General features: G+C 36.3%; 4 protein-coding genes and 1 non-coding gene across 8 annotated transcripts in view; 2 read left to right on the plus strand and 3 right to left on the minus strand.

Annotated features, from left to right (window-relative positions):
* LOC141708596 (uncharacterized) overlaps positions 1-3,134 on the plus strand; it is a 10,279-nt gene extending 7,145 nt beyond the window's left edge. Inside the window, exons 9-15 of one of the 3 annotated variants that reach the window (XM_074512301.1) lie at positions 215-281; positions 473-551; positions 612-727; positions 1,253-1,396; positions 1,556-1,705; positions 2,110-2,246; positions 2,643-3,134. In XM_074512301.1, coding sequence (XP_074368402.1) covers positions 215-281; positions 473-551; positions 612-727; positions 1,253-1,396; positions 1,556-1,705; positions 2,110-2,246; positions 2,643-2,721 — 772 coding nt within the window. In that variant the 3' untranslated portion in view covers positions 2,722-3,134. The remainder of the gene's footprint in view (positions 1-214; positions 282-472; positions 552-611; positions 728-1,252; positions 1,397-1,555; positions 1,706-2,109; positions 2,247-2,642) is intronic. The other 2 variants (XM_074512302.1, XM_074512303.1) reach the window with 2 other exon arrangements.
* Positions 3,135-44,682: 41,548 nt separating this feature from the next.
* Positions 44,683-49,211, minus strand: LOC141708597 (protein FAR1-RELATED SEQUENCE 11-like). The gene is made up of 4 exons (XM_074512304.1): positions 49,072-49,211; positions 47,006-48,010; positions 45,940-46,383; positions 44,683-45,863 (listed from the first exon to the last, which is right to left on the minus strand). Exons 2-4 carry the CDS (start codon positions 47,975-47,977, stop codon positions 45,012-45,014), a joined length of 2,268 nt encoding a protein of 755 aa, XP_074368405.1. The 5' UTR covers positions 47,978-48,010; positions 49,072-49,211; the 3' UTR covers positions 44,683-45,011.
* Positions 49,212-51,545: 2,334 nt separating this feature from the next.
* Positions 51,546-71,134, minus strand: LOC141708598 (uncharacterized). 2 transcript variants are annotated; one of them, XR_012569547.1, is made up of 8 exons: positions 70,880-71,134; positions 69,575-69,673; positions 68,957-68,986; positions 68,745-68,846; positions 68,306-68,413; positions 67,753-67,807; positions 55,463-55,560; positions 51,546-51,874 (listed from the first exon to the last, which is right to left on the minus strand). XR_012569547.1 is itself a non-coding variant. In XM_074512305.1 (8 exons), exons 2-7 carry the CDS (start codon positions 69,664-69,666, stop codon positions 55,516-55,518), a joined length of 432 nt encoding a protein of 143 aa, XP_074368406.1. In that variant the 5' UTR covers positions 69,667-69,673; positions 70,880-71,132; the 3' UTR covers positions 51,546-51,874; positions 55,482-55,515. The 2 variants fall into 2 exon arrangements, 1 of the variants encoding a protein (XP_074368406.1); XM_074512305.1 differs by having other exon boundaries at positions 55,482-55,560; positions 70,880-71,132.
* A 1,943-nt stretch (positions 71,135-73,077) lies between these two features.
* Positions 73,078-75,844, minus strand: LOC141702048 (uncharacterized). Its single transcript, XM_074505754.1, has 3 exons — positions 75,739-75,844; positions 73,647-75,099; positions 73,078-73,294 (listed from the first exon to the last, which is right to left on the minus strand). Exons 1-3 carry the CDS (start codon positions 75,842-75,844, stop codon positions 73,078-73,080), a joined length of 1,776 nt encoding a protein of 591 aa, XP_074361855.1.
* Positions 75,845-97,103: 21,259 nt separating this feature from the next.
* On the plus strand, positions 97,104-97,210 carry LOC141709277 (small nucleolar RNA R71). The gene has a single exon (XR_012569863.1). It is a non-coding gene; the product is annotated as a small nucleolar RNA R71 (small nucleolar RNA).
* The last annotated feature ends 29,650 nt before the right edge of the window (positions 97,211-126,860 follow it).

Genomic DNA, 126,860 nt, shown 5'->3' on the forward strand with positions numbered 1-126,860 from the left:
TTTTGAGACCTGGTGAAACAGGGCCGTTTGCAACCTTGTTCACAGGCTGCCTTCCAATCTGATCTCCTTCTGCACTCAAATTTTTATTGAAATGAAATTTTAAAAGAGCATCTCCATTCTTTTCATGTGCTTCATTTGTAGGGTTTTCTCTTTGAGTTAACTTAAAAGATATATTCACTCATCAAATTCCTCGTTTGTTTTATTGCATAAATAGTTCACTAATGGCTGCTGTTACGTGTTTTGTCGGTCTGCACTTCGGGCACATAATTGTGCATTGTAAGGTACCACACCTTTCTCTCTCACTTCAATAAAATATAAGAACACAAATACTTTTCTTGTTCCTTTTTGTGTGCTCTCTTTCATTAACAGATATTTTTTTTGTTCACTTCTCTCTAATCTTATATTGCATAGTCTGTTTTCTGAGGCTACAGTGCTAGCTTTTTCCAACATACACATATCTCCTTTGCTGCAGGGACATAAGCATAGGGTAGTTCTTTGGTCTATATTTGCTGCCTTTCTGCTGATATCCGGATTTGTTGTGGCATTGTTAGGTAGTTTCTGTTCAATCACTTTGCTTTGAAATCGCCAAGTTTTACTTTGTTTTTTCATAGGCATCATATACACAAATCGTCCAGGAGTTCCTCTGTCCAAGCCATTGTATACGTTGAGCTATATGTGTGTCACTGCAGGAGCATCGGGTTTCCTCTTAACCATTTTCTTTTACATTGTAAGTTTTGTATTTATGTACTATTATACTAACAAAGTTCTGAATGGTAGATTATCTATAATAAGATTACTAAAATTCCTAAAAAACGTTGGGTGTTCATGGGAACTTTTGTTCACGAACTTCTTTATGTCTGGAGAATCTTTTTGAACTTCTTTACTCTGTTACAAAAAAGGATCCAGAGCATGTAGATCTTAATATGAACCTGGTCCCATCTTTGAGATTATATAAAGCTATATAGGCAAATAGGCTTTATTCAAAATTCTGCGGTAACTCTGTTTGTGGTTAACTCGTGGCTGTTAATGTAGCACAGTTTTTTGTTGAAGTATTGATCCCAGCTTCGGCATGTGTGACCTTTCCATTTCCATCTTTCTGACAGTTTTCACTGTTTGAAAGAATATGTAAAAAGTAGGGGTGGACAGTTATACTATGTGTTTATGAGAAGACGCTACTTTCCTAAATATTCTGAAAGCAATATGATTGTAATTAAACTTTTGAGGTTTGGTAATTGAACTCGAACTGGAGCAGGTTGATGTCAAACAAATCAGAAAACCTGTTGCACTACTTCAGTGGGTAGGAATGAACGCACTTGCTATTTATGCTTTGGCTGCATGTGACATATTTACAGTTGTTGTCCAAGGTTTCTACTGGCGTTTACCTGAAAACAACCTGGTGATTTTTTAATTACTCTTCTCTCGCGTTCTTGGTTCTCTGTGATATATGAGCTATTTACATTATTTTTTTTGTGTTCATGGCTCTCTGCCTCTCTCTGATACGATGTTCCTATTTACCTGATATATTACTAATCAATAGTGCATTTTCCATTTCAAGATTTCTGTGCTGCTATTCTTCGTGCGTCAGTTTATAGTTACAACACACGACATGGTTCATACTCCCAACATAACTTCAGTAGAAAATGGTGGGGTGACAGGGAACTCCAACATCTTGGATTCTTTCTTATACAACCCTTTGATCTCAGAGGTGGGACATAGATTCTGACCTAAGCAGTAGGAAAAGGAACAATCTTGACTGTGATATCTGCAAATAGGCAATATTAATAATGTGATTATGATATTGGAACAGGGACATTTTTCAAAAATCAATAAACTGAAACATATGTGAGGGGTTCACTGGTTGAATGCAGTATTAACTTCAATTGGAAATGAATACCAATACCTCAGATAGAACTAAATATTGGTGTTGTACATTTCACTATAACATCTCTCTATTATAAATCATATATAAGTAATGTCTGTCAGATGTTATCAATGAAGTAACGTATTCATTGATACTAGATATACAAAAGATACCTCCTAGTTACCCCTTCTTTCTTTTTTATATAGAGAACTGACAATTTTCTACCATTTTGTTAATTTGTTATGCAGTTTGACGGCGCCGAGTCCGAATTGCAAACCATTCTCCAATCTAGGACGTGGGAAACAACTGCATTTGTAGCTCTTGAGATTTTGTTTTGGGGTCTTTTTGCCGGATTCCTAAACAGGAAGCGCGTCTATATAAAGTTGTAAGAATTTCATGTATAATTTGATTAATTAGTTCCATAATTATAAGCTCATTAAAATTAAAGTGGTGTATACATAGATTAACTACCCTAGATAATCAAAGTTGCCAATTGTAATGATAATCTCATTTCTTAGTATGTACTACTCAAGCTGTGAAAGAAAATATGACAATGTATCAAAATGTAAATAAGCATTGTTATTTTAGTGAGTTTATTATTATATTAGGAGTTAAAATATAGTTTCTTCGTTATGTTGGAACCTTGAAAAATTATATTATTTTAGGAATGTCATTATTTTATTGGTTATTAATTAACTGTAAGCAAAGCAATAGAATTTTGCACTATTTTTTGAAACACACTTATAGCCAATTTGACAAGAATTTGTTAATTTGTTTGAAGGATTTACCATTATTATTTGAAACACATTTGGGAGCCAACTGGAAAAGAGAGGATTTATTTGAAGAATCATACAGTGTGACTTGCAAAGAAAAAAGGAGAAGCAAGATCAAAACCCTCCTACAGAGCTATAGAACTGTGACCTGTTTTACAAAGACAATAGATGTCTACTTGGGGTTGAATCTCATTAAAGACGATATGCTTTTTAAACAAGTACTCAGCCTCCACACACTTGTTTTCAGAATCTCGTCCCCTTACAGGAGTTGTGTAGATAACAACACTGGGGACTATACCCAGTGTTCCAGAAATCGTCAGGCGTGGCAGGACGGTGAGGGTACCTTCGAGGGATTAATCGGTAAGTAGGAGATTAATCGGACCGATTAATCGGAACACTAATCGGAAGAATATAAATATTATTTTTAATTTTTATAATTATATAATGATCAATGTCATATATTTGTTTTAAAAAAGAAATTAGAATGGTATTAAACAATATCTACACATTTGACATGCGTTATGTACTAATTATCGAGTTTAAAATATTAACTATATTTTAATTCACACTTTTAAATTAATTATAATATGTTATTTTTATATTTTAAGTTAAAAAATAAATATATTAGATTACTTGTTACTTCTTATCAATACTTAATATTAGACTTTGACATGATATTGTGTGAAATTATAAAACAATAAATTAAATTTATAAAAAGGTAAAAAAAAAAATTAATTATTTTCCGCCTAGGACCGATTTTTGACCGCCTAACCCGCCTAATCCCCATTTTGACCCGATTTTTTGAAAAAACACCTAAATCACCGCCTAAGTCCGAGTCGGGGCGTTTTATCACCGCCTAGGGCCTAGGTGCCGCCAAGGCGGCCGCCTAGAGCGATTTTTAGAACACCGACTATACCACACTTGATTCCTCCTGACAAAGACAAGCCATAATCAATACGATTCAAGCCACAACAACAGTTTATGACAGTATTAAAGGCAATAATATTAACAAGAATGCCTAAAACGAAATTATCTTTTTATACATGCTATAGACTATAGAGGACTACTCATTGGAACTATAGTCATAACAGGAAGAAGAGGCTTCATAAGGAGCATTTTATCGAACCATACGAGAGAACTCGATACTATGGAGTTTATTAAAATCATCCCTCTACTTGTTACAAGTCATGATGTTGAACGAATATTAACTTATATAATTAATGTGATTAATTCGCATTTGAGTTGTTTTAAAATATGATGAATAAATTACTTTTTTAAAGATAAATTTATTAACAATATACTATTTAAATATCTCAAAAATATATTTTATTAATTGATCACTAAATGAATATATAACTTTTTCATTTTTTTTTAAAACAACTTTTTCATATTTAGTAGTGAAAAATATTTACTTACTTTTGGATTCAAAAGTTCAAGAACCAAAAACTAGATATCTTATGATTACTATCTTAATAAAATTAAACATATTATGTTCACCGAATACTGTATAAACCTTTCCTGCATTTTTGAATTCATTTTTCACGTAAATACCTATATCGATTATAATACTCAAAACTGAACTTACTATTACACATTAATATTAGGAAAATATTTATAGTTATCTATAATACTCAAAACTGAACTTACTTTTACACATTAATATTAGGAAAATATTAATAGTTATCTGCAATATCATATAAGCCATATTTCAACTATATAATGGTAAAAATCATGAAGAAAACTATTAATAATTATCTCCAATATTATGTAGCCCTATTTCAATTCTAGGAGTAAAATAATGGTAAAAAAACACTAAGGGGATGAAAGTTCTGCAGAAATGTTTAGAATGTAAAATTCAGTCATGTAATATTAATGTGTAATCATAACTTATATATCTCTATAGTTATACATTTAAAAGTTGTGAGTAATGTTAGATATATTTGTGATGTCATGTCTACTCTGATTTTTTTAGTTTCAGAATTTAGTATCAGAACTTAACTGAAAATCAGAACTTGTTGAAGACAGGAAGTTATCATAACTTAAGGCGTTAGAACTTATATTAGGACTTAAGTGCGGGTACACTTCAGATAAGTAAAGCAACTGATTTACAGGAGAGGATCTGGATTAAACAAGTAAAGATATGCATGAAGAATTGGACAGTTATAGGACTGTAGTAGATAATCTCTGATTGATGTATTTTAGGAAACAGAATCATTATCATATCAATTAGGAGATATCTTGTAATTGTGTAGTATATAAATACATATTAGGGTTTACACTATATGTGTTATCATTCACGAGAATATTATTCATTGTAACCGTAGCAGCTCTTAGTGATATCATACATCACTGAGAGAGTAGATTAAACCTACTGTAACAGAGTTTGATATATTGAATAAACTTGTTTTCTGTTACATACTTGTGTTTATAATTGAATTTATTGTAGATACTATATTCAACCCCCTTTATAATATCATTGAGGCCTAACAAGTGGTATCAGAGCCAATTTGTTAAGCTTACAAACAGTTAAGATCCAAACAAACAATCAATCATGTCTGATCAATCAAAAACACAAGACCCTCCAGAACCTGCAAAGGTTCGACCCATTCAAAACAACAGTAGATATGAAACCATCAGGGTTCCTATACTCAGGGTGTCTGAGTACCCTTTATGTGGTGTGAAGATGGCCATGTTTCTGGAAGCTACAGATCCAAAATATTTAGACATAATTTATGATGGTCCACACAAGCCCACAAAGCTTTCTGTTGCAGTTGGGAATGAGCCATAGAGGATGATTCCCAGAGAAAAGAGAGAATTCACCACTGAAGACATCTCTTCACTAGGCAAGGATGCAAAAGTAAGACACTTGCTTCATAGTGCACTTGACAATGTCATGTCAAACAGGGTGATTGGATGCAAGACTGCAAAAGAAATCTGAGATGCATTGGAAGTGAGATGTCAAGGAACCAATGCCATCAAAAAGAACAGGAAGACAATACTCACACAGGAGTATGAGCACTTTGATTCAAAATCTAATGAGTCACTAACTGTTATATATGACAGATTCACAAAGCTGTTGAATGATCTGTTACTAGTGGATAAGGAGTATGATCCAGAAGATTCAAATATGAAATTCCTACTAGCTCTTCCTCAAAAGTGGGATTTGAAAGCTACTACGATAAGAGACAACCATGAACTTGCTGATATGTCTCTTGATGAAATCTATGGGATACTCAAGACTCATGAACTTGAGATGGAGTAAAGAAAGAAGAGGCATGGAGGAAATCTAAGACATTTGCTTTAAAGACTGAAGAAAAGCTAATTGTCTCTAGGAAGACAAAAGGAAAGGCTCTCATCATATAGTCCGATTCAGAGTCATCAGATTCTGATGATGATGATTCAGAACCTGAAAATTTATCTGAAGTGGATGTTGATGCAGAGATGATGCAAATTTGTGCTCTTATGGTGAAGGGTATCACAAAGATAGCATACAAGAAATTTAGAAAGTGTAAGAAATTTTCCAGGAAAGGTGGAAGCTCTGACAAGAAAGGGTTCAGAAAGACTGAAGGCAAAGGAGGAAAGTCTGACAGAGGAGACAATTCAAATGTCAAATGCTACAATTGTGGTGAAAGAGGCCACATCTCTCCTGATTGCAAGAAAGAAAAAGGTGATAAAGGCCAGGCACTTATCACAAAGAGAAAAAACTGGGCAGACACTTCAGAATCTGAAGAAGAGGTGGATTATGCCTTAATGGCAAATGCTGATAGCAGTTCAGATGCTACTGAACTAAAGGTACCTCTATCAACTCTTGCTTTTGATACAGAAGATATTAATGAGTTGAGATTATTTCTAAAAAACATTTATATTAGCTATAGAGATCAGACTTTAGAGAATGAAAGATTAAAATCTGAAAATCTAAAGTATAAAAACAGAAATAGCTATCTAGAAGAAGAGTTAGTCAAGATGAACACTATTCAGACAAAGAGAGATAATGTTGTGTATGTTAAGAATGAAATGCTTAAACAGAATGATTATCTAAAAACTGAATTAGATAAAGAAAGAGAAATCATCAGGACTTGGACTAACTCAGGCAAAACAACTCAGAATATTCTAAGTAGTGGAAACTGGAAAGAGGGGTTAGGTTATAAAGATGGTTAACGTGAGAAAGGGACTTTGCCAATTAAGCCAAAGGTAAATCCTGTTAAATTTGTTGCAAAAACCGTTGTGTCTGATTTTGAAGAGATGAAAGACTCTAAAACAGAAGTCAAAGAAAAATCAACTTCTGACAAATTAAAATAGGATAAATCAGCTTTGGTAAACATTGGGTTAATGACTAAGAAGCAGCTTAAGTATAAGCTGAAAGAGATTAAAAATGTGAACAAGGTAAAGGAAGCTAGAAAAAATAGGAATGGAAAGGAAGGTGTGAATAAAAGTAATAATTATATGTCTATTCCTAATACTCCTAGAAAGAAATTCTATAATTGTGGAAACTTTAACCATCTTGCTTCTTTTTGCAGGAAAAATAAAGATATAAACTCTTTACCTCCTAAATCAAGAGTTAAGAGTCAGTCTGTTAGGTTTAAACCACAAAATCCTTGTTTTAATTGTGGTAGTTTATGGCATTCTATTTATACTTGTAAGGAATATCATAGTTTGTACTATGATTATTATGAAATAAAACCTTCTTTAAAGAAAGTTAGTGTAATTCCTTCTAGTGTAAATTCTGATGCAAAGTCTGATATAAAGTCTGATAAAAAGCATGTTAGCATAAACTCTGAAACTAAATCCGCTGTAAATGCTAATAAACTTAACAAGGACAAAGGATCCAAGCAAGTCTGGGTCCTTAAAACTAATCAATAGTGGTCTTTGTGGTTGCAGGGCAACAGGAAAAATATCCTGGTTCTGGACAGTGGATGTTCAGGACATATGACTGGAAATTAAGCCCTGCTATCAGATTTTATGGAGAAAGCTGGCCCAGGAGTTCCTTATGGTGATGGCAACATGAGAAAGACTCTGGGATATGGCAATATCAATCTTGGGAATGTCATAATTGAAACAGTAGCTCTTGTCTCAGGACTTAAACACAATCTGCTAAGTGTGAGTCAAATATGTGACAGAGGTTATCATGTGAATTTCTTTGAAGAACACTGTGAAGTTGTAAGTAATTCTACAGGCAAAGTGGTTCTGAAAGGTTACAAACATGGTAACATATATGAAGCCAGACTTTCAACAAATTCTGATGATTCTGCAATCTGTCTGTTAAGTAGAGCATCAATTGAAGAAAACTGGAATTGGCACAAGAGACTCTCTCATTTAAATTTCAACAATATAAATGAGCTAGTAAAGAAAGATCTTGTGAGAGGACTGCCAAAATCAATATTTGCTCCTAATGGTCTTTGTGACACATGTCAAAAGGCAAAACAAAGAAAATCTTCATTCAAGAGCAAAACTGAATCCTCAATTCTTTAGCCTTATCACTTACTGCATGTTGATCTATTTGGTCCAGTCAATGTCATGTCTATTGCAAAGAAGAAATATGCTATGGTTATAGTAGATGAGTTCACAAGATACACTTGGGTGTATTTCTTGCACAAGAAGAATGAAACTGCATATACTCTAACTGATCATGTCAGACAGCTGGATAAGTTAGTCAAAGATTCTGTTAAAGTAATAAGAAGTGATAATGACACTGAGTTCTAAAATTCAATCATGGAAGAGTTCTGCAAAGATCATGGAATAAAGCAGGAATTTTCTGCACCTGGAACTCCACAGCAGAATGGAGTTGTAGAAAGAAAGAACAAGACTCTTATTGAAGTTGCACGAACTATGCTTGATGAAGCAAAGCTACCAACCTATTTTTGGGCTGAAGCTGTGCAGACTGCTTGTTTTACACAGAATGCTACACTCATAAACAAGCATGGAAAAACACCATATGAGATAGTGAAGAAAAAGAAGCCAAATCTGAAATACTTTCATGTATTTGGATGCAAGTGTTTTGTTCTTAAGACTCATCCTGAACAACTGTCAAAATTTGATCTAAAAGCTGATGAAGGAATTTTTGTTGGATATCCACTTTCCACAAAAGCCTTCAGAGTCTACAATTTAAGAACAAGGGTTGTCATGAAATCTATCAATGTATCTTTTGATGATAAAAAGATTACTGGACTTTAAGATTTCAATGATCATGATCAGCTGAGATTTGAAAATGAAGATGTAAATTCTGATTCTGTAAATCCTGATGACCTAAATCCTGATCCTGTAAGTTCTGGCGGGTTAAATTCTGATGTCATTGAAACTGAGGTAACTGCTCCAAAGGAAAATGCACCTGTTCAGGGGGAGCAAGTTGATGATCATACCACACCTCAAGACTCTCAAGAAGCATCAGAACCAGTCACTGGCTCTTCAAGTTCTAATTCATCAAGTTCTGATGAGCCAAATTCTGACAATTCTGGAAACTCTAATTCTTCAATTCCTGAAGGATCCAACTCAAAATCTGGAATATCGGAGAGCATAACTTCAGGGGGAGCATCATAAAATGCTGATGGAGACAGCATGGATCATGGGGGAGGATCCAGTTCTAGAAATCAACTTCCATCTGCAAGGAAGTGGACTAAATCACACACACCTAACTTAATAATTGGAGATCCTGAAGCAGGTGTCATAACTAGAACAACAACAAATGAATGTCTCTATCATTCCTTTCTATCTCAGACTGAACCAAAGAAAGTGGAAGAAACTCTTCAAGATGCTGATTGGGTGCAAGCAATGCAGGAAGAGTTAAATAAATTTGAAAGAAATAAAGTCTGGACTGTGACGCCCTCCAAACCCGGGTCAGAAGTTTGGGGCTCACAACACGCACCATAATAGTTAAACCTTTATATAAAGTATTATATGCATTGACCCTTCTGTACACAACCACGGATCACAACAGGTTAAAGTATGAAAACAAGCCATAATCTTAACTTTTATTACATCATACCAAATCCCAACTAATTCAACTTACAATGGCTAAGAATACTGTACTTACAATCTTACACAACTCATCTATAATATAAAGCTCCTTCTAGCTCGATCCAACTTAGACGGAAATCCTAGCTCACACACTGGACAGGGAATCCTCTTTACCAACAAATTTTCCTTTTTAACTGTTGAAAACATAAAAAAAATTTGCAAGAGTGAGCTAACTAGCTCAACAAGTCATAATAGCAACAATTGAGGTTAATCAATCATCAATTGAAGTGATTCAGAAGAATCAAGTTTCTAAATAAGCAATGATTAGAATTGGATATTCACTTTTCATTTTAAAAACCAAGGTTAGGTTGCTGATCAGTCACGCACTAACCCCGAGCAAGGGTCCCAGCTTTGCTCTATATACTGGATCCAAGGCACACATTGGCCTATTATGACCACGAATCTGGTCCACGCGTATAAAACCATCCAATTCTAGAACATTTCAATATAAAAACCAATGTAAATCAATAAGTTGAATCATAAACAACCTTTATCTTGAAGCATAGGGTGATTCATAACACCATGAAGGCATAACAGGGAATTCAAAAAAGATTGGCTTTCAATCAAGGAAAGAATCAGAAAGTAGAAGACCAAGGGTTCCAAGGATTGGTCTTCTGTTAAACAAGGAATAAGGGTTGGTATGTCAAGCAATTCAATATCATAAATCAGTATGTGGTAGATATGTATTTGTGGAGTAGTATCGTATGTGTCTGGCTCGTATCTGGGAATTCAACAATCAAGGGTTTATGAAGAATAAGGCTTAGGGCTCAAGATCAATAAGAATCAGGGTTCAAGGTTAAATAGTTTAAAGTGCTTGCAATATAAAACATGAGTTATTTTGAATAATAGCGACATATTATGAAACAGTTCGAAAATATTTGCAATATATCTTGAAGAAAGTTTAGAAGTACTTGCCTTGTCATCGACGATTTCCACTTTACTTGTACTCATCTAATAGTTTTACTCATCAACCACTTTCCTTCTCTTTCTATGTCTTGCTTCTATTTATCAATCACTTGCCTTCTCTTTCTATGCTTCGATTCTATTTATGGATCACTAGTTTCCTTTTCAATGCCTTGCTGACTCTGCTAGGCATCACAAGTATCTATCAATTATTCATACTCATATTATTCTAATCGTCACATAGACGTCATAAACTTTTATCTACCCTTCATTTCACCCAAATCCGATTTACGGATTGAAAGTTATGACTAAAATAGTCAAACCATAACCACATAGGCATATAACGCATCAATCAGTGAGCACGTAGCACATAATACGTAAGGTATTTGATTAAAATAATTTTTCAAAGAAGATTCGGGGTTAAAATGATCTTCCAGGTATTTAATGCGAATTTTTGAATATTTTTCAGAATTTAAACGGGACTCCGAATCATTTTATAATTAATAATAGGGTTCGAGTACCCGAATCTGGCTTTAAAATAATTTTATAATAATTATCGAGTCTTGAAAATAATTTAAGATAATATTTTAAAGCTCGAAACTATTTTTCAGATTTTTTAATTCAAAAATAAATAATTAAATCTAATTATTAAATCAATTAAAATTAATTAAATTAATTAATCAATTAATAATAAATTAATCGATTAATTAAAATAATTAAAAACTAATTAAAATTAATTAATAAAATAATTTTGATTTATTTTTAAGTACATAAATAATTAAAAGAATTTTCTGAATTGAAAATAGTTAAATAACTATTTTTTTCTGATTTTTAAATAATAACAATATCATTTTAAAAAATAGTAAACAGGAATCCAATTTTTGAAAAAATCTATAACTTCAGTGACCTAAGTGTAAAAACAGTTGAAAGAATTTGATTCAGTATAATCTTGGATTAAAACCGGGTTGTATACCGGGTCGAAATCGACCCGATCGGGTCATTCAAGAACAGCCGGCCGGTTCCAAAATCCGGTGGCCGGGGAAGTTTTCCGGCGAAGCCAATTCGTGTAAATTCAGAAGTCGTTTGATGCTATTCTTTGTGCCAACTAGTTCCAAATCGAAACAACAATACAGGGATGATTTCCTTTAGGGTTTATATCCCCTGTAATATATTGCCCGACGAACTCGCCATTAACGCCGGCGAGTTCAAAGGTTTTCCGGCCATCTGATTCCGGTGTCCAAACGCAAATTTCTTTACATGGTTCGATTTCCCATAACACGATCTAACTGTTGGTAATCATCAAACATATCATGTTAGATATATTTGTGATGTCATGTGTAATATGATTTGTGTTTAGTTTTCAGATCTTAACTAACAGGACAAATCAGTACTTATACTGAAGTCAGGACTTAAGATATCAGAACTTAAGTTATCATGAGATATTTATCAGGAGATAATATCAGGACTTAAGGAGACTTTCAGATAAGGCAGGCGGCTGATTGAAAGGAAAGAAGATCGAGACTAAGACAGTAAGAAATATGCATGGAGAAGAATTCTATGAAGAATATAATACTTGGAAGAAAAGATATCTGATTGATATATTTTAGGAAGCAGAATTATATTCAATATCAATTAAAACTTATCTTCTAATTGTGTAGTATATAAACACAAACATAGTATTTACACTATATGTGTTATCTTAATCGAAGTTATTATTCTTTGTAACCCTAGCAGCTCTCGTGATAATTTGTTCATCACTGAGAGAGGACAGTTCCATATTGTAACAGAGTTTATTGTGTTGAATAAAATCTGTGTTCTGTTACTTGCGTTCTTTAATTTGATTTTATTGTAGTAAACACTGTATTCAACCCCCTTCTACAGTGTGTGTGACCTAACAAGTGGTATCAGAGCAGATCTGTTAACACACATACAGTTTAAGATCCAAAAACAATCATGTCTGAAACAGAAACTCCAACCAAGCCCACCAAAACTGAAGAACGTCCAAAAAACATAACCCATAGTCGATATGAGACTATAAGAGTTCCCATGTCAAAATATTCTGAGTATCCCATATGGAAAGTGAAGATGACTATGTTTCTGGAAGCTACAGATCCAGAATATCTAGACAGGATTAATGAAGGACCACATATTCCAACCAAACTCTCTGTGGAAGTTGCAGGTCAGCCAGCAAAGTCTGTACCAAAGGAGAAAAATGATTACACTGCTGAAGATATCTCATCGATTGCAAAGGATGCAAAGGTAAGACACTTGCTGCATAGTGCCCTTTATAATGTCATGTCAAACAGGGTAATTCAATGCAAGACTGCAAAAGAGATATGGGATACTTTGGAAATAAGGTGTCAGGGAACTGATTCAATCAAGAAGAACATGAAGACTATACTCACTCAAGAGTATGAGCACTTTGACTTAAAGCCTGATGAGTCATTAACTGATTTATATGACAGATTTGTCAAACTCTTGAATGACTTGTCACTAGTGGACAAGGAATATGATATTGAAGATTCAAATCTTAAATTCCTGTTAGCTCTTCCTGAAAGATGGGATTTGAAGGCCACAATAATAAGAGACAACTATAATCTTGAAGAAACAACTCTTGATGAAATTTATGGGATGCTCAAGACTCATGAACTTGAGATGGAACAAAGAAGTAAGAGGAATGGAAGAAAGTTAAGGACAGTTGCTTTTGTGGCTGAGGAGGAAATTCCCAAATAAGCTGCCTCAAGGAAAGGCAAGGGAAAGGCTCTCATCACAAAGTCTGATACTGAGTCATCAAGTTCTGATAGTGATGATGACTCAGAAACTGAAAATATACCTGAGATGGATCCTGATGAAGAGATGATGAAGCTGTGTGCTCTTATGGTGAAAGGAATCACAAAGATTGTATACAGGAAATTCAGGAGAGGAAAGAAGTCTTCCAGGAAAGGTGCAAGTTCTGATAAGAAAGGTTTCATAAAATCTGAAGGCAAAGGAGGAAAGTCTGACAGAGGAGATTACTCAAATGTTAAATGCTATAACTGTGGTGAGAAAGGCCACATATCTCCTGATTGCAGAAAAGGGAAAAGTGACAAAGGCAAGGCTCTTGTCACAAAAAAGAAAAGCTGGTCAGATGCTTCAGATTCTGAGGATGAGGAAAATTATGCCTTGATGGCAAATGCTAATAGCAGTTCTGATACTGCTGACATAAAGGTACCTCAAACTACTTATGCCTTTCATACTGATGATATTACTGAGTTGAAAAGATATCTTAAAAGCATGTTCATTAGTTATAAAGATCAAACTTTAACATGTGAAAGATTAACTTCTGAAAATCTTGCTTATAAAAAGAGGAATGATTATTTAGAAAAAGAGTTAGTCATGTTCCATCAAACACAGAAAGGTAGAGATGATGCCTTTTATGTTAGGGATGAAGTGCTAAAAATGAATGAATCTCTAAAAACTGAGTTAGAAAAGGAAAGAGAGATTATCAGGACTTGGACTAACTCTGGTAAAGCAACTCAGAATATTCTTAGTAGTGGAAACTGGAAAGAGGGCTTAGGTTATGGAGATGATAAGAACAGTAAAGGAACTGTAGAAACTGAGCCTATAGTTGTTAAACAAAAACCAAAGGTAAATCCTGTTAAGTTTGTAACTGTAAAGTCTGATATTGAGAAATCAGAAGTTAAGGAGAAATTAACTTATGACAAACCTAAACAGGATAAGCCAACTGAAGTTAACATAGGCTTAATGACTAAGAAGCAGCTTAAACATAAGATGAAACAGGTTAAAAATGTAAACAAGGTAAAACCACCTAGGAAAAATAGGAATGGAAAGGAAGGTGTGAACAAAAGTAACAATTATAAGCCTGTTCCTAATGCTCCTAGAAAAACATATCATAACTGTGGAAATTCTAACCATCTGGCTTCTTTTTGCAGGAAGAATAAGAACATAAACTCCTTACCCTCAAAGTCAGGAGTTAAGAGTCAGTCTGTTAGATATAAGCCACAAAATCCTTGTTTTCATTCTGGTAGTTTATGGAATTCCATGTATACTTGTAAGGAATATCATAGTTTGTACTATGATTATTATCAAATAAAACCTTCTTTAAAGAAAGTTAGCATTATTCCTTCTAGTGTAAGTTCTGATGCAAAGTCTGATATTACAAATTCTGATAAGAAAACTGTTAACATAAACTCTGATGCTAAATTCGCTGCAAATGTTAACAAACTTAATAAGGCCAAAGGATCCAAGCAAGTTTGGGTCCTTAAAACTAATCATTAGTGGTCTTTGTGATTGCAGGGCAACAGGAAGAACATCCTAGTTCTGGACAGTGGATGTTCAGGACATATGACTGGAAATAAAGCCCTGATATCAGACTTTGTGGAGAAAGCTGGCCCAGGTGTTTCTTATGGAGATGGAAATATGGGAAAAACTCTGGGATATGGCAATATCAATCTTGGGAATGTCATCATTGAAAAAGTAGCTCTGGTCTCAGGACTTAAACACAATCTACTGAGTGTTAGTCAAATTTGTAACAGAGGTTATCATGTGGATTTCTTTGAAGAACACTGTGAAGTTGTAAGCAAATCTACAGGCAAAGTTGTTCTGAAAGGATACAGGCATGGTAACATTTATGAAGCCAAGCTTTCAACAAGTACTGATGGTTCTGCAATATGTCTGTTAAGTAGAGTATCAATTGAAGAAAACTGGAATTGGCACAAGAAACTCTCTCATTTAAATTTTAACAATATAAATGAACTAGTCAAGAAAGATCTTGTGAGAGGACTGCCAAAATCAGTATTTGCTCCTGATGGCCTTTGTAATTCATGTTAGAAGGCAAAACAAAGAAAATCTTCATTCAAGAGCAAGACTGAATCATCAATTCTTGAGCCTTATCACCTACTACATGTTGATCTATTTGGTCCAGTGAATGTCATGTCTATTGCAAAGAAGAAATATGCTATGGTCATAGTGGATGAGTTCACCAGATACACATGGGTGTATTTCTTGTACACAAAAAGTGAAACTGCATCTATCTTGATTGATCATGTCAAACAACTGGATAAATTGGTCAAAGACTCTGTGAAAATCATAAGGAGTGATAATGGCACTAAGTTCAACAATTTGATTATGGAAGAGTTCTGCAAAAACCATGGAATAAAGCAGGAATTCTCTGCTCCTGGAATTCCATAGAAAAATGGAGTTGTTGAAAGAAAGAATAGAACTCTTATTGAATCTGCACGAACTATACTTGATGAAGCAAAGTTACCAACCTATTTTTGGGCTGAAGCTGTGCAGACTGCTTGTGTTACTCGGAATACAACACTTATCAACAAGCATGGAAGAATACCATATGAGATGGTGAAGGAAAAGAAGCGAAATCTGAAGTATTTTCATATATTTGGATGCAAGTGTTTTGTTCTTAAGACTCATCCTGAACAACTATCCAAATTTGATCTAAAAGTTGATGAATGAATTTTTGTTGGATATCCACTTTCCACAAAAGCCTTCAGAGTCTAAAATTTAAAAAAATGGTTGTCATGGAATCTATCAATGTCTCTTTTGATGATAAGAAGATTACTGGACTTGAAGATTTCAATGATCATGATCAGCTGAGATTCAAAAATGAAATTTTAAATTCTGATTCTGTAAATCCTGACAGTCTAAATCCTGATACTGCAAACTCTGATGGATTAAACTCTAATGTTATATAACTGTGGTGACTACACCTAAGGAAAATGCACCTGTGTAGGGGAGAATATTGAAGATCCAACCATATCTCAAGAAGCATCAGAACCTACAACAGGCTCTTCAAGTTCTAATGGGCCAAGTTCTGATAATTCTGGAAACTCATGTTCTGATATTTCTGGAAACTCAAATTCCGAAGGATCCAACTCAGAGAGCATAATTTCAGGGGGAGCATCAGAAAATGTTGATGGAGACATCATGGATCATGGGGGAGCATCCAGTTCTAGAGATAACCTTCCATCTGCAAGGAAGTGGACTAAAGCACATACACCTGACTTAATTATTGGAAATCCTGATGCAGGTGTCAGAACTAGAACATCTACATCAAATGAATGTCTCTATCATTCTTTTCTATCTTAGACTGAACCAAAGAAAGTGGAAGAAGCTCTTCAAGATGCTGATTGGGTGCAAGCAATGCAGGAAGAATTAAATGAATTTGAAAGAAATAAAGTCTGGACCCTAGTGCCAAGACCAAAGAACAGGTCTGTTGTTGGTAAAAAGTGGGTGTTCAGAAACAAAACTGACAGTGATGGCATAATTACAAGGAATAAAGCAAGGCTGGTTGCAAAATGATACTCTCAACAGGAGGGAATTGATTATGATGAAATATTTGCACTAGTTGCTAGATTGGAGGCCATAAGGATATTTTTGGCTTATGCTGGTCACAAGAAGTTTAAAGTCTTTTAAATGGATGTGAAAAGTGCTTTTTTTGATGGAGAATTGGAAGAAGAGGTATATGTTGAACAACCTCCAGGCTTTGTAGATCCCAAATTTCCCAATCATGTCTACAGGCTTGATAAAGCACTTTATGGCCTTAAGCAAGCTCCAAGAGCATGGTATGAGACTTTAGCTCAGTTTCTTCTGGAAAGTAGATTTAACAGAGGGACTATTGACAAAACACTGTTCTACCTCAACCATGGAAATGACTTACTTTTGTTGCAAATATATGTTGATGATATCATTTTTGGTTCTACAAATGACAGATTTTGTAAGAAGTTTGCCAAGCTGATGCAGTCAAGATATCAAATGAGTATGATGGGAGAACTTAACTATTTTCTGGGCCTTCAAGTCAAGCAGAATGAAGAAGGAACTTTTATTTGTCAATCTAAGTACACCATAAATTTGTTGAAGAAGTTTGGAATGCAAGATTGTTCAAATGCATCCACTCCTATGGCCACTGCAACAAAGTTGGATAAGGATACCGGTAAATCAGTAGATATTACTGATTACAGAGATATGATCGACTCATTACTCTATATAACTGCAAGTAGACCTGATATCATGTATGCTACCTGTCTTTGTGCAAGATTTCAAGCAGATCCAAGAGAACCTCAATTAACAGTTGTGAAAAGAATTTTCAAGTACCTTAAGGGTACAGCTGATCTGGGATTGTGGTATCCTAAAGAATCAGACTTTAAGCTAATAGGTTACTCATATGCAGATTTTGCAGGATGCAAAATTGACAGGAAAAACACAAGTGGAAGCTGCCAATTTCTTGGAGGCAGATTGGTTCCTTGGTTTAGCAAGAAACAGAAGTCAATTTCCACATCAACTGCAGAAGCAGAATACATTGCTGCAGGAAGCTGTTGTGCACAGATTCTTTGGATGAAGAATCAGTTACTGGATTATGGGTTAGAATTTTCTAAAATCCCTATTTACTGTGATAATCAAAGTGCTATTGCTATGACAGGTAATCCAGTTCAACACTCAATGACAAAGCACGTCAATATTAGGTACCACTTCATAAGGGAACATGTGGATGAAGGTACAGTGGAATTGCATTTTGTTCCAACAGATCAATAACTAGCAGATATCTTCACAAAACCACTATGTGAAGTTACTTTTACAAGACTGGTAAATGAACTTAAAATGGTTTCAGGTTCTTTCTCTAAATCTGCTTAGTTTATATTCTGATACATCAGATTTTATGATCAGTATTTACAGATATTACTATCTTTGTGTATTCTGTGCTTAAATTGAAATTTGCCTAAGTGCTGATTGTTGTCTGATGTGATTTTCTAAACTCTGATAGTGATATGAATATTTCTGTGACTATTCAATCCAATAAGGATAACTGTGCTAAATGCTGACCTAGTAGTCTTTAATATACTAAAGATCCCATGTATGAAGTAATTGTTTATGTGGAAATCTTTTAACACAAGCAAATTCTGATATTGAGCTTAGTTAAAGTTTACTTTGTGTATCTTATTACTAAGTCAAAAACTAAAATAGTGCTTCTTATCTGTTAAGTTATGATGTTTGTAAATCTGATGGATGTACTAAATACTGATAAGCCTCACTTATCAAAAGAAAAATAAATAAAAAATAAAAATCAGGTACTCATTTGAGATCTAGAGTAAAAATATGGAAGGGAAGACCCAAGTGCATTGCTGGTATTAAGTAGTATGCATTAGAAAAGCAAAAAAAATTTCTTGGTGACTTTTCACACTCTATGATTACTGGAGAAATACTCTGATATTGCAAATTATGATAAGCAGTCGTGACTCACTTACACTGAGAAGCCACTGTAAAAAGGAATTTCAAAAGATGCATAAAATGAGCACAAAACAGTTGAGGTGGACTCATACATGAACTCATTCAATAGTAGGCTTCGAGATAATGACAGATTTTGAGCAAAGTTCTTAGTTATGCCTTATTTCTAAGATGTACTGAAGTGAATCAGACTTCACTCTTTGCCTGATATTTAGCTTAATGCACTCACTGACACTCCATATGAATGATAAAAATTACTGTGGTGATAAATGTTGTTTTAGATGAACAGTTTATGTGTCAGATTGCATAAATTCTGAGGACAAGTTCTGATGAAAGTTCTGATGATTAAGTTCTGATGTAACCATATCAGTATTTGTGTGAAGAATTACAGGAATAAACATTCACTTTTCGAGTTAAGAAGCCATATTCTGATGACTTTTAAATTCTGATAATAATCAAGTTCTGATGCTGAGGTGGCAGTATTTATTTACTTGGTTTATTTTTGGTCATTACTTGAACGATCATATTTTTACAGAATATTGGTTTATGTGAGATAAAACAGTCATAATCATTATGGGTTAGTGGTTAGCGTGTATGTCTTGAAAAACTGCATACGCACAATAATTGTTATTATATCCCTGCCCATTAACTCTGTCTTTAGATATTTTACTGACTGTTATGTGACTGTGCATGTTTAATTGCAATTTATTAATCTTTACTTCATCGATTTTTAATCTTATTTTGTGATGAATGTTTTGATTAAATTCTGTTGATTTGAGGAAACAACTGAGGAACAGGTTCAAACATCAGAACCTGTTGTTGTAGAAGCTGAGAAGGTCTCTTCTCAGAAAGATACTGTAACTGGGAGTTATAAGCCCCTCAAAAGGCTTAGAAAGTTAAATTCTGATGATAAAGCTCCCAAAGTGTCTCCACCTTTGAAGAAATTGAAGAAACAGAGAGCTCACAGGGACATAGTTGAGTCAGATTCAGAGGATGTAGTGGAAGCAGCTAAGGAAGGGGGTCAGGAATCTCTGATCCCAACAGAACCAATTGTTATTGAATCACTTCCTTCTGCACAACCAGAAACTGCTCAAGACAGAGTGCCTACACCTCCTGTGTCACATATAATTGAACAAGTACATACTGAAGACCCAGGTACAAGTGCTGAAATTGATATTCATAACTTGATTGTGCCTGAGGTTTTGTACTTGGAAGCTCCAGCAATTCAACTCACTCCACCAACAACACCAATTTTTGATGTTGATCAGAACCTGGCTGCAGATAAGAATTTAGAGGATGATGTTGAAGCCTCTATAGCCTCACATACTGCTATTTTATCAGAGGATGCTGATCCTGCAGGATCTACAAGTTCTGATGCTGCCAATGAAGATATTACTGGTAAAACTGCTACTAATCTAGATGTTGATGCAGCTGGTCCATCAGGACATGCACCTCAACAAACAGTTAATAAAGCTGATCTAATCAAGAAGTTTGTTATGGAAGCACCAGTACCTTGGAGTGAAACTCCTAGAGGAAAGGAGTGGACTAAGGAATGGAACACAGTTAGTTTTGTTCCTTCTGAAAAGATTCTTGCTGAGCATCTGGCAAAAGCTGATGAAATGCTGTTAAATGATGATTTCAAGGCACAACTGAGAGTTACTGCATTGAGTACTAGGCACCTTCAAGGTCAATATTCAACAACTCATGCCAAGGTGAATAAAATTCAAGAAACCTTGATCCAGCAAGATATGAATGTGAAACTTGAAAAGAACAGATTTTTCAAGCCAGCCTTTGACAGAATTGCCAACATTGAGAAAACTCAGGAGAAGCAACAAGCTCAGATTTCTGAAATTCTAAAGAATCAAGCTTCTCAGCAAACTAAACTCAATGAGATCCAATCCTCAGTGGAATTACTTGTCTCTCTTCTTTTACCTACTGATGCCAAAAAGGGGGAGAAAGTGATTAAGTCCAAATGCAAATCTATTCAGACACTGAAGGGAAAGGATGATGGAAATAATGACCAGGGAAACTCTGATAAGGGTAGAGGTAAAGGTCAAGGTAAAGTATTTTCATCAAATAAAGCTATAATTACAAGTCAAGGAACAAGTTCTGATACTGAGAGAAGAATAAGTTCTGATACTGGTAAAAGGATAAGTTCTGGTGAACATCTGGAACTTGATGAAGAAATTTCAAAGGAGTTATTTCTTAAAGAAAATCCAGGAATGGACTTTGAGAGTATAAAGGAAGAAGAAGCTAGACTCAAAGCAGAAAGTGTCAAGAAAAAATCTAAAGCTTCTGTTCTTGAAAAGAAATTTCCAAAGCCTAAGGGTATTGTGATAAAGGAAAGAACAAATTCTGAGGCAAACAAAGCCAAATCACAAGTGGAAATTGATCCAAGGTCCAAGGGCAAAGAAAAAGTTGATGAACCTGTAAAGGTTTATATGCCAGTCATGGATGCAGAAATAACTGATGATGAAGAAGATGCTAGTCTTACTCTGATTTCAAAGAAGATTTTTCAAACAACCTCTGACATGGCTCATGTTGTTCAGAGTCAAGATGTAGGAAGTTCTGATATGATAGTGAAGCAAGCAACCTCTGACATAGCTCAAGTTGGCTTGATATCAGAAGATAAGGAAAAGGAAACCTTTGACATTGCTCATGTTAAACCTTCAAAGATACTCCTACCAGGATTCACCAAAGCTAAACAGACTTAACCTTTGAAGACTGCAACAAGAGGTTTTGAAGCAAGAGTTGTTACAGGAAAGCAAGCAAGAGATAAATCTGGATTGGGTAGTTCTGATGAAAGAAGAGTACATAACACTACCAACGATCCAACTTACTTAAGTGAACCAGGTGTTGGAGCAACTCCTGAAAGATTGAATCGACTTGAATCTGTACAAATGGTTTACCATACCTTTTTGAAAGAACATATCTTGTTAATATTTATGACAGATGGAATGGTATACCATATCAGGAAGAATGCTATACCACTGAAGTATTTTGAGGAACTGGAACATGTTCTATTCCTACTTCAAGTGAAAAATAGATTAACAGATAGTGCTGCAGGTTATTTAAAGTCATAAATTCAAAGACAGAAGAAGCTTTATTCTGTAAAGTCTGACAGCACATACTGTCCCAAGTACAGAGATCACAATGGTGATATTGTCGAAATGAAGCCTAACTCTGCTAAGATCATAACTACTTTTCTGGGTTATAAGGCTGTGGAATTCAATCTAGAGTCTGACAAGGCAAATCTGATCAGACTAGATCAGGAGATAAGAAAAGCTAAGATAAATGATCTCAGAGCAGCTATTTTTCAAACTGGTGAAGATATAGCTAAATTGATAAATGTTAAAGATCTACAACTGCTTAAATTCTGAAGAATATACAGACTGAAGCTGAAATCAGACTTTAAGGATGGTAGAGCTAAAAGGACTGTAAGTTGTAGTTATCTAGTCAAATTCTCATGCATTTATACTTAATGTTTTTGACATCATCAAATATCTATTAAACTTGTATATTATGCTAATTTACAAGTTGGGAGAGATTTTACATATATTTGTGATGTCATGTGTAATATGATTTGTGTTTAGTTTTCAGATCTTAACTAACAGGACAAATCAGTACTTAACTAGAAATTAGTACTTATACTGAAGTCAGGACTTAAGATATCAGAACTTAAGTTATCAGAACTTAAGTTATCAGGAGATATTTATCAGGAGATAATATCAGGACTTAAGGAGACTTTCAGATAAGGCAATCGGCTGATTGAAAGGAAAGAAGATCGAGACTAAGATAGTAAGAAATATGCATGGAGAAGAATTCTATGAAGAATAGAATACTTGGAAGAAAAGATATCTGATTGATATATTTTAGGAAGCAAAATTATATTCAATTATCAATTAGAACTTATCTTGTAACTGTGCAGTATATAAACACAGACATAGGGTTTACACTATATGTGTTATCTTAATCGAAGTTATTATTCTTTGTAACCCTAGCAGCTCTCGTGATAATTTGTTCATCACTGAGAGAGGACAGTTCCATATTGTAACAGAGTTTATTGTGTTGAATAAAATATGTGTTATGTTACTTGCGTTCTTTAATTCGATTTGATTGTAGTAAACACTGTATTCAACCCCCTTTATAGTGTGTATGACCTAACATATCTAGAATCAACTATTGTAAAAATCCCAAAATTCGATTGAATTTATTCATATATATAAACCCTAATTTCAAGTGTTCAGAATCAAACATCAATTCAATATGTTATTGAACTCGGTTTTTGACATATAATATACCAAATTGACCAGAAAAATATTATCTACCAGATGGAATCATCAAATCATATCAACAACATCAAGAACAAATTTTCATAATTTAATTCATAAATAATTCGAAATAAAATAAATAAATCAGAAAAATACCTTGATTCCTGCATAAAAACGGATGATTGATTATGAAAGTACTATTCGAGAGCTTCATTTTGATATGCTGCACGCCTGAATCGGAGTTCGATAACGCCTTCGTTCATACGTTTGATTCTCAAGAACGTATCAGTTTCTAGGGTTTTTCTCTGTATTTACCGTATTTGCACTGGATGCAAATAAATAAACGAATAAAATGAAATAATAAATAGGCTATATATATTTTTGGAATATTGGTTCGTTTTGGATCATTTTGGATCGTTAAATTAGTTACTTAGCCGCTAAGTAACTGCAAAGACGATCTGATTTGATACCGGTACTGGATAAGTATCCAAACCAGGCTTCTTATAAAATACTTTATACAAAAATAACGTAATATTATCCCGTCCTTTAAGAATACGGGTTTTGTTGATTCACCGAAATGATTATCGTATCGAAAATCTTGCGCGGGGCCGCGCACAGGTAAAACCGTAATCCGGATTGAAAAAGTCAAAACACAGAAAATGTCCGGAATTACCAGATTAGGTTAGAAAGGAGTTTTTAGAAGAGTTTCGGGTTGTAAAAACGTAAAAATGGTTGAAGTCGGACGATTCCCAGCTTTATAAAATAATTTTATAATTATTCAGAAAATAATTAATAAATTCATAAATCAATATAAAATCATTTAACAGCCCAAAAATTACCAGAAAAATACCATAATTCTCTATATTTTATTCTGGTCATAATAAAATTAGCAAACTTATATTGTATCACATATAAACATTCACATATTCACACCAATCATCAGATAATTCACCAAAAATCACGTAATAATCATATAAAAATTATTTATTGATAAAAATAATTATACGCGATATCCCGGATGTTACGTGGACCCTAGTGCCAAGACCAAAGAACAGGTCCATTGTTGGCACAAAATGGGTGTTCAGAAACAAAACTGACAGTGATGGCATAATAACAAGGAATAAAGCAAGACTGGTTGCAAAAGTATATTCTCAACAGAAGGGTATTGATTATGATGAAACATATGCTCCAATTGCTAGATTGGAAGCCATAAGAATCTTTTGGGCTTATGCTGCTCACAAGAAATTTAAAGTCTTTTAAATGGATGTAAAGAGTGCATTTCTCAATGGAGAATTAGAGGAAGAGGTTTATGTTGAACAACCTCCAGGATTTGTAGATCCAAAATTCCCTAATATTGTTTACAGACTTGATAAATCACTCTATGGTCTAAAGCAAGCTCCAAGAGCATGGTATGAAACTCTGACACAATTTCTTCTAGAAAGTGGATTTACCAGAGGCACAATTGATAACTCTGTTCTATATCAACCATGGCAAGGACTTACTTTTAGTCCAAATTTATGTTGATGATATCATTTTTGGTTCTACAAATGCCAAACTCTGTGAAAAGTTTTCAAAGCTAATGCAGTCAAGATATCAAATGAGTATGATGGGAGAACTTAGCTATTTTTTGGGACTTCAAGTCAAGCAAACTGAAGAAGGTACTTTCATAAATCAATCCAAGTACACCAGAAATTTACTCAAGAAATTTAAAATGCAAGACAGTTCTACTGCATCAACTCCCATGGCCACTGCTACCAAGTTAGATAAAGATACTGGAGCATCAGTAGATATTACTAACTACTGAGGTATGATTGGCTCTTTACTCTATTTAACTTCAAGTAGACCAGATATCATGTATGCTACCTGTCTTTGTGTAAGATATCAGGCTGATCCAAGAGAACCTCATTTAATAGCTGTGAAAAGAATTTTCAAGTACCTCAAGGGTACAACTGATCTAGGATTGTGGTATCCTAGGGAATCATATTTTAAGCTAATAGATTACTCAGATGCAGATTTTGCAGGATGTAAAATAGACAAGAAAAATACTAGTGGAAGCTGCCAATTTCTTGGAGGCAGATTGGTTTCATGATTTAGCAAGAAACAGAAATGAATTTCCACATTGACTGCAGAAGTAGAATATATTGCTGCAGGAAGCTGTTGTGCACTGATTCTGTGGATGAAGAATCAGTTACTGGACTATGGGTTAGAATTTTCTAAAATACCTATTTAATGTGATAATCAAAGTGTTATTGCTATGACGGGAAATCCAGTTCAACACTCAATGACAAAGCACATCAGCATTAGGTACCATTTCATAAGGAAATATGTGATGGAAGGTACAGTGGAATTGCATTTTATTCCAACAGATCAACAACTAGCAAATTTCTTCACAAAACCACTATGTGAAGCTACTTTTACAAGACTGGTAAATGAACTTGGAATTGTTTCAGGTTCTTTCTCAAAATCTGTTTAGTTTTTATTCTCATACATCAGACTTTATGATCAGTGTTTACAGATTTTCCTATCTCAATGTAATATATGCTTAAATTGTGACATATTAAACACTACTTATTATCTGATGTGATTCTATAAACTCTGAAAATGTTTTGAATATTCTGTGACTATTCAATCAAATAAGGATTACCTTGTTAGATGCTGACTTAGTAGTCTTTAACAAACTATGTATACCATGTTTGAATTAGTTATTTATGTGGAAATCAATAACATAAGCAAATTCTGATTTTGATCTTAGTCAAATTTACTTCCTGTATCTTATTACTAAGTCACAAACTAGATTATTGCTTCTTATCTGTCAAATTCTGATGTCAGTAAATCTTAAGGATGAACTACATGCTTGATAAGCCTCACTTATCTGAAGAAAATAAAAGAAAAGAAAAATTGAAATCAGGTACTCCTTTGAGATCTAGAGTAAATATGTGAAAGGGAAGATCCAAGTGCATTGCTGGTATTAAGTTATATGCATTAGAAAAGCAAATTAATTTTTCTTGGTGACTTTTCACATTCTCTGATTACTGGAGAAATATTCTGATAACAGCATAAATTCTGATGGCAGTTGTAACTCATTTACACTGAGAAGAAGCCCTTGTCAAAAGAATTTCAAAAGATGCATAAAATAAGCACAAACAGTTGAGGTGGATTCTTGCATAACTTTATTCTACAGTAGACTTCACAATTCAAGGCAGATTTTAAGCATTTTTCTTAGTTATGCCTTATTTCTAAGATATACTGAAGTTTATCAGACTTTAATCTTTATCTGATCATTTGCACATACACACACTATCACTCCATATGAATGATGAAAATTACTGTGGTGATTAAGTTGTTTCTGATAAACAGTTAAGTATTATTTGTATAAATTCTGAGGAAAAGTTCTAGTTATGTTCTGACGATTAAACTCTGAAGACACCAGTCAGTATTTGTGTAGAGAAACACAGAAACAGTCATGCACTTTTTGAGTACAGAAACCATGTTCTGATGACCGTTAAATTCTGATAATAGTCAAGTTCTGATGCAAATCCTGATGCTTGTGTGGCATTATTTATTTACTTGACTTATTTTTAGTATTTACTGTAATGGTTATATTTGTCATAAAAATTATTAAGTGAGATAAAAATAGTGATAATCATTTGGTTAATGGGTTGCGTGTTTGTTTTGGTAATCGCATGTGAGCAATAATTACTGCACGTTTACCGTGCCCACTAATAATGTTTTGACTGTTTACATGCTGCCATATGTAAAATGTCTGTTCTGCTTCACAAATATAGTTGTTGTCGCGTGGAGAGTATAAATATTAAATTTAAAAGATTTTACAATCTTTTACCTACTTTTACTCTTTTCTAATCTCTCTTATTCTCTCTCACTCTCTATTATTCTCTGAAGCTATTTTCTCACAGGCATTTTACCAAACACTCTATACACACACAACTTTTCACTTAATTTTCACAGAAATGGCACCTAAGGATCTTTTCTTTTGTTATTCCCAGTGGACTAACAATGAGATTTACAGAAGGGGGGTTGAATGTAAATCTCAAAACTTTTTCAAGTTTTGAGCAGTTTCTAAGGCTAAGTGTTTAAGTGAACAAATGTGTGTGAATTACTTGAAGCTAATACAGACAGACATATATTCAAGCACAAATGTAAAGAACACAAAGAACTTAAAAACTTTTCTGGTGGATTTGTTGTTCCACCAGAGATGTGTTATTTCAGAAAATCTGTGATTCAAAGAATTAAATCACAGCTGCTTCCTAGTACAAACTAGATGATTTTCTCTCTTGATATTTCTAAACAGCTCAGGAAAATTCACATCTAATTACTAACTGCTACTTGGTTTATATAACCCCAAGTTTACAAGTGAAGACAAAACTGTAAAATACAATTGAAAGGATTCTTTACATGTTTCTTCTTCATTTCTCTATCCAATGCAATCTAGGATAATCTGTGAATCTTTGAATACTTCCTTGTTTGCATCAGAATGGGAATGCTGCATTTTCTTGATTCCTCCTTGAGGCTTCCACATTCCAGTTTGTCTCTGTCAACCCATGTGCCTCTGTCAGCTTGTGAATTGTCACTATCAACTGCTAATGAACCAAGCATCCGTTGAAGCTTTCATCCGTTGATGCATTATCAGTTGAAGTCTTTATCCGTTGAAACACTTATCCGTTGATGGATATTATCCGTTGAAGCATTAGAGACATCCGTTGAAGCTTTGTTTCTTATCCGTTGAAGGTCTTCAATATCCGTTGATACTTCTTCACTTATACAAAATTACAAGGCATGAAATATTTACAATTAGCCCTTGTATTTGTATATCCATTAGTAGTCAACATGACTGATAATTTCCTATAACATCTAAGAATTACAACTTGAAACCAGAGAATGAAATGTGCTATAATACTAAACTTATTGCTAAGTAAAGCTACTCCTTCAACGGATAGCCAAGATGGTCTTATCCGTTGAGGCTACAATCACTAGATTTCTACTTAAGTGTTTTATTTAAGTTATCATCAAACTGATACACATATTCCTAACAATTTCCCCCTATTTATGTCTACTAGAACTGTAGGCATAAATTTGGGTTTAGCTTGATGATAACAAAACACTTGACAAATATATTAACCGTAATAAGCAGAAATTCAAAAGTGCTACAAAAATGTGTATGCTGAGATGGAATTGAAGAGTTACATTATTTCCAAGGGTGCTCCTTTAGCCTGAGCAGATTACTTCCTTTTCCTTTGATCCCTTGTTTCCTTTCCTAGCCTCCTGTCATTCTCCTCTATTTGAAGTTAAAGTTGTCTGTAGAATTCAACTTCATCTTCTTCATTGATGTCCAACTTAGATTGCATATCCTTGAGAGTTTCATTACTGGCAATCTTGAGCTGATCTTTAATTCTGAAAAATCTTCTGACTCCTTTGTTGTCTCTGAACTCCATCAACCAATGAGGTAATTTGTGAATTGTAATTCCTCTTTCTTGAATGAGTAAAGTTCTAGGCAAAGCATTGGGCTCCCTCCAAGTTTTCCTTATGTTGGCAATCTTGTTGAGAATCTCAGTCTTGGCAGTCCTGGTAAAGCCAGAATCCCTTTGTATGGCTGAGTAGACTCTAATCAAGGTAGAGTAGCCTTCATTCAGAATTCTGTAAAGAGGCCAGGTTCTTTCCCCATCTCCTTTGTATTTGAACACTAGTCTTTCTGGTAGCTGTCTGTAGGCAGCTATTCCCCTTACTTCCTCCAGCTCATCCAGATAGAGTTCAATGTCTGAAAATTCTTTTATGTCACAAATGTGAACATAATCATCTTTAGAGGCTTAAGGTTTAGGCTTAGGCTTCTTTGTGAATTTGATTGAGGCTCTAGAGGGTGTTGATTTGATTCTTCTTTTCTGCTTCTTTGATGGTGGAGAAGAGGTTAGGAAGGTGGGCAATTTGATGATATCCCAATCAATTGGTTCCTCCTTGGGAATGATTGTTTCACCATGAATGTTCATGAAGGGGTCAGGCACAATGGGTTCAGGAATAGAGGGTAGTGGTTTGGATATTGATTGGGTTTCTTCAGTCTTATCTACCATTTTTCTCTTTGCATTGACCTTCTTTCTGTTCCCTTTCTGCCATTCTTCTCTTCCCTTACTTCTTTCCTCCATCTCAGTACCAACCATGTTCCCCATAGCTTCATCTTCACTTTTGTCTTCAATTTCTTTCTGTTCTCCAGCCTGACTTGATTTTAGCTATTTGTCAAGCTTTTCTTGTGCTCTTTTATCAGCCTTTAGCTGTTTGGCTTCTTCCTTCAACCTTCTGGTTTCTTCCCTCTTGGCTATTGAGAATTTGGGATGTCCTTGCATCACACATATGCTCTTTCCCTCTCTGAAGATAATAGCCATGTTTCTCCTTACAGCCACATCCATGGTCTCTTTGAGATATGAGATACTTCTACCCAAAAGCTTGTCCTCATCAGCCTTTGGAAGAGGAAAATCCACTTCTTTCAGAGGATTCTTTGTAGAGTCCTTATTGGATCTGTTGTTGGGCTTGAGGACCATATGTTTCAAATCCATGGAAGAAGTCTCTCCAACCTTATTCCTCCCTACTGGCTTGAGTTCCATAATAATTGATTCCACTTTTGTGCTGTGCTTCACAGATTGTGATTGAGAAGTTGTAGAACCAAATATTTGTTGCATCTTTTCATCAATCTTCTTCCTTTGCTCTTTGACTTGCAATTCAGCTGCTGCTATTTGGATTAGATCAATTCCATCAAGCTTTCCTTTGATTTGAATAATTGGAGAAGTGGTGATGACAGGAACTAGCACTTGAGAAATTTGAACTGTTGTTGATGGCTCTCCTTCCCCTTTCCCTTTATTCTCCCCCTTTTTGTTATCATCAAGGGTAGGAGTCAAGCCTTGTGCATTGGCCAGCTGCATGAGTAGATTTGTTTGAGTTTGTTGATTCTGAAGAATATTGACCATAGAATCTTCAATGATTTGAACCCTGTTTTCCAATCTGGCCAGTCTCTTGTCAACATCAGATTCTTTCCTCAGTCTCCCCAACAAATCTTGCATAGTACCATAAGGTATGACTGAATCCAACTTCTCAGCATTGTAGGATTTCAGATCAGCAATGTCCTGTTTGAGCTCATCCACACTTAGATTTTGTTGGAAATGCTGCAACTGCAAGAGATGCAGAGATTCCAGATGAGCTTGAAGAATTGTCTTGGTACCAGCATCTGTAGACTCCTGAAGGGCCTGCTGAATTGTCATGACTTGTCTAATCAAAGTGACACTAAATTCTCTTGGTGTGGAGACTTTTGCCCATGCCCATTCAGGAAGATCAGGAACAAAACTTGGGCCTGCTACTCCCCCTAAGTTCATGCTCTCATCCAAAGAATTAGAGTCATCATCATTAGAATTCACTCCAAATTCTTCAGATGGCTCACCAGCTTGAGAAGGCAGCCTGTTAACAGCAGCTTTGTCTCTGAGAAGAGATTTTGAAGTGTGTACAATGTGTAATGTCTGTTCTGCCTCCACATTGCCCTGAGCAGCCAATAATTGATAGGCTGAAACAGGATGAGTAAAAGTGTCAGCATCCAAGGAAATGTTATCAATTACAGCTTTGAAATGTTGCTGAAATTGTCTTTCCTTTTCTGCATCATCCACTTTCATTGACTCACTAGCAATGGCTGGATCCACCCTTATAGTTTCTGTACCTGTCTTTCTCTCTTTTTCTCTATTTTCTTGCATCAGGGGCTCCCCCTGGCTCACACACACCCTCACACCCTCACCTCACCTTCTAAGGTGGCACTCCCCTCACTCACTTTTGCCATGCTGGAAGAAATAGCATGCATATGGTGACTCTCAACCTCTCCTTTTTTCTGGGAGCAACCCAGCCTCTCACTCAAAAGATCACTCCCTTCCCTCAAACCTAAAAGTGATTGTACAGTAGCCATGTCCTCTACAGTTGGTATTGTTTCTGTTATGTGTGTAGAGACCATCAACGGATAGGGAGTATCCGTTGAAGTGGAAACTGATGGTATCAACGGATAACTGCTGTTAAGCTTATTCGTTGAAGAACAACCACTTGTCAACGGATGAGAGATATCCGTTGAAGAAGAAAAAGATGTAGATATAGAAAGTGACATAATTGTTGAATCTGTGGGAATTGATTTTAAGTGAGGTAACACTGATTCTTCAACTATATCTGAAAGAATTGGCTGATGATCCAACAAATCATCTAAGAGATGATGATCAACAGGTTTTGAGTGGGGCTCCTCCCTGAGTTTTAATGAGGGAGAATCAGGAATTGATGTGAATATCATATCCACATCCAGAGAGGGTGATGGAGAGTTTGATGATTGGTGTGTTTCTATTATGAGAGAATGGGGCTGTGATTCCACATTTGCTGGAATCACATCAAGCTGAATTTGTGAAGGCTCAGATACAGGTGGATGTATCTGTGCTGTGTGTGTCCCTTGTGTGGAAACTAGGGTCTTGGCCTTCTTCCTCCTTGAAAAGGCTTTAATTGGTGAATGTGTGGCTTCAGTGTCCCTCCCTCTTTTGTTCTGTGTCCCTGGTTGGGGACTATTTTCAATAGTTATATCCTTTTGGGAGGATGCAACTAGGGATGTGTTGGACTCCTTTTGAACCACCACAGTCTTTTGAGAGACTGTGGCTTGGCTGGCTTGGGTACCACTCACCTCTCCCGCCTTATCCTGGGGGGTTTCTTGATGTTCACCCCTCCCCTCACCACTCACACCCTGTTCACTCCCTTCAGGGTTTATGGTAGTTGTTACAACTGTTGTCTTTTGAGAAACAACAGAGGTAGGTTTCTTTGACTTGAGTTTTGAAACTTTGGTTTTGGTGGCTTTGGCAGGAACCTGTTTGGACAAAGACACAGATTCCATGGCCACACTAGAGGCCAAAGAAACAATGGGGTTGGAAATAGTAGGAGTTATAGAAGTGTTTACCTCACTTACCTGTGGTGCATTCATGATTGGCAAGTATACGCATGGCACCTGGCTGTTGAGGTTCATTCTCAAAAGGTCTACAAGGACCCTTTTCTCTTGTGCCCAACATTTGAGTTTATTATTCTCATTTGATATAACCAAACCTTCAGCTATATGGTTAGCCAATAACATAAAGAATCTAGCATAGTAGATGTTATGTGGTCTATTAGCTTTGTTACCTAATCTGGATCCTAATTCTAGCATAACACAGTTGCTAAAATTAAAGTACCTATCAGAAACTAGCATATAGAGCATATTAACAAGAGATGAATTTATGGCATCAAAATTGCTAATCTTCCCAGAGAAAACTTTAATGAAGGCATCTCCAAGAAAACTCCATTCTTTCCTAAGGCCTTTCCTTCTAATACTACCTAAACTAGCAGAATCAAAAGCATAGCCTATGGAATCTAACATAGCAGATACATCTTTATCAGTGTGTGGTATCATGGCATTATTCTCAGGCAACTTAAAGCAAGATTGTATATCATCATAGTTAATGCAATAGTCCTTACCTTTGAGAGAGAAGGCAATAGTCATATCTGTGGAGTTGAACTCTGCAGTTGTCCAAATCTCCTCAATCACCTCACAGTAGATGGTTTGGGCTTCCAGCATTGCATAGCTTAGTTTGCAGTATTTGATGAAGTCCATCATCTTGTGATAATCAGAATGGGCTTCATTCTTTTCAACCAAGGCTACGAAATTATTCTTTTCATAAACAAATCATGTTTGAGACATAATTTTGACTACTGGTGCCATTGTTGTGAGTAGAGGTTACAGAGAAAAACTTGAGATTTTTTTTTGGGAGAGAAGGAGAATAAGAATTGCAAGAAAGCGTAAAGTGAAAATAAGAGTTCAATTGGGATTTTATACTTTCTTGAATTAAAACGTAAATAAAATGATTAAATGATACTTTTAAGTAAGTTACAGCCGTTCAAGAATAAATAAAACTGTAGAAATTCTGAAAACTACCTTAAATACAAAGACATACAACACTGTATATCTGTATCAACGGTTGAGTAAAAGAATCAACGGCTGTGACTCACTTATAGTAACTGATGTGACACTTCAACGGATAAGGTAAATAGTTATCCGTTGATGATCAACACCATTTTATCCGTTGAAGGATAAAATTACCAGAAATGTATTTGTCTTTCAACGGATAATGAACATCCGTTGATAGAACAATTTTGGCTTTCAACGGATAGGGAATATCCGTTGATAGGATAAGTCTTACTTAAAGCCAACTTTGTTCTTGCAGCAAATTCATTTCAGGCTTCAAGGCAGATTATATAGATGACATAAATTATGAATAATTAAGCATACCTAGCTCGCTTACTAATCTTGTGAATGTTGATTCATCAAGTGGTTTGGTAAATATGTTTGTAATCTGCTTTTCACTTGGAACAAAATGAAGTTCCACTGTACCTTTCATCACATGTTCCCTAATGAAGTGGTACTTGATATCAATGTGCTTGGTTCTTGAGTGCTGCACTGGATTTTCAGTAATGGCAATGACACTTGTGTTGTCACAGAATATTGGAATTTTGTCAACAGTCAGACCATAGTCAAATAGTTGATTCCTCATCCATAGTATCTGTGCACAGTAACTACCAGCAGCAATGTACTCAGCTTCAACTGTTGATGTGGAAACAGAATTCTGCTTCTTGCTGAACCATGACACAAGCTTGTTCCCTAGAAATTGACAGGTACCAGTTGTGCTTTTCCTGTCTATTTTGCAGCCTGCATAATCTGCATCTGAGTAGCCAATTAGATCAAAACCAGACTCTCTAGGGTACCAAATTCCTAGATTTGGAGTCCCTTTGAGATATCGGAAAATTCTTTTAATAGCCACTAAGTGAGATTCTTTAGGGTCAGCTTGAAATCTAGCACAGAGACATGTAGAAAACATTATATCAGGTCTACTAGCAGTTAAATATAAAAGTGAGCCAACCATGCCTCTATAACTTGAAATATCCACAGACTTTTCAGCCTTGTTTAATTCAAGCTTGGTGGCAGTGGCCATGGGAGTTTTTGCAGTTGAACAATCCATTAAGTCAAACTTCTTTAAAAGATCATAAATGTATTTAGTTTGACTAATGAAAATTCCATCACTAACTTGTTTAACTTGTAAACCAAGAAAATAAGTTAGCTCTCCCATCATGCTCATTTCATATTTACTTTGCATTAACTTAGCAAACTTTTTACAAAGCTTATCATCTGTAGATCCAAATATAATATCATCTACATAAATTTGAACAAGTATTTTAGAGCCATTAAAATTTCTAAAGAAGAGAGTTTTGTCAACAGTACCTCTTGTGAAGTGATTATCTAGAAGGAATTTTGACAGAGTCTCATACCAGGCTCTAGGTGCTTGCTTTAGTCCATAGAGTGCTTTCAACAGATAATACACATAGTCTGGAAAATTTGGATCTTCAAATCCTGGAGGTTGGCTTACATAAACTTCTTCCTCTAATTCCCCATTTAGAAATGCACTTTTGACATCCATTTTATAGACTTTGAAATTGGCATTAGCTGCATAGGCTAGAAAGATTCTGATGGCTTCAAGTCTGGCAACTGGAGCAAATGTTTCATCAAAATCTATTCCCTCTTGTTGAGAATAGCCTTTAGCAACCAATCTGGCTTTATTCCTTATGACAATGCCATTTTCATCCATCTTGTTTCTGAATACCCATTTTGTGTCAATAGAACTCTTGTTCTTTGGCTTGGGTACCAGCTTCTATACTTTGTTTCTCTCAAATTGGTTTAGCTCCTCTTGCATTGCTAAAATCCAATCTGGGTCCAAAAGAGCTTCTTCTACTCTCTTAGGTTCCTCTTGTGATAGAAAGCTACTGTACAGACATTCATCTTGAGTAGCCCTTCTAGTTTGCACTTTAGATGTGGCATCACCAATGATCTGTTCAAAAGGGTGATTCTTGGTCCATTTCCTTTGAGATGGTAGATTAGCTCTAGATGAGTTTGCCTCAGTATTGTCATGATGTGAGGTAGAATGTTGATTGGTTGACACTCCCCCTAAGTTGCTGATCATTTGAGAAGAATTGGGAGTTCTATCAACTGATGAAGTGAATTGATTATCCGTTGACAGACTGTGATCAACGGATGCTTCATTACGAACTTCAACGGATGATCCACTTTGTCTTTCAACGGATGCTGCATTGCTTCTTTCAACGGAAGTTGAGTTATGACTTTCAACGGATGCAGCATTCTGTGCATTATCCAAAGGCATATTTTGAATCCCTCTTGAGATGCCTTCTTCATCATTCTCATCTTCACCATCATCACAATTTATCTCAATATTGTCAAATTTGAGTCCTTCATGTTGTCCTTCATCTGTTAGTCCATCAATCTTTTTATCATCAAACACAACATGTACAGATTCCATGACAATGTTGGTTCTTAGATTGTAGACCCTATATGATTTTCCAGCAGAATAACCAACAAATATTCCTTCATCAGCCTTTGCATCAAACTTCCCTTTGTGATCAGATTGATTCCTTAAGATGTAGCATTTGCAACCAAAGACATGTCGAAAGTTTAAAGTTGGTTTTCTTCTCTTGAATAATTGATAGGGAGTCATGCCTTTTGCGTGATTGATTAGAGAAATGTTCTGAGTGTAACATGCACAGTTAACAGCCTCAGCCCAAAAATAAGTTGGGAGTTTTGACTCTTCAAGCATTGTCCTTGCAGCTTCAATTAGTGATCTGTTCTTCCTTTCCACCACACCATTTTGTTGTGGAGTCCTTGGAGCTGAGAACTCATGCATGATCGCACTTTCTTCACAGAACAACTTCATGGTTGAATTCTTGAACTCAGTTCCATTGTCACTCCTAATATTCCTTACTTTGAAATCAGGATGATTGTTGACTTGCTTGATATGATTGATGATGATTTCACTAGCTTCATCCTTTGATCCAAGAAAATAAACCCATGAAAACTTTGAGAAATCATCTACAATCACTAGGCAATATCTTTTCCTTGAAATTGACAATACATTGACTGGTCCAAAAAGATCCATGTGTAGAAGTTGTAGTGGTTCATCAATTGCAGATTCAAGCTTCTTACTGAATGATACTTTCTTTTGCTTTCCTTTCTGACAAGCATCACACAGTCCATCCCTTATGAATTCCACTAGAGGCATTCCTCTAACTAAGTCCTTTTTGACTAGATCATTCATTGTCTTGAAATTCAAATGGGATAGCTTCTTGTGCCATAGCCAACTTTCAACTGGACTTGCTTTGCTGAGAAGACAAGTAATGGATTCTGCATCTGTAGAGTTGAAATCAGCTAAGTACACATTCCCTTTTCTAACTCCAGTTAGAACCACTTTATTGTCCTTCTTACTTGTGACAATACAGGCTTCAGAATTGAAGGAAACAATATTCCCTCTGTCACATAGTTGACTGATGCTCAATAAATTATGTTTGAGACCATCAACCAATGCAACTTCATCAATGATGACATTTTCTTTTGAAATCAAGCCATATCCCATAGTGAATCCTTTGCTGTCATCTCCAAAGGTTATGCTAGGGCCAGCTCTCTCCTTAAACTCTGTGAGCAGGGTGAAATCTCCTGTCATGTGTCTTGAACAACCACTGTCCAAGTACCATAGATCCCTTCTTTGTCCCTGCACACAACAAAATCAATCAAGTTGATTTTGGTACCCAAGTTTCCTTGGGTCCAGCCTTGTTAGTCTTTTTCCTAGACTTCATTCCTCCTGCATCTTTTGACTTAGGTAACTTTGGGTCAACCTTGGTCTCAGATGTGGTTGGTTGAAGTGTAGGGTTAGTCACAGAATCATTTAACACATTTGATTGAATTTGATAAGACATAGGTTGTGCAAACATGTTATTCCACATAGGCATATTGTATGGCATTTGAGGCATACTAAATGTAGTAAAATAAGGATTATTAATATATGGCATGTTTGCAAAATGTGCATGGGGGGTGAGACATAACAGGCATAGCATGCAGAGGTGACATAGACATGTTAGGCATGGAGGGATTTGAAGGCATGTGAGCATTTTTAACAGATTTGCAATTATCAGATAGGTGATTAACACTTTTACAATGTACACAGCTTTTTCTAGGAGCATACCTATCAGGTGTGTAATTGTTATGTTTATTAATCCCTACCTTCCCATTTCTTTTAGATTTTCTTTTAGTTTCCTTCTTATCCTCAACCAACTTAAGCCTATCTTTCAGCTGATCTAAAGTCATGTGTCCTATATTCACCTTACTGACATCTCTGGATGTGCTGGCTCCTTCTTTGACAAAGTTCTTGAGAGTTGAATCATTCTTTTTATTGAGGTTTTTATTTTTAAAAGAACTTGTCTGTTTTAATTGATGAGCCTTCAACGGATGCTCCTTTTCTTCCTTCAACGGATAACTTTCATCATCTGTTGATTCCACATCCGTTGACAATCCATCAATTAATTCTAACTCCTTTTTGTTTTTCTTCCAGGCATCCTCACAGAATGATTCAATTCCCTGAACCTTTGCAATCCGAACACTAACATCCCTAGATGTTTTCCAGGCCTTGATTACCTCTTGCTCACTTTCTAACTGTTTAGAAAGAATTTCTACTTTCTTAACAGCTTCTGCTAGTTCACTCTCAACAGTCAAGCATTTAAGTTTTATCTTTTCAAGCTCAATTACCTGATCCTCTAACACAGCATTCCTATCACATAAAAACACATTATTCTCCTTGATCCTAGTGTTTTATTTTGCTAGTGATTTAAGGGAAACACGTAAATGATATAATTCATTGGAAATATCATTTATGGCTTCATTGCATTCATGTTTAGAAAGCTGAGAGAGATCAGTAGTAATTACCTGGTTGCTTGATGAACTAGTTTCATTTTTATCAGAATTAGCCATCAGGGCTAGGTTGACATATTCCATATCATCATCTTCATTGACCCCATCTGCTGCCCAATCATCTTGAGTGAGAAAAGCTCTTTCCTTTTGTTTGAGTAAATCAAAATACTTCTTTTTGTAATCAACTTGCTCAAATTTCTTTTTATCAGAAGTTGGCTTTCTACACTCACTTGCAAAGTGTCCACTAATGCCACAGTTGTAACATTTGAACTTTGATTTGTCCACCATGTTTTTGTTTGGCTTAGTGAACTTTGTATTTTTTCTGAACTTCATCTTTGCAAACCTCCTGGACAGAAAAGCCAGATTTTCATCAACATCATCAGAGTCATCCTGACTGGAATTGTCTTCATCCTCAGTTGCTTGCTCTTTACCCTTGCTTGATTCTAATTTGCTTGTGCCAATTTTGAGACTTGGCATTGTCTTCTCCTCATTCCTGACTTCCATCTTCTCACTGTCAGCTACAAGAGCAATTGTTCCTCCTTTTCTCTTTCCCTTTTCCAACAGCTCATCCTGCTCCATTTCAAGTTCATAAGTCTTCAGAATTCCATATAATCTTTCAAGTGTGAAGTTCTTATAATCTTGAGAATTTCTTAAAGAGACAGTCATGGGCTTCCATTCCTTTGGCAGAGACCTAAGAAATTTTAAGTTGGAATCCTTGACTTGGTACACTCTACCATACAGCTTCAATCCATTTAACAGTTTCTGAAATCTGTTGAAGGTATCATTTAATGATTCACCTTCTTCAAAGTGAAAATATTTATACTGTTGAATAAGAAGCTGCATCTTGTTCTCTCTGACCTGCTCAGTACCTTCACAGATGATTTGTACAGTATCCCAAACTTCCTTTGCAGTTTGGCTATTGATGACATTGTCAAACATATCTTGATCTAAGCCATTAAACAAAATGTTCATGGCTTTCTTGTCCTTGTGGATTTCTTCCATGTCTTCAATAGTCCATTCTGCTTTTGGCTTGGGAATGGACTGTCCAACAGCAACTGTTGCAGTAGCAGCTGTGGCTACTTTGTGAGGGATGTGAGGACCATTTTCAATACAGTTGATGTAGCTTTCATCTTGAGAAAGAAGATGTAAATGCATCTTCACTTTCCAGTGATGATAATTATCTTTTTCCAGGACTGGGATCTTTATACCAATATCCTTCCTACTCATGATGGTAGCAGGAGGATTCTTCTGTGCACTCATGATGTTAGCAAAATAGATCTTTAAACTCTTTATATGTTAAGAGCTTGCTCTGATACCAATTGTTATTCCCAGTGGACTAACAATGAGATTTACAGAAGGGGGGTTGAATGTAAATCTCAAAACTTTTTCAAGTTTTGAGCAGTTTCTAAGGCTAAGTGTTTAAGTGAACAAATGTGTGTGAATTGCTTGAAGCTAATGCAGATAGACATATATTCAAACACAAATGTAAAGAACACAAAGAACTTAAAAACTTTTCTGGTGGATTTGTTATTCCACCAGAGATGTGTTATTTCAGAAAATCTGTGATTCAAAGAATTAAATCACAGCTGCTTCCTAGTACAAACTAGATGATTTTCTCTCTTGATATTTCTAAACAGCTCAGGAAAATTCACATCTAATTACTAGCTGCTACTTGGTTTATATAACCCCAAGTTTACAAGTGAAGACAAAACTGTAAAATACAATTGAAAGGATTCTTCACATGTTTCTTCTTCATTTCTCTATCCAATGCAATCTAGGATAATCTGTGAATCTTTGAATACTTCCTTGTTTGTATCAGAATGGGAATGCTGCATTTTCTTGATTCCTCCTTGAGGCTTCCACATTCCAGTTTGTCTCTGTCAACCCATGTGCCTCTGTCAGCTTGTGAATTGTCACTATCAACTGCTAATGAACCAAGCATCCGTTGAAGCTTTCATCCGTTGATGCATTATCAGTTGAAGTCTTTATCTGTTGAAACACTTATCCGTTGATGGATATTATCCGTTGAAGCATTAGAGACATCCGTTGAAGCTTTGTTTCTTATCCGTTGAAGGTCTTCAATATCCGTTGATACTTCTTCACTTATACAAAATTACAAGGCATGAAATATTTACAATTAGCCCTCCTATTTGTATATCCATTAGTAGTCAACATGACTGATAATTTCCTACAACATCTAAGAATTACAACTTGAAACCAGAGAATGAAATATGCTACAATACTAAACTTATTGCTAAGTAAAGCTACTCCTTCAACGGATAGCCAAGATGGTCTTATCCGTTGAGGCTACAATCACTAGATTTCTACTTAAGTGTTTTGTTTAACTTATCATCAAACTGATACACATATTCCTAACATCTTTGATGGAGCCAAGTTTGTCCCCAACAACTATATGGCTATTCTCAAGAAGGACGAGACTCCTTCAGAACTTCACTTCATTCGAGATTTTCTCGCTCGAAGTGAAATTAGTTATGCTCTGACCCAACCACAGGCTCTCTCAGGCAAGCAAATTCTGGAGTTTTGGAGGTCTGGAGTCTATGATAATGGTGGTGAAAGTGGGTCCCCGAGCATCATTTTTACAACATGGGAAGATGAGCACTTGGTAACCTTGTCAACTGTTCGACAAGCATTGCATCTTCCAGAAAACTGTACTTACAATTCACAAGTTGGGGAGTCGGTTCTTCAAAATATGATGGCAAATCTTGGCTATGAGAAGTCTTTGTCCAAGCTGGGACAACTGAAGAAGCCCTACATCAGGAGGGAGTGGAGCTTCTTTTTCGATTGTATTACCAAAGCCTTTGCCAACAAATGCTCCAATTTTGATGCTATTCCAATCATGAGTCGGCAAATCGGGTATGCTCTTCTTAATCAAACTCATTTTGATTATGCTAGTGTTGTGCTAGGGTTTATTGGGGATAGGATGATAGAGGACCCAAATACTGTTTATTTTGCTAGGTTCTGTCAGCTTATTTAAAGTTTTTGTTGTTCTTATAAGCCCCAAGCTTTAGTGAGTTAATTGAACCCTTTAAACTTCACAAAAGGGCTTTCACAGACTTATTATCTGCTGATAATAAGAAGGATATACTAAGACCCCTCCAAATTCCCCAATCTGTCAAATAATTCTTAGTAAATTCTGATCCTCACACATACACAACCATATATCATGATATTGCACCTACACAGCCTACTACTTCTCAACCTCCACCAACCCAGCCTTCCAATACTCAACCAGCACAATCCTCTCAACCACAACCATCAGCACCTATTATCAGAACCTCACCTCTCAAGTCCAAATCTAAACCACACTCTGGTACATCTAAACAAGTGCCAGTTGTGAAATCTGCTACACCATCTAGGCCCAAAACCAAAAGAACTATCTCTGTGCCTAAATCTCCACCAAGGAGAAGAACAAAGTTGATTCTGAGAGATGAATCTGATGAGGATGAACAAGTCCAGGTTCCTGCATCAGAACCTGTGACAATAGAAGCTGAAGAGTCAACTCTTCAGAAGGAGAAAGCAGTTGAAGCTTCTGACATTCAGAAAAGAAAGAGGTCTTCACATTCTGATACAGATCATGTCACCCCTCCATCTAGAAAATCAAAATCAAGGAAGACTAGAGCAGATGTGTATATTGCACAAACTCAATCTGAGGATACTGAAGATGCCGAGGAAGGGGATCAGGAATCTCTGATCTCATCAGAACCTATTGTGATTGAAGCCTTTCCAGCACCTGAAGAAGTTCTGATTCGGAAATCTGACATTCCTGAAGTTCACAGATCAGAACCTGTACAAGAATCTGTGATTTCTCCACCTCACTCTCCATTCAAAGAAACTGCCTCAATTGAAGATTCAGAGTTAAGTCCTGAAATTGACATTCACAGGTTGAATATTCCAACTGTTTTGTATTTGGAAGCACCACCAGCAAAAGAGTCAACTCCAACTAGACAATAAGAGGTTTATCAGACCAATTCAAGAAAAAGTGGATACTATTGAGCTTGTTCAAGACAATCAGCAGGCCCAACTGGATGAGGTCTTATAAAATCAAGCTGCTCAACAGACTCAGTTAAATGAGATCCAATCTTCAGTGGAACTCCTTCTTTCTCTACTCCTGACAGATGATGCCAAAAAGGGGGAGAAGGTAGTTAAGTCCAAATACTCAATTAGCAAGGCACTGAAGAAAAATGATGATTCTGAAGATGACCCGGGAAACCCTAGCAAGGTCAAAGTCAAGGAAAGCAAGTTAGCAGAATTCCTATCCAGAAAGTACACGATAGTAAGATTTCTGATCGTGATAAGGAAGGAAAGAAGACTTCAGATACAGATCAAACTTTGCTGCTCACAAGTTCTAAAATTGAAGATCAAGTTCTGAAAACAAGTTCTGATAATCAAATTCTGATGACGAAGTCTGATGTTCTCATTCAAGGTGGAAGTCAAGACTCGAAGAAATTCATGCAAACCTTAAAGTTCAGGGGAAAGAAGGCAACCTTCTTTTACAAGGATCCTAAGATTCAAGCCTTAGATGAGGAACTTGCAAAGAGACTGTTCCTTAAGGATAATCCAAGAGTGAATTTATAGGAACTTAGAGAAGAAGAAGCAAGATTTAATGCTGAAAAGTCAAAACTACAGTCTAAAGCTTCTAATGCAAAGAAGCCTCCCAAACCTAAGGAGAAAGGTATAGTAATAAGAGAAAGATCTGCCACAGAGATTCCTAGATTAAAGACTAGAACTCAAACTACTACTGATCCCAAAGACAAGGGAAAAGGAAAAGTTGGGGAGACAGTCAAGAAACAGAAGATGAAGATTCCTTAAATTCTGATGGATCCTGTGTGCAAGATGGTTCAAGTCTTTGATGATACTGCTGCTGAAGATGAAACAGTTGAAATTCTGAAGAGAAAGAGGATGACAGAAGAATCTAAGACAACCTCTGATATAGCTCAAGTTGTTCAGAGTGAAGATATTTCAGAACAGCAAGCTACAAATGAAACTGCAAATCCTGACCAATTCATCAAGACATCAACATCTGACACTGCTCAAGTTGACATAGACAGCTTAACACTTGATCAGAAAAAGAAGCTGTTATGGAACAAAGCTACTCCAATGAAACCTAAGACCAATCTAATGCTGAATCAGCTTGTATCTTTTGGGATTAGACCTAAACAAGCTAAAGACAAGTCTGGGTTAGGTTCTGACAAATAAAAGAGACAAACAGGAGTAGAAGTTACTCTCAGAGATCCTTTCATTTTGACTGATAAACCATATGAAGAAATCAAACAAAAGCACCTTGACAAAGTGCTGTCTGCTCAAATTGTCATGGATACTCATGATGAATCAGAATTTAAAGAAAAATTGATCCTGTTTCTCAATTATGGCAGAACTTACAGACTAGCAGATTCTGATGTGCTAAAGAAGTCTGTCAAAGAGTTTCAACATATTCACTACAATCTGAAAGTAAAATCTGATGTTACAAGAAGATGGTCAGATTACATTTTGAAGGCTATAAGAGATCTTTTCAGAATTTAAGGTGCAAAAGCTTCTGAATACATTCCAAAAATCACTGAAGATGATGGAAGGGAAGTTTCTATGAAGAAGAAGTCTGCCAAGATTGAAGTAATTCTGAAGGGAAAGTGTTTATGCTACAATTATGACTCTTCACATCCCAGAGTTATCAGACTTGGAGATGGGCTTGAAAGAACATCAATTCCTGCACTCAGAGCAGCCATTTATCTTATTGGTGATAATGAAGATGAAAAACTGATACAAGTCAAAGCACAGTTAGTTGAAGTTCTGAGAAATGCTGAGGACAGGCTGGTAACAGACTTTACAAGGAATCACTATGGATTCAGATTGATCTAGTAATATTGGTAAAGCTACATGTACTGTAAGTTGTATTGAGCTATTTAAAATAATATCTCATTGCATTTGTACTTAAATGTTTTTGACATCATCAAATCTGTTAACTTGTATATTTTTCATAATTTACAAGTTGGGGGAAATTGTTAGATATATTTGTGATGTCATGTCTAATCTGATTTGTTTAGTTTCAGAATTTAGTATCAGAACTGGAAGTTATCAGAACTTAAGGCGTCAGAACTTATATCAGGACTTAAGTGTGGGTACACTTCAGATAAGGAAAACAGCTGATTTACAGGAAAAGATCTGGATTAAACAAGTAAAGATATGCATGAAGAATTGGACAGCTATAAGACTGCAGTAGATAATCTCTGATTGATGTATTCTAGGAAACAAAATCATTATCATATCAATTAGGAGATATCTTGTAACTGTGTAGTATATAAACACAGATTAGGGTTGTTATCATTCACGAGCATATTATTCATTATAACCCTAACAACTCTTAGTGATGTATGACATCACTGAGAGAGTAGATTAAACCTACTGTAACAGAGTTTGATATATTCAATAAACTTGTTTCTTGTTACAAGTAGTTTATAATCGAATTGATTGTAGATACTATATTCAACCCCCTTCTATAGTATGACTGAGGCCTAACAAGTAACCGGACCAATTTTAACGCTCTCCATGACAGTGTCCTTGCTTCTCTGTCTGCTATGAACAATTGGACACTCTGGTTTCTGCAATTTAGATGCTAAATAACTATAATCCCAAACGCATGGATTATGCTTACATTAATCCACACAAACCCAACAGAGATAGCTAAATGAAAATTGCCTTTTACGCATTTGATTTGATTTTGGGACACAATTTGTCCCATCTGAGCTTCTTCTTTTTTCCCAGTAAAAATTCAAGAGTTTGAAGTACGAATTCATTAAAAGGCATATTTATACATAAACATAAAGCTGGCTAAAGAAACTACAAAAACTATTGCAACCTAATATGGCAAAGATTTTTCTTTTTCAAACTGTCTCACCAACACACCTAGGTCGTATAAATAACAAGACAACCTAGATAATACGCCATACTCAGCTGCTATGAACATACAACAAACTATATATTCACTACTTCCAAATTCAGAAGCACAACGAATTAGGAAAAGCACTGGTAGGACTTGGAGTGTGATTGTTGCAGTAATTTGATATTGGTGGGCCATCAGGCAGTACTAAAGAACTTCTGATCACCTATGGAAAACCCAAGCCATCCACATTTATATCATCACCTGCCAAAATCGGGCAATCATTAGCATCGTGCTCAAACTGCCCACAACAAGTAATTGAGCAAAGACGCCGTTTCCTATATATATCCATCCCATCTCTTGATCTCCTCTCTTTCGACTTTTCCAGGGCAAGACAATCATGTGGAATTCTACAGAAACTTTGACCAACACCATCAGAATCTTCGACCTCTGGAAGAATCAATGAGTCTGATGGGCTATTATAAGAAATATGGTGAGCACCATGTGACTGTCCAGAGAAGCCTTTAATGCGAGTCAATGCCAAAGCAATATGATCACATGCAAAATCAAGTCGCTCCTCTGTCTCAGTTGATTCCGCAACTAGCGTTGAAACCATGGACTTTAACCACTGGGCTTTCTCTGCATGCTCCCCTAACGTTGAAGTTTGCATTACAGGTAAGGTGACATCTCTCCAACGCATGTGTAAATACTGGTCTGGAATATGGAAACAATTGTTTGTGGATATAACACGGAGGACATGCCTGCAAAGGATACCCGTAAACTCAAAGTGATGACAGCTACAGCTGGTGAACCCATCATGAGGGACCCATATCACTTTATACCCACCTTCCATCTTTGTATGGTGTCTCACAATGAAGTAACTTTCATCTATCATCAGGGAGGCATATTGTGGTGCCAGTACAAGCTCCTCTTGTAGTTTGCAGAAGGCAAATGGTGTGAGAACAGCAGCTGCATGAGATTCAATTGGTGAACCTGTTTTAAGGACAACTTTGTGGTCCTTACGATGCATCTTTTGCTTTAATTCTACTCGATCTTTTACATCAACCAGTGCAGCTATCTGAAAACAAGTGTACATGACAATGTTACCACATGTTACTAATTAACATATAATTAAGAGTTTAATTTGGCAATACCTGCTCAATGAGATTATCAAGTATGGACTGAGCACTCAAGAACCGTTGGATGTACGCAATTATTGTTTCTGATTGAGATGTACCTGTCATTCCCGCAAAGAAGTAACATCTAAGGAAAGGCAATGCCCAGTATGTACGTAAGGTATACAAGCTGGAAATGTGCTTATTCCCATGTAGTGCATATGTGTCAACCATCTCTCTCCATCCTGATTCGAACTCCTCCTCTGAGTGCAAATCATATAGCCGGAGAAACTCTGCCTTCCATCTATCATATTGTGAACCAAGCAGAATGGAAAACCAATTTGAAAAGTTTGGAACAATATGCCAAATGCAGAATGCATGCTTGCTGCTCGGCATCTCAGCAGCAAGAGATTCTTTAAGCCACATGTTTTGGTCAGTTAAAACTGTTTGTGGAGCCTTTCCATTCATAAATCCAAGGAATGTCTGCCAAACTCAATTTGTCAGAAACATAAAACAGTAACACATAGTGTTTTGCTAGAAACAAGTGTTTGACATTGAATAAGAGCCCTAGAATAAATCCAATATGCAACCAAAGACCTTAAATAATCTCTTTGACTGGACCCTAAATATATGCAGCGTGACAAAATGTAGTAAAACAGTTTTCATTAAGATTTTTCTTAAAAAGATCAGAGATCAGAGATGGAAGGAATGAGAAGATTAACCAAATTAAAGACAAGAGTTTTCAGAAAGGGGTAATGAAGTTCAGTTTTCCAATTAGGAATAATGCACTAAAGACAAGGAACTTAAGATCAGTACTCAAATTTTCAATCATTCAACAGTTGAAACTAATCTGAAGGATTCAAACACTCTAAAAAACTTTTAAAAAAGGGCATGTGAGTTTCCAACGTTAGTAAAAGTTTAAATAAGCTCGTAAATATGCATAGACTTTGAGATATGCATTATACATATAATTTCCTTGAGGAATATATGTTAGTAGCCTTCAGTCACGCCCCTAACCATCTTATTGGAGCAGACAAACTTAATAGCAGCAATGTATAATAAAACTATATACAATATAAATATAAGACCTATTGTAACTTTGCACCTTCAATGCCCAGGAGAAAGATTGAATATTCTCATCTCGTAAAAGCACAGCGCCAAAAAAGCAATTTGATCCATGATTGTCCACTCCTACCCAAATACCTAGGATCATATCATAAGCATCCAACCGGTGAGTTGTGTCAAACACTACGGCGTCTCCAAAAGCTTCGTATGACCGGATTGACGACGAATATGACCAAGCAATGTTTTCCAACCTGTTATTAGAATCAATCTTGAAGTTGTATTTAAAGTACGGATCCTTATCTTTTTTCTCCTTGCACATTTTGAGAAGGTCAAGAGCATCATTATCTTGGTCAACATTTCTAAAAGATTGCAGCAGGTTTCTCACATCTATTTCTGTAAATGGTAAACAACCTATCTTAACACCCTTCTCCAGCTCCATTAGCCTTAGCATTTGTCGCACTGACATCCCTGCTTTTGCAAACATGCAAATACGACTCTTATCATCTGCAGACAAAGTGCAGTAAGCAGGAAGTAAATGCACCTCGTTTTCCCTCAAAAGTTCATGGTTGTGGACATTGCTAAAACCAGTAATACGCCATTCAGGCACATCAAAATCTGCCCTTTTCACGATACGCATGTATGCCTGACATCCACAGCGTGAAGATTTTCTATTCCGTTGTAGCTTTCCATCTTCTGCTGGTTTTAACTGTGGATAACCCCCACGATGGCAAGTGAAATCCCTCCTTGTAATCCCCCTACCTACCCCATCTTTTCCACGTGTACGGTGGCGTCTGATCGAAAATCCACATTGCTTAGCAAAACTACAATAAAATTCATAGGCTGCATCTTGTGAGATAAACCTCTGGCCAATAAATGGAATGAGATTGACAGAAGTTTGTCGTGAAAGTATTGTATCCTCTGGAATTTCCTCGATACTGCCAATATCATCTGCTGACAGATCTGTACCATTTTCAGAAGTTTCGTTTACTAAACTTGTTATCTCAGGCATCATTCTGCACAATGTTAAATAAGACTGTATTTGCACCTGCACATAACAAAGTTCAGTCAATTAAAACACTAAGGCTAACTTACGGCAAGAAATTATAACCATGAAGATACTGGATATCTCTTCAGTTCGGAACAAGTTTTTAAGGAGCTTCTGTATAGGATGTCTTTGTTTTAGCTTTTAAACCCGGACATCATAATACAAGTAGAACAATTGTGGATGCATGGCTGGTAGATCCTTTATGTACGGAAAGGCTAAAAGTCAGAAGCACATCCACATATGCTTTTGGTTTATGCTCAATGTTATAAGTATTCAAGATTGATTTTATAACTGAAACACCATCTCACAGCAAATGTATTAATTCTCCTAAAGTCTTTAAACTCAATTAAATTATTTTACACAAAAGTACCATCTAACCTATAAATTAGTAAACAGCACAAATTTCTTATTTTATGCTGTTTTCTTGTAAAAATTCCTATTCAAGCCATACGGTACAAGACATTTGTTCTACCAAGAAAGCTTATAAGATCAATTAACCACCACAAGTGACCAATTATCCATATATATTCTTTCCATGTATAAAAAGCATACTGCAGATTCCGTCAGCTCTGTTTAAGCCATTAACTTCTAGACATAAGATCATAACAATTCCATACTTGTAAAGAGAACTTCGCAGCTGTGCCAATACCCAGAGAGATGATTTAAAAATAAAGAAAAACAACAAAGCAAGCTAACGAGCAGCTCGAAAGTTGTATTATTCTTCTACCCACTTATTCAAACTTCCGATAATAACAATAAAACAGCATTATATTCCGAAAAACTAAAGAGACTTATTATTAAAAAAATTAGCATCTTTAACAGAGAGTCTCATAAATTCAAGGTGAATAAATAACTATTAACATATCGAAATAATTCTTTACTTGGATTCAGCTTATATGCATAAATTACAAAAAAGGAAACAAACAAAATTGCATAATAAACACATTCAATTATGAAGTAAAAGCATCCAAATTTGTGTGTGTGTGGATACAAATGCAAAAAATACGATAGGATGTAGCTAATGCAAGCTAATTAAAAAGATACGTAATTATGAGCGTTACCGTAGAAGTCGTCGGAGGTCCGGCGGGTGCAATCGGAGCAGCTAGGGTTATGATTGGGGATAAATAATTAGGGGCAAGTTTTGTTAAATTTTATCACCCTCACTTGCCTTCATTTTTTACTCTTCTGTTTCTTGTTTGTTTGTTTGTTGAGGGTATTTTCGGAATATAAGGTTGTATTTTTCTAATTTAGAAACTCAAATAAGTAATTCCGATTAGACTCTCACTTCTCATTCTACTGCTTTATACAATTAAATAAGTTATATTAAAAAATAGTCATTTGAGTGAAGTTTTGTATAGACACAATGTGAATGAAAACTATGATGAACCAATTAATTATTATATGAATTTTATATAAAATTTATTTTTTTTGTCAATAATATTTAGTTAAAACAATATATTTAGTATCCTATTATATTTTGAAAAATTTATCAAAAATACCTATTTTTTTAAATTTATTTTTAAAAATACTATAAAAGTTACATATGAAGTAAGTAATAGTATGGTGTACACAAAGGTTGCACCATATTTTTGGATTTGTTTTTACAATTTTGGTATTTTTGAAAACATTCCCTATATTTTTCATATAATTAATACAAGTTAGTTAATATGATTTTGTAGTAGAGATAAAGCATTCATTAAAATGTAGTGTTATTAAGGGGAAAATTAAGATTTGATTTTTTACAACTATAAATATTAAAATAGTATTATTGTTAAAGGAAATAAAAATACAGAAATGCTTGTACCATGCTTAATCTTGTGGCCAATGTTGTATAGCATATGCATTTTATGGTGATTGGTGAACACATCTTTCTTGGAGTCCAACACATATTTTTCTTGGTGTGAATAAAGTTGTAATTTGAGAAAAAACTTGTACCTGACACACATGTGCATAGAGTTCCCCTGGCTTGGCTTTGAGCAACTCAGTTCTACGCTAGAGCTAAATGTAATGTGACAGCCTTGTAGACTCCTAGTTTCCATGCACCAGAATAGCTAATACAGTTGCCATTACAAATGAAATTATAAAATACAACATTAATAATTGGTTCAAATTCAGACTTATACTGTTACATTGGTATTTGGAGTGCTCCATACGCATACCAGGCAAAGCATATGTGGTAGCCAACCAAAGCATCAGCCAGACTTGAGTTGTGATTATGTGAAGCACACTCTAAATGATATGGTCCACTAACTAAGTGTTTCATTTTATGTCTTGTAATAGAAAAGAAGTTGGTAGGATATGCATACACATTTAAGAAAGAATCATACCAAGCTTTCTATAGCATCTGTACTCTGTACAACAGTTCATCAAAGCATAAGATTCCAAGTACATGTTGCTATCATTCTATTATGGCTTGTCTTAAATTAAGGGATAGAGACATGTATGAGATAGTACTTGTATTATATGTTGGTAGATGGTTTTGACCACAAGCACAAAGAACAAGCTCTAAATTCTTACATTTGCGTTCAAATTTGTAAGAAGCTAAAGAAAAGGAACAGGAGATGAAAAGTTGAAAGATATTTACCCTTGATTTGGACGATGGTTATGCTTCATCGGATTCCTGGCAGTCAGTTAGATTTGATCATCACAATTAAAGGAGACTGTGATGAAAGATCTGGATAGATTTGTCAAGAGAAGAGACAAGTATAAGAAGGTGGGAGAGGGTGGGTATTTGTTTGTTGTATGGACCACCCGGGACTGGGAAATCAAGCCTAATTGCAGCAATGGCTAACTATCTGAAGTTTGACATATACGATTTGGAGTTTGACATATTGATTGCACCATTGAGTTGCAGGATAGGGTGAGTGCAACTAAAGCAGTGAAGCCACCAGACCACGAATCTCATGGTAAAGAAGCAAGCAATGGATGGATGTGCATATTCACATGTCTAATTGCACTCCGTGTGGCTTCAAACTTCCTTGGCATTTCAAAGAGATTGAGGAATTGATACCAACCACAGAGGTGACTCCGGCTCAAGTAGCTCAACACCTGCTTAAGAGTGATGAAACTGATGTCTCGCTTCATCAGTTTTATGCACACAAAAAGAGCAAGGAAAATGAAGATGGCAAGGCCAAGAAAGCAACAGAGAAGCTGATTGAGTTGGTTTCAGAGGCAGGCCAAGATGGCCAGACACGTGATCAGGATTAAGGAAGACAAATTTCACAAACCACAAGGCTTTTTATTGTTCTGTTAACAAAACTGTAGTAACTGTTATTTTCATTCTGTGCCTGCTACTGCAATAACTTGTATCAGAATGACTTTACTACAAAATGCTAATCTTAAGATTCAAAACAAGCACTTCATATGCATCATTAGTATGAAAATCTCTTGCTAAAGATGGAAATTATTTGTTAAAATCGACTGATCGTTAGCTTCTGTCTGTAAATCTCTTACTGATTTTAATTTTATTCTCTTTCGTCTCTTAATTAAGCATGTGATAAAAAAAATAAGATTAAACTTTTAAAAAGGCAAAAAGACTGTTTAACTGTGTTCAACAACACCTTTGCATCTGGCAAGAGTAACAAGCGATTAGTACGAAATTTACATGAAAGGTGAGCAAAAATCAGGGTGGATGCAAACATAACAAAAAGGGAACATGCATTTGTGGCATGAACAACATAGTAAGGTTAACACAGTAATAAGTTCTAGACACTACTACAGTACTTTTAAACTTTGGACACGTCTACTCGCAAAAATCTTGCACCATCTGGAGTTCAAATGTTCTAACCAGCACAGATTTGCTTCATACACAGGCCCTACCCAATGGAGTTAATAGTACTTCCAAACCCAAACCACCAACTGTACCTGCAAGGATGCAAACTACTATCGTGAAAACACACAAGTCCAGGGGTTACAACTAACCAGATGCAAATCATGCAGGGGATAGTACATTACAACTAACCAGATGCAAATCATGCACATACATACATGCTTGTAGGAGATATAACTTCACATTTTTTTAATTTTGGTCAAAAATAAAGAGAGAACTTGGTCTAGAAAAAGTTGTACACATCAACTGATTGGTAGGAGAATTTAAATAAGGCTTAATTATAACTTAACTTTTAAAGTATTACATGATGTACACATAATATATTTTAACCCTTTAATTATTAAATTTGTGCACTTTAACCCTTTTATTAATTTTTTTACCGAAATCACCCTTGAGGATTATAATGTTCGCAGTCATATACTTCAAGGGCAACATTGTTAGTAAATTATTTTCTTGTCATTTTTTATTTAAATTACTACTTACAATAAAAAAGTCAAAATTAGAATATGATAAATTATTTACATTAGTTTTATCATCTAAACTATTAATATGATAAACAATATTATAATATTTTTATATATTAAGTAAATTCAAACCATCTATTTGAAAATTAATACAATTATATAAAAATTATTAAAGGGTTAAAATGTATAAAACTCATTGTTAAGGGGCAAAAATATACAAAACTTGTAGTTAAGGGGTAAAAATAAACAACTTTGAGGGTAATATTGGAAAATATTTTAGCAAAAGAGTTAAAATGTACAAAACTTATAGTTAAGGGATTAAAATATACAACTTTTTTTGTTTAAAGGTTCATGTGTACAACGTATTGTACTTTAAGGGCGAGATTATAATTAAGCCTTTAAATAAAACATAATCAAGTCGTACTAATTAGGAAAGCAACAAAATGAAAAAAAAAAAGTTCGTCAAAGAGAAAGGTAGAGTCAAGTTCTATGGAGACCACGTTTTTGTTGGAGACCACAGAGACTACTTATGTTCCGCAACTAAAATCTTGCATAAAAACATTGCAAAACGTATTATTTTGCGACTTATGTTCTATAAAGATCATTATTTTATTTAAAATCATGAACATCAAACATGTACCGCATGTAGAACATTACAAAATGTTTTATTCTACGAAACATGTTTAATTTGCTGAACATTTGTTCAAATTGCAGAACATACACATTATACATATTAAACTTAAATGGTCTTCAACAAATTTAATGAATAGTGACATTCGTAAAACATACTTCACAAAAAACAAATTTGATAGTGTTTTGATTGCAAAACATAAGTGGTCTCCGAGTTCTTCAACAAAAACGTGGTCTTCATAGAACTTGACATGAGAAAGGTGTATATAATTTCCTGACTATCTACCTAAACTTGAACATTTCTTCCAAAAAGGATATCATGCAAGCTAAAGTACAGAGATTCCCTCAGTACAAGTCACAACTAACTACCTAGGGAATATATACACACACACATATACTAGGTGCGTATAATTGCATGTGAACTGCTTTTGAGGCATTTAAGGCTGGGCAGGAAACTAGTATCTGGTTAGGAACTTCCTGTACTGTGGGAAAAGCTGCTAGAGCTTTCTAATGAGGCCTACTTGCTTGCTTCGCCAATCAAATACTTGTAAAAACTTTTGACCTTATCTGCTTCTAATTCTAATCCAGCACTTTCCTCTAAGATTACCGATATCATCCTAAAAAGGATCGATTGTTTCTGGAGATCCACAACTGCAGCAAACTCTTCACAACAACAGAGTAGAGTATTAACTGATTTGGATGACGGTCAATTTGACAACTTCTTTAACATTCCCAAACAAATTTGTACTAATGAAAGTAGTGAGGCTGCCACAACTATCACAAGTGACATGGTAGGATTATCAACTCAAACTTATGTGGAACAAAATGTAGCGGGGTTAGATAATTTAAATGTTAGCTGGGTTGATATTCATCAAGTGTTGAATGACTGTACTATATTCATATGAAACGGGAAAAGGAGAAGGTAAAAAAGAGCTGATTATCAAGATCGGGAATCAAGAATCATGTATCCACAGTTTGCGGATAATGTAAGATCAAGTTTTTTACATTAATCAATATTGGAAATTGCAGAGCAAATAGGGCAACCACTGGAACATGAAAATGGTGGAAACTGGAGTTGAACCTTTAATACTCACAGGACAGAAGCAATGAAGAGAATGATGTATGAAGAAAACTTCTCTGCATCTCTTTACGCACAAGATGAACTATCCGAAAGGTTAAGTACGATTTGTCGATCAGGACATGAAACCCTAATATGGAGATCAGAATAGCTTACTTAAGTTGTGACGGAAATGATAGTAATTCGTGATTCAAGTTAGTAGTATATGGGGTTACTCTAGCTAGTACCTGTGCGTGTGGTGTGTGTGTCATGTTTATGCCTTCAAGATATCAATATTAATGAATGAATTTTAGTTTTTGTCCTAAAAAAGGAAAAAAAACTGTGCTCACATCAGTCTACGTGTGATTAGATTGACAAAGAAGCCTACAATGATTTGATAAGTGGAGGGTCTGAATATGTAGTGAGCCACCGAGTTTTCACTAGCAGCTACCTCTTCTTACTGAATAATCAATCAAGGAAATGAGTTACTCCTTGGTCTCTTGATCTTTTATTCATAGAGCAAGTAAATTTAAATAAGAAGACAGCCAGTAATAAGCAGACATCGCATGGGATAGTAGAATGCTAATGGCCTCGCCTCTAAGGCACTATTATACTTCTTCATCAATTGGTCTCTAAGGCACTGCTATTCTGTAGAATTCATAAATAGGTTCTAGTTGTACACTAAATTACTCTTTGATACAGCTTAAAAATGCAAAAAAAAAAAAAATACAAAACATTGTTACGTAATCATATCATCACTAATATCTCAGGGAGCATCATAAAGATATTGAAATTCATTATCACTGGATTTGGAGATTACTAGATTACATTCCTTTTGTACTCTCCAAGTATCCTTGACCAGCACTCTAAATAATTAACATATTTGAAACTATAAACATAACCTAAGTGACTTCTCTATTCCCGGTGTTGAGAATTCCAAGCTTTGTATGCCTAAAGTAATATCCTACTTGAAAAGAAAAGATAGGATATGGCACAATTCAAGAAGTATAGCATTTTATACATTTTAAGCCATAAAAAATACCTTGTAAAATTCATGATGACAGTAAACCAACCTGAGTTTATGGAAAATGATAGTTTTATAAATGCCCTAGTGAATCTATCAATAAGTCTTGCGTTAACTGAATATTCCTGAGATTGTATTGGTCAATTAATCTCTGACGGCAATAAGTTTCATAATAAATATCTAACATATTCTTTAATACTTGGATAATGCATATACACCTAATGATTAACGGAATAATTCAATTAAATATCTCCGGGCATCTTGAAAACTATCTTATTTCTCTAGTAACTTAAAGTTATCATTATTCGATTAGCACAAAAAAAAGCGATCATTATTCATTATTATATGAGATTAATACCCTTATAATGTAATAGTTACTATCATTTAAAAAAAAAGGTTCATCAAACAGTATATTTTAAAAAAAAAGTTTTTGTTTATCAGGTGGAACCTTGACTTCCATGGATTACCATTGAAGAAGATATAACCTAAGATTGACATTAATCATTCTGCAGGAATTTGGAGCAACTCTCTGATTCCCTCACAAACCTGCACCACAATCCAATAAAAGAAAACGTGATTAAAAGAACACTGGTATGTGGGACTGTAACTTTATTACTTGAAAGCATCATTGCAACTTCTTTTACAAGGAGAACATAAACATCTTTGATCTTACTGTTAGGAATATGTGTATTAGTTTGATGATAAGTTAAGCAAAACACTTAAGTAGAAATCTAGTGTTTGTAGCCTCAACGGATAAGACCATCTTGGCTATCCGTTGAAGGAGTAGCTTTACTTAGCAATAAGTTTAGTATTGTAGCACATTTCACTCTCTGGTTTCAAGCTGTAATTCTTAGATGTTGTTAGGAAATAATCAGTCATGTTGACTACTAATGGATGTACAAATAGGAGGGCTAATTGTAAATATTTCATGCCTTGTAATTTTGTATAAGTGAAGAAGTGTCAACGGATATTGAAGACCTTCAACGGATAAGAAACAAAGCTTCAACGGATGTCTCTAATGCTTCAACGGATAATATCTATCAACGGATAAGTACTTCAACGGATAAAGACTTCAACTGATAATGCATCAACGGATAAAGCTTCAACGGATAAAGCCTCAACGGATAAGGCATCAACGGATGAAAGCTTCAACGGATGCTTAGTTCATTAGCAGTTGATAGTGACAATTCACAAGCTGACAGAAGCACATGGGTTGACAAAGACATACTGGAATGTGGAAGCCTCTAGGAGGAATCAAGAAAATGCAGCATTTCCATTCTGATGCAAACAAGGAAGTATTCAAAGATTTACAGATTATCCTAGATTGCATTGGATAGAGAAATGAAGAAGAAACATGTGAAGAATCTTTTCAATTGTATTTTACAGTTTGTCTTCACTTGTAAACTTGGTGATATATAAACCAAGTAGCAGCTAGTAATTAGATATGAATTTTCCTGAGCTGTTTAGAAATATCAAAAGAGAAAATCATCTAGTTTGTACTAGGAAGCAGCTGTGATTTAATTCTTTGAATCACAGATTTTCTGAAATAACACATCTCTGGTGGAACAACAAATCCACCAGAAAAGTTTTTAAGTTCTTTGTGCTCATTACATTTGTGTCTGAATATATATCTGTCTGCATTAGCTTCAAGCAATTCACACACATTTGATCACTCAAACACTTAGCCTTAGAAACTGCTCAAAACTTGAAAAAGTTTTGAGATTTACATTCAACCCCCTTCTGTAAATCTCATTGTTAGTCCACTGGGAATAACAATTTGTATCAGAGCAAGCTCTTAACATACAAAGAGTTTAAAGATCTATTCTGCTAACATCATGAGTGCACAGAAGAATCCTCCTGCTACCATGAGTAGGAAGGATATTGGAGTAAAGATCCCAGTCCTGGAAAAAGATAATTATCATCACTGGAAAGTGAAGATGCATTTACATCTTCTTTCTCAAGATGAAAGCTACATCAACTGTATTGAAAATGGTCCTCACATCCCTCACAAAGTAGCCACAGCTGCTACTGCAACAGTTGCTGTTGGACAGTCCATTCCCAAGCCAAAAGCAGAATGGACTATTGAAGACATGGAAGAAATCCGCAAGGATAAGAGAGCCATGAACATTTTATTTAATGGCTTAGATCAAGATATGTTTGACAATGTCATCAATAGCCAAACTGCAAAGGAAGTTTGGGATACTGTACAAATCATCTGTGAAGGTACTGAGCAGGTCAGAGAGAACAAGATGCAGCTTCTTATTCAACAGTATGAATATTTTCACTTTGAAGAAGGTGAATCATTAAATGATACCTTTAACAGGTTTCAGAAACTGTTGAATGGATTGAAGCTGTATGGTAAAGTGTACCAAGTCAAGGACTCCAACTTAAAATTTCTTAGGTTTCTGCCAAAGGAATGGAAGCCCATGACTGTCTCTTTGAGAAATTCTCAAGATTATAAGAACTTCACACTTGAAAGATTATATGGAATTCTGAAGACTTATGAACTTGAAATGGAGCAGGATGAGCTGTTGGAAAAGGGAAATAGAAAAGGAGGAACAGTTGCTCTTGTAGCTGACAGTGAGAAGATGGAAGCCAGGAATGAGGAGAAGACAATGCCAAGTCTCAAAATTGGCACAAGCAAATCAGAATCAAGCAAGGTTAAAGAGCAAGTTGCTGAGGATGAAGACAATTCCAGTCAGGATGAATCTGATGATATTGAAGAACATTTGGCCTTTCTGTCCAGGAGGTTTGCAAAAATGAAGTTCAGGAAAAACACAAAGTTCACTAAGCCAAACAAAAACATGGTGGACAAATCAAAGTTCAAATGTTACAACTGTGGCATTAGTGGACACTTTGCAAGTGAGTGTAGGAAGCCAAATTCTGAGAAAAAGAAATTTGAGCAAGTGTATTACAAAAAGAAGTATTTTGATTTGCTCAAACAAAAGGAAAGTGTTTTTCTCACTCAAGATGATTGGGCAGCAGATGGGGTAAATGAAGATGATGATGTGAAATATGTCAACCTAGCCCTGATGGCTAATTCTGATGAAAATGAAACTAGTTCATTAAGCAACCAGGTAATAACTACTGATCTCTCTCAGCTTTCTAAACATGAATGCAATGAAGCCATAAATGATATGACCAATGAATTATATCATTTGCGTGTTTCCCTTAAATCACTAGCAAAAGAAAAAACACTAGGATCAAGGAGAATAATGTGTTTTTAAGTGATAGGAATGCTGTGTTAGAGGATCAGGTAATTGAGCTTGAAAAGATAAAACTTAAATGCTTGACTGTTGAGAGTGAACTAGCAGAAGCTGTTAAGAAAGTAGAAATTCTTTCTACACAGTTAGAAAGTGAGCAAGAGGTAATCAAAGCCTGGAAAACATCTAGGGATGTTAGTGTTCAGATTGCAAAGGTTCAGGGAAGTGAATCATTCTGTGAGGATGCCTGGAAGAAAAACAAAAAGGAGTTAGAATTAATTGATGGATTGTCAACGGATGTGGAATCAACGGATGATGAAAGTTATCCGTTGAAGGAAGAAAAGGAGCATCCGTTGAAGGCTCATCAATTAAAACAGGCAAGTTCTTTTAAAAATAATCTCAATAAAAAGAATGATTCAACTCTCAAGAACTTTGTCAAAGAAGGAGCTAGCACATCCAGAGATGTCAGTAAGGTGAATATAGGACACATGACTTTAGATCAGCTAAAAGATAGGCTTAAGTTGGTTGAGGATAAGAAGGAAACTAAAAGAAAATCTAAAAGAAATGGGAAGGTAGGGATTAATAAACATAACAATTACACACCTGATAGGTATGCTCCTAGAAAAAGCTGTGTGCATTGTAAAAGTGTTAATCACCTATCTGATAATTGCAAATCTGTTAAAAATGCTCCCATGCCTTCAAATCCCTCCATGTCTAACATGTCTATGTCACCTCTGCATGCTATGCCTGTTATGTCTCACCAGAATCCCCATGCACATTTTGCAAACATGCCATATATTAACAATCCTTATTTTACTGCATTTAGTATGCCTCAAATGCCATACAATATGCCTATGTGGAATAATATGTTTGCACAACCTATGCCTTATCAAATTCAATCAAATGTGTTAAATGATTCTGTGACTAACCCTACACTTCAATCAACCACATCTGAGACCAAGGTTGACCCAAAGTTACCTAAGTCAAAAGATGTAGGAGGAATAAAGTCTAGGAAAAAGACTAACAAGGCTGGACCCAAGGAAACTTGGGTACCAAAATCAACTTGATTGATTTTGTTGTGTGCAGGGACAAAGAAGGGATCTATGGTACTTGGACAGTGGTTGTTCAAGACACATGACAGGAGATTTCACCCTGCTCACAGAGTTTAAGGAGAGAGCTGGCCCTAGCATAACCTTTGGAGATGACAGCAAAGGATTCACTATGGGATATGGCTTGATTTCAAAAGAAAATGTCATCATTGATGAAGTTGCATTGGTTGATGGTCTCAAACACAATTTATTGAGCATCAGTCAACTATGTGACAGAGGGAATACTGTTTCCTTCAATTCTGAAGCCTGTATTGTCATAAGTAAAAAGGACAATAAAGTGGTTCTAACTGGAGTTAGAAAAGGGAATGTGTACTTAGCTGATTTCAACTCTACAGATGCAGAATCAATTACTTGTCTTCTCAGCAAAGCAAGTCCAGTTGAAAGTTGGCTATGGCACAAGAAGCTGTCTCATTTGAATTTCAAGACAATGAATGATCTAGTCAAAAAGGACTTAGTTAGAGGAATGCCTCTAGTGGAATTCACAAGGGATGGACTGTGTGATACTTGTCAGAAAGGAAAGCAAAAAAAAGTATCATTCAGCAAGAAGCTTGAATCTGCAATTGATGAATCACTACAACTTCTACACATGGATCTTTTTGGACCAGTCAATGTATTGTCAATTTCAAGGAAAAGATACTGCCTAGTGATTGTAGATGATTTCTCAAAGTTTTCATGGGTTTATTTTCTTGGATCAAAGGATGAAGCTAGTGAAATCATCATCAATCATATCAAGCAAGTCAACAATCATCCTGATTTCAAAATAAGGAATATTAGGAGTGACAATGGAACTGAGTTCAAGAATTCAACCATGAAGTTGTTCTGTGAAGAAAGTGCGATCATGCATGAGTTCTCAGCTCCAAGGACTCCACAACAAAATGGTGTGGTGGAAAGGACTCAAATTTGACAACATTGAGATATACTGTGATGATAATGAAGATGAGAATGATGAATAAGGCATCTCAAGAAGAATTCAGAATCTGCCTTTGGATAATGCACAGAATGCTGCATCCGTTGAAAGTCATAATTCAGCTTCCGTTGAAAGAAGCAATGCAGTATCCGTTGAAAGACAAAGTGCATCATCCGTTGAAGTTCATAATGAAGCATCCGTTGATCACAGTCTGTCAACGGATAATCAATTCACTTCATCAGTTGATAGAGCTCCCAATTCCTTTCAAAGGATCAGCAACTCAGGGGGAGTTTCAACAAATCAACATTCTATCTCACATCATGACAATACTGAGGCAACCTCATCTAGGGCTAATATACCACCTCAAAGGAAATGGACCAAGAATCACCCTTTTGAACTAATCATTGGTGATGTTACATCAAAAGTACAAATTAGAAGGGCTACTCAAGATGAATGTCTGTAAAGTAGCTTTCTATCACAGGAGGAACCTAAGAGAGTGGAAGAAGCTCTATTGGATCCAGATTGGATTTTAGCAATGCAAGAGGAGCTAAACCAATTTGAGAGGAACAAAGTATAGAAGCTGGTACCCAAGCCAAAGAACAAGAGTTCTATTGACACAAAATGGGTATTCAGAAACAAGATGGATGAAAATGGCATTGTCATAAGGAATAAAGCCAGATTGGTTGCTAAAGGCTATTCTCAACAAGAGGAAATAGATTTTGATGAAACATTTGCTCCAGTTGCCAGACTTGAAGCCATCAGAATCTTTCTAGCCTATGCAGCTAATGCCAATTTCAAAGTCTATCAAATGGATGTCAAGAGTGCATTTCTAAATGGGGAATTGGAGGAAGAAGTTTATGTAAGCCAACCTCCAGGTTTTGAAGATCCAAATTTTCCAGACTATGTGTATTATCTGTTGAAAGCACTCTATGGACTAAAGCAAGCACCTAGAGCCTGTTATGAGACTTTGTCAAAGTTCCTTCTAGATAATCACTTCACAAGAGGTACTGTTGACAAAACTCTCTTCTTTAGAAATGTTAATGGCTCTAAGATACTTGTACAAATTTATGTAGATGATATTATATTTGGATCTACAGATGATAAGCTTTGTAAAAAGTTTGCTAAATTAATGCAAAGTAAATATGAAATGAGCATGATGGGAGAGCTTAATTACTTTCTTGGTTTACAAGTTAAACAAGTTAGTGGTGGAATTTTCATTAGTCAAACTAAATATATTTATGATCTTTTGAAGAAGTTTGACTTAATGGATTGTTCACCTGGAAAAACTCTCATGGCCACTGCCACTAAACTTGAATTAAACAAGCCTGAAAAGTCTGTGGATATTACAAGTTATAGAGGCATGGTTGGCTCACTTTTATATTTAACTGCTAGTAGACCTGATATAATGTTTTCTACATGTCTCTGTGCTAGATTTCAAGCTGACCCTAAAGAATCTCACTTGGTGGCTATTAAAAGAATTTTCAGATATCTCAAGGGGACTCCAAATCTAGGAATTTGGTACCCTAGAGAGTCTGGTTTTGATCTAATTGGCTACTCAGATGCAGATTATGTAGGTTGCAAAATAGACAGGAAAAGCACAACAGGCACCTGTCAATTTCTAGGGAACAAACTTGTATCATGGTTCAGCAAGAAGCAGAATTCTGTTTTCACATCAACAGCTGAAGCTGAGTACATTGCTGCTGGTAGTTGTTGTGCACAGATACTATGGATGAGGAATCAACTATTTGACTATGGTCTGACTGTTGACAGAATTCCAATATTCTGTGACAACACAAGTGCCATTGCCATTATTGAAAATCCAGTGCAGCACTCAAGAACCAAGCACATTGATATCAAGTACCACTTCATTAGGGAACATGTGATGAAAGGTACAGTGGAACTTCATTTTGTTCCAAGTGAAAAGCAGATTGCAGACATATTTACCAAGCCACTTGATGAATCAACATTCACAAGATTAGTAAGTGAGTTAGGTATGCTTAATTATTCATAATCTATGTCATCTATATAATCTGTCTTGAAGCCTGAAATAAATTTGCTGCAAGAACAAAGCTGGCTTTAATTAAGACTTATCCTATCAACGGATATTCTCTATCCGTTGAAAGCCAAAATTGTTCTATCAACGGATGATCATTATCGGTTGAAAGACAAATACATTTCTGGTAATTTTATCCTTCAACGGATAAAATGGTGTTGTTCATCAACGGATAACTATTTCCCTTATCCGTTGAGGTGTCACGTCAGTTACTATAAGTGAGTCACAGCCGTTGATTCTTTTACTCAACCGTTGATACAGATATACAGTGTTGTATGTATTTGTATTTAAGGTAGTTTTCAGAATTTCTACAGTTTTATTTATTCCTAAACGGCTGTAACTTACTTAAAAGTATCATTTAATCATTTTATTTACGTTTTAATTCAAGAAAGTATAAAAGCCCAATTGAACTCTTATTCTCACTTTACGCTTTCTTGCAATTCTTATTCTCTTTCTCTCTATATTCTCAAGTTTTTCTCTGCAACCTCTACTCACAACAATGGCACCAGTAGTCAAAATTATGTCTCAAACAGGATTTGTTTATGAAAAGAATAATTTCATAGCTTTGGTTGAAAAGAATGAAGCCCATTCTGATTATCACAAGATGATAGACTTCATCAAAAACTGCAAACTAAACTATGCAATGCTGGAAGCCCCAACCATCTACTGTGAGGTGATTGAGGAGATTTGGACAACTGCAGAGTTCAACTCCACAGATATGACTATTGCCTTCTCTATCAAAGGTAAGGACTATTGCATTAATTGTGATGATATACAATCTTGCTTTAAATTGCCTGAGAATAATGCCATGACACCACACACTGATAAAGATGTCTCTGCTATGCTAGATTCCATAGGCTATGCTTTTGATTCTGCTAGTTTAGGTAGTATTAGAAGGAAAGGCCTTAGGAAAGAATGGAGTTTTCTTCGAGATGCCTTTATTAAGGTTTTCTCTGGGAAGATTAGCAATTTTGATGCTATCACTTCATCTCTTGTTAATATGCTCTATATGCTAGTTTCTGATAGGTACTTTAATTTTAGCAACTGTGTTATGCTAGAATTAGGTTCCAGATTAGGTAACAAAGCTAATAGACCACATAACATCTACTATGCTAGATTATTTATGTTATTGGCTAACCATGTTGCTGAAGGTTTGGTTATATCCAATGAGAATAATAAACTCAAATGCGAGAAAAGGGTCCTTGCAGACCTTTTGAAAATGAACCTCAACAGCCAGGTGTCATTGGTATACTTGCCAATCATGAATGCACCACAGGTAAGTGAGGTAAATACTTCTATAACTCCTACTATTTTCAACCCCAATGTTTCTTTGCCTTCTAGTGTGGCTATGGAACCTGTGTCTTTGTCCAAACAGGCTCCTACCAAAGCCACCAAATCTAAAGTTTCCAAAGTTAAGTCAAAGAAACCTACCTCTGTTGTTTCTTAAAAGACAACAGTTGTAACAACTACCATAAACCCTAAAGGGAGTGAACAGGGTGTGAGTGGTGAGGGGAGGGGTGAACATCAAAAAGCCCCCCAGGATAAGGTGGGAGAGGTGAGTGGTACCCAAACCAGCCAAGCCACAGTCTCTCAAAAGACTGTGGTGGTTCAAAAGGAGTCCAACACATCCCTAGTTGCATCCTCCCAAAAGGGTGTAACTATTGAAAAAAGTCCCCAACCAGGAACATAGAACAAAAGAGGGAGGGACACTGAAGCCACACATTCACCATTTAAAGCCTTTTCAAGGAAGAAGAAGGCCAAGACCCTAGTTTCCACACAAGGGACACACACAACACTGATACATCCACCTGCATCTCTTGCATTTGCAGCATTACCAGCAAAATCTAAGTGTGCATGAGCTCAAGCAGGACATTGCTGATCTGAAATCCTAAAATGCTGAAAAATTGGATTCAGTTATACCCTATGGTACTATGCAAGATTTGTTGGGGAGACTGAAGAAAGCATCTGATGCTGACAAGAGGCTCGCCAGATTGGAAGATAGGGTTCAAATCATTGAAGACTCTATGGTCACCATTCTTCAGAATCAACAAACTTAAACAAATCTACTCATGCAGCTGGCACAAGCACAAGGCTTGACCCCTACCCTTGATGATAACAAAAAGGGGGAGAAGAAAGGGGAAGGGGAAGGAGAGCCATCTACAACAGTTCAGATTTCTCAAGTGCTAGTTCCTGTCATCACAACTTCTCCAACTATTCAAGTCAAAGGAAAGCTAGATGGAATTGATCTAATCCAGATAGCAGCAGCTGAATTGCAAGTCAAAGAACAAAGGAAGAAGATTGATGAAAAGATGCCAACTAATATTTGGTTCTACAACTTCTCAATCACAATCTGTGAAGCATAGCACAAAAGTGGAATCAATTATTATGGAACTCAAGCCAGTAGAGAGGCATAAGGATGGAGAAACTTCTTCCAAAGATCTGCAATCTATGGTTCTCAAGCCCAACAACAGATCCAATAAGGACTCTACAAAGAATTCTCTAAAAGAGGTGGATTTTCCTCTTCCAAAAGCTGATGAGGACAAGCTTTTAGGTAGAAGTATTGCATATCTCAAAGAGACCATGGATGAGGCTGTAAGGAGAAACATGGCTATTATCTTCAGAGAGGGAAAGAGCATATGTGTGATGCAAGGACATCCCAAATTCTCAATAGCCAAGAGGGAAGAAACCAAAAGGTTGAAGAAAGAAGCCAAACAACTAAAGGCTGACAAAAGAGCACAAACAAAGCTTGAAAAACTGCTAAAGTCAAGTCAGGCTGAAGAACAGAAAGAAATTGAAGACAAAGGTGAAGATGAAGCTATGGGGGACATGGTTGGTACTGAGATGGAGGAAAGAAGTAAGGAAGAATGGCAGAAAGGGAAAAGAAAGAAGGTCAATGCAAAGAGAAAGAAGGTAGATAAGACTGAAGAAACCTAATCAATATTCAAACCACTACCCTCTATTCCTGAACCCATTGTACCTGACCCCTTCATGAACATTAATGGTGAAACAATCATTCCCAAGGAGGAACCAATTGATTGGGACACCATCAAATTGCCCACCTTCCTAACCTATTCTCCACCATCAAAGAAGCAGAAAAGAAGAATCAAATCAACACCCTCCAAAGCCTCAATCAAATTCACACAGAAGCCTAAGCCTAAACCTCAAACCTCTAAAGATGATTATGTTCACATCTGTGACATAAAAGAATTTTCAGACATTGAACTCTATCTGGATGAGCTGGAGGATGTAAGGGGAATAGCTGCCTACAGACAGCTACCAGAAAAACTAGTGTTCAAATACAAAGGAGCTGGGGAAAGAACATGGCATCTTCACAGAATTCTGAATGAAGGCTACTCTACCTTGATCAGAGTCTACTCAGCCATACAAAGGGATTCTGGCTTTACCAGGACTGCCAAGACTGAGATTCTCAACAAGATTGCCAACATAAGGAAAACTTGGAGGGAGCCCAATGCTTTGCCTAGAACTTTACTTATTCAAGAAAGAGGAATTACAATTCACAAATCACCTCATTGGTTGATGGAGTTCAGAGACAACAAAGGAGTCAGAAGATTTTTCAGAATTGAAGATCAGCTAAAGATTGCCAGTAATGAAACTCTCAAGGATATGCAATCTAAGTTAGATATCAATGAAGAAGATGAAGCTGAATTCTTTAGACAACTTCAACTTCAAATAGAGGAGAATGACAGGAGGCTAGGAAAGAAAACCAGGGATCAAAGGAAAAGAAATTAATTTGCTCAGGCTAAAGGAGCACCCTTGGAAACAATGTAATTCTTCAATTCCATCTCAGCATATACATTTTTATAGCACTTTTGAATTTCTGCTTTATTACAGTTTATAAATTTGTTAAGTGTTTTGTTATCATCAAGCTAAACCCAAATTTATGCCTACAGTTCTAGTAGACATAAATAGGGGGAGATTGTTAGGAATATGTGTATTAGTTTGATGATAAGTTAAGCAAAACACTTAAGTAGAAATCTAGTGTTTGTAGTCTCAACGGATAAGACCATCTTGACTATCCGTTGAAAGAGTAGCTTTACTTAGCAATAAGTTTAGTATTGTAGCACATTTCACTCTCTGGTTTCAAGCTGTAATTCTTAGATGTTGTTAGGAAATAATCAGTCACGTTGACTACTAATAGATGTACAAATAGGAGGGCTAATTGTAAATATTTCATGCCTTGTAATTTTGTATAAGTGAAGAAGTGTCAACGGATATTGAAGACCTTCAACGGATAAGAAACAAAGCTTCAACGGATGTCTCTAATGCTTCAACGGATAATATCCATCAACGGATAAGTGATTCAACGGATAAAGACTTCAACTGATAATGCATCAACGGATAAAGCTTCAACGGATAAAGCCTCAACGGATAAGGCATAAACACATGAAAGCTTCAACGGATGCTTAGTTCATTAGCAGTTGATAGTGACAATTCACAAGCTGACAGAAGCACATGGGTTGACAAAGACATACTGGAATGTGGAAACCTCTAGGAGGAATCAAGAAAATGCAGCATTTCCATTCTGATGCAAACAAGGAAGTATTCAAAGATTTACAGATTATCCTAGATTGCATTGGATAGAGAAATGAAGAAGAAACATGTGAAGAATCTTTTCAATTGTATTTTACAGTTTGTCTTCACTTGTAAACTTGGTGATATATAAACCAAGTAGCAGCTAGTAATTAGATATGAATTTTCCTGAGCTGTTTAGAAATATCAAAAGAGAAAATTATCTAGTTTGTACTAGGAACCAGCTGTGATTTAATTCTTTGAATCACAGATTTTCTGAAATAACACATCTCTGGTGGAATAACAAATCCACCAGAAAAGTTTTTAAGTTCTTTGTGCTCATTACATTTGTGTCTGAATATATATCTGTCTGCATCAGCTTCAAGCAATTCACACACATTTGATCACTCAAACACTTAGCCTTAGAAACTGCTCAAAACTTGAAAAAGTTTTGAGATTTACATTCAACCCCCCTTCTGTAAATCTCATAGTTAGTCCACTGGGAATAACACTTACATTTACCATTAGTATACACCTTGCATAATTATTATCAAATATAAACCAACTCCATCCACTCAAGTATTTATTAACACATTTTAAAAGAAACTTCTAGAGCAAAATTTTACCTCTCAGTTGATCCAGTTGGTCTCTAACTTGTAGTAAATAGTATCATGATAGTAGACACAATGTAGGCACAATGGTCACCATATTTTAATATCTAAAATGTGGGAAACTAAAAAAATTGTATCTCGGGTTTTGTAATAGGAATGCCAAAGAAAAGCGCCATGCATTTGACTATTGTATGTATATAGACCTCTACTAAGTGGTATATTTTCCCTATTCTGCTACTGAAGATGTACATTGAGAGTGCAGCTGGAACAAGATCTGTTAAAAAATGAGATTAGGGAGAGGGTGGAGGGCCAGAATTAAGCATACCATCTTGATCTGGGCTTTGATAGATGCAATCAGTCGAGTACACTCCTCTATTTGCCTGCAGGTACAATTTATGACAAATTAAAAAAGGAATTGCAATGTTTGTTCAAGTTCAATATGCATGTGCTAACAGAAAAAGAAGTCAGCAAAAACCAGGGAAATTTTCAACTACCAAACAAAAGAAAAACGAGAAAATAAATTTGGGTGATTTGACCGTGGAAGAATCATTACTCCAAAGGTTCCCCAACCATGGAAAGGGGAAAAGCAATTGATCACACCAGTGAATGAGACTCGATACAATATTTCAAAATATTCCAATAGTCAAGTCTAAGCTAATCTTGTATAGGGAATAGAAACCCTAAAATGTATATTATATTATACTCCTAACCAAACATTAAAAAAAAATATATCCAAATATATACACTTTTTATCTCTACACCGAACACATCTAAACTAATTAATAACATGTATAGATAATTAGATATACTCCTTAATGCTCACTTCCGTTTCAATCAAATATTCATCAACAGGATAAGACAAATATAAGAGGGTCAACCTGGCCAATTTTTCTTCTCTTACTGAAATATAATTCAAAGCTTCAGTCCAAGTGAACTCCACATGAAATCCAAGTCCAACATCTACAAAAATGTGTCTTGTATCTGGCCTGTAAAGACACGTGATTAAAAGGCTATTGTAAAGTATCTAGCATCAACGAGTAAAGCATCTTTTAATGTCTAAGGCTCCAAACGTTCGCCATATACATCATCCATATAGAACTATAATGGAGCTATTGCAAATGGCTACTAAGGTATAAAAATTTCCTCAGTTCAAGTCAAAAGTTGAAGACGCCAAAAGATTAAAACTCATAACCCAAATTGAATTATTAGTTAATGTTATTTTTTATGTACGCACATATCTTCGGCATGTATTCATCTTTAGCAATTGAGGTTGCATCAAAAAGAAAAAGTTATGGCAGTATGGACAATTGGACATACACATCAGCTTGGACATAAACTTCAGAACCAAGGTTGACCAATGTCCTTAGACTGGTTACGCTATTCTTCTCCAAATTCTCAATATTCCTTTTGAGATCACAACTACATTTTGTAGAGTCAAGTAAAATCAATAACCAAACAAAATACCCAACTCTGATAATCACATTTAAGTCGAAGGAAAATAATATTAAAAAATCTGAAATAAAGGATACAAAGTCTTTTGTTGATCGAAGACCTTGTCCCTGCAAACAAAAAAGTGAGAAGTTAAACTACAAAAGTATTTCTTGGAAACATATGCCTGTGGACTCTTTAGTCACAAAGTTAAAATATCAAGATTCTTACAAAGTCAAAACAACACTGACTGTACACTTTTAGAACAAAAACAAAATATAAAAATTTTGGAAAATAAATATAAAGCATTAAAAGAACAGTAGATCATATCTTGCACTTAAACATAGGAACAAAACCTTCCACGTTATACTGGGGAACCTTTTAAATATTAATTGCCTAAAAAAGTAAGTATATTATAGTTTCTAGTGACTACAATAATAACCATGGTAGCAGGAAATTTAGTAAATAATCATGTAGTTTCTAGTGACTTAATTAATAACAATATAGTTACAAAAGGCACATTATATAAGAAAACATGAGTCTGATGTGTTTGTGCAGACGAGCTCAAGGGAGGATTATAATAAGAAATCATTGTTCATATGGTCATATGAAAAACTGAAATATAATAGCATATGGTGATAACATAGAATAAGACATAAACTTAACCTCATACATAATTAATTACAGTATGATATTTTGACGAAACACCGATACCGTACCTTTCAGCAATTGCGCGTACAAGATCAGGCTTCAAACGAAGATCGATGAATTCCTCAAATTTTTGTATCTTTTCTTGAGTATATGCATCCATCTTAACCCTACAAGAAGATGAAAATAAATAAGAAGTTAGTAACCAAGTAGAGAGAATACAGCTGTGAGTTGAAATTAGTAATGGAGTACATCCCTTATGAAACATTTGTTCCACACAAATCCTTTGCTCAAAACTAAATTATTGGTCCAGAAACAAAACCACAAATTTATTCAAAGATCATGTCATAGTTTAATTACAAAAAATAACCAATGAGCAGTTGTATGTACAGGTCTTTGCTTAGCTGAACAGGATTGATCACTAATGTTATATAACTACTGTATTGTTGTTGTCCACTATTTAGCACCATAATTTAAAATTTTTGTTGATATTTTCTCTTCTTAAGCGCAAGGGAATGTGTATATATCCAAAAAAACGTAATTTGCTTTTCTGCATAGTGCTAGACCAGGATACAGGTATTTCATATTTGGAAATTGTTTCTAAACAGATCGTGCCATGGGCTGGGAGATACAGCAAGCCCAGCAACATGACAAGAATGCTGGTTGGTGGTTCCCAATCCCAACTGTACAGGTAAGTAATTAATGGCTACAAATATGAAGTCTTGACTGCCGGTAGTGACTTTTCATCATTTTTATAGGACATACCAGAGTTATTATTTCAAATTATATGTTTCCTATTTCAACAAGTTTACTCTAGTGACAATCTAACTCTCGTACGGCTGATTTTTCCAAAAACAAATCTCATGTAACTACGAGACGAGTTTCTGAAAGATGATTTCTCTCTACTAAATGCTAATTGTTCAACATCAATTCTGTTAAATTATGCATGTATAGATCACCGAGGAGACAACAAGGGGCGCAGAATGAGAAGCAAATATAAAATATCATAAGCAAGAGCTGCAAATTTAGAACCTGACCCAACTCCTCTGTCATCAAAGGGTTATGCTACAAAAGACATTTAGTTTGTAGGGGAGCTTATATGATCACCTTATAGCACACAAGTGATCAATATACAACTTCTCGAGTGTTTTTTTTATCTGGTTTCAATAAATTAAAAAAATATAGTGTTTAAATAAGGCCGAAATGTATAGATCGAATGAGATGTAATAGGTGTGGATAGTATCATCAAATACATACTAATTCAGTGGGGACATTCATCGAACATATTGCGGGCATAATTAAACATGAACTGTTGGCCAGTAAATTATTTCGCTAGTGCAAGCTAATTAAAAAAGGATAATAAGATTAAGTTATACCCAGATAAAACAATAAGAGATACTGAGTTGCCGGAGCACAGGTTCTAAGCACTACCACTTTTAGCCGTTAATCCGTTATTGTCTTCCTTATTCGTATACTGTTCTGACAACAGGACATGCGACATAAAGTTAGCCCGTTGGGCGTTGGGTATCAAGGACAGGTGTTGCCCTGCTTATAGGCGCACTAGCCTCCAAAATAGAAGGTTCTCCGACTACCAAGTTTTTGGGTGGGGGCGTAAATGTCCTTTGAGATTAAAAATGGTTCAAAATATCACTTCTGAAAATAATGTCCCTTAAATGTCACCTCAAACCGGTACATAATGTAACGTTTATGCAAAACACCCAAAACGGAATTTCGTGTACCGTTTTAGCACTTTAATTTTTTTATAAATGGGCAAACGGAATTTCGTGTACCGTTTTATCACTTTTATTTTTTTTATATGGCAAAACGTTAGACAAAGTCCCGTTTTGGTATAAATGTAGCAAAACGTCATATAAAGTAACGTTTTTACCTTTATTTTTTTAAAAAAAAATAAACAAACATACTATATCTTGTAAATTATTAAATCATAAATTAATTAAAAAAATATTTAAAATTATTTTCTAAAACTTAAAAGGGGATTGTTAAACCCTAAAATGTTAAAAATTATTAAATTAAGTTACATCCTTAAATTTTATATTTCTTTAATTTAAAATTAATATTTCTGGTTCCTAGGACCCTAAACCCTAGATTAAATTAGGGTTTAGGATTTAGGGTTTAGGGCCCTAAATCCTAAATCATAAACCCTAAATCGGTGTGCCATTTATAATTTATTTTTAAATGTTTCTAAAACCCAAAAGGGGATTGGTGAACCCTAAATGTTAAAAATTGTTAAATTATGGTATCATTTATAAATTCTAAAAATATTAAATAAATAAAAATATCGAAAAATGTAATATTAAATGATGTTTCCGGACCCCTAAATAATACACCAAAACAAGCTTAAAATAAGAAAACAAACAGAAAATACAAAAAATACAAAACGTGACTTGAAGTCACGTTGATAAAAGGCAAAATGGAAGATGATGTTCTGTTTTGTATGTATTAAAAAACGGAACATTATATGACGTTATGAGTTGAGATTTTGGGCATTTCTCCCCGAAAATGACAATTTGGGCATTATTAACTCAAATAGTGGCAATCTGGGCCTTTGTTCACATTTTTGTTAGACATCTCGGAGACTACTTATGTTTTGCAATCAAAATCCTATCAAATATATTATTTTGTGAAATATGTTTTACGAATATCTTAAATTTGTTGAAGATCATGTAAGTTTAATAAGTATAATGTGTATGTTCTGAAATTTGAACAAATTTTAAGCAAAATAAACATGTTTCGTAGAATAAAACATTTTGTAATGTTCTACATGCACGTACATGTATGATGTTCAAGATTTTGAATAAAATAATGATCTTTGTATAACATAAGTCGCGCAAAAAAATACGTTTTGCAATGTTTTTATGCAAGATTTTAGTTGCAGAACATAAGTGGTCTCCGTGGTCTCCAACAAAAACGTGGTCTCCATACTATAAGTGTGTTTTTATTATTTTATAATTATTTGATTATTTTTTTTAATTTTTAATTTAGTTTTTAGTATTTGAAAAATTAGTATATAATATTTAATTATTAAAATTATTTTTTTTACTAATATTCAATTTATTTTAGTATTTAATATTCATGTTTTTACTGTTTTAAACCTTTAATTCATTTAATTTTTCTTTCAAATTAAACATCCAATTAATTTTGTAAGTTAATAATTTTTATTTTATTAAACAAGTACTAATATGGTAAAGTTAAAAATAAGAAGACAGAGGGCCTGATACTCTGTTTTGCAAGGGACAAGTGAGAAAAACCTAGGAGCATACTATTAGATTCATTCAATCAAAGCTTCTACGACTAAAGGCTGGATTAATAAGCAAAGAGGTAAATTTTCCTTTGGATTTCTTATTTATAACAACAGATTGTATTAATATTGGAGTATTTGTGAACACTCCTTTTATCCTTGATCAGTTCCGACCCTGAGAACTGAGGGGCCCTAGGCGAACTCAAATTATGGGGCCCTTATAAATTAATAAATCAAGTACAAAATATATATCGAAAGCTACAAATATACTAATAAGAGGAAAAACAAAATATTATGCAAACTAATCTTATTATATTACTTAAATATAACACGTCTTGCATTTTTTGATGCAAAAATATCAATCAAATTTACATAATCAAGTTTTTCAACCATATCCTTTTCTATTGATAACCTAGCTAATCCATTTAACCTTTCTTGAGACATAGTTGAACGGAGGTAGGATTTTATCAGCTTCAACTTTGAAAAACTCTGTTCTGCATAAACAACAGTAACCGGTATCGTTAGAAGAATCCTATAAGCAATCCAGACATTTGGGTAGCTACATTCCATCTTTTTGATGTATGTCAACACGTCTATAGCACTCTTTGTACCTTTTGGCAAATTTCGGCGCAACATACACAAGTCTTCATACAAATCATCACCATTAAGATCTGAACTCTCACCATAATTTATAATATTTGCAAGATTATCAAAAAAGGTCCTCAACTTTTCAGGCTCAATGGACTTTAACTTCTCAAAATTCTATAAAATTCCAAATTTTTCTTCAAAACTTTGTAATTGTTGAAACCTAATTAAAAAATACATATATTAAAAATGTATGACTAATATATCTCATAATTTTAAAATAAATCATATATATGTACCTGGTACCAAGTGATGAAATAGCTTGATCAATAATGTAGAGAAAATAATTATTCTTAAAATTCTCCTCAGCTGATTGTGTCACATCTTCACCCATGCTCTCATCAAATTGCCTTTTTCTATGAACCACACGCTTTTCCACAAATATTGGTTCAACTTCCATCTTATTGGCAATCTCAGTAGCTTCAACCATAGCTTCCTGAAATCCAACTTTTCTATAATTTTGAAGAAATGAAAGGAGACCTTTTAATTCTCGGATAGCAACATCAGTTTGCATGTCTTCACTTTGAAGAATTTTGCTAACATGATTAATTGCATATAACAATTGATACCAAATCACCATTCCTAACAAGAATTCAAAATTTTGAAGATTATAGATTGCCAATATTTCAACATCACTTCTTGTTTTGGCGTCTTCACTACTGTTGACCAAGTAGTTTAAACCTTCTTTAATTTGCGGAGCTTGATATCTTATTGCATTAACACTCTCAACCCAACTTTCCCAACGTGTTTCTGATAATGGCTTAACAGTTAGGCCTTGCACATGATCAGTAAAAACTTTCCATCTCTTTATAGATGCTGGAAATAATGAGTATATTTGCTGCAACACCCCAAAAAAAGACACAGCCTTGGAACAACAATGAGCCATATCAGATAGTATTAGATTTAAAGAGTGACAAGCACAAGGAGTGTAAAAGGCTTTCAGATTTTTCTCGAGTAGTCTAGTTTGCACACCTTTATTCTTTCCCTTCACATTAGACCCGTTGACATACCCCTGCCCTCTAATATTATCAATATCAAGCCCATGAACATTTAACGCCTCTACGAGTTCATTATACAATCCAAGTCTTGATGTATCATAGACCTTTAGAAAATTATTAAAAAATTCTTGAACTCTGATTGGACTTTCTGAGACATTCACACATCTTAAGACAAGAGACATTTGTTCATCATTACTTGCATCCGGGGTACAATCTAATATAACTGAAAAATATTTTGCATCTTTAACTCTATCAATGATTAAACCTTTGACCTCTTGGGCCAATAGTTGTATCATCTCATTCTGAATTTTGTGGCTCAAATAATGATAATGTGTCTCACCTTGTAAAATACGACGAGTATGTTCTTGCATAATAGGATCAAACTCAGCAAGTAGTTCTATCATTTGTAAAAAAATTCTATTATTATTTTCATATATTTTTTCACTATTACCCCGAAATGCCAAATTATTTCTCCCAAGTCTTTTCACAATAGCAAGAATTCTCTCTAACACTTGTTTCCGATGCTTCTTCTCTTGAGTGATTTTTTCTTGTACAGTTGAATCAATTGTGACACTCAACTTCAATCTTTTCTCCAATTCTACCCAACGTGCAATAGATTCAATGTGATGTGGATTTCGTTCATGACTTCTAAGACGTTGTGAGATGTTATGCCAATCATTAATGTCCTCTTCACCTAACCGACCCACCAAATTATTTGTGAAAAAAATGATAGAAAAAAAATTGTGACAAGAATTTCAATTTTTGGACAGCATGGTCAAAAATACCAGTGTAATACATATTTTAAAGTTGAAAATTATTTATATTCATTTTATAAATAAATAACTTATGTAATTAAAAAAAGTTTTCAAAAAATTTAAAATAAAAAATAATCACGGATACGCACTCTTGTGACGCGGATCACCGCTTCACAAAACATGAAATGCATTTTAATAATGCATCTCCCTGGCCAAGGATAACCTTCTACTACCAGCTATTTCTCTAATCCGTTGACGCAGGTATAGCCATAGTTCACCCCAAATATTGGACGCATCCTTGTCCCCCGGATAAGAAGCCCCTACCAGATTACATGACAAGTGATCCCAAGCTTTTGGGTGCAAAGTGCAGGATACTCCAGAATCTCCCAACGAGGACACCGTTGACTACAGAGACGGAGCTCCCAAAACACACACCAAAGTTTACCACACATCCCCAATGAGGACATTCATTGGCTACAGGAGGAGGCCTTCCGTCCAGGCATACCCCTGGAGGTCTCTGACCACAGACACCGCCTTCCTGTAGTTTCATTACATGAAGGAGTTCTTCAATAGAGTACCCGCAGCAAATGGGTTAGTAATAATAATCTCCTTCTTCCTTGAATCATCTAAAGAACCTTTCCAAGCAACTATGTTAGTGTCCCATTCTGGCAATCTATTTTTCATAGGGCGCACCCTTACCTTTTATAGCATAAGGGGTGCATCCTTGAAGTTTAAACCTCTTTCTGTTTGTTCCCAATATCGAGGGCGCGCCTTCGACTTTATAACACTCCTGATTTATCCCTCAAAGAGGGCGCGCCCTCTATCTTCAAGGAAAGTGGGCTCGCCCTACTTTTCCTTTGATCTTGACAATAATACCCTAATTTCATTCAATTGACCTGCTTTTGACCCGAATATCATTCACACCAAATTTTGAGCATAACAACTACCCCCAAATTCCATATGCTATTGAAAATGGGATTAAAATTTTCATTTTTCATTATCATCTGCCTAAAATTTGTGCAGATCTGTCATGTTTTTTTATACGGGGCGCGCCTTCATGAGGGCGCGTCCTTTGAATCTGAAACGGTTCTCCTCTTTCTCGAGGAACGTGACTGACGTGATTGATGGGTTGACATATTTCTCATATTGACGCGCCTTAAAGGACTTTTGTGACAGCCGGTTCTAGTCTAGTCCAAGCGTATATAGTTCTTTTTCAAATAGGGCGCTCCATCTTCCTTAATGCACGCCAAGTTTTTATTTTCCCCTTTTTATTCCAGCATTTAGTATCATAATAAAATATTTGGGGCGCGCCCTTTCTCAGGGCCGCCTTCTACTTTTGTCATTATCTCTCTTATTTTCTTCTTTTTGGACGCGCCCTCAACAAATTTTTCCTTTTATTTTGACAGCTGGAAGACGAGGGCGCGTCTTCTTCTTTTCACCCCTTTAAGGAACTTCTTTACAATCTCGGGATATATTCTCCTCCCAACGTTCACTTCAAACTACAGCTTCCAAACGCTCACCATACTCCCAAATTCTTAGATCGTGTGGCGCTCCTTATCCAAGACTTTAAGGAAGGCAAACTTATGGAAGACTCTTCAAATAGTTCTTCTTTGGATAACGTTCCTTTAGCTCAAAGAAAAGGAAAAAAGAAACTAATCTCGAAGGAAAGATCCTCATCCCCCATGGACACAGACATAGACGACTGGATTGAAGAATTGAATGCTAATAGGTATAGAGGTACCGAGATTGCGGTCAACGTGGGTGCAGGACCTTCGAAGGTTTCATACAAATCCATTTCTCCAAGTTTATCCCCTCAAAAGTCTCAGGGCGCGTCCGAAGAAAGCTCTTCATCTCTTCGTGATGAGATGAACTTTTTCAACGAAGACACTATTCAATTCTCCAATTTTCCTGAACCCTCGCCCAGTCCTTTCATTCGTCGGGATGTCTATGATAGCGAATTGTATTTTGACTGGAGCAAGTATGAGAAATTTACCGAAGCCGTAAAGAAATGTTTTAGGAAAGAACAGGGAAAATTGTTCAGTGTGGGGCTTTCATCCAACTATTCAGACGAGCAGTTGGATTGGCTAATGAAATTTTACGATATGGAAGGCATATGGGTGCGCCCTCTGAGCATGATGTGTCCTCATATATTTAATTATGGAAGAAACTTCAGCATCCTGGGAATGGTTACAAGCCCGAAGTTGGTCTCTCTAGGAGTGGGCGCGCCCTTACACCCCTATCTTAGGGATGTAATTGAATTATATGACTCGGCTCCTCTCCAACTATCACCACACACCTATAAGCTTGTGTTAGCTTTGTTCATTCTTTATATGGACTTAAATTTTCCCCAACCAACAATGGAAGAGGTGAGCCACTTCTTTAGTATTCACAAATATGACCATGGTTACTACTACTTAGTAGTTGATAAACAGCACAACAAGAAAGGTTTTTCCTCCGGGAAAGTTAACCATGAGAAAGTATGGAAAGAAAACTTCTTCTATTTATATGACGTTCCTAGAATCAGGATTCAGTTCAGCACAGAACCAAGTAAGGGTGCGCCCTAACTTTTATTCATTGTTTTCTTTTTCCTGTTACTTCATTCTTTCTCCTCTCTTTTCTTATGTATTTCACCTTTTTTACTTATTAGATAAACCTTCAGCACGGGATCTAGAGGGCGCGCCCAAAGGTAACTTAAAAACCCTTGTTACCAGATCCAACCTAATGCGAGTCGAAATTATTTTTGACTTGGTGGGGACAAAGTGTAAATACATGGAGTTCAGAAAAGGTGTCCCGGTCTCTCGCGTCGTAGAAATAGAAAGTGATGATAAAGCAGAGGAAGAAGAAGAGTATGAAGATAACACTACTCAAAACGAACCCCCACTAGGTTTGAATTGTATTTAAAGTTAGACTAAACACTTAATTAATTGTCATGGCATGCTCTTAGAGAGTTTTTTTTATGTTAGTCCAAGTACCATTATGAAGGCGCGTCCTTTCTAGGCCCGTCCCAATTGGTTTGTTTTTCACTTAATCAAGTAAACCTGTTTACACACTGTACGTTGTGCTGCATAATCCTATATTTATGCATACCTGTTGCTTTTACTTATCGAGTATCCATTTAATTTTTTACCAATTATAAAGCGGGGGCACGCCCTACCAAGGCGCTTCTTATCTTTTAGTGCACTAATCTTTTTCATGGTTTTACACAGATATGGCTCCTCCCAAGATTCCAAAGTCATTCGGGGCGCGTCCTGGTGATAAGCCCAAAGCCAGAGCACCAAAGAAGGACACTCCAAAAACTCAAACACCCATCCCAACTACTGCCCCTGTCTTCCAACCTAACCATGTTCTAAAAGGGACAGTGGTAGATCTATCTGAGAAAGAGGGCACGCCTAAAAGGCCCCGGATAGAGAGCGCGCCTATAAGTTCTTCTTCTGTGGCTCTTAGCTATCTTGGCCCCTTGAGATCTATTTATGTTACTGATGAGGTGGTTAAGCAGTGGCAAGCAATGAGTCTGGAGGAATCAACTAAGGCTTCAATCAAAGCTTCTTGTCAACTAATGTTCCATTCTACCCAAGCTGTAGATAAGATTCTGGAGGAGAGGGCGCACCTAGAAAGGCTGCAGGGGGATAACACTATCCTTCAAAATAATCTCCTTGATAAGGATTTTCTTTATTTGAAAGACATCAAAGCTAGAGACTCCCAGATATCTTTCTTGAAGGGTGAGCTTGAGAACCAAAGTTCTCAGCTCGACATAGCTAATAAAAAGGCTACATCCCTCCATACTAAATTAGAAGAAGCAAAGCTCAGGATTGAATATCTTGAAGGGTAACAAAAGGATGGCTGGTTAGATGAGAAGAGGAAGATTACTGACGATGCCTTTGTTCGTGGTTTTCACATCTACAGGGTTGGTTTTGTGGAAAATGACCCATATTACACCTTCGAGAAGTTTGGTGAGGAGACGGTTGCTGAGATGGTGAGTTTAAAAGGGAATATGCCACAAAATTAAAGAAATGAGGATAAAGATTGGGCTAGAAGAAGAAGAAGAAGGCGCGCCTACAGACGTGCCTGAGGTTGACCCTTCTGTTCCGCTTCAATCAATTCCCCCAACTGATGACACTCAGGGCGCGCCTTGATTTTCTGCTACCTTTAATTTTATTTATCCAACTCATATTAATACTCAAGGTGTCAGCCCTCTTTTGATGTTGTGCAAAGTTATAAGACTAATCTTTTGTTGCTATTTTCATTTCCTTTAATTTTTATGACAATTATTTTTATCCCAGTTTCTTCTTACCTTATAAAATTTCTAAGTCAAGTATATCAGGCACTTCTATTTTTAGGGCGCGCCAAAATCATGCGGCGCCATTGATTCTTATATTTTTTCTGTAAGTAAAATTTCCTAAGCTACTAATAGATGGGGCGCTTCCATCATCAGGGCGTGCCTTATGGTTTGATATCTTATTTATGAATCTTGAATTATATGTAAACATACAATTTTGAACATAACAGTTATTTTTAGTTGCCTTTGCAAAGAATTTTTGCTGAAATTTAAAGTACTCCCTTCATTGGGACGCGCCCTAATAAATGATTATGAGGTTTTACCAACCATGTTAGAATTTCATACAATTTTCTAAGGCACTTTTGTCAGGGCGATCCCACCCTCAGGGCACGCCTTCGTAGGTAAATGCTATCTCAAAATGCATAAACTCTTGAGGCTTAAAATAATTTCTAAATCATAATGTTAGACACGACATATCTTAATACTTTTGCTTTGTTCGAACTCGGCTACTTTATTTATTTCTTTTTAAAACATGTCTTTTGATGTATATATGCATTGACTTTTAAACTTTATAAGCTAAGCACTATCTGGGCGTTCCCTATCAGAGGAAGCGCCCTTTAAACTTTATTCAGGAATTTACAAGTGGATTTGTTGAGGCGCTTCCTCCCCTAGGGCGCGTCCTCAAAATTGGTTCACTATAGATTTTATAAGTGGATTTTGTTAAGACATTTCCACTATTAGAGCGCGCCTTGTAATTTAATTATTTCAATATAATTCTATAAGCAGGTCTTGAACAATATGTAGTTGAAATTTCTTTTCTTTATTGATAATGCGCTCTAGTGGAAAGTTTACACCAGTCCTATGGCTATTATGCTTTATGGGGAAATTATTTGAGAAATTTATCCTTCGGCTAGTTCCAAGACTCGTAGTCATATATATTACCCTATAGAGTAGGAAGAATTTATTTGTACTAGTCTATTACATAAAATCTATCATAGAAGTGAGGGGGCCGAGGTTGCGCCCTATTGATAATATTTTCACAAGTGCTCTGCATTCCAAGCTCGGGGAATGAGTTTTCCATCCAAATCCTCCAAATGTTAAGTTATTTTCCAAAGTATAGCTTTGACTTTGTACGATCCTTCCCAATTAGCTCTGAGCACTCCATGCTGAGTTATTTTGGTATTTGGCATAACTTTTCTCAGAATAAGGCCTCCTACCATATAAGGCATGGATTTCACCTTCTTATTGAAATATCTTGCAATCCTCTACTGATATGCAACAAGCTTTAACTGAGAATTCATTCTGGATTCATCTAATAAATCTAAGTGGAGCCTCTGGTTAACCTCCACGTCTTCTTCCATAAACAAATCTCTTTGAAATGATCCAACCCCCACTTCCATGGGAATCACAGCCTCATACGCGTAGGCTAGCATGAAAGGGGACTCGCCATTAGTTGATCTTGGAGTTGTGTTATAGGACCAAAGAACCATTGGAAACTGTTCTGGCCAATATCCTTTCTTTCCTTCCAACTTGGCCTTTAGAGTATGCTTAATGATCTTATTTATAGCTTCAGTTTGTCCATTAGGATGATAGACTGCAGAAAAGTCCTTCTTGATGTGCAAATCTTCATAAAGCTTCTTTAATTATTTTCTGTCAAACTGTTTCCCATTGTCTGATATGAGCTTATACGGAATCCCAAATCTGCAGGCTATGGAATCGAAGACAAAATAATTGATTTTCTTAGCTGTGATCGTGGCCAATGACATAGATTTCTCCCATTTTATAAAGTAATCCACAGCTACAACAGTAAATTTCACACCCCCTGGCCTTGGGGAGTTCTCCAATAAGGTTGATTCCCCACATGGCGAAAGGCCAAGGACTTACCAATGAAGTTATGGATGTTGCAGGGATGTTGGAATAATTGGCAAATCGTTGGCAATGATCGCATGCCCTAACAAACTTAAAAGCATCTTCTTTCATGGTTGGCCAGTAATACCCCTGTCTAAGAACTTTTAATACCAACGAACCACCCCCCGAGTGATTGCCACAAATTCCTTCATATATTTCTTTGAGAATATAATGTCCTTCTTCGAGATCTATATATCGCAAAATCGGTTGATTAAAACCTCTCTTATATAGCACCCCGTCATACTCAACATACCTCACAACTTGATAGCGAAGGCGTCGAGCCGGTAGCTTATCTTCCGGCAAATTTTCCGTGCAAATATAGTTGAGAATTGGGCTCATTCAAGTCTCCAGCAGGACCTCTTGCATCTGAAACACACTCATTTCTAAAATACTTGGAATTTCCTGAATCCCCAAGGGAATCTGTCCTAGCACCACACTGTCTATTTGCGAGCCCATTTTTTCCAAGGCATCCGCATTGCCATTCTCTTCTCTTGGAACACCCTCCATCCTGGCGCTACCAAATCTTTGGAGCAAGCGTTGCACACACCTCATGTACAACTCAGTTCGAGGACCCCAAGATTAAAACCCTCCATTAACTTGATTTACCACTACCTCCGAATCATTCCGACCTATCAAATTCACAACCCATACTTTCAAGGCTATCTTCAAACCATTAATTAGGGCTTTATATTTAGCGTCATTGTTTGTGACATAAAAAATTAAGTGAATGGCGCTCATCAAATGGTGCCCCTCCGGGGTAATCAGAACAACCCCGACTTCTGCTCCATTATTATTCGCAACCCTATCGACATGTAGAATCCACCAAGGGTATGGGAACTCTTCTCTTACCTTGTCATGGTTATTCTCCTGTAAGGAAGGTTCTGCCAACACTATAGCCTTTTCATCTACTTCAGAATCAAACTCAAGTATGAAGTCCGCCAATGTTTGTCCTTTGCTTGACATGCGGGGTAAATATTCCAAGTCAAACTGTCCCAACTCAACTTCTGACTTCAAAATTTGGCCTAATGACTCTGGCTTGTGTAAGATATGCCTCAGAGGATAGGCAGTACAAACTTCTATCCGATGAGCTTGGAAGTATGGCCTCAGTTTCCGTGCCGCAAGGACAAGGGCATATACTAATTTTTCCATGCTGGTGTATCTAGTCTCTACATCCAACAATCTCTTATTTACATAGTACACCGGAGACTGGCGGCCTTCTTTCTCTTTTACCAGTGCCGCACTGATGGAATATTCCTGAAACTGCTAAATAGAGAATCAATGTTTCCCCATCCTCTGGCTTTGCCAACATATGAGGATTCCCCAACTGTTCTTTGATTTTCCGAAAAGCTTACTCACAGTTCGAGGTCCATATGAAATCATTTCCCATCTCTTTAATTGCCTTAAATAATTTCTTGCATCTGTTCAAAGATTTTGAAACAAATCAATTCAATGTTGCAATCCTTCCCGTTAAATTATGTACCTGCTTAATGTTGGTGGGAGATTTTATGTCTAGTATAGCTTTGATTTTCGCGAGATTTGCCTCGATTCCTCGGTGGTTTACCATGAACCCCAAGAACTTCCCCGATTCTACACGGAACACACATTTCTGAGGATTCAACTTCATTCTATACTTCCTTAAAATATGAAACATTTCAGCAAGGTCTGCTATGTGATCTTCAGCCTCCTTAGATGTCACCAACATATCGTCCATATATACCTCCATCGTCTTCCCAATCTATCTCTTAAACATCTTGTTCACCAGCCTCTGATAAGTTTCCCCAGCATTGATTAGACCAAACGGCATCCCGATATAACAATAGAGACCTCTGTCCATGTGAACAATATGTGCTCTTGGTCAGGCTCATACATGAGAATTTAATTATAGCCAGACTATGCATCCATGAAACTTAACAAAACATGCCCCGTTGTAGCATCAATCAACTGATCAATTCTTGAAAAATGGAGCTATCATTTGGGAAAGCTTTATTTAGATCTGTGAAGTCCACACAAGTTCTCCACTTTCCATTGGGTTTTTTTACTAACACCGGATTTGCCAACCATTTCGAATAGAAAGATTCTATGATCAATCCGATATCCAAGAGTCTATCGACTTCTTCTGCCAAGGCTACAACCTTTTCTCCACTTATTGCCCTATGCTTTTGTCAAATCCCTTTATATTTGGGATCGATATTCAATCGATGGCGCATGACTTGCGGGTCAATCCCAACCATATCCGAGTGGCTTAATGCAAATACATCAAGATTTGCTAAGAGAAATATTGAAAGTCCTTTTTTCAGCCTTAGATTTAACTGAGAACCAATCTTCAGAACTTTGCCCGGATCCTTCTCGTCAATTCAGATTTCAATAGTATCCTCAGCCGGCCCCATTTTTTCCATAGCCATCGGAATCTGGGGATCCAAATCGAGCTGATTGTGATCTTCATCATTTTGTTTAGAAGGCGCACCCTCTAGAGGAGGAGCATCAACTTCTTTTTTGAAGGAAGGCGCGCCCTGCATAGCAGGGACATCAACTTCTTTAGGATTTTTAATGAGAGAAGGCGCGTCCTGTGATATAGGGGCATCGACTTCTTTTGAAACATTTGGTGACAAGGGCGCGCCCTGTGATATAGGGCCATCCACCTTGTATACAACCTATTCAAGATTTCACAAAACACCAGCTCTTCCTTCGAGTTGTTCTCCATTGAAGTTTTCTTGGATTATGTGGTTGTTTGGGGGCTCTTCTTCTTCCAACATTTTGATCGTGAGAGTATCTTCTAAGAACAACGTTACTGAAGGAAACTCGAAGTATTCATTCTCTTGCTCAACATAATAATGGACACGAATCTCCTCGATTGGTTGCTCGAAAGCCCCTCATAGCTTGTCGGTAACATTCCCGGGAGTAATATTGGGAACCTTTTATGATGCCAACCCCATTTGGGGTAGGGAATTTGATAGTCAGGTGGTGAATTGAAGTGATGACCCTCATTTCCCTGAGAAAAGGTCATCCCAACAACAGATTGTGGGATGACTCCTGATTCAAGACCTTAAATTCGCGTATCTTTATCATAGAGAGAGGACTTTCTCCCAGAGTACATGGCAACCGAATTAATCCAATGACTCTAACTCCTTCTCCAGAAAAACCATAGACCCAAGAATCCTCCGCTTACATATCTCGATCAAGAAAACCCATCTTCTTATAGGTGTTATAGTAAAGGATATTTGCCGAGCTCCCAATTTCCACGAAGGCTCCATAAATGTTTTTAGTTCCGATTTGGAGAGAAATGACCAGAGCATCACTGTGGGGTACCTACCTAGCATCCGCCTCCCTGAAGGTGATATCCATTGATTCTCCCTTAAATACTTTGGGTGTCCGAGTCTCCAACCTGTGGATGTCAATTAATGGTTAAAATTGGGCTGTACCTACCTAGCATACGCCTCCCTGAAGGTGATATCCATTGATTCTCCCTTAAATACTTTGGGTGGCCGAGTCTCCACCCTATGGATGTCAGTTAATGGTCGAAATTGGTCTTCCCTTATGTATCTTCCCAAGGCTCAATTACTGCATTCCATTCCGGGTTCTCCTCCATATATTGCTCGGATGCTGCCATCCCTGAAAAAATTGTTTTCTTCCAAAATCTCATTGTTGGATCCCTGAAGAGTACGACCTCCTTCCTCTTTTACTTTGTCAGAACCATTTTTATGCCTCCTTACTTCCTTAACCACCCATTCTCCAAGATAACCTTCCTTGATCAGAGCCTCTATTTCATCTTTTAGCTGTCGACATTCATGAGTGTTGTGCCCGGATGATTCTGTTAGTGTTTGTGCCCTAGATGCCAACACTATGATGTTTTAGTTTAAGACATTTAGATTATTAATGTTTATGTTCAATCGATTATTTCCTTTATAATTTATTAATTCATAATTTACTGTGATATAAATGTTAGATTAATAATTGTCCTTGGAATATGATATGCAATTCTATATCTCTAAGTACGTGACTTAGAAATGAGATTACGAGAATAGTATTAATATTTCTAAAGGTCCCTAGTCGAGTATTATTATTAAGGGACAATAATTATGCATTAAGACAAGTGTGTTTGTTGACTAATGATCACATCTCATTGATCGATCACATCTCATTGATCATAGGTATAATGATACTAAAGTCAAAGACACATGCATATGTATATGTACATGGTGCTGGACAGACCAGATGTGAGATTCCGTCATAAGTAATTCTCATAGTGAAAATGATGTAATGGTTCTTAGACCTGAAGTCATTATATTTCTATACAAGAATTAATATACATTGATGTTATTAAAAGTTATCCTTGACCGGTAATGATAAAAGTGGACATTGGGTATATTATGAATCGTATAAGAAATATGAATGATCTAGATCAGATTTAACCCTCCTATTTTAGGAGTGATATTATTGACCTCTTGTGTGAGCTAGACTATGAAATGCGGGGCCATTCTCAAATATTGATTTGATATGATAGTCTACTCATTGATCAAGGAAACTTGGATTAAACTATGACGAGGGTGACACATTACATGCCTCTGGTTTAATCTATAATATGTGATTAAAGGGATTATATTACATTGTACATTATTCACGAAAGGTTAAATGGATCACCGATTGAATTATTATTAATTGGATAACAATGATGTATTACTAGAAGCCGCTCATTGTTTACGATTTTAAATTAGATTTAAAATTTGTTGCCAATGTAATAATAACCTACATGGTCACACACAAAGAATGCTTGAAGGATTATTTAGTTTAAATTGGATTTAAATTATATTAAAGTATATCAAATTATTTATTATATTAATTAAGTATGACTTAATTAATTAGATAAATAATGATATTCGAATTTACTAATATTAATTATGAAATACATGTTTTAGTAATTAAGTGTGACTTAATTATATACAAAATAGGAATTTTGAATGAATAATAACTATTAATTAGTTAAGAGTTATGATTCATTTTTCTACTCTCTACATAATATCTCTTGTGGCTGATTTTTATTTTAAAAAAAAGACTTTTACTAAAACCCTAGCCACCAATAGAGAAGATGGAGAGAGCAAGAAGAAACGAGTTTGTGCTAGTACACATCCAATCCTTGAGTTCAAGCATTCGTGTGGATACAGATAGAACGTGGATCGCGAGAGCGGTATGCGTGTCGATTGAACAATCTTTGGATCTCCATTATTCAACCAATTTGTAAAGTTTCTTAAGATAAATTATCTGATCTACGAATTGAATATCTATTTTTTGCATGGATCCTGCAGTGGGTTTCGAAAATTCTGGTTTTTCACGTTTTTAATTACTGTTTCCGTTGCGTTCATGTGCTCGAAACCTTTCAATGGCATCCGAGCTACTTGCGAAAAGTGTTTAATTCATTTATGTGTTTACTGGTTTTATGATGATAACATATACAGTATTCCGTGACTGTTATGTATGTGATTTTGTATGTTTCACATGTTGTTATGTTTATATATGCGTATGTATGTATATGTTTTGAATATATGATATTCATGAGAGTTGTATAGTCATATTATGATTATATAATATGTATATATGATATATATATATATGTGTGTGTGTATGTTTTGTATTTGTTCTTATTATAAGAATCGTATTTGATACGATTCTGAATCGGATGCAGCGGATTTGCTGAAATCTGGGTCTGATATCCGATTTTGGCGAACGAGTATGCTATTTCATATGGAATCAAGCATCTGAACGAAACTGATAGCTAAAGCTATCAACGATTATTAAGGTGTTTGACGTCGTTTAGGCCCTGTAATCTGCGATTTAATGTTATCAAATTTAATTTTGAATTTTCTGATTTTTGCCATTTTTGTTTTTTATGATTAGATCATGATGGGTATGATATGTTAAGATCATATTATATGTTTTAACATGTTCTAATGTGTTAATTAAGCATGGTGGATGGTTATGGCTTATGACCTTAGGTAAATGGTTTTGGTTTTTTTAAATACGACATGGATGCCGTTTGATCTTGTAATTATTAAATCTTGAATGTAACTCGAGTTCTTATTGTAAGTACATTAGATTAGTTTTTTTTCATTCATGTAACGTACATGAAGACATGAAGATTTGAAGATCAAGGAATGGTAATCTCACATGTAGGTCATCCAAGGAAGTAATACAAGAAAGAAGACATGTAATAGTTAGCCTGTATTTATTTTCCACCTTGGATTGACCTAGATCTTTGTCATTATCTTGATAAAGATCACATAGGATGAAGTCATAACCAACCACATTTAATTTGTCGCACTTTACATATATATGCTCATATGATGAATGTATGTGTAGAGTAGTTTACAAAGATGCATGCTTAATTAGATTAATGATGTATGTATTAGATACGACACCCATGCCATGCTTGCTAAACAAGATAAAATCTGTAATAACTCAAGATTTTAAAAATGAACAAACGATTATGAGATTCTCGTATTTATGAAACACAGAATAAAATATAAATTTTCTTTATTTGTGACATGGGGCAATTTTGTCAAAAGTGAGCTCATTGAACTTGTAAGGTTGTGGGTTTTAACCGAGACCGTTGTTACTCCTTCACTACCTGAAAATAAAACCATTGACGAATATTGATTTGAAGTATTTTATTCAAGGAAAAATTGAGAATCTCTTTATGATGGGATCATGATCATTTTAAAATTAACAAAACCCTAACGTTAATATTAAGTTGATCAGATGCCTTCCAATGAGTCCAATGCGTTAACCCCTAGATCGACAAGGAGTGGGTTTGCCAAAGCGAAGTACTCTCATCTATCGTGGGAGATGTGTTGAAGTATATTGATACTTTTTGACTATTAGGTTTGACTTAACTAAGTTACTATAATAGGATTGTGAACTTAGAGGCGTTGAATTTGGCGATATTTATTAGATAAATATGAACAAATGTTGTTACACCAAGCTATCCAAGAGTTATATAGTTGATATAATTGACAAATATTGTCTACCTAAATAATCATATTTTAGGAGAAAAGCCAAAGCTGACCTAACGCATAGTGAAATATGAATCTTGGCTCACTAGAAAGGATATATAAGATATTTTTTCCGAATTAATAGTTAGGGCTATTGATTTGATTAAAATAGTGGGAGATATATATTATGAATATATATATATATATATGAATAATCACTTGAACATAACTTAATAATCATCAGTAGACTAAGTCATTTTATGCACTTTAATATTGTAGATATCAAATGACAAATAACACAAATAACTTCTCTATGTAATAGTCCTTGAGAAGGACAAGCTGACATAAAACAATTTCTTCAATTGACATGGGAACTTGAGGATTTTCCTCAGGTTCAAGGATGTAACTCAAACCCCTCCCTTATTTCTTCTAGCTAAGAATGAATCATGTGCTGAACAAAATGCTTACTAGAAGCAAATTGATTAAGCAACTGATATTTCATGTTTCATGCTTGTAATTATGAGTGATGAACTTTGGAAGCAACAAGAGCATAATGATGCTTATGATATGATTGAGCACCTTCAAAGGATGTTTGAAGGATAGGCTCGTCAGAAAGATTTGACAATAATAAGGCACCATACTTTTGCATTAATGGTAGAATAATATCCGGTTGGACCACATGTTCTAAAGGTGATAGGTATATGTACCTTGATATTTTAGGTTTTAAGAATAGTCTAGAGACTCAGCTTGATTTGATCAAACAATCTTCGAACAACTTCTATTCTTAGATTGTTAAGAACAAAAGGAATGAGATAGACAGAACACTCACTGAGTTGTTAAGCATGTTTAGAACTGCTGAAAATAACACGGTAAAGGTATGAATTACGTCCATATTGATGATGTACACATGGAATGCAAATGGGAAAGGAAAGTGGACATGCAAGGTGAAGATTTGATCTTATATGGTGACAAACCAAAGTCCAATCCCAAAGGGCTTTTGAAGCCTGATAGTGGTGTTGCTAAAGGAGATGATTGTCATATTTATGAAAATAACTGGATGATTGGAAGTTAAATTATCGAGTTTGTTTGGAAGATCTAAAGAAGAAGACTAGTAGTGGTCAAGTTTCAGGTATCGGGATAAAATTAGAGCAAAAGTTATTGCTCTAGTTGAAGGAACTCGATACCTAATTTTGCCCATAAGGCGAGATTGAGAACTTGATAAATTGTTATTATATGTCTGTCTTTAGCGGATACATTAAATCAATTTCTTGTCAGGACAAGAAAGGTTTTCATTTTAATTAAATAAACAATAGTTGTTTACTCTATTTTAATGATAAGGCTTATAATGTTGCACAATTAGTTAATAATTTGTATCTTCTAAGATGACTGAGATCAAACATTACCTCTAATATTATCGTTAAGTCATATTAATGAGAAACAAATTTCTGAGTTACATATAGATGGATACTTGGATAAGTTTGATTTTGAATCATACGGAAGATGCGACTAAAGCTTCTTTTACCTTATCAGGTGAAAGGGCCACCGCACGATTAGGACTTTTACATAATGATGTATAATACGTATGATGGCAAGGAGTGGCTTTTACTACTTCATAATATTTACTGTTGACTTTAGTAGGTATGGAAATGTATATCTTATGAAGAACAAATATGATTCTTTTGAAATGTTCAAAGAATATAAGGATGAAGTAGAAAAGCAAACAGAGGAAAGTATAAAAGTTCTACGATCAGATCGTGGAGGAGAATACCTAAGCCTCAATTTCAAAAGTTTTTTGAAGGAGTGTGATAGTGTATCATAACTTACTCCTTCTGGAACACCTCAATGGAATAGAGATTCTGAGAGGAGAAATCGTACCTTGTTGGACATAGTGCAATCGATTATGAGTCAAGCGGATCTTCCATTCAGTTTCTGGGGTTATGCTCTAGAAACAACTACATATACACTTAACCAAGTTCCGACTAAATCCGTTTAAAATACTCCGTATGAGATATAGACTGATAAACATCATAGCATGTCATTTATGAAAATTTGGGGAACATGAAGCGTTTGTAAAACGTTCAGCCTCTGAGAAGCTTGGACCAAAATTAGATAGATGCTATTTTGTAGGATACTCAAGCGAGACTAGAGTATAGATTTTATAATCCTTCCGAGAACAAAGTGTTTGTTTCTTAGGCCGCTGTATTTCTTGAGGGAGAACTACTTTCTAAGAAAATAAGTGGGAGGACAATGCATCTCGATGAAGATCGAGAACCACATGATAACATTGAATCAAAATTGGAATAAGATCGGGATGTACATTAAAATGTTGAAAGTAATCATGTTCAGGAAACACATGTTATTCGTAAATCTAGTAGGATTCACCATAAGTCTGGGAGAAATTATGGATTTTTTTGACTCAAAATGGTGATGTGATGCTTGCGGATAATGATAAAGCCTCTCACCTACCAAGATGCTATGAACCGTCCAGACTCCGAGAGATGGCGGAAGGCTATGAAATCTGAGATGGAATCCATGTATCAAAATAAAGTATTGACTTTAGTTGATCCACTCGAAGGGGTAAAACCTATAGGGTGCAAATGGGTATTCAAGAAGAAAACTGACATGGATGGTAAAGTACATACCTATAAGGTGCGACTAGTGGCAAAAGGTTTCAAATAAATTTATGGTATAGACTATAATGAGACTTTTTACCTGTTACTATGGTCAAGTCCATCAGGATTTTGTTAGCAATAGTTGCTTAATCTGACTATGAGATTTGGCAAATGGATGTCAAAATTGCTTTCTTATATGGGATTCTTGAAGAGGATGTATATATGATACAACCTGAGGGTTTTGTCGATCCAAAGTTTGTTAAGATGGTTTGTAAGTTGCTTCTATCTATTTATTGATTGAAGCAAGCCTCAAGGAGAATGAATATTCATTTTGATGAAACGGTCAAAGAGTTTGGCTTTATTCTAAACAAAGATGGACCATGTGTTTGCAAGAAGGTTAGTGGGAGCCATGTGACATTCCTAGTATTATATATAGATGACATATAACACATGGAGAATGACATACCTTCTCTACAGTCTGTTAAGACTTGGTTGAGAAATAGTTTCTTGATGAAAGACTTAGGCGATGCTACCTATATATTAGGGATCAAGATCTATAGAGATAGATTGAAGAGATTAATCGACCTAGTCGGAGTACATACATTGATAAAGCAAGAGACAAAGAAATGATATATTTCGATGTCTCATTGGATAGTGATCTCAAAAATAATCTCCCCCTAAATCATTAGATGATAAGGGCCGTTTGAGAAAGTTCCAGATGCATCATCAGTTGGATCTATATTATGTATAATGATATGTATTTATCCTAATGTTTCGTATGCTTTGAGCAAGACGATCGCATACCAGTCTAATTCAGGTGAGGGTCACTGGATATTTTTCAAGAATATTATTAAGTACTTAAGGAGGACTAAATATTTATTTTTGGTACATGGAGAAAATAGGGAACTAGATGTAAAGGGTTACACTGATGCTAGTTTCTGAACCTAATTTTTGGACAGACAATGATGATTATGTGTTTATGTCTATTTTGTGTTTTGTCTAAATATAAATGATGTTAGCTTGAATAGTTTACATCATGAACATTGATGATTCTATAATGGAAGCCGAATATATTATTGCTTTCGAAACATCCAAGGAGACAGTTTAGGCATGTCCTTAAGCGATAGCACCTTATTAATGAGATTAATGATCAAGGAGATATAAATATAAAGTGCATAGTAATGATAGTGTTGCAGACCCACTGACTAAGGATTTGTTGCAGAAGAAGCACGATGGTCATACTAGTTCCATGAGTATTAGATACATGGGTGATTGGCTCTAGTGCAAGTGGGATATTGTTAGTGTTTGTGCCCTAGAGACAACACTATGATTTTTTAGTTTAAGACATTTAGATTATTAATGTTTATGTTCAATCGATTATTCCCTTTATATTTTATTAATTCTTAATTTACTGCGATATAAATGTTAGATTAATAAATGTCCTTAAAATATGATATGCAATTCTATATCTCTAAGTACGTGACTTAGAATTGAGATTATGATAATAGTATCAATATTCCTAAAGGTCCCTAGTCGAGTATTATTAGGACGTTAACACGCGCTAATAATACACGCAAGTATACATGTTCGTAAGTAATATAGAATTAATTCTAGTTCGCTCCCACAGAGACTCTTTTAAGTTAAGTTCAATTTATGCGCTCACGCAACAATGTTATGGTTATCGTTCAATGCTAAGACGAGTAACAAATTGAGATGGTTTATAACTATGATTACCTAATAGAATATGCTGAAGAATATTAACTAAGAGATTAAAAGGTTGATTTACTTATATAACACAAACATGGGATTCTAACTTCATTAAATACTACATTCAATAGCCTTTTTTTGTTCTTAACCTTAGCATGCAATGGTGATGACACTAATAAGATAACACGAAACTAGTAATCGCCAACTTTCATTGCACGAATACCCTACTACCAGACATCCACAAAATAGATAGAAGCTGAATAGACACCAATTATATTGAGACCCTATATGTCTATAGAATTTGACAACAAAATGGTTTAATGTGCAAGTTATTTATCATGATTACATAGGGCAAGTAACATGGTTAAAATTACCTACGAATCATGCATTAACAATACATGAACCTATGCTAGCATGGCAAGTTCTAAACCCCTGTATTCACTTTCACTTCAATAGAGATTAACACGCTATCTTATAAGTTCACGATGCTCATAAGACGAATAAGCACAACCAATACTAGGATATCATACAATCACCACACACTAAGGTATCGAAACAAATTAACTAAAGAAATCCATAAATAAATCCGTTAGAACCCCACGATAATGATTAGCCCATAACCGAACTCATCATCATCGTGGGTTCCGATGAAAGCATGGTATAATAAACTAAGTCTTTATAAAATTGGATAATAAAAAAGTACGTTAAACAAGGGTATAGGTTCAACAAAACAAGAAAACTAACATCCAAGATTATAACTTAAAACAAAGAATCACAAGAATAAACTAGATCCTCTTCGCCTTGGTTGTATTTGTGATCCTCTTCGCCTTGGTTGTATTTGTGATCCTCCTGATGATTTGGTCAGCTCCTTGCCTAAAGAAGAATGGCTCATCCCACATGTACCACTTCACCTCATGAAGAAACTTCTTCCTTTGAGCAAAAGACAATTCTGGAGGCATAATATTGCTCACAAGGTAGTTCATAATGTCTGTGAACCACGGTTCTTCCTCTTGCACCCCAAACAACTGCTCATCAAGAAAAGACTCATTTATCAATGTCTTATCTTGTGTAGTCGTACTTGGACCCTCTAAATGAGAGAGATGATCAACAACTTGATTTTCAGTAACTTTCATGTCCTTGATCTCTAACTCAAATTCCTGAAGTAAAAGAACCCATCAAATCAATCTAGGTTTCGAGTCCTTCTTCGAGATGAGATAGCGAATAGCAGCGTGATCAGTGAAAATTGTCACCTTCGTCCCAAGTAAATAAGAACGGAACATCTCAAAATCGTAGATAATGGCTAAGAGTTCTTTCTTAGTGGTAGTATAGTTCAGTTGAGCACCATTGAGGGTCTTACTAGCATAGTAGACCACATGAAATATATTTTTCTTCCTTTTCCCAAGAACTGCTCCAACTGCATAGTCACTTGCATCGCACATCATTTCAAAAGGTTCATTCCAATCAGGTGCAGTTATGACAGGTGTCGTGATTAAACTCTTTTTTAAGATCTCAAAAGCAGCGAGGCACTCATCATCAAACTGGAAATGGACATCTTTCTCTAAAAGATTGCACAATGGTTTAGATATTTTATAAAAATCCTTGATAAAACGCCTATAGAAAACCGCATGACCAAGAAAGCTGCGGACTCCCTTAACATAAATTGGTGGGGGGAGATTTTCAATGACCCCCACCTTGGCTTTGTCCACCTCAAGACCTTTACTAGAGACCTTGTGCCCAAGAATGATGCCCTGTTGCACCATGAAATGACATTTCTCCCAGTTGAGAACCAGATTGGTCTCAACACACCTTTTAAAAACGGCGCAAAAAATTTGCAAGCACTTGTCAAAAGAATCACCGAACACCGAGAAATCGTCCATAAACACCTCCATATTCTGACCAATCATGTCAGAGAATATAACCATCATACATCTCTGAAATGTGGCAGATGCACCATACAACCCAAAAGAAACTCTTCTGAAGACAAAAGTACCCAACAGACAAGTAGAAGTAGTCTTTTCCTGATCTTCCGGAGTGATACAAATCTGATTATAACCCGAATAGCTATCCAGAAGACAATAGTATTCATGCCCAGCCAACCTGTCAAGCATCTGATCAATAAAAGGAAGAGGAAAGTGATCCTTCCTCGTGGCTTTGTTCAACTTCCTGTAATCCATGTAAACTCTCCACCCCGTGACTGTTCGAGTATGAATGAGCTCATTCTTCTCATTAGGAACAACTGTGATGCCTCATTTCTTCGGCACACACTGAACTGGACTCACCCAAGAACTGTCAGAAATAGGATAGATGATCCCTGCATCTAGCCACTTGAGAATTTCCTTCTTCACAACTTCTTTCATGATCTGATTAAGCCTTCTCTATTGCTCAACAGTTGTCTTGCTACCTTCCTCTAGCAGAATTTTATGCATACAATAAGAAGGGCTGATTTCCTTGATATGTGCTATAGTCCATCCAATTGCCGATTTAAACTCTCTCAGAATTCTCAAAAGCTTTTCCTCATCACTACCTAAAAGGTCAGATGCAATAATAACAGGCAAAGTAGATGCATCACCTAAAAAAGTATACCTTAAGTGTTCAGGCAATGGTTTAAGCTCGAGTGTATGAGCTTCCTCAATAGATGGCTTGAGGCGCTTTGGAGATTTGTTCAGCTCCTCCAATCCAAGAGATTCATAAGGCATATCCAGCCTTCACTTCCAAGGAGAAGCATTTAAATATTACAACTGCTCATCACCTTCGTCATCTTCACTATCTGAATTTCCCAACAAGGCTTTCTCTAAGGCATCAGATCTTAGCATTTGATCAAGTTCTGAAGTAACCACAGAATCGACCAACTCCAATTTTAAGCACTCCTTATTATCAGCAGGGAATTTCATGGTATTGAACACATTGAAAGTCACATTCTGATCCAGCACTCGCATAATGAGCTCACCCTTCTACACATCTATCAAGGTTCGGCCAGTAGCCAAGAAAGGTCTTCCCAAGATTATGGGAATCTTCTTATCCTCCTCGAAATCAAGAACAAAATCAGCAGGAAAGATGATTTTTTCCACCTTGACCAAGACATCCTCCACAATGCCTCGTAGATATGTAATAAAACGATCGGACAACTGCAAGGTCATATAAGTAGGCTTTGGATCAGGTAAGTCCAACTTCTTAAAGATGACAAAGGCATCAGATTGATGCTAGCTCCCAAGTCACATAAGCATTTGTCAAATGACACTTTTCCAATGGTACAAGGAATAGTAAAGCTTCCAGGATCTTTAAGTTTCGGAGGCATCTTCTGTTGTAGTACAACACTGCATTCCTCCGTGAGAGCAGCTGTCTCTATTTCATCAAGCTTCACTTTCCGAGAGAGAATACCTTTCATAAACTTCGCATAACTAGGCATATGTTCAAGAGCTTTAGTGAAAGGTATGTTGATATGAAATTTCTTGAACACCTCCAGAAACTTCCCAATTACTTATCCAACTTTTTCTTCTGCAGCCTCTTAGGAAAAGGAGGTGGAGGATAGCTCTGCTTCTCCCCTGTATTACTCTCGCGAGGAGTGTGTTACACAGTAATCTTCCTTGGTTCCACTTCTGCTTCCTTCCGCACTTCTTCCTCAACCATTGCTTCAGATTCTGGACTTTAAGCTTTTCTTGGCTTGCAACATTCCCAGACCTCAATGTAATTGCCTTAACCTGCTCTTTTGCTTCCTTCTTGCCTGGCACTTCAGTGTCACTAGGGAGTGTACCAGGTTGTCGATTCAGCAAGGTATTGGCAATCTGCCAATTTGATTCTCCAAGGTCTTGATAGACACCGCTTGGCTCTTGCACATGAGCCTTAACTCCTCCAGTTCAGATTTTTCATTAGATTGTTGCAGTTGGAGTTGTTGTCTCAGTGCATATTGTGCTTGCTGAAAACCAGGAGGGTTGTATTGCTTTGCAGCATACTGCTGATAAGGTTATTGCGCCGCATTCTAAGTATTGCTGTAGCTGAAGTTAGGATGATTGCGGTTGTTGGGATGATAGGTGGCTGGAACTAGCTGTTGCGCCCTCTGAAAGTTGCTCATGAACTGAGTTGATTCACTAGAAATAGCACACTGCTCTGTCTCATGCGCACCCGCACAAAGCTCCATCTCTTGCGCACCCGCACAAAGCTCACAAACACTAGTGATTTGATTTACTCCATAATTAGGCAAAGAATCCACGTTCATCGTCAAAGCCTTAAGCCGAGCATCTATAACCGCAGCTGCATCCACCTCCAGAATTCCTGCTACCTTGCCCCGAGGTAGTCCCTGAGTTGGGTTCTGGTATTCATTAGCAACCATCAGTTCAATCAACTCATAAGCTTCATCGTAGCTCTTAGCCCATAAGGCTCCACCTGATGCTGCATCAAGCATGGGTCTAGAAGTTGCACCCAAACCGTTGTAGAAACAGTTAATGATCATCTAGTCATGCATCCCATGGTGAGGATACTTTCGAAGCATCTCCTTATATCGCACCCAAGCCTCACACAACGACTCTCCAGACTGTTGCGCAAATTCAGTAAGAGCATTCCTGATTACAGCTGTCTTCGCTATAGGAAAGAACTTAGTAAGGAACTTTTGAGCAAGATCTTCCCATTTGGTGATAGAGCCTGGTGGTAGAGAATGCAACCAACACTTAGCTTTATCCCGCAGGGAGAATGGGAAAAGCCTTAGCTTAATAGCATCTTCAGACACATTGTTGAATTTGAAAGTATCGCAGATCTCGATAAAATCTCTAATATGCAAGTTGGGATCTTCCGTCGGAGAACCCCCAAACTGAACCGAGTTCTACATCATCTGAATCGTGCTAGCTTTGATTTCAAAAGTGTTAGATGAAATGGCCGGTCGGACAATGCTAGACTGAATATCATTAATCTTCGGCTGAGAGTAGTCCATCAAAGCCTCCGTACTCGCTTCTGGTTCTCCCATTGCAATAAGAGCTTCTTCTTCAACTTTCTCCTCTTCTAAAAGAACTTCTTCCTCTACAAAAACTTCTTCCTCCGCTTTATCCAGTGTTCTCTTTCGAGATCGAGAACGCCTTTGCATAAACGCTCTATAGAGTACCTGAAAAAGCAACCAGTGAACAAGTAAGTAAAATATCCGAGTCAATTAATTTTAAAGGACACTGATGTCAAGCATATAAACTAAAAATTAACACCGAGTCCCCGGCAGCGGCGCCAAAAACTTGTTAGGACGTTAACACGCGCTAATAATACACGCAAGTATACGCGTTCGCAAGTAATATAGAATTAATTCTAGTTTATTCCAACCGAGACTCTTTTAAGTTAAGTTCAATTTATGCGCTCATGTAACAATGTTATGGTTATCGCTCAATACTAAGACGAGTAACAAATTGAGATGGTTTATAACAATGATTAACTAAGAGATTATGCTGAAGAATATTAACTAAGCGATTAAAAGGTTGATTTACTTATATAACACAAATATATGATTCTAACTTCATTAAATACTTCATTCAATAGCCTTTTTTTGTTCTTAACCTTAGCATGCAATGGTGATGGCACTAATTAAATAACACGAAACTGATAATCGCCAACTTTCGTTGCACGAATACCCTATTATCAGACATCCACAAAATAAATAGAAGTTGAATAGACACCAATTATATTGGGACCCTATATGTCAATAGAATTTGACAACATAACGGTTTAATGCGCAAGTTATCTATCATAATTACATAGGGCAAGTAAGATGGTTAAAATTACCTACGAATCATGCATTAACAATACATGAACCTATGCTAGCATGGCAAGTTCTAAACCCCTCTATTCACTTTCGCTTCAATAGAGATTAACACGCTATCTTATAAGTTCGTGACAATCATAAGACGAATAAGCACAACCAATACTGGGATATCATACAATCACCACACACTAAGGTACCGAAACAAATTAACTATAGAAATCCATAAATAAATCCGTTAGAACCCAACAATAACGATTAGCCCATAACCGAACTCATCATCACCGTGGGTTCCGATGAAAGCATAGTATAATAAACTAAGTCTTTATAAAACTGAATAATAAACATAGTACGTTAAACAAGAGTATAGGTTCAACAAAACAAGAAAACTAGCATCCAAGATTACAACTTAAAATAAATAATCAAAAGAATAAACTAGATCCTCTTCGCCTTGGTTGTATTTGTACTCCTAGGTCTTCTCGTTGTCTACTCCTTAAGCTCCGTTATGAAAAACGTCTTTTAATTGTCTTTATATAGCAGCCCCAATTAGCATAGAAGTCCAGAAATCAATCTTATATTCAAAACATAATTCTTAAATACCGACCTGGCACGGGCGCGTGCTTCGCCAGCGTGGGCGCGCGCTTCGCCAGCGCGGGCGCGCTGCAACTCTGACATCCGGCACGCTACTTTAGCGCGGGCACGCTGACCTTCTGGAAAAAGTTTTTCTTCTTGTTTTTCTGGCTGGTTGGAGATGGAAATCCACGAGCTTTTATTCAAGACACCTTCCTAACACCATTTTAGCATCATTGCAATGCTAAACCTCCCGATTCCTCCAACTTTGCCTGAAATGCTAAAACACTACAAAACACATCAAAACACAACTAACTTGAGTAAAAAACACCATTCCAAGCCTTATAGGACGTTCTAAGTAGACATAAATGCCACTTAACAAATACTATTATTAAGGGACAATAATAATACATTAAGACTGGTGTGTTTGTTGACTGATGATCACATCTCATTGATCATAGGTATAGTGATACTAAAGTCAAAGACACATGAATATGTATATGTACATGGTGCTGGACAAACCCGATGTGAGATTCTACATGTCTGTTATGTCATAAGTAATTCTCATAGTGATAATTATGTAATGGTCCTTAGACCTGAAGTCATTATATTTCTATACGAGAATTAATATACATTGGTTCCATTAAAAGTTATCCTTGACCCGGTAATGATAAAAGTGGATATTGGTATATTATGAATTGTATAAGAAATATGAATGATCTAGATGAGATTTAACCCTCCTATTTTAGGAGTGATATTATTGGACTTTTGTGTGAGCTAGACTATGAAATACGTGGCCACGCTCAAATGTTGATTTGATATGATAGTCTACTCATTGATAAATGAAACTTGGATTAAACTATGATGAGGATGACACATTACATGCCTCTAGTTTAATCTATAATATGTGGTTAAAGGGATTATATTATATTGTACATTATTTACGAAAGGTTAAATCGATCACCGATTGAATTATTATTACTTGGATACAAATGATGTATTTCTAGATACCGCTCATTGTTTACGATTTTAAATTAGATTTAAAATTCGTTGCGAACGTAATAATAACCTATAGGTGTCACACACAAAGAATGCTTGAAGGATTATTTTATTTAAATTAGATTTAAATTATATTAAAGTAGTTCAAATTATTTTTAATATTAATTAACTATGACTTAATTAATTAGATAAATAATGATATTCGAATTTACTAATATTAATTATGAAACTCGGTTTTAAGTAATTAAGTGTTACTTAATTATTATACAAAATAGGAATTTTGAATTAATAATAACTCCTAATTAGTTAAGAGTTATAATTCATTTTTCTACTCTCTATATAATATCTCTTGTGGCTGATTTTTTTTTTAAAAAATAAAAAACCTTTACTAAAACCCTATCCACCAAGAGAGAAGATGGAGAGAGAAAGAAAAAATGAGTTTGTGCTAGTACACATCCAATCCTTGAGTTCAAGCATTCGTATGGATACCGATAGAGCGTAGATCGCGAGAGCGGGATGCGTGGTGATTGAACAATCTTTGGATATCCATTATTCAACCAATTTGTAAAGCTTCTTAAGGTAAACAATCTGATCTATGAATTAAATATCTATTTTTCGCATGGATCCTGCGGTGGGTTTTGAAAATTTGGTTTTTAACATTTTTAATTACTGTTTCCGTTGCGTTTATATGCTCGAAACCCTTCAGATTCATGGAATTCGCAGTATTTCTTCTTGTCTTTACTTTTCTAAGACGACAGAGCTTCTGGCTTCCTGAAAAGTCCTATGTTCTTGTTCACTTCAAAGATGTGTTCAATCGATGCAGCCAAAGGGGTGTATCCGCTAGTTCTGTTGTCAAAGCTCGAGGGAGGGCTCCATTCCCGCCGCATAGTTGCGGTGTTCACCCGATTTGGGTTTCGACTATTTCTATATCTCGGGCTCGGAGATTTGTCTCTATTTCTTGATCTACCCCTCTGGCTTGTTTGTGAAGCCGGCTAGACCTCTGCTAAAGATTGTTCTATGGCCCTAAATGATTCTGCTAAGGCAAAGACATCTTCAGAGTAGCTGGATCCTTCCTTTACAAATATTTCCATAAATATAAACCAACTCTTAGTCCTGCTATCAAATTTATTTTCAAAGCTTCGTCTGAAGCCCCTCTTACACTGGTAGACTCGACATTGAACCTTTTGAAGTAAGATGTCAGACTTTCATTCTCCCTCTGCTTGACATTGGCCAGAGTAGTGACCGACAGAGCGTACCTCATAACTGCTTGGAACTTATTTAAGAATAAGGTTTTCATCTGATCCCAGGAAGTGATTACCCTTGGTCCAAGATTTTGAAACCACTGCTGAGCGCTTTCCCTGAAAGTTGCTGCCAGGAGTCTACATCTGGCCATATCTGGGACCTGGTACACATCCATCTCTATGTTGAATCGCCCCAGGAACTCCACAGGATCTGGACTTTCATGGAACCGGAGATCGCTAGTTATGTTACGATATATGGTCGGTAGATGAGCCTCTCTTACAGCCGCAGAGAATAGCGAAGGAATCTCAGCTGTTGCCATTACCCTTCCTTCCTGGTGATTGAGCAGCTTCTTCAGATCATCCATATTAAAGGTCCCCATACCGGAAAAAGTCTACATATTGGGTTGCGGATCCTGAGGTTGAGGTGGAGGTGACATTACATGATTCCCGTCCGGAGGAGCCGGTTGTAGATTAGTATTCTGTGTATTGGTTTATCCTCTTCCCGGTATCACTGGCATCTCTTGGTTTTGCCCCTGATTCCTTCTGGATTTTCTACTTGTCCTCGGCCGCGTCTTTGAGGAATCTCATGATCATATGTCTAGATATTCCTACGACTGTCATCTCCCGTATAATTATCTCTTTCAGCTCGATCATACATGCGAGTATCCCAATAGCCACAATAGTTATTACGATGATTGTCGTCCAAGTATCTACCTCGACTTACGCATCTTCCTCTCCACTGGGCTCTTCTCCAGCGATCACTTTCATAGTCAAAACCGTACATATCCATCGATCCATGTAGAGGAGCTCTCTCATGGTTACGGTGCCACTCCTGATTCTCAGTGGGATTCAGGGGCACACGCATTGAACCACGGGGCATCGCATCTCCTTGGTTGGCATCTCTCTACCATTCTAAAAGTAACATCCTTAGATCATTATCTCCAAGATGGATCCCCAAACGATCCTTCAAGACAGCAAAACCTCGTTGCTCATTCGCCGGCATAGATTCCGCTTACCGCCGTTCCTCCAGAGTTCGCCAGATCGATGCTGGTTAGTGATTACTCGCCCATCAGTATCTTCATCAACAAGTTCAACGATCGGGGTTTTACCGTTAGAGTAATTCAGACGTCACGGCGTGATTGCCACACGCTCGCCTCCGGATTGGCCGCGGCCAACCGGAACATCTCTCCCAACCATGGGAGCCTTTCTAGATGCATGAGCATAGCGGTTATGATGAAGGCCTCTCCTCATTTTACATCGTTCCACCATGATGAACCTTGATTCAAAACCATTCAAGGCATCGCCCATGCGATAAAGCTGCTCCAACAAATCCGCGTCATTAATCAGCACTGGTGGTTGGCCCCCGATATTCGGGGTGGGGCGATCCACCGAATTAGGAACGTAGGGTTCATCATAACCCTGCTAAGAGCCTTCTTCAGAAATTTCTCCATCATAAGAACTTCCATCACGATATTGAGACATCTTTCCTCCTAGATGCAGATCTTGATTAGCCCCCCTCCTTCTAGTGCAAATTTATTGACGGAGGAATTTGGTAACAACAAAGTTTGAGGTTTTTAGCCGGAAATAATATATGTGACAGTGGTTCTTCGTCGAAAAATATGAACAGTGTTTGGTGGTTGTGATTATTTGTGGCTGATATTGCTTAGGGTTTGTTAGGAATATGTTGTGTACTTGATGATAAGTTAAACAAAACACTTAGTAGATTTAATTCAATGATTTCATAGCTTTCAAAAAATAATCACTTTTAACATCCGTTGAAAGAGTAGCTTATACATTAATAAGTTTAGTAGCACATTTCTGCATATTGTAATGCCTTGGAGAACTGGATGTTGTAGAATATTTTAAGTCATGTTGACTACTAGATTGATATGCAAGATAGGTTGGTCAATTGTAAATATTAGATGCCTTGTAATTTTGTATAAATAAAATGGAGTCAACTGCCATAAAGATAGTCTCAACGGATGTTCCACAAGGCTTTAATGGATAATCAACTAATGTCTCAACGGATGATCAACCAGACTCTCAATGGATGATCCAACAAAGTTTACATATTGGGTTGCGGATCCTGAGGTTGAGGTGGAGGTGACATTACATGATTCCCGTCCGGAGGAGCCGGTTGTAGATTAGTATTCTGTGTATTGGTTTATCCTCTTCCCGGTATCACTGGCATCTCTTGGTTTTGCCCCTGATTCCTTCTGGATTTTCTACTTGTCCTCGGCCGCGTCTTTGAGGAATCTCATGATCATATGTCTAGATATTCCTACGACTGTCATCTCCCGTATAATTATCTCTTTCAGCTCGATCATACATGCGAGTATCCCAATAGCCACAATAGTTATTACGATGATTGTCGTCCAAGTATCTACCTCGACTTACGCATCTTCCTCTCCACTGGGCTCTTCTCCAGCGATCACTTTCATAGTCAAAACCGTACATATCCATCGATCCATGTAGAGGAGCTCTCTCATGGTTACGGTGCCACTCCTGATTCTCAGTGGGATTCAGGGGCACACGCATTGAACCACGGGGCATCGCATCTCCTTGGTTGGCATCTCTCTACCATTCTAAAAGTAACATCCTTAGATCATTATCTCCAAGATGGATCCCCAAACGATCCTTCAAGACAGCAAAACCTCGTTGCTCATTCGCCGGCATAGATTCCGCTTACCGCCGTTCCTCCAGAGTTCGCCAGATCGATGCTGGTTAGTGATTACTCGCCCATCAGTATCTTCATCAACAAGTTCAACGATCGGGGTTTTACCGTTAGAGTAATTCAGACGTCACGGCGTGATTGCCACACGCTCGCCTCCGGATTGGCCGCGGCCAACCGGAACATCTCTCCCAACCATGGGAGCCTTTCTAGATGCATGAGCATAGCGGTTATGATGAAGGCCTCTCCTCATTTTACATCGTTCCACCATGATGAACCTTGATTCAAAACCATTCAAGGCATCGCCCATGCGATAAAGCTGCTCCAACAAATCCGCGTCATTAATCAGCACTGGTGGTTGGCCCCCGATATTCGGGGTGGGGCGATCCACCGAATTAGGAACGTAGGGTTCATCATAACCCTGCTAAGAGCCTTCTTCAGAACTTTCTCCATCATAAGAACTTCCATCACGATATTGAGACATCTTTCCTCCTAGATGCAGATCTTGATTAGCCCCCCTCCTTCTAGTGCAAATTTATTGACGGAGGAATTTGGTAACAACAAAGTTTGAGGTTTTTAGCCGGAAATAATATATGTGACAGTGGTTCTTCGTCGAAAAATATGAACAGTGTTTGGTGGTTGTGATTATTTGTGGCTGATATTGCTTAGGGTTTGTTAGGAATATGTTGTGTACTTGATGATAAGTTAAACAAAACACTTAGTAGATTTAATTCAATGATTTCATAGCTTTCAAAAAATAATCACTTTTAACATCCGTTGAAAGAGTAGCTTATACATTAATAAGTTTAGTAGCACATTTCTGCATATTGTAATGCCTTGGAGAACTGGATGTTGTAGAATATTTTAAGTCATGTTGACTACTAGATTGATATGCAAGATAGGTTGGTCAATTGTAAATATTAGATGCCTTGTAATTTTGTATAAATAAAATGGAGTCAACTGCCATAAAGATAGTCTCAACGGATGTTCCACAAGGCTTTAATGGATAATCAACTAATGTCTCAACGGATGATCAACCAGACTCTCAATGGATGATCCAACAAAGTTTCAAAGGATGATCTAACTGACTTCCAACGGATGAACATATTCAAAAGAGCAGTTGATAGTGACTTGACAGTCACATGCATTGATTGTATGCAAAAGGAATGTGGCAGCCTATTTACAGGTTTTAGAGAACAAAGAAGCATTTCCATTTCCATGCTAAACTGAAGATATTCAAAGATGTTGGATTGAGAAATGAAGAAGAATGAGATTAGAATAGAAACATTTTGTCTTATTTGTTTATCTTTTTATCATGTAACTTGGTGATATATAAACCAAGTGCAGCAAGTAGAAAATTATCCAAGTAAGTAAGCAATTACAAGAGAAATAGATAAAGCTATATCTGAAAAGAATTTCTCTCTTCTTGGAAGTTCAACTTGTAAGCAGCTGTGTGCAAAGACATTGTATCACAGAGTTCTCAAATTAATATATATCTCTGGTGGATAAATTCAATCCACCAGAAAGTTTTTAAATACTTGTATTTGATTACTTTGTGTTTGATTTCTTCAATACTTTCATTTCACACTTTAACTAAATCAAACACTGATATACATTCATAGTAATATAGTTCTTAAAATTGAAAAGGTGTCTAGAATTACATTCAACCCCCCTTCTGTAATTCTTTGTTAAACTTTTTGGGAATAACAATTGGTATCAGAGCAAGCTCTTGAAGTACAAAGAGTTTAAAGATCACAACAACTAATAATGTTAACAAAAAAGATGTTGGAGTGAAGATTCCATTTCTAGACAAAGACAATTATCACCACTGGAAGGTGAAAATGCACATGCGTCTTCTTTCTCAAGATGAAGGATATGTGGACTTCATTGAGAAAGGTCCTCATGTTCCCATGAGAGCTGCTACATAAATTGAGCCATCCATCCCAAAGCCTAGAGCAGAATGGTCTGATCTAGATATTGAACAAGTTTACAAGGATAAGAAGGCCATTGATATTCTATTTAATGGTGTTGATGGTGACATGTTTGACAACATCATAAATTGTAAAACTGCTAAGTATGTCTGGGATACTATTCAAGTTATATGTGATGGAACTGAGCAGGTAAGGGAAAACAAAATGCAACTCTTGATTCAGTAATATGAGCATTTTCATAGTGAAGAAAGTGAGTTACTCACTGACATATTTAGTAGATTTCAAAAGCTACTAAATGCTCTAAAGCTGCATGGAAGAGTCTATTAGACAAAAGACTCAAAACTCAAATTCCTTAGATTTTTGCTAAAGGAATGGAAGCCTATGACTGTCTCATAAAGAAATTCTCAAGATTACAAGGAATTCACCTTGGACAGACTGTATGGGATTCTAAAGACCTATGAGCTTGTAATAGAGAAAAATGAGAAGCTAAAGAAAGGAAGAAAAAAAGGAGGGTCCATTGCATTGGTTGCTGAGCAAGAGAAAGATAAAGAGATAAAGGTTGAAGCTTTGGATTCTGCACCAAACCCTAGAGTTTGTGAAGGCAAGGGAAAATGGGTAGTAGCTGAACATGAAGATCATCTTAGTCAAGATGATATGGATGACTTAGATGAACACCTATCTTTTTTATTTAGAAGGTTTTCCAAGCTCAAATTCAAGAAGAATTTTAGAGCAACCAAGCCAAACAGAAACATGGCTGACAAGTCAAAATTCAAATGTTTCAAGTGTGGCTTGAGTGGTCATTTTGCACGTGAATGCAGAAAGCCTGATTCTGACAGAAAGAATTTTGAGCCTGTGGATTACAAAAAGAAGTATTTTGATTTTCTCAAACAAAAGGAAAGGGCCTTTCTAACTCAAGAAAATGACTGGGCTGCTGATGGATTAGATGAAGATGAGGATACAAGCTATGTCAATCTAGCCCTGATAGCCAAATCAGATGAAGCAGAAGTTAGTTCTTCAAGTAATCAGGTAATCACCACTAATCTAGCACATTTATCTAAAGCTGAGTGTAATGATGTTATAAATGACATGTCTACTGAATTATATCATCTGCGTGTTACACTCAAATCTCTCACTAAAGAAAATACTAAAATTAAAGAGAACAATCTGTTTTTAAGTGAAAGAAACAATGTGTTAGAAACTCAGTTTGTTGAGTTTGAGAAATTAAAGATAGAATGCAAGACTGCTAAAGAAGAACTAACTAAATCCCAAAAGAAAGATGAGATTTTAAGAAAGCAGCTTGTACGAGAACAAGAAGTAATCAAGGCATGAAAATCATCCAGAGATGTTCATGCTCAAATTAATAAAGTTCAAGGTATAGAATCCTTTGGTGGTGAAGCCTGGAAAAAGAGCAAAGAGAAACTTAATTCCAACTTGGAAGAAGGACTTTCAATGGATGTGGATTCGACGGATGATAAATGTTATCCGTCAAATAATCAAAAGAATTATTCATCGAAAGACAAGGAACCACATCCGTTGAGTGAAAGAAAGCCAGTTAGCAAATCTCAGCTAGCTAAGTTAAATTAGAAATATGGATCAGTTTCCAAGAACTTTGTTCCAGGAGAAACAATTCAGGTGAAAAAGAACAAGAGAGTCAATGTAGGTCATCTGTCAATCAAGCAATTGAATGATAGATTGGAGAAGATTGAGGTTAAAGCAGAATCTAAAAAGAAAAACAATAGGAATGTGAAAGTAGGAATTAACAAGCATAACAACTACACACCTGATAAATATGCACCTAAAAAAATCTGTGTGAGATGTGGTAGTGTTAATCATCTGTCTGTTAATTACAAACTTCCTATGCCTGCTCCCATGTCGGCACCTCCTTCATTTCCTAGCATGCCTACAATGCTTGTGAATGTTATTGTTAGGAATATGTTATGAACTTGATGATAAGTTGAACAAAACACCTTAGTCAATTTAATTTAGTGTTATTGTAGCTCTCGACGGATGTTCTTTAATAGTCCCGACGGATGATCTTTATCATCCCAAAGGATGACCTCTGAACATCCATCGAGAGTGTAGCTTATGTAAGAATAAGTATTGTAGCACATTTCTGCAAACAATAATGTTTTAGTTGAGTAGATGTTGTAGGATGCTTTGAGTCATGTTGACTACTAGATTGATATGCAGATTAGGTTGGCTAATTGTAAATATAAGATGTTTTGTAATTCTGTATAAGTGAAATAGTGTCAAGTGACAGAAAGACTCCCGACGGATGATCTACAAAGGCTTCAGACAGATAATCAACAAGCCGCCCGACGGATGACCAACATAGTCCCGAAGGATGATCATAAATTCTAAAGAGCAGTTGACAGTGAAAACACAGTCACATGCGTTGGGTGTTTACAAATGGAATGTGGTAGGCTAATTACAGGACTTAGAGAACAAAGAAGCATTCCCATTTCCATGCAATTAAGATATTCAAAGATTCTAGATAGAGTAATGTAGCAGCATGAAGTTAGACTATATTCAGTTTGTCTTATTGTCTTGCCTTACTATCATGTAACTTGGTGATATATAAACCAAGAGTAGCAAGTAGAACAACTAACTTAGTAAGCATTATTTTCAGAGAGATAGAAAAAGTTGTATCCGTTAAGAATCTCTTTGTAATTCTGTAAGTTCTCTTGTAAGCAGCTGTGTGCTATTTAAGCATTACAGAGTTCTCATCTTTATATATATCTCTGGTAGATAAGTTCAAATCCACCAGAAAGTTTTAAAGCCTTGTGTTTTATTGCTTTGTGTTTCAATTTCTATTGTACTTTTATTCCGAACTTCTTGCAAAATTAAACACAGTTATATATTAAGTAAGAACATTCTTAAAATCTAAAAAAGAAGCCAGAATTACATTCAACCCCCCTTCTATAATTATTGTTGCATTGTTTTGGAATAACAATTGGTATCAGAGCAAGCTCTTGAAGTACAAAGAGTGTAAAGATCACCACAATCAACAAGATGATCAGAAAGGATGCTGGAGTGAAAATTCCATTTCTGGACAAAGACAACTATCACCACTGGAAGGTGAAAATGCACCTACATCTTCTTTCTCAATAGGAATCTTATGTGGACTGCATTGAGAAAGGTCTTCATGTCTCTATGAGAGCTGCTACAGATAATGAACCATCAGTTCCAAAGCCTAGGCATGAATGGTCTGATCCAGACATTGAACAAGTCAGGAAAGATGAAAAGGCCATGAACATACTATTTAATAGTGTTGATGGTGATATATTTGACAACATCATAAACTGCAAAACAGTTAAAGAGGTTTGGGACATAATTCAAATTATTTGTGATGGTACTGAGCAAGTTAGGGAGAACAAGATGCAACTCTTAATTCATCAATATGAGCATTTTCACTATGAAGAAAGTGAGTCACTCACTGATATATTTAGTAGATTTCAAAAGCTACTGAATGCTTTCAAGTTGCATGGAAAGGTCTATCAAAGAAAAGACTCAAACCTTAAATTCCTTAGATCTCTACCAAAGGAATGGAAGCCCATGACAATCTCTTTAAGAAACTCTCAAGATTACAAGGAATTCACCTTGGAAAGACTGTATGGAATTCTAAAAACCTATGAGCTTGAAATAGAGCAAGATGAAAAGATGGAGAAAGGAAGGAAGAAAGAAGGATCCATTGCACTAGTTGCTGAGCAAGAAAAGGAAAAAGAGATGAAGGTTGAAGCTGTGGAATCTGTATCAAACTCAAGGGTTTGTGAAAGCAAGGGTAAAGGGCTGGTAGCTGAAAATGAAGAACAGTTGAGCCAAGATGACATGGATGACATAGATGAGCATCTTGCTTTTCTATCCAGGAGATTTTCCAAGCTCAAATTCAAGAAGAATTTTGGAGCAGCTAAGTCAAACAGGAACATGGTTGATAAGTCTAAATTCAAGTGTTTCAAGTATGGCTTGGCAGGTCATTTTGCTAGTGAGTGCAGAAAGCCTGACTCTAGTAAAAAGAAGTTTGAGCCTGTTGATTATAAGCAGAAATACTTTGAGTTGTTCAAGAAAAAGGAAAGGGCTTTCATTACACAAGAAAATGACTGGGCTGTAGATGGATTGGATAAGATGAAGAAATAAACTATGTCAACCTAGCCCTAATGGCCAAATTAGATGAAACATAAGTTAGTTCATCCAGTAATCAGGTAATCACCCCTAACCTAGCACATTTAACTAAGTCTGAGTGTAATGATGCCATCAATGACATGTCTATTGAGCTATATCATTTGCGTGTAACTCTTAAGTCTCTCACCAAGGAAAATGCTAAAATTAAATACAATAATTTGTTTTTAAGTGAGAGGAATAATGTGCTAGAGTCTCAATTCATTGAGTTTGAAAAATTGAGAATTGAATGTAAAACTGCCAAAGATGAATTAACTAAATCTTTAAAGAAAGAAGAGATTTTAAGAAAGCAACTTGAATGAGAACAAGAAGTAATTAAGGCATGGAAATCATCTAGAGATGTCCATGCTCAAATTACTAAAGTTCAAGGTATAGAATATTTTTGTGATGCAACCTGGAAAAAGAACAAAGAGAAGCTTGATTCCAATCTGGTTGAAGGACTTTCAACGGATGTGGATTCGACGAATGATGAAAATTAACCATCGAATAATCAAAAGGATTATCCGTCGAAAGAAAATGAGCCACATCCATTGATGTATGTAAGCCAGTTAGCAAAGCTAAGCTAGCTAAGTTGAATGATAAATATGGATCAGTTTCTAAAAACTTTGTTCCAGGAGAATCAAGTCAAGTGAGAAAAGAAAAGAGAGTCAATGTTGTTCATCTGTCTATCAAGCAATTGAATGACATATTAGAAAAGATTGAGGTTAAAACAAAATCGAAAAGGAAAAATAATAGAAATGGGAAAGTAGGAATCAACAAACATAACAACTACACACCTGATAAGTACGCACAAAGAAAAATCTGTGTTAAGTGTGGTAGTGTTAATCATTTATCTGTTAATTGCAAACTTGCTATGCCTACTCCTATGTCTGCACCTCCTTCATTTCCCAGCATGTCTACAATGCCTGTTAATGTTATGGCTACACAGAATATGAATGAACAATTTGTTAATATGTCATTTGCACCTAATCCTTATTATGTTGCATTTAATATGCCTCAAATGCCATTTAGCATGCCTAACTGGAATAACATGTTTGCACATAGCATGCCCTTTCCTGTTAATCAAAATGTGCATGACAATTCGGCTTCAGTGAATGGTTTCAAAGGTCCAACTCAAATGACTAAGGATAAATCTGAAATACCCAAGTCAAATGAGGTCAAACCTAAGAAACCAAAGAAAAAGGCTAACAAGGAAGGACCCAAGGACACTTGGGGTACTAAAATCAACTTGATTTGATTTTGATGTGTGCAAGGAAATAGACAGAATCTTTGGTATCTAGATAGTGGTTGCTCAAGGCACATTACTGGAGATTCTACCCTGCTCACTGAGTTCAAGGAAAGAGTTGGCCCAATTATCACTTTTGGAGATGACAGCAAGGGTTATACTACGGGATATGGATTGATTTCAAAGGATAATGTCATCATTGAGGAGGTTGCCCTAGTGGATGGACTCAAGCCCAATCTATTGAGTATCAGTCAGCTTTGTGATAAGGGCAACTCAATCTCTTTCAACTCTAAAGCCTATGTTTTGACCAAAAAAAAGAGCAACAAAGTGGTTCTTACTGGAGTGAGAAAATGAATTGTGTACTTAGCTGATTTTAACTCATCAAATGCAGAATCTGTAACTTGTCTTCTCAGTGAAGCAAGTCAAGATGAAAGTTGGTTGTGGCACAAGAAGCTGCCCATCTAAACTTCAAGACATGAATGAGCTAGTCAAGAAAGACTTAGTTAGAGGTATTCCTCAAGTGGAGTTTTCAAAGGATGGACTGTGTGATGCCTGTTAGAAAGGAAAGCAGATTAAAGCATCATTCAGAAAGAAGCTTGATTCAACTATTGAAGAACCTTTGCAACTATTGCACATTGATCTGCTTGGACTAGTTAATATGTTGTCCATCTCAAAGAAAAGATATTTCCTAGTAATTGTAGATGATTTCTCAAAGTTCTCTTGGACATGTTTCCTAAAATCCAAAGATGAAGCTAGTGAAATCATAATCAATCACATAAGTCAAGTTAACAATCATCCTGATTTCAAAGTTTAAAGAATCAGGAGTGACAATGGAACTGAGTTCAAGAATTCTTTGATGAGGGTTTTTGTGAAGAGAATGGGATCAGGCATGAGTTTTCAGCAGCAAGAACCCCAAAACAAAATGGAGTGGTGGAAATGAAGAACAGATCTCTTATCGAAGCAGCAAGAACAATGCTAGAAGAATCAAAGTTACCAACATATTTTTGGGCACAAGCTGTAAATACTGCATGCCACACTCAAAATATTTCTTTGGTTAATCGAGCAAAATGTATGACACCTTACCAATTGTTCAGGAATAGGAAGATAACATTAAACTTTCTTCATGTCTTTGGCTGTAAATGCTATATCTTAAGGAATCAAACTGATCAGCATGGAAAGTTTGATGCCAAAGTAGATGAAGGCATCTTTGTTGGATATGCAGTTGGAAAAGAATATAGAGTCTACAATCTCAGAACTAACATTGTTATGGAATCTGTACATGTTATATTTGATGATAAAAAGATTGAAGGGCTGCAAGATGGAGATTTCCATGAAAGCCTCAAATTTGACAATGTTGAGATGATTTGTTAAGATAGTGATGATGAAAGTGATCAAGAACCAATATCTAAGGATAATGCAAAAAAGTCTACAACTAATGAAGCACATAACTCAACATCCGTCGAAAGACCAAGTACATCATCCATTGAAAGACAATTTGCATCATCCGTCGAAAGGAAAAGAATAACATCCGTTGATCCGTCAATAGGAGTTGAAAGCCAAGCCAGATCACAATCAGCAAGAACCCCAGCTTCAAGTCAAAGATCCTGATAAGTGGCATTTTATACCACTTCGAACGTCTTATAATGGCTTGAATTGATGTCTTGAAATCAAGTATTTTGTGTATTAGATGCGTTTTTCCAGTGTTTTTGCATTTCAGGGTATAACTTGCAAATTTAGGGGGATTTCATCAAAATAAGCCTAGGAAAGTACTTGGAATCAGTTGCGGGGAGTTGTGCGAAGAAATCAGCAAAATCGGGACCATAAATTGGAATTTTCCAGAAGCTATCCAGGTGCCCTCCTGAGATGTGGGGCGACCGCCTGGAGGTGCAGGCGCCCATTTGGGACCTGGGGCGGTCGCCTGGGGTCGGAAGCCCGCTTGGGACCTGGGGCGGCCGCCTGGGGTCAGAATAATTAATTTTGGATTTTCTAATTAGACTTCTAGTGGGCTTCTGACAGCGCTGTTTCTTGTGGATTCTTATACAAGCAATCTTGGGTGACGTTTCACAATAATAAGCAACAAAGAACAAGTATCAATCAAGTAAGGAGTAAGGAGAGAAGATTAAGAAGACCGTTTTAGCACACCACAACAAAGAAGAGGAAGCATACGTTATCTTATGATTCGTTTATTCGTTGTAACAATGGATGCTAATTTTCTTTACTTTGAACCTTAATACTCTTGTGACGTACTCTGGTTTTAATAAGTATTTTTATTAGTTTATATTGTCGTGTTATTATCATGTTTTCATATGAATCCATGGTGACGATGAATTCTATCATGGGCTAATCGTGATCATGGGGTCATAGCGGATTTACTATGGATTTCTTTGGTTAATTGTTTAATACCTTGGTATGTGATGGTTGTATGATATCTAGCATAGGTTGTGCTTATTCGTCTTATGTGCGTCGCAAATATATAAGATAGCATGTTAATCTCTTGTGAAGCGACGGTAAATCTTGAGATTTAGAACTTGCCATGCTAGCATAGGTTCATATATTGTATGCATGATTAGTGGGTAACTCTAACCGTTTTACTTGCCCTGTGTAATCATAATGAATAACTTGCGCTTAAATCATTATATTATCAAATTCTGTAGACATATAGGGTCTCAACATAATTGATGCCTATTTAACTTCTATCTTAATTATGGATGCTTGGTAGAATGGTATTTATGCAACAAAAGTTGGCTTTTATCAGTTTCGTGCTGTTCAATTAATGTCATCACCGTTACATGCTAAGGGTAATAACAATGACTATTGAAGGACTTAGTAATGAAGTTATGATCTCATGTGTGTTTAATATTGTTAATTCAAGTGTTAATTTAAGTGTTTAATTTTTGTAGTTATTAATTAGCTAATCAACCTTAAGTGTTATTATCTTGACATTGAGAAGTAGTCATACATTGGTGAGTAAGTGTTTATTAAACATAATTAGTCTGAGTCTCTGTGGGAACGAACTAGAAATTATTCTATATTACTTGCGAACGCGTATACTTGCATGAATTATTAGCGCATGTTTTGTGCCTAACAAGTTTTGGCGCCGCTGCCGGGGAATCGGTGTTAAGTTGTTTAGTTTATGTACTTGCCATCAGTGGTCATTAGTACTCATTGATTAAAACTTGTTACTTATTGTTTCCAGTTGTGTTTCAGGTACTCTAGTGAGCGTTTATGCAAACACGCTCTCGCACTCGCAAGAGGACTATAGATACGGCTGAGGAGACAGATTCAGTTCTTGATATTTCGGAGAAGATAGATTTTAAAGATTCGGATAAAGAGAGTGAAAAGAAAGAACCGGTAATCATGGGTGATCGTATAGTTCCAGCAGATCCAGCTCTTATGGACTTTTCTCGGCCTAAAATTGATGACATTCAGTCAAGCATCATTCATCCGACTATTCAGGCAAATACTTTCGAAATCAAGCCGGGCACTATTCAGATGGTGCAGAATTCTGTTTCTTTCGAAGGTGCCGCGACTGAAGATCCCAACATGCACATCAGGAATTTTGTCGAGATCTGTAGTACTTTCAAATATAATGGTGTTACTGATGAGGATATCAAGCTGAGGCTATCAAGCTAAGGCTTTTCCCATTCTCTCTGAGGGATAAAGCTAAGGACTGGTTACATTCTTTACCAGTTGGGTCCATCACTACTTGGGAAGATCTTGCGTAAAAGTTTCTGGTCAAGTTTTATCCAATGGTCAAGACTGCAGCTATGAGGAGTGCTCTTACTCAGTTTGCGTAGCAACCAACATAATCTATGTGCGAAGCTTGGGAGCGCTATAAGAAGATGTTGAGAAAGTGTCCATATCATGGTATGCCTGACTGGATGGTGATCACTGGGTTCTACAATGGTTTAGGGGCCCAATCTCGGCCCATGCTCGATGCAGCTGTTGGAGGTACCTTGTGAGCCAAAAGCTATACTGAAGCCTATAATCTCATTGAAACTATGGCTGCAAATGAGCATCAAAACCCAACTCAAAGGATGATGCCTGGGAAGGTAGCATGTATTCTGGAAGTTGATGCAGCTACAGCTATTGCAGTACAGCTCCAAGCGCTGTCTATGAAGGTCGATTCTTTAGACAACTATGGAGTCAATCAGATAGATATTGTCTGTGAGATTTGTGCAGGTTCTCATGCTACGGATCAATGTTCTTTTGTTAATGAATCTTTTCAGTATGTGAAGAATTATCAGCGATCACAGCAGCCTGTGCCAGCTACTTATCATCCTATTAACAAAAATCATCCCAATCTCAGCTGGAGCAATACTCAGAATGTTGTTCAGCAACCATATCAGCAAGCTATAAGTAAGCAGTTTAATCCACCTGGATTCCACCAACCTCAGCAATATGCTCAAAGGCAATCATATCCTCAACAAGGAGGTGCTGCTCCACCTTCTAGTGCTGATTTCGAGGAGCTAAAGATGTTGTGCAAAAGTCAGGCTATTTCTATCAAGACCTTGGAGAATCAAATCGGTCAAATAGCCAATGTCGTGCTCAACCGTCAACCTGGCACACTTCCCAGTGATACTGAAGTGCCAGGCAGGAAGGAAGCTAAAGAGCAAGTCAAATCTATTACCTTAAGGTCTGGAAAAGTTGCTGAAGCTGAAAAAGCAAAAGATGGAGAAGCTGAAGTTAAAGATGGAGAAGAGAAGCAAAAGGAGAAAGAGGCGGAACCAAGAAAGACTACTGTTGAACACACTCTGCCTGAGGGTAATACAGGAGAGAAACAGCTCTATCCTCCACTACCTTTTCCTAAGCGATTGCAAGAAAAAAAAGCTGGATAAGCAATTTGGTAAGTTTCTGGAGGTGTTTAAGAAACTTCACATCAACATACCTTTCGATGATGCTCTGGAGCAAATGCCTAGTTATGCAAAATTCATGAAAGGTATTCTTTCAAGGAAGGTGAAACTGGATGATCTTGATACCGTTGCTCTAACGGAAGAGTGCAGTGCTGTGCTGCAACAAAAATTACCTCCAAAGCTTAAGGATCCAGGTAGCTTCACCATTCCTTGCACCATTGGCAAGTTATCATTCGACAAGTGCCTTTGCAATTTGGGAGCAAACATTAATCTGATGTCGTTGTCTATCTTCAAAAAGCAAAATTTTCCTGATCCAAATCCCACCTATATGTCTCTACAATTGGCTGATCGTTCTATTACATACCCACGAGGCATCGTGGAGGACGTGTTAGTAAGGGTGGATAAGCTCATCTTTCCTGCAGACTTTGTCATTCTGGATTTCGAGGAAGATAAGAAGATTCCCATAATCTTGGGAAGACCTTTCTTGGCTACAGGCCGTACCTTGATAGATGCGTAAAAAGGTGAACTTACTATGCGGGTGCAAGATCAGGATGTAACATTCAATGTATTTAATGCGATGAAATTCCCTAAAGAAGATGAGGAGTGCTTCAAGGTGGATTTGATTAATTCTGCGGTAACTTCAGAACTTGATCATGTGCTAAGGTCTGATGCCTTAGAAAAAGCCTTATTGGGAGAATTTGACAGTGAAGATGAGGAAGGCAATGAGCAACTACAATATCTAAATGCTTCTCCTTGGAAGCGAAAGCTAAACATGCCATTTGAATCTCTTGGCAATACTGATCTCAAGAATGCTGAGGGAAAGCTCAAACCATCTATTGAGGAGGCACCTACTTTGGATCTTAAACCATTGCATGAACACTTGAGGTATACTTTCTTAGGTGATGCATCTATTTTTCCTGTTATTATTGCATCTAACCTTTCAGGTAGCGATGAGGACAAGCTCTTGAGGATCTTAAGAGAGTTCAAATCGGCCATCGGATGGACTATAGCAGATATAAAAGGGATCAACCCTTTGTACTGCATGCATAAAATTCTGCTAGAAGAAGGTAGCAAGCCAACTATTAAGCAACAGCGAAGACTGAATCCTATCATCAAAGAAGTGGTGAAGAAGGAAATTCTAAAGTGGCTGGATACATGAATCATATATCCTATTTCTGACAGTTTTTGGGTGAGCCCTGTGCAATGTGTACCTAAATAAGGAGGTATTACTGTGGTAGCAAATGAGAAGAACGAGCTCATCCCCACTCGAACAGTCACAGGATGGAGGGTATGCATGGACTACAGAAAGTTGAACAAAGCCACAAGGAAGGATCACTTCCCTCTTCCATTTATTGATCAGATGCTTGACAGGTTGGCTGGTCATGAGTATTATTGTCTTCTGGATGGCTATTCAGTTTACAATCAGATTTTCATTGCACCAGAAGATCAAGAAAAGACTACTTTCACTTGTCCATTCGGCACGTTTGCCTTATGCAAGGTTTCTTTTGGCTTATGTGGTGCACCTGCCACTTTTCAGAGATGCATGATGGCTATATTCTCTGATATGATTGGAAATAATATCGAAGTGATCATGGACGACTTCTCCGTCTTTGGACATTCGTTTGATGAATGCTTGAATAATCTTCGTTTGGTGCTTAAAAGGTGTGTGGAAACTAATTTGGTGCTCAATTGGGAAAAATGTCACTTCATGATGCAACAAGGCATCAGTCTTGGGCATAAAGTATCTAGTAAAGGTCTTGAGGTGGATAAAGCCAAGGTGGGATGTTAGGAATATGTGTATTAGTTTGATGATAAGTCAAACAAAACACTTAAGTAGAAATCTAGTGTTTGTAGCCTCAATGGATAAGACCATCTTGGCTATCCGTTGAAGGAGTAGCTTTACTTAGCAATAAGTTTAGTATTGTAGCACATTTCATTCTCTGGATTCAAGTTAAAATTCTTAGATGTTGTAGGAAATTATCAGTCATGTTGACTACTAGTGGATATGCAAATAGGAGGGCTAATTGTAAATATTTCATGCCTTATAATTTTGTATAAGTGAAGAAGTATCAACTGATATTGAAGACCTTCAACGGATAAGAAACAAAGCTTCAACGGATGTCTCTAATGCTTCAACGGATAATATCCATCAACGGATGAGTGCTTCAACGGATAAAGACTTCAACTGATAATGCATCAACAGATAAAGCTTCAATGGATAAAGCCTCAACGAATAAGGCATCAACGGATGAAAGCTTCAACGGATGCTTAGTTCATTAGCAGTTGATAGTGACAATTCACAAGCTGACAGAGGCACATGGGTTGACAGAGACAAACTGGAATGTGGAAGCCTCTATGAGGAAGCAAGAAAATGCAGCATTTCCATTCTGATGCAAACAAAGAAGTATTCAAAGATCTACAGCCAAGCCTAAATTGCATTTGATAGAGAAATAAAGAAGAAACATGTGAAGAATCCTTTTAATTGTATTTTACAGTTTTGTCTTCACTTGTAAACTTGGTGATATATAAACCAAGTAGCAGCTAGTAATTAGATAAGAATTTCTCCTGAGCTGTTTAGAAATATCCAGAGAGAAAATCATCTAGTTTGTACTAGGAAGCAGCTGTGATTTAATTCTTTAAAATCACAGATTTTCTGAAATAACACATCTCTGGTGGAACAACAAATCCACCAGAAAAGTTTTTAAGTTCTTTGTGTTCTTTACATTTGTGTTTGAATATATATATCTGTCTGTATTAGCTTCAAGCAATTCACACACTTGTTCTCAAAAACACTTAGCCTTACAAACTGCTCAAAACTTGAAAAAGTTTTGAGATTTACATTCAACCCCCTTCTGTAAATCTCATTGTTAGTCCACTGGGAATAACAATTGGTATCAGAGCTTGCTCTTAACATACAAAGAGTTTAAAGATCCATTCTGCTAACATCATGAGTAAGAAGGATATTGGTGTAAAGATTCCAATCCTGGAAAGAGATAACTATCATCACTGGAAGGTGAAGATGCATTTACATCTTCTCTCTCAAGATGAAAGCTACATCAACTGCATTGAGAATGGTCCTCACATCCCACACAAGGTGGCAACAGCTGCTACTGCAACAGTTGCTGTTGGACAGTCTATTCCCAAGCCAAAGGCAGAATGGATGGTTGAAGATATTGAAGAGGTCCACAAGGACAAGAAAGCCATGAACATTCTGTTTAATGGCCTGGATCAAGATATGTTTGACAATATCATCAACAGCCAAACTGCTAAGGAAATTTGGGATAATGTGCAGCTTATCTGTGAAGGCACTGAGCAAGTTAGAGAAAACAAAATGCAGCTTCTCATACAACAGTATGAATATTTTCACTTTGAAGAAGGAGAATCATTGAATGATACCTTCAACAGATTTCAGAAAATGTTGAATGGATTGAAGCTGTATAGGAGAATTTACCATGTCAAGGATTCCAATTTAAAATTTCTAAGGTCTCTACCAAAGGAATGGAAGCCTATGACTGTTTCTCTAAGAAATTCTCAAGATTATAAGGACTTCACACTTGAAAGATTATATGGAATTTTGAAGACATATGAACTTGAGATGGAGCAAGATGAGCTGTTGGAAAAGGGAAAGAGAAAAGGAGGATTAGTTGCACTTGTAGCTGACAGTGAGAAGGTTGAAGCCAGGAATGAGGAAAAGACAATGCCAAGTCTCAAAATTGGCACAAGCAAATCAGAATCAAGCAAGGGTAAAGAGCAAGTAGCTGAGGATGAAGACAATTCCAGTCAGGATGACTCTGATGATATTGATGAACATCTGGCTTTTCTGTCCAGGAGGTTTGCAAAGATGAAGTTCAGGAAAAATACAAAATTCACTAAGCCAAACAAAAACATGGTGGACAAATCAAAGTTCAAATGTTACAACTGTGGCATTAGTGGACACTTTGCAAGTGAGGGTAGGAAGCCAACCTCTGATAAAAAGAAATTTGAGCAAGTTGATTACAAAAAGAAGTATTTTGATTTGCTCAAACAAAAGAAAAGAGCTTTTCTCACTCAAGATGATTGGGCAGCAGATGGGGTCAATGAAGAAGATGATATGGAATATGTCAACCTAGCCCTGATGGCTAATTCTGATGAAAATAAAACTAGTTCATCAAGCAACCAGGTAATTACTACTGATCTCTCTCAGCTTTCTAAACATGAATGCAATGAAGCCATAAATGATATGTCCAATGAATTATATCATTTGCGTGTTTCCCTTAAATCACTAGCTAAAGAAAACACTAGGATCAAAGAGAATAATGTGTTTTTAAGTGATAGGAATGCTGTGTTAGAGAATCAGGTAATTGAGCTTGAAAAGATTAAAGTTAAATGCTTGACTGTTGAAAGTGAACTAGAAGAAGCTGTTAAGAAACTAGAAATTCTTTCTAAACAGTTAGAAAGTGAGCAAGAGGTAATCAAGGCCTGGAAAACATCTAGGGATGTTAGCATTCAGATTGCCAAGGTTCAGGGAATTGAATCATTCTGTGAGGATGCCTGGAAGAAAAACAAAAAGGAGTTAGAATTAATTGATGGATTGTCAACGGATGTGGAATTAACGGATGATGAAAGTTATCCGTTGAAGGAAGAAAAGGAGCATCCGTTGAAGGCTCATCAATTAAAACAGGCAAGTAATTTTAAAAATAAAAATCTCAATAAGAAAAATGATTCAACTCTCAAGAACTTTGTCAAAGAAGGAGCTAGCACATCCAAAGATGTCAGTAAGGTGAATATAGGACACATGACTTTAGATCAGCTGAAAAATAGGCTTAAGTTGGTTGAGGATAAGAAGGAAACTAAAAGAAAATCTAAAAGAAATGGGAAGATAGGGATTAATAAATATAACAATTACACACCTGATAGGTATGCTCCTAGAAAAAGCTGTGTGCATTGTAAAAGTGTTAATCACCTATCTGATAATTGCAAATCTGTTAAAAATGCTCCCATGTCTTCAAATCCCTCCATGCCTAACATGTCTAAGTCACCTCTGCATGTCATGCCTGTTATGTCTCATCAGAATCCCCATGCACATTTTGCAAACATGCCATATATTAATAATCCTTATTTTACCAGCATTTAGTATGCCTCAAATGCCATACAATATGCCTATGTGGAATAACATGTTTGCACAATCTATGCCTTATCAATTTCAATCAAATGTGCTAAATGATTCTGTGACTAACCCTACACTTCAACCAACCACATCTGAGATCAAGGTTGACCCAAAGTTACCTAAGTCAAAAGATGCAGGAGGAATGAAGTCTAGGAAAAAGACTAACAAGGCTGGACCCAAGGAAACTTGGGTACCAAAATCAACTTGATTGATTTTGTTGTGTGCAGGGAAAAAGAAGGAATCTATGGTACTTGGACAGTGGTTGTTCAAGACACATGACATGAGATTTCACCCTGCTCACAGAGTTTAAGGAGAGAGCTGGCCCTAGCATAACCTTTGGAGATGACAGCAAAGGATTCACTATAGGATATGGCTTGATTTCAAAAGAAAATGTCATCATTGATGAAGTTACATTGGTTGATGGTCTCAAACACAACTTATTGAGCATCAGTTAACTATGTGACAGAGGGAATATTGTTTCCTTCAATTCTGAAGCCTGTATTGTCACAAGTAAAAAGGACAATAAAGTGGTTCTAACTGGAGTTAGAAAAGGGAATGTGTACTTAGCTGACTTCAACTCTACAGATGCAGAATCCATTACTTGTCTTTTCAGCAAAGCAAGTGCAGTTGAAAGTTGGCTATGACACAAAAAGCTGTCCCATTTGAATTTCAAGACAATGAATGATCTAGTCAAAAAGGACTTAGTTAGAGGAATGCCTCTAGTTGAATTCACAAGGGATGGACTGTGTGATGCTTGTCAGAAAGGAAAGCAAAAGAAAGTATCATTCAGTAAGAAGCTTGAATCTGCAATTGATGAACCATTACAACTGCTACACATGGATCTTTTTGGACCAATCAATGTATTGTCAATTTCAAGGAAAAGATATTGCCTAGTGATTGTTGATGATTTCTCTAAGTTCTCATGGGTCTATTTTCTTGGATCAAAGGATGAAGCTAGTGAAATCATTATCAATCATATCAAGCAAGTCAACAATCATCCTGATTTCAAAGTAAGGAATATTAGGAGTGACAATGGAACTGAGTTCAAGAATTCAACCATGAAGTTGTTCTGTGAAGAAAATGGGATCATGCATGAGTTCTCAGCTCCAAGGACTCCACAACAAAATGGTGTGGTGGAAAGGAAGAACAGATCACTAATTGAAGCTGCAAGGACAATGCTTGAAGAGTCGAAACTCCCAACTTACTTTTGGGCTGAGGCTGTTAACTGTGCATGTTACACTCAGAATATTTCTCTAATCAATCAGGCAAAAGGCATGACTCCCTATCAATTATTCAAGAGAAGAAAACCAACTTTAAACTTTCTGCATGTCTTTGGTTGCAAATGTTACATCTTAAGGAATCAATCTGATCACAAAGGGAAGTTTGATACAAAGGCTGATGAAGGAATATTTGTTGGCTATTCTGCTGGAAAATCATATAGGGTCTACAATCTAAGAACCAACATTGTCATGGAATCTGTGCATGTTGTGTTTGATGATAAAAAGATTGATGGACTAACAGATGAGGGACATCATGAAGGACTCAAATTTGACAACATTGAGATATATTGTGATGATAGTGAAGATGAGAATGATGAAGAAGGCATCTCAAGAAGAATTCAGAATCTGCCTTTGGATAATGCACAGAATGCTGCATCCGTTGAAAGACTAAGTGCATCATCCGTTGAAGTTCATAATGAAGCATCCGTTGATCACAGTCTGTCAACGGATAATCAATTCACTTCATCAGTTGATAGAGCTCCCAATTCCTTTCAAAGGATCAGCAACTCAGGGGGAGTTTCAACCAATCAATATTCTATCTCACATCATGACAATACTGAGGCAACCTCATCTAGAGCTAATCTACCACCTCAAAGGAAATGGACCAAGAATCACCCTTTTGAACTGATCATTGGTAATGCTACATCTAAAGTGCAAACTAGAAGGGCTACTCAAGATGAATGTCTGTATAGTAGCTTTCTATCACAGGAGGAACCTAAGAGAGTGGAAGAAGCTCTATTGGATCCAGATTGGATTTTAGCAATGCAAGAGGAGCTAAACCAATTTGAAAGGAACAAAGTATGGAAGTTGGTACCCAAGCCAAAGAACAAGAGTTCTATTGACACAAAATGGGTATTCAGAAATAAGATGGATGAAAATGGCATTGTCATAAGGAATAAAGCCAGATTGGTTGCTAAAGGTTATTCTCAACAAGAAGGAATAGATTTTGATGAAACATTTGCTCCAGTTGCCAGACTTGAGGCCATCAGAATCTTTCTAGCCTATGCAGCCCATGGCAATTTCAAAGTCTATCAAATGGATGTCAAGAGTGCATTTCTAAATGGGGAATTGGAGGAAGAAGTTTATGTAAGCCAACCTCCAGGATTTGAAGATCCAAACTTTCCAGACTATGTGTATTATCTGTTGAAAGCACTCTATGGACTAAAGCAAGCACCTAGAGCCTGGTATGAGACTTTGTCAAAATTCCTTCTAGATAATCACTTCACAAGAGGTACTGTTGACAAAACTCTCTTCTTTAGAAATGTTAATGGCTCTAAAATACTTGTTCAAATTTATGTAGATTATATTATATTTGGATCTACAGATGATAAGCTTTGTAAAAAGTTTGCTAAGTTAATGCAAAGTAAATATGAAATGAGCATGATGGGAGAGCTAACTTATTTTCTTGGTTTACAAGTTAAACAAGTTAGTGATGAAATTTTCATTAGTCATACTAAATATATCTATGATCTTTTAAAGAAGTTTGACTTAATGGATTGTTCATCTGCAAAAACTCCCATGGCCACTGCCACCAAGCTTGAATTAAACAAGGCTGAAAAGTATGTGGATATTTCAAGTTATAGAGGCATGGTTGGCTCACTTTTATATTTAACTGCTAGTAGACCTGATATAATATTTTCTACATGTCTCTGTGCTAGATTTCAAGCTGACCCTAAAGAATCTCACTTAGTGGCTATTAAAAGAATCTTCAGATATCTCAAAGGGACTCCAAATCTAGGAATTTGGTACCCTAGAGAGTCTGGTTTTGATCTAATTGGCTACTCAGATGCAGATTATGCAGGCTGTAAAATAGACAGGAAAAGCACAACTGGCACCTGTCAATTTCTAAGGAACAAGCTTGTGTCATGGTTCAGCAAGAAGCAAAATTCTGTTTCTACATCAACAACTGAAGCTGAGTACATTCCTGCTGGTAGTTGCTGTGTACAGATACTATGGATGAGGAATCAACTATTTGACTATGGTTTGACTATTGACAAAATTCCAATATTCTGTGACAACACAAGTGCCATTGCCATTACTGAAAATCCAGTGCAGCACTCAAGAACCAAGCACATTGATGTCAAGTACCACTTCATTAGGGAACATGTGATGAAAGGTACAGTGGAACTTCATTTTGTTCCAAGTGAAAAGCAGATTGCAGACATATTTACCAAGCCACTTGATGAATCAACATTCACAAGATTAGTAAGTGAGCTAGGTATGCTTAATTATTCATAAATTTATGTCCTCTATATAATCTGCATTGAAGCCTGAAATGAATTTGCTGCAAGAACAAAGTTGGCTTTAAGAAAGACCTATCCTATCAACGGATATTCCCTATCCTTTGAAAGCCAAAATTGTTCTATCAATGGATGTTCATTATCCGTTGAAAGACAAATACATTTCTGGTAATTTTATCCCTCAACGGATAAAATAGTGTTGGTCATCAACGGATAACTATTTACCTTATCCGTTGAAGTGTCACATCAGTTACTTTTAGTAAGTCACAGCCGTTGATTTCTTTACTTAACCGTTGATACAAATATACACTGTTGTATGTATTTGTTTTAAAGGCAGTTTAGAATTTCTACAGTTTTATTTATTCTTGAACGGCTATAATTTACTTAAAAGTATCATTTTATTTACGTTTTAATTCAAGAAAGTATAAAAGCCCATTGAACTCTTATTTTCACTTTACGCTTTCTTGCAATTTTCATTCTCCTTCTCTCCCAAAATTCTCAAGTTTTTCTCTGCAACCTCTACTCACAACAATGGCACCAGTAGTCAAAATTATGTCTCAAACAGGATTTGTTTATGAAAAAAATAATTTCGTAGCCTTGGTTGAAAAGAATGAAGCCCATTCTGATTATCACAAGATGATGGACTTCATCAAAAACTGTAAACTGAGATATGCAATGCTGGAAGCCCCAACCATCTACTGTGAGTTGATTGAGGAGATTTGGACAACTGCAGAGTTCAACTCCACATATATGACTATTGCCTTCTCTCTCAAAGGTAAGGATTATTGCATTAACTGTGATGATATACAGTCTTGCTTTAAGTTGCCTGAGAATAATGCCATAACACCACACACTGATAAAGATGTATCTGCTATGTTAGATTCCATAGGCTATGCTTTTGATTCTGCTAGTTTAGGTAGCATTAGAAGGAAAGGCCTTAGGAAAGAATGGAGTTTTCTTGGAGATGCCTTTATCAAGGTTTTTTCTGGGAAGATTAGCAATTTTGATGCCATAACTTCATCTCTTGTTAATATGCTCTATATGCTAGTTTCTGATAGGTACTTTAATTTTAGCAACTGTGTCATGCTAGAACTAGGTTCCAGATTAGGTAACAAAGCTAATAGACCACATAACATCTACTATGCTAGATTCTTTATGTTATTGGATAACCATGTTGCTGAAGGATTGGTCATATCAAATGAGAATAATAAACTCAAATGCTGGGCACAAGAGAAAAGGGTCGTTACAGACCTTGTGTGAATGAACCTCAACAGCCAGGTGCCATTGGTATATTTTCCAATCATGAATGCACCACAGGTAAGTGAGGTAAACACTTCTATAACTCCTACTATTTCCAACCCCATTGTTTCTTTGTCTTCCAGTGTGGCAATGGAATCTGTGTCTTTGTCCAAACAGGTTCCTACCAAAGCCACCAAAACCAAAGTTTCAAAACTCAAGTCAAAGAAAACTACCTCTGTTGTTTCTCAAAAGACAACAGTTGTAACAACTACCATAAACCCTGAAGGGAGTGAACAGGGTGTGAGTGGTGAGGGGAGGGGTGAACATCAAGAAACCCCCCAGGATAAGGTGGGAGAGGTGAGTGGTACCCAAGCTAGCCAAGCCACAGTCTCTCAAAAGACTGTGGTGGTTCAAAAGGAGTCAAACACATCCCTAGTTGTATCCTCCCAAAAGGGTGCAACTATTGAAAATAGTCCCCAACCAGGGACACAGACTAAAAGAGGGAGGGATACTGAAGCCACACATTCACCAATTAAAGCCTTTTCAAGGAAGAAGAAGGCCAAGACCCTAGTTTCCACACAAGGGGCACACACAGCACAGATACATCCACCTGTATCTGAGCCTTCTCAAATTCAGCTTGATGTGATTCCAGCAAATGTGGAGTCACAGCCCCATTCTCTCATAATAGAAACACACCAATCATCAAACTCTCCATCACCCTCTCTGGATGTGGATATAATATTCACATCAATTCCTGATTCTCCCTCATTAAAACTCAGGGAGGAGCCCCACTCAAAACCTGATGATCATCATCTTTTAGATGATTTGTTGGATCATCAGCCAATTCTTTCAGATGTAGTTGAAGAATCTGTGTCACCACACTTAAAATCAATTCACACAGATTCAACAATTATG

Source organism: Apium graveolens, chromosome 2, assembly GCF_009905375.1.
Source record: "Apium graveolens cultivar Ventura chromosome 2, ASM990537v1, whole genome shotgun sequence".
NCBI classification, from domain to species: domain Eukaryota; kingdom Viridiplantae; phylum Streptophyta; class Magnoliopsida; order Apiales; family Apiaceae; genus Apium; species Apium graveolens.

Excerpts from the sequence above, each read along its gene's own strand:
- LOC141708598 (XM_074512305.1), bottom strand. The coding sequence starts at position 69,666 with ATGGATGCATATACTCAAGAAAAGATACAAAAATTTGAGGAATTCATC. Across the intron at positions 68,847-68,956 it reads TTCGATCAACAAAAGACTTT|TTGTGATCTCAAAAGGAATA; the intron begins GTATCCTTTATT and ends TACAAAATGTAG. Across the intron at positions 67,808-68,305 it reads AGAGAAGAAAAATTGGCCAG|GCAAATAGAGGAGTGTACTC; the intron begins GTTGACCCTCTT and ends TTGTACCTGCAG.
- LOC141708597 (XM_074512304.1), bottom strand. The coding sequence starts at position 47,977 with ATGATGCCTGAGATAACAAGTTTAGTAAACGAAACTTCTGAAAATGGT. Across the intron at positions 46,384-47,005 it reads CTTTCTCCTGGGCATTGAAG|ACATTCCTTGGATTTATGAA; the intron begins GTGCAAAGTTAC and ends TGAGTTTGGCAG. Across the intron at positions 45,864-45,939 it reads TTGATAATCTCATTGAGCAG|ATAGCTGCACTGGTTGATGT; the intron begins GTATTGCCAAAT and ends ACTTGTTTTCAG.
- LOC141702048 (XM_074505754.1), bottom strand. The coding sequence starts at position 75,844 with ATGAAAAATAGATTGCCAGAATGGGACACTAACATAGTTGCTTGGAAA. Across the intron at positions 75,100-75,738 it reads TACTAACCCATTTGCTGCGG|GTGAAGAGGACATTAATGAT; the intron begins GTACTCTATTGA and ends TGGGTCGGTTAG. Across the intron at positions 73,295-73,646 it reads ATTTCATCACTTGGTACCAG|GATTCTTCTAACGATACCGG; the intron begins GTACATATATAT and ends GATTGCTTATAG.